This window comes from Ruditapes philippinarum, unplaced genomic scaffold (genome assembly GCF_026571515.1).
Source record: "Ruditapes philippinarum isolate M1 unplaced genomic scaffold, ASM2657151v2 ctg556_1_1_1_1, whole genome shotgun sequence".
NCBI classification, from domain to species: domain Eukaryota; kingdom Metazoa; phylum Mollusca; class Bivalvia; order Venerida; family Veneridae; genus Ruditapes; species Ruditapes philippinarum.
The window spans coordinates 63,179-207,357 of record NW_026853934.1 but is presented as its reverse complement, the minus strand read 5'-3'; the positions used below and the strand labels follow the sequence as shown (position 1 = coordinate 207,357).

General features: G+C 33.3%; 7 protein-coding genes across 11 annotated transcripts in view; 3 read left to right on the top strand and 4 right to left on the bottom strand.

Annotated features, from left to right (window-relative positions):
• The window catches only part of LOC132738444 (DNA polymerase nu-like), a 27,287-nt gene extending 2,869 nt beyond the window's left edge, over positions 1 to 24,418 (bottom strand). The window contains exons 1-15 of the mRNA XM_060725946.1: positions 23,580 to 24,418; positions 23,011 to 23,175; positions 21,082 to 21,209; positions 20,276 to 20,385; positions 14,227 to 14,339; positions 13,580 to 13,657; positions 12,888 to 13,022; positions 12,519 to 12,602; positions 10,322 to 10,477; positions 7,443 to 7,641; positions 5,850 to 5,930; positions 4,442 to 4,556; positions 2,839 to 2,921; positions 2,357 to 2,428; positions 2,012 to 2,071 (exon numbers count right to left, since the gene is read on the bottom strand). Coding sequence (XP_060581929.1) covers positions 2,012 to 2,071; positions 2,357 to 2,428; positions 2,839 to 2,921; positions 4,442 to 4,556; positions 5,850 to 5,930; positions 7,443 to 7,641; positions 10,322 to 10,477; positions 12,519 to 12,602; positions 12,888 to 13,022; positions 13,580 to 13,657; positions 14,227 to 14,339; positions 20,276 to 20,385; positions 21,082 to 21,122 — 1,327 coding nt within the window. The 5' untranslated portion in view covers positions 21,123 to 21,209; positions 23,011 to 23,175; positions 23,580 to 24,418. The remainder of the gene's footprint in view (positions 1 to 2,011; positions 2,072 to 2,356; positions 2,429 to 2,838; positions 2,922 to 4,441; positions 4,557 to 5,849; positions 5,931 to 7,442; positions 7,642 to 10,321; positions 10,478 to 12,518; positions 12,603 to 12,887; positions 13,023 to 13,579; positions 13,658 to 14,226; positions 14,340 to 20,275; positions 20,386 to 21,081; positions 21,210 to 23,010; positions 23,176 to 23,579) is intronic.
• Positions 24,419 to 30,391: 5,973 nt separating this feature from the next.
• On the bottom strand, positions 30,392 to 71,846 carry LOC132738443 (protein SFI1 homolog). Of its 2 annotated transcripts, none has more exons than XM_060725944.1 (30): positions 71,482 to 71,846; positions 68,073 to 68,306; positions 66,471 to 66,542; positions 65,961 to 66,071; positions 63,498 to 63,592; positions 61,051 to 61,168; positions 59,281 to 59,383; positions 57,973 to 58,129; positions 56,488 to 56,649; positions 55,998 to 56,068; positions 55,125 to 55,217; positions 54,360 to 54,457; positions 53,386 to 53,452; positions 51,118 to 51,248; positions 50,576 to 50,657; positions 50,102 to 50,194; positions 48,290 to 48,375; positions 47,944 to 48,019; positions 47,370 to 47,542; positions 46,173 to 46,275; positions 43,610 to 43,706; positions 43,054 to 43,214; positions 42,505 to 42,654; positions 41,635 to 41,811; positions 40,886 to 41,134; positions 40,410 to 40,507; positions 36,290 to 36,382; positions 34,331 to 35,101; positions 33,621 to 33,732; positions 30,392 to 32,951 (listed from the first exon to the last, which is right to left on the bottom strand). In XM_060725944.1, exons 1-30 carry the CDS (start codon positions 71,676 to 71,678, stop codon positions 32,844 to 32,846), a joined length of 4,338 nt encoding a protein of 1,445 aa, XP_060581927.1. In that variant the 5' UTR covers positions 71,679 to 71,846; the 3' UTR covers positions 30,392 to 32,843. The 2 variants fall into 2 exon arrangements, with proteins under 2 accessions (XP_060581927.1, XP_060581928.1); XM_060725945.1 differs by having other exon boundaries at positions 71,521 to 71,846.
• Positions 71,847 to 77,273: 5,427 nt separating this feature from the next.
• Positions 77,274 to 79,798, top strand: LOC132738438 (uncharacterized). Its single transcript, XM_060725935.1, has 2 exons — positions 77,274 to 77,367; positions 77,856 to 79,798. The coding sequence occupies exon 2, from the start codon at positions 77,870 to 77,872 to the stop codon at positions 78,803 to 78,805; it is 936 nt and encodes a 311-aa protein (XP_060581918.1). The 5' UTR covers positions 77,274 to 77,367; positions 77,856 to 77,869; the 3' UTR covers positions 78,806 to 79,798.
• A 2,380-nt stretch (positions 79,799 to 82,178) lies between these two features.
• Positions 82,179 to 95,622, bottom strand: LOC132738442 (mitotic checkpoint protein BUB3-like). Of its 4 annotated transcripts, none has more exons than XM_060725940.1 (7): positions 95,599 to 95,622; positions 90,506 to 90,731; positions 89,555 to 89,624; positions 88,641 to 88,792; positions 87,894 to 88,077; positions 87,046 to 87,265; positions 82,179 to 85,832 (listed from the first exon to the last, which is right to left on the bottom strand). In XM_060725940.1, coding segments are annotated over exons 1-7 (1,011 nt in total). In that variant the 5' UTR covers positions 95,601 to 95,622; the 3' UTR covers positions 82,179 to 85,675. The 4 variants fall into 4 exon arrangements, with proteins under 4 accessions (XP_060581923.1, XP_060581924.1, XP_060581926.1 ...); XM_060725941.1 differs by lacking the exon at positions 95,599 to 95,622 and adding an exon at positions 95,426 to 95,509; XM_060725943.1 differs by lacking the exon at positions 95,599 to 95,622 and adding an exon at positions 95,341 to 95,365.
• A 1,162-nt stretch (positions 95,623 to 96,784) lies between these two features.
• Positions 96,785 to 97,996, top strand: LOC132738439 (cholecystokinin receptor type A-like). The gene has a single exon (XM_060725936.1). It carries the CDS (start codon positions 96,785 to 96,787, stop codon positions 97,994 to 97,996), a length of 1,212 nt encoding a protein of 403 aa, XP_060581919.1.
• Positions 97,997 to 117,880: 19,884 nt separating this feature from the next.
• LOC132738437 (cholecystokinin receptor type A-like) lies at positions 117,881 to 119,448 on the top strand. The gene has a single exon (XM_060725934.1). It carries the CDS (start codon positions 118,014 to 118,016, stop codon positions 119,211 to 119,213), a length of 1,200 nt encoding a protein of 399 aa, XP_060581917.1. The 5' UTR covers positions 117,881 to 118,013; the 3' UTR covers positions 119,214 to 119,448.
• A 15,483-nt stretch (positions 119,449 to 134,931) lies between these two features.
• LOC132738435 (uncharacterized) lies at positions 134,932 to 138,890 on the bottom strand. Its single transcript, XM_060725933.1, has 3 exons — positions 138,101 to 138,890; positions 136,863 to 137,042; positions 134,932 to 135,493 (listed from the first exon to the last, which is right to left on the bottom strand). The coding sequence occupies exons 1-3, from the start codon at positions 138,375 to 138,377 to the stop codon at positions 135,099 to 135,101; spliced, it is 852 nt and encodes a 283-aa protein (XP_060581916.1). The 5' UTR covers positions 138,378 to 138,890; the 3' UTR covers positions 134,932 to 135,098.
• Positions 138,891 to 144,179: the final 5,289 nt, after the last annotated feature.

The window sequence follows — 144,179 nt, the reverse complement described above, 5'->3', positions numbered from 1 at the left end:
ACCGAAAAACAACATTTGAGCCGTGTCAAAACAAAACCAACATAGTGGGTTTGCGACCAGCATGGATCCAGACCAGCCTGCGCATCCGCGCAGTCTGATCAGGATCCATACTGTTCACTATCAGTTTTTAACCAGGTTTTCAACGAAATCCGGGTTGTTGTAATGTCGAAGTCGGCTGGCGGGCGGGAGGGTGTCAACGTTTGGTTTCCGCTGAAAAACTTGAGTTTGCTTTGGCCTATTGACACCAAACTTGGTGTATGGATAGCTTATATCAAGAGGCAGCTTGGGATTGCTACCCAGGTGTCTGTGATCAAGGTCAAGGTCACTGTTACTAAAAATAGAAATTCAGTTTCCGCTCAATAACTTGAGTTTGCTTTGACCTATTGACACCAAACTTGGTATATGGATAGCTTATATCAAGAGGCAGCTTGGGATTGCTACCCAGGTGTCTGTGATCAAGGTCAAGGTCACTGTTACTAAAAATAGAAATTCAGTTTCCGCTCAATAACTTGAGTTTGCTTTGGCCTATTGACACCAAACTTGGTGTATGGATAGCTTATATCAAGAGGCAGCTTGGGATTGCTACCCAGGTGTCTGTGATCAAGGTCAAGGTCACTGTTACTAAAAATAGAAATTCAGTTTCTGCTCAATAACTTGAGTTTGCTTTGGCCTATTGACACCAAACTTGGTGTATGGATAGCTTATATCAAGAGGCAGCTTGGGATTGCTATCCAGGTGTCTGTGATCAAGGTCAAGGTCACTGTTACTAAAAATAGAAATTCAGTTTCCGCTCAATAACTTGAGTTTGCTTTGGCCTATTGACACCAAACTTGGTGTATGGATAGCTTATATCAAGAGGCAGCTTGGGATTGCTACCCAGGTGTCTGTGATCAAGGTCAAGGTCACTGTTACTAAAAATAGAAATTCAGTTTTTGCTCTATAACTTGAGTTTGCTTTGGCCTATTGACACCTAACTTGGTGTATGGATAGCTTATATCAAGAGGCAGCTTGGGATTGCTACCCAGGTGTCTGTGATCAAGGTCAAGGTCACTGTTACTAAAAATAGAAATTCAGTTTCTGCTCAATAACTTGAGTTTGCTTTGGCCTATTGACACCAAACTTGGTGTATGGATAGCTTATATCAAGAGGCAGCTTGGGATTGCTATCCAGGTGTCTGTGATTAAGGTCAAGGTCACTGTTATTAAAAATAGAAATTAAGTTTCCGCTCAATAACTTGAGTTTGCTTTGGCCTTTTGACACCAAACTTGATGAATGGGTAGCTTATATCAAGAGGCAGCTTGGGATTGCTACCCAGGTGTCTGTGATCAAGGTTAATGTATTTAGTTTTCATGTTATAACTTGAGTTTGCTTTGACCTTTTGACAATAAACTTGCTGAGTGGCAGCTTTGGATTGCTACTTAGATATCTGGGAGCAAGTTCAAGGTCATTTGCTTACAATAGAATTTTCAGCTTCTACTCATTAACTTCAGTGTACTTTGACCTATTGATTGCTATCACATCAAAATTTGGTCGTTGAAAACCTGGTTTTCGTCGCATTGCGGCGCTTCTTGTTCTAATTGTAATAGAGTTGGTAAGCAAACAGCATGGATCCTGATCAGACTGCGCTGATGCGCAGACTGGTCTGGATCCATACTAGCTGCAAACGCACTATGTTGGTTTTGTCGTGACACGGCTCATTTAACCTTGACATTTTATCAACATAATATCTAATCATGTATTTTTTCAAATGGTTTCTTTCACGATGTTCTGTTAAAGTCACAGCCTTTGATACATGTGTAACATATAAACCAGGTTTGAATCCCATAAAAACATTAATTTTCCTTGTAAAATCACTTTAATGTGTCACTTAATTTAAAGGTAATGGTTTCAAAGGTCCTCTTTTACCATTATGGCTTGAAAGTTGATTATGTGATTATGACCTTGTCAAATTTGTTTTTGTCATAAAAGTTACAAAATATTTCTAAATTTCAACTATAGATATATTTTTTACCATATTTTTCACAAAACTCTACACAAGATTTTGTGAATTGATTCACGGCTGGAAACTTCACTGTAAAGAAAATAAATTTCTTAAATTCAAAAAGATCATCAGATTTGTAATACATGTAGAATAAAACAATGATATATTGTATGTAATGTAATATTACACTAAAATTTTCTTTGCAAAAACATTTCTTAAAGCTAGAATGGAAAATTTTACACACCATAATTTATTGTAGATAATCTTCAGAAATAAATATTTTAATTGAACTACAGACATAAAATAGGTAATCATCTGTACATAACCTATAAATTTCAATTTGATTGTCATAGCATATTTATTTGTAATACTTACATAGAAAACTTGCCATAATGGCTTTAGCTGTATCTGTTGTGCACTTCAAATAACTAGCTAATTTCTCTTTGCCTGAATAAAAGGAAGACATTTTTGAATAAATAATCATGAAATTTAACAAAATGCTTTATTCTTATTATAGAAATAGAACAATTTTAATACTTAGTTTAAACATCTAGTTTACTGGAGAATCATGGTCGTGACCACAGTAGGGTCTGAACCCACAATCTCTAGGTTTAGGTTGAGAGGCAAACACCCTAACCACTCAGGTCATCGCTCCCCTGATAATGTTTATACTTTGAAACAGAATGTCTATATTCTATATTGTTTTCATACATTTTTTGATGGGTATGAGGGGTAGAATGACTTATTTTACTTCATCTTCAGATTATACAGGTGCTCCTTCAAGAAATTTTTCAGGGTTTGTAAGGCCTATGAACTATTGGTATATTTTGCTAGCTAGATGGATTTAAAATAGTTACCTATACCATACATGACAGAGTACACAACTCGTTTTGTTTGCTCCCTGTCAGCCTCACTCACATCTTCCACACATTTACCCATCCTGTTTATATCATAAGAATAAATCAGAGGATTTTTTTAAATAGAAAACTTATCACCTCAATGATTTCAGTTTGAAATATTCCTTTAAATGTAAGAAATATAAACAAATCATCACACATCAAAAATATTTTATTGCTAGAATTACAAAATACAAATTTATATCTGTCATTTTTAGCTAATGACTTTACAAAATATATGGAGAGCTGTCCTACTCACAATGATGTCTGTGTATGCATCCAGATTTCTGATTAAAGTTTTTGTGCAGAACTTTTTTTGCTAAAGCATGTTTTATCTTAAGGTGTGTGACAAGGTTCATAAATATAAAAGCAGTATTTCCAGAATTATCACCCCTTTAACTTACATTTTTCCTTATTATTTCTGTAAGTTTTTATTTTTTTTAGGGGTTTAATTCAAAATAAAAGTTATCAACACCTACATCATATGCCATTAGATTTTTAAGTCTAGCTCCTATATTTCCAGAATTGTCTCCATTTGAAATTAATCTGAAAATTGTTATATTTTATTTAACTATGATCTTTGTTACTATAAATGATATCTTTAAACTTAGGATAATTGTTCATTGTTATAACTCACATCATGTATGACAAGTTTCATAACTCTAGCATCTTTATTTCAAGAGTTATTTCCTCTTATAATTTTACTTTAAAAGCTGTATACAACTTTTGCTCTTATCATTATGTTTCTGAAGGGATTGACTTCAGATTTTAAATAGTTGTCCTTTCCATTAGAGCAAAGAAATATCTGTTCAGCTTTAATTGACATACACATAGTTACATGCATATTATGTGGTGCAAAAATGTTGACCACTGATCAGCCAAGGAATTGAACAAATCAGGAACAGTATTGATAATAGGTACCGCATTGAATATATCAGTAACTTTATTAGTAAAAGTTACCATTGAGTAGCCAAGGCATTGTATATATCAGGAACATTATTTAAGTTAAAGTTACCATTGAGCAGCCAAGGCATTGTATATATCAGGAACATTATTTAAGTTAAAGTTACCATTGAGCAGCCAAGGCATTGTATATATCAGGAACATTATTTAAGTTAAAGTTACCATTGAGCAGCCAAGGAATTGTATATATCAGGAACATTATTTTAGTTAAAGTTACCATTGAGCAGCCAAGGCATTGTATATATCAGGAACATTATTTAAGTTAAAGTTACCATTGAACAACCAAGGCATTGTATTTATCAGGAACATTATTTAAGTAAAAGTTACCATTGAGTAGCCAAGGCATTGTATATATCAGGGACATTGTATTTAAGTAAAAGTTATCATTGAGCAGCTAAGGCATTGAATATATCAGGAACATTATTTAAGTAAAAGTTATCATTGAGCAGCTAAAGCTTTGTATATATCAGGAACATTATTTAAGAAAAAGTTATCATTGAGCAGCCAAGGCATTGAATATATCAGGAACATTATTTAAGTAAAAGTTACCATTGAGCAGCCAAGGCAGTAATATATCAGTAACATTATTAGTAAAAGTTACCATTGAGCAGCTAAGGCATTGAATATATCAGGAACAGTTTTATCACTGAAGATCTTCAGTAGGATTGGATCATTGGTAAGGTGGCCTAATATCCTCAACTCAATCTGCTGAAAGTCTGAGTAGAAGTAAAAAAGAATATGAGACCATCAACAAAAACAAAATTAGTTATAGTGCAAATATATATATGGATGTACAAAAAAGAATTCCAAATAATAAAGTATCTATTAAATTTATGTATTGTCCAGAACAGGGAAAGAGCAGTCTAGATCGAACTCGTTTGCCATAGGGAAAATATAAACAAACACATGTGTTGAATGAAAAAGGGCATTTATTGAAAATGCCATAACTGACATTAATTAAAACTATTACATATAAAACATGTTATAATAATTTTCCAAATGGTAAAACTGGGAGGTTACAAAACCGCCTGTTATCTATTATGAAAGTAAGTTAACCAGAGCTGGGTAACTGTTAAAAAGGTGGCGGACTTAGGGGAGGTGGAGGAATTTCGTTGAAAAAATTGGCGAGAACTTCTCCTTCACCATAAAATATTCGCTATGAAAGCTTACGAGCCCTGATTGGTTCGAAAGCATCACGTGATCTTAAGTCATGACCTCATTGGCTAAAAAGTTAATTTATGTAGAAAGCTAAAAACTGATGTTGACCGTAACAATTCAGTAATAGGGAAAATTTGTAATCAAGAGAAAAAGGGGGCCAATGACATAAATTATTTTATGTGTTCATAAAATCTTATATTTGTGGGTATTTGTAATGTTATCAGCCATATCTTTGCTACATACCACCTCAAATAAAGACAAAGTCATAACTTTATATAGATACATACATAGTTAACAAACGTATGGCAATTCTATGCTAGAACACAAGGGATGTTACAAAAATAATGCCACTTGCTGTTTTTATTAAAAGCAACCTAAGTTCTTATCATTTTAACTTGCTTTGTCCTTCCAATGTACTAGCCATCTGCCTGACAATACACCTTTTCCAGTGAATCAATCCACTTTTTAAAGAAAATTTTATACTTTGAAATAAGGACACTGACATTACATACTGATATTCACACTACTTACCTTATCCATAGGCCCTTATTTTATTGAATCTGAGACTCTTTTGCCAGTCATTTTGCATAGATAATTAAGATTACATTGTAAAACAATGTGCACATTGCAAAGGCGATTGAAATTGTGAGTGAAATATTTTCAAATGTTATGCTGCAGATGCTGCAGTAGGATAATTTGTGTTCATTGGCCATGATTTTCATAAAATAAAGCACAGATAACATAACTTTTCGAACATCTCTCATACATTAAAACACAGTTGAGAACTGAAAGTTTGTTAATCTCTCATTCAATAATTCTTATAATTTTTCCCCATCATATAGTATACTAACCTGCTGACAACAAAGACCAGTCTGGTCTGCTAATAAAGACATCACGTGCATTGAACTGTACCACATTGTCACCCTCAACAGCTACCAAAATGACAAAAATTAAAGTTACTCAAACATTTACATGAAACTGTTAATGTAAATAAAAATGTTTTTACGTCATCTTACATAATTATTAATGTAGTGTCACAGTTTGAGAAAAATGTGCAGCCTGACCAGGACTGGAACCCGGGACCCTTAGAATACCGTACCGCGGCTGTACCGACTAAGATGATCCGGCCGCTTACACATCTTCTCCCCTAAAATAGTGAACAGTTCTGTGCCATGACATACTCCCCTGCTATATTGAAATTCATCCTCAAATTTCACAGGGTTACAGAGCAATGTGAATTAAACTCTGAGCTTTATACAGTCACGGTCCCACGTTGGGTGTCAAATGTCACAGGGTGATAAAAAGGTGCAGCCTGACCTGGACAGCAACCCGGGACCCTCGGAATACCGTACCATGGCTCTACCGACTCAGAGCTATCCAGCCGCTTACACATCTTCTCCCCTAAAAAAGTGAACAGTTCTGTACCGTGACAGGTAGTAATCAAAATAAAAAAACTAAAAAAAACAAAAAACAATGAGACTCTAGCTCAAAAATTTGCAAGCACTTAGTAAAAGATGAGACGAAAATTTAATACATGTAGTTTGGAACGTGCAGTTTTACTTTCTTGCTAATTGGAGTAAAATGTTGCTTGAGCTTGGTGACTAATGCTTTTAGGTGTAACAGGTATTAAATTCCAGCAAAGGATGAAGTATTTTTTAATTATGTTAAATAAAGAATACTGTAAGAAATTACTACAGATGAATGTATTTGAACTCTCAGAATACTAAATATTAGGGGTGTAACAATACAGCAAAAACCGTATTGCAATATATTGCCATTTTGCTGAAGCGTATTGCAATATATTGCAATACGTATTGTCATGTAAAGATGGAGTAACATTTATATATTTTTATTATATGTATATATTTTTAGTAGAAACTTAATAAAAATGCAAGGAATAAATAGGAAGTAAAGTGTCACACAATTTGATAAACAAAACTAGTCGCGTGTGACCTTTCACATCTGGGCCGCTAATGTAAATTATGCGGCCGCTTATTGACTTTTAAGTGTATAGTTGTCGTATACTTTTATCTTACGTTGGCGCCAACAAATTCGCCAATTAAAGATTTTATGTGAAATTTGTACAAAATTAGAAGGTAATTAATTGAAAAATATGATTTTAATAAAATACCGGTTTTCCAAAAATCGTACCACGGTACGAAATTTGTTTTTTCATATTGCAATATATCGGTATACCGGTAAACTGTTACACCCTAAATACTAAATATGGCTGAAAATGATCAGTCTATAGCCCTGCTATTTTGTCAATCTCTAGTTTAACCAGATTATGCTCTGTTTGTCATAAGTATTTTGATACTGAAATTACTTAAAATAAACAATGGACATTTCATAAAGAAAAGTCATATAAGATTTATACATGTATGTCAAAAGTTGAAGGATATCCAATAAACATAACCTTCAGAAAAAATTTTATTTAGACACACCTGAATTTACCTTCCCTACAATAAAGTTAGTTTGATGGTCCTTGATAGTGACTGGAAGCTTGGGTATAGCCTGGATGTTAGGGTGGTGCGAGGACAGTCTCCCTGTGGCAGCTGATGTCTGGTCCCAGTGTGTTGTTAGATAACTGTCATTTACACAACTCAATATACCATCTATATAGGTGGACTTCAGTTTCTGAAGCTATAGCAGCAAACAAAAAATAAAATGGTCAAGAGGTTGATATGTGATTTTTGATAAGTTGTGATAAAGTTTGTTTGAATTTAGTGTTATACATATATTATGTTTGTCAAAACATTGAAAAAAAATGAGTCCTCTATCAAATTATGTACTTAATAAGCAATGAACAATTATAATATAAAATCAGTTTTTATTTGTTTGGGTCGTCAGACCAAACAAATAATGGTAGCGAAATTTCAGAGTCTAATGTTGTTAATTGCAAATGCCGAAAGTAGGTTACTTCCCTTTTGTATGTACACTAATGCCGAAAAATTCAGGGGAGATCACTGTGTAAAGATGGTCAAAGACAGGCGCATTAATTTTCAAGCAAAGTAATTCCCGAATGGTCGAAGATTTCTAATATTCTTTTATTGTATTTTCTGATCGAAAATAAGTAAATACCAAGCAAGCATACAGAAGTTTACGACAAACCTAACAACAAGTAGTTCTCAAAACAGCTTAAAACTAGTGATTTAAAAGAAAGAAATATTTTTATTTTGTTACAAGTATCCAACAAATTACAACGCATTCAAAGTTTAAAAATAGCGTTGGCTTATAGAATTGTCAATAAATGCACAATCACAAATTACGCGGATGAATATGATTTTATCAATGAAAATACTATTTTTAGCGATGTCGATTACCGAATACTACACAAACCGAGTAGTGAAATATATAGATTCTACATGTCGGACTGTTTGGGCGAGAAGATTTTCGCTAAAATATTTACTTCAATTTTAAACAACAGGTTTATCCTGAACAAAATAGCTCGAAATTAATAAGGATTACAAACCCGAAATGCAATGGAAGTTCTAAATTTAGAATGACCTGATGTTATTCAGACATTGTTTGTATACCTTCTTCGTGGTTCAGGGGTAACGCGCTCGCTTAGTGAGTGAGAGGTCTGGAGTTCAAATCCCAGTTGAGGAAACTTTTTTTTTTGTTAAATTCTTTTTTTAAGTGTCTTTGTTAAGGAAGTAGCCATGATATGCAAGGATAAAGTGTGGCTGTCGTATAAAAATGAACATAAATGATTTTTTGATGCAACTCTAGTTATGCAGAATTCCGTATGTATCAAACTCTGGTGCCTTGCAAAACGAATTATAATACATAAAAATAAACTTATACGGGAAATGCATACACATATACAGTACGATTTAGATTACAAAGATCAGAAAATACCATATAACTTGGAGCCCTTTGATTCTTTATAAATATACATGCTTTTAGTAAGCTCCAGGATTATTTACATCTGTGTTAAACAACAGTTAAAGTCGTTACAAGCCCTAATTTAGAATAATATGGTTTTCTTCAGGCCATTCACATATGAATTCACCATGGCTGAAGGGTTTTCGGGCTTGCTTAGGAAGCGAGAGGTCTGGAGTTCAAATCCCAGTAAAGATAACTCATTTTTTTCAAATTGTTTAAGTCAAATAAACATTGGATCAAATATCAGTGTTGCAATTAGTCTTATAGCCAATTTACTACTGTAACGTGCACGAGCTAGCTGTTATATATAATTTTTCTTATGGCTACTTTGCCAGTTGATTGGTTACAAATGATTATAAAATGATTTATTCAAACTTTGGAATCAAGTTTAATTAACTAATGTTATAACAGTAATGTGCTTGAAAGGTAATAAGTGGTCCTTGAACTTGATATAAAATTGGGGTGACACTTTTTAGGCTATTTAATATATATAGAAAAACCACTTGGATATCGAGTTTTCAATACTTTAGTAATAACAATTACACCTAACGCAATGTTGAATTGATGCAATTGAAATACTTCGTAAATAGCGCAAGAACCCAAGTAATTAAACAAAAATATTAATTAATTATTTCTGTGGTGTTGACACTTCGGCAGCTGGACAGAGACTGATCATCTGCAGCTTTGAGCTCTATTTATACCCAATAATGTAGTTATATTTAATGATCGTTTACTGAAGTTGAAGAAATCAAGCATCCAAGAGATATTAATAATGGGTCGAATATTTGTACGAATGGCATTGAGTTCGAATGATTTTAAGGACGAATTGTTCTGATATTTTAGAAATAATAAAAATATGCCCGTTATATCAAATTATTGCTACGAATAAGTTGTTAAATTTATTCATTTAGTTTTTATGTATTTTTTACTTATTTATCAAAGATTAAACAATACATTTAAACACAAGATTACATATTTGTTAACAATTTAACTTTTCGGCAATTAGGTATAAAACCACTAAATATCATTACAGAATCTAGGCAGAATAGAACAATCGTCACACTACAATTAAAACGCTGGAAAGCATTGGTGGCACTATACAAATAATCTCACAACCTGCACCTTTCTTACATTCTGAGACCCAAACAAATTCAGCGCCTTCTGTGCTTTGATTTTAGATTAGGTTCTGTAAATTTAAGTGCAACTGCAATTTGTCTTGTTTCACACATGCATGTCAAAAGTTGAAGGTTTTGTAGACTGAAAATTTTCCTTATGACCATACTGTAAAAAGTCCTTTCTGTCACTAAAAAGACGATCATCATGTAATGTGTCCAAATTGTACTGTGAAAAAATGACAATGATTTCAAAATTTATCCTGATTTAAGTCCTGGAAAGAGCATGTTAATAGTATGTAAATAGTATGTAAAAGTCTAACTTGTCTATATTCCAGTAATATCCCAGGTAATGGATGAAAGGGCAGTAACTGTGTTAGAACTGTCTCTGATGTAGATATCTCCCTGGTTACATTTGTTTTGGCAAGTTTTGTTTTTCCTGGTAAATAGGAATCTAGTTTTAACTCTTCAAATAGAACCTGAAAATTAATTTAAATTGATCAATGCAGTCAGTCTTAACTAATTAGCCTAAAAACAAGAGATAAATGAATAAAGACCCTCTGGAGTTTATAATGACAGCTTGTATGCTATTCACTGTCTTATCTTAATAATCACATAGTCAGCTAAAATTGAAATTGTTATCAATAAAATATCAATTTTCTTCTTGATAATTCATATAAAACTTCACACATCTTCACACAGTATTGTGGTTGCATTTTTTCAACCAAATTAACAAATAATTGCATGAGAGCCATTGATATTAGACCAAATAGTCCCATGCAACTTTTCATCAATTTTGAACAATATTTAAACCGCCAGCAATTTTCCCATATAAAGTTTGTTATCTGCTTATCATAACAACATTTCAGTATAATTTGCACTACAAACAATATTCAACACAATTTAAGTTAGCTGGGCTAAACCCTTAATACTACAGAAGTCACATAATTCATGAAACTGAAAAGTCTGTGTTTTTTAATACATGTATATCCTGTATTGGATTGGCCATAATGACCATATGCAAGTGAATTTCAGGCTTATTTTCATCAAAAACATATTCTTGGATACACAGGGACAACAATACGAAATATACTTATTAAGATATTTCAAACTTTATACATGTACCTTTAATAAATGTTTGATTACATTGTGCAATGCTCCTATGTGCAAGTGCCAATTGAACATGTTGACATAATTTATATGAATTTTCATATGATTACCCAGGTGTATTTGTGTTCAATATTGTTCACTGTGTATATCCAGTAACGCAGGAATGTGCAAATAACACAGGAACGGTGCAATATAGTGGCCAAAACGAGCACCGCTATAAGTAAATGGACCAATTTTTTTATTGTAAACCAAATTAGAAGAAATCAATTGCTGCATACAGTTGCTGAGACATTATACTTAAAACCTCATCAAAAATATTTCCATGAAAATGTTAATTTTTTAAGATCATTCGTGAAAATAATGATCTGACTAGTGTATTGATGGCGATTTTTTGTTTCATTGATATCTTTGAATACAATAACATACACATTAACTTTATGATTTTCTATATTCAGTGTACCTGAGACATTTTCCAATTTACTTGTGTCAGTGTCACTTAATTTAGCAGATAAAATGTAATTGAGACCATTTTTATGAGATAACACCAGAATTCTTGATAAAGCACTGAAGCAATGGCAGTAACGAGTATCTCATTAAAAGTAGTTAAATCTTATTTTACCAGCTTCTGTCTATTGTTTAACACAACACTTGTACTTTGACAAATGTCTAAGGTATACAGACTATGGAAAAATAATGTTTTAAATGTGTTAAATGAATATATTTATTTGACGAAACACGAAAGTCACCTTCAAAACTGTAATCAGTTTGTCTTTCTCACAAATGATCTAAAGAAGTAAACATATTCCTGAAAAATTTATTTATGCTGGTTAAAGTATAATGTCCTAGCAGCCGTATAATTGCTTATTCATTTCTTTAAATTTGATTTAGAATAAAATATTTTGGTTCGTTTACTTATAGTGTTATTCATTTTGGCAATAGCGTTGCACAGATTCGGCATTATTTTTACGTTATTTACACATTCTTGTGTTACTGGATATGTAATGAAGAATGCTGCAACATTTTTCAGCTGCCACACAGCATTTGACACCTGTTGTGGCAACATTTTAAAGGTCATATGGTAATTTCACAGGTGGGGGTGGGGAGGCTTAAAGTGCCCTTAGCTTAGTAAAGTATTTCAGGCACAAGTGAGTACCTCAGCAGAACTACTGACCTAGCTTCCCTAAGCAAGCTGGAAAACTCAACTTTCCTTAATTACACATGCAAGCTTAGTATAAATAATATGAAAATTCTTAAAAAGTCAAAATAAGTTTAAGTAGAATTCGGTAAATTTCAATATTAATGTGCAGCATTCAGGAAAAGGGTGTGTTTCAAATAATTCAATAGTTGGAGTTATCTTAGTTTTGTAGTTTTTTGATTTATTAACATGTTCATGTTTAAGAGAATATTTACCTGTCTAAGTTGATGATGACTGTTTAGCAAGAAAGCATGACCTGCAGCCTTGTGTGCTTTCTCTTCCAGACTTGTCAAATTTCTCTGTAAGTAAAACATTCACTTAAATTCAACAGTATTTAATTCACGCCAATAATTCTGTTACTTTTTATTATTTTATTGCACCCTTGCTCATGTTAAATCAAACAAAAATCAGTAAGTACTTGAGTAGAACAATTAACATTTGATTTACCTTTTTTTGTTTGGTTAACTGTCTGTCACATGGTCACTTAATTGCAGTTTTATTTGTGAAGAAAAGATTCTGGGTCCAATCATTAACCACTAAGCTTATAGAAATTATTTGATATACCAGATAAAAATAATACTAACTTTTAGCACTGATGAGAAATGAAGTAGAGTGTGTATACTGATAGACATTTCTCTTCTCTCCATACCAGCTAGTACATTTACAAGCTTTGTCTCTAGACATACAAACAGATTCCACATATCCTTACACTGTAACATCTACAGATAGAAATAAAGTTTTCATCACTAGCAGCAATAATAATAGGCCTATACTTCCTGTACAGACTATGATCAGTCTGTACATCTTTACAGTATTACCAAACTTCACACAGTTGATTAATTATAGCTTTATTATATTAAAATGGCCTAGATTAAAATTGCAGACTTCCCAACTCAAAGCAGTTGAGATCTGTCAGACAATGAAAGCAAGGAAAGGGTAAAACCTGCAACAAGAGAAACTCATTTTTAACATGATGTACATGATTAATTTGAATAATAATGGGGAATTTTTAGGTCTGACTAGAAAAGAGAAAACCCATTAGTTCCACCTGGCATGAACAAACTCCAGTAAAGTTAATACAAAGCTGGTCAGTATGAAACTCACATCATATTACAAGGCATGCAATGTAAAGGTGAACTGACTATAGTTTCATATCAATTGTTATTTATGAAGCTTTCATTGTAAAATAATTTCTTTCCTTTAAATGATACTTTCATTTGACAATATTATTTTAAACAAAAATAATGATGGTATCATAATTCTCAATCATGCAAACCTGGAACAGTTTTTTCATTCCTTCACTTAGCAAGATCATGTCAGCTTCCAGTGCATCTACACATGACTTATTTGGTGTCTGAAAATAAATTAATTCAGATTTACAAATTGTCAAACTATTAATATTTAGTGGAGTTTTTTAGCAGGATGTAACTTCATGTATGTGATGTAATTCCTATAATCTGTCTCGAACTGCAGATCTATACAAGTTAGTGGTACAATTATATATATCATAGCTGAAAATATTATCACTAAAGAATATAACATGGTTGTATGAAGCAACACTAGCATTGTGTTTGTAATATAGATCTTTAAACCTTACTCTGAAGACTTTGCACTGTATACGGTAGTAATAATTCATTTTTAAAATGCTTTGAATCTGGAATTATTATTGTGCAGGTCAAGATGTATTGATAATGCAGCCAACAGTACTGAGTCTCAGGTGGCACTGCAAGGCTCAGGAACCTTGCTGAGATGTAAGGTCGGATCATATAAACAATCATTACGTATAATTAATGGCAAAACATACTGAATGACGAAAACATAAGGAAAAGAGGCACATTCAAGTATGTTTGTCTATGCTCACAAGTTAATAATCACTTTTTCAAATGTAACATATGTTAATAACAAACAAATATATAAAGATACTTGTTGTGGTAATTGAAGACTGGATAGAAGATGTTCAAAGTCAGAGACAGGTTGATCTGGATCTAGCAGCCAAACTCCAATACCTACATCTAATACTGTCCAGGTCAGATCAACTATAATATAAATGTAAAATTTCGATATATCAACTTAATTAACTCTGAGATAATATGGTCAGATCAACTACAATATAAATGTAAAATTTTTATATATCAATTTGCTTAACTCTGAGATAATAATTAGTTTAATATGAACTAGAACTATCACTAAATGTGATTAATACCCCCGCAAGACTGCTTCAGAAATGAGGAAGTTACTATAAATGGGATACCTTGCAAAAGAATTGAAACAGAGTTATGGTTGTGGACGAATAAAGATAGTTGTGGTTCTTGTATGTTGCATTTCCTTTCAATGTGGTTGACCATTGATGAAATTTTATTGAATTACTTTGTAATAAGTCCAGAAAGAGTTATGCTTCTTGAGCACTGCACTTCCTCTAATTGCGCTTGACCATAGTATGAAGTTGCATTGAATTCTAAACATCAGCTTTTAAGTTATGCATCCGACAAGGAAAAGGAACAAAGGGCAATAACTCTACAAATACTGAAGATAGAGTTATGGTTATTATACACTGCACTTCCTCTCATTGCACTTGACCATTGTATGAAGTTGTATTGAATTCCATCTACTAGTTTTCAAGTTATGCACTGGACAAGGAAAATTAACAAAGGGCAATAACTCTGTAATTAGTCAAGATGGAAAAGTAACAAAGGTCAATAACTCTATAATAACTCTGGACAGAGTTATGGTTCTTGTGCACTGCAATTCCTCTTATTGTGTTTGACCATTGTATGAAGTTGTTTTGAATTCCAACCAGTACTTTTCAAGTGATGCTCCAGACAAGGAAAAGTATCAAAGGGCAATAACTCTGTAATTTGTCAAAATGGTGTTATGGTTCTTGTGTACTGCACTTCCTCTTATTGTGCTTTACCATTGTATGAAGTTGTATTGAATTCCAACCAGTAGTTTCAAGTAATGCTCCGGACAAGGAAAAGTAACAAAGGGCAATATCTCTGTAATAAGTCAAGATGGAGTTATGGTTCTTGTGCACTTCACTTTCTCTCAATGTGCTTGACCATTGCATGAAGTTATATTGAATGTCAACCATTAGTCTTCAAGTTATGTTTCGGACAAAAGAAAGCAATGGAAAAGTAACAAAGGGAATAACTCTGTAATTACTTTAGATAGAGTTATGGTTCTTGTGCACTGCACTTCCTCTTATTGTGCTTGACCATTGTATGAAGTTGTTTTGAATTCCAACTAGTAGTTTTCAAGTTATGCTCCAGACAAGGAAAAGTAACAAAGGGCAATAACTCTGTAATTAGTGAAGATGGACAAGGAAAATGCAACGAAATGCTGGACCGACAGACCAACCGACCGACCACCGAATGACTCCTATATACACCCCCCACCCCTCCCCCCAAAAAAACTTCGTTTCGGGGGTATAATTATAAAGCTTATAGAATATCCCGTACTGTGACAACTGTGAATTAAAAAAAAAAAAGACACACATTGACATATATCATTTTTAAATACAGATATGTTTGTAATCTTTATGTCGGTACTAAAAATCTCTGCAGATAAGAGAAAATTATGTTTATTTGAGAATTTAAAATATAAAACACCATACATGTATATCATCCTAGATCTCAGTCTTATTTTAGGAGTACATGTATCTAAATTCTGATTTGCTTCCCTTCAGTCTACAGCATTTTATTATAAATGTAATTCTAGGTTGAACAGAATATAAATGTATTAAAAAATAAGGTAATTGCATCTGGGATATCAACATTCATCTGTTCACAACAATCAATAACCAACTTTTATGAACATTCTTAGTTACAAAAGGGCATAACTCCTCCAGTGTTCCACTGGTTTAATGTTGATACCTTTCATTCTACTCTGAATAGGCAATTTTGACTAAAATCTATGTTAAAAAAGGCATTATAACTCAAAAAATATAGCTAATTGCAATAAAATGCCCCTGTATAACGAATGTACCTTGTGATAGTAGGCAAGTAATTTTAGTTTCATGTGTTTTGAAATCATTTTACTTAAAAGACAAGCAATTTTGACAAAGCAAAAAAAATACAAGTTGAAAAAGGGGTATAATTATAAAGCTTATAGAATATCCCGTACTGTGACAACTGTGAATTAAAAAAAAAAAAAGACACACATTGACATATATCATTTTTAAATACAGATATGATTTGTAATCTTTATGTCGGTACTAAAAATCTCTGCAGATAAGAGAAAATTATGTTTATTTGAGAATTTGAAATATAAAACACCATACATGTATATCATCCTAGATCTCAGTCTTAATTTTAGGAGTACATGTATCTAAATTCTGATTTGCTTCCCTTCAGTGAGTCTACAGCATTTTATTATAAATGTAATTCTAGGTTGAACAGAATATAAATGTATTAAAAAATAAGGTAATTGCATCTGGGATATCAACATTCATCTGTTCACAACAATCAATAACCAACTTTTATGAACATTCTTAGTTACAAAAGGGCATAACTCCTAAAGTGTTCCACTGGTTTAATGTTGATACCTTTCATTCTACTCTGAATAGGCAATTTTGACTAAAATCTATGTTAAACAAGAGGGCCATGATGGCCCTAGATTGCTCACCTGACTTATCAAACTCATCCAAACAATTACCTAGACAAGCATTCTGACCAAATCTCATGACAGGTGAGTCAAAAATGTGACCACTACAGTGTTAACAAGGATTATCCATATTTGAGCAGTGCGACCTAGTTTTTTACCCAGGTGACACATATTCAAACTTGACCTAGAAATCATCAAAACAAACTTTCAGACCAATTTCCAGGATACTTGGATCAAAACAGTAGATTTTTCTATTTTTAGCTCCGGTGACCTAGTTTCACATGTGATTTCAAACTCATCAAAGCAATTACCTAGACAAGCATCCTGACAAAGTTTGATGATAATTGAGTCGAAAATGTGACCACTAGAATGTAAACAAGGTTTTTCCATATTTGGGCGGTGTGACCTAGTTTTTCATCCAAGATGACCCATGTTCGATCTTGACTTAGAAATCATCAAAACAAACTTTCAGACCAATTAACAGAATATTTGGATCACAACAGTAGCCACTAGAGTGTTAACAAGATTTTTCTATTTTTAGCTCCTGTGACCTAGTTTTTCATCCGAGATGACCCATGTTCGATTTATTCCCAGCAATGACCTAGACAAGTTTCCTGACCAAGTTTGATGACAATTGAGTCAAAATTGTGACCAGTAGAGTGTTAACAAGGTTTTTCTATTTTTAGCTCCTGTGACCTAGTTTTTCATCTGAGATGACCCATGTTCGAACTCATCCGAGCTATCACCTAGACAAGCATCTTGATCAAGTTTGATGATGATTGATGCAAAAATATGACCGCTAGAGTGTTAACAAGGTTTTTCTATTTTTAGCTCCGGTGACCTACTTTTTCATGCGAGATGACCCATGTTCAAACTCAGCCTAGCTATCACCCAGACAAACATCCTGACCAAGTTTGATGATGATTGAGGCAAAATTGTGACCTCTAGAGTGTTAACATGGTTTTTCTATTCTAAGCTGTTGTGACCTAGTTTTTCATCCGAGATGACCCATGAGCTATGAACAAGATAAGCATCCTGACCAAGTTTGATGATGATTGATGCAAAAATGTGACCGCTAGAGTGTTAACAAGGTTTTTCTATTTTTAGCTCCGGTGACCTACTTTTTCATCTGAGATGACCCAAGTTCGAACTCATCTGAGGTATCACCTAGACAAGCATCTTGAACAAGTTTGATGATGATTGATGCAAAAATGTGACCGCTAGAGTGTTAACAAGGTTTTTCTATTTTTAGCTCCGGTGACCTTTTTTTTCATCCGAGATGACCCATGTTCGAACTCATCTGAGCTATCAACTAGATAAGCATCCTGACCAAGTTTGATGATGATTGATGCAAAAATGTGACCGCTAGAGTGTTAACAAGGTTTTTCTATTTTTAGCTCCGGTGACCTACTTTTTCATCCGAGATGACCCATGTTCAAACTCATCCGAGCTATCACCTAGACAAACATCCTGACCAAGTTTGATGATGATTGAGGCAAAAATGTGACCTCTAGAGTGTTAACAAGGTTTTTCTATTTTTAGCTGTTGTGACCTAGTTTCTCATCCGAGATGACCCATGTTCGAACTCATCCGAGCTATCACCTAGACAAGCATCTTGATCAAGTTTGATGATGATTGATGCAAAAATATGACCGCTAGAGTGTTAACAAGGTTTTTCTATTTTTAGCTCCGGTGACCTACTTTTTCATCCGAGATGACCCATGTTCAAACTCAGCCTAGCTATCACCCAGACAAACATCCTGACCAAGTTTGATGATGATTGAGGCAAAATTGTGACCTCTAGAGTGTTAACATGGTTTTTCTATTTTTAGCTGTTGTGACCTAGTTTTTCATCCGAGATGACCCATGAGCTATGAACTAGATAAGCATCCTGACCAAGTTTGATGATGATTGATGCAAAAATGTGACCGCTAGAGTGTTAACAAGGTTTTTCTATTTTTAGCTCCGGTGACCTACTTTTTCATCTGAGATGACCCATGTTCGAACTCATCTGAGGTATCACCTAGACAAGCATCTTGAACAAGTTTGATGATGATTGATGCAAAAATGTGACCGCTAGAGTGTTAACAAGGTTTTTCTATTTTTAGCTCCGGTGACCTTTTTTTTCATCCGAGATGACCCATGTTCAAACTCATCTGAGCTATCAACTAGATAAGCATCCTGACCAAGTTTGATGATGATTGATGCAAAAATGTGACCGCTAGAGTGTTAACAAGGTTTTTCTATTTTTAGCTCCGGTGACCTACTTTTTCATCCGAGATGACCCATGTTCAAACTCATCCGAGCTATCACCTAGACAAACATCCTGACCAAGTTTGATGATGATTGAGGCAAAAATGTGACCTCTAGAGTGTTAACAAGGTTTTTCTATTTTTAGCTGTTGTGACCTAGTTTCTCATCCGAGATGACCCATGTTCGAACTCATCCAAGCTATCAACTAGATAAGCATCCTGACCAAGTTTGATGATGATTGAGGCAAAAATGCGACCGCTAGAGTGTTAACAACTAAAGGTGAACGGACGACGGACGGACGACGGACAATCATCGATCCTAAAAGCTCACCCTGAGCATGGTCAGGTGAGCTTAAACGGCATTATAACTCAAAAAATATAGCTAATTGCAATAAAATGCCCCTGTATAACGAATGTACCTTGTGATAGTAGGTAAGTAATTTTAGTTTCATGTGTTTTGAAATCATTTTACTTAAAAGACAAGCAATTTTGACAAAGCAAAAAAAATACAAGTTGAAAAAGGGGCATAACTCTAAAAATAAAGATTTCAGAATAATGTCCCTTGACTTACAACTGCACCATGTCATGATAAGCAAGTCCTCAAAGTTTAATGTTGATATCTTTTAAAATATTTAAATAATGGAATGCATTCTAGATTTGATTATGATGATAACATTATGACAACAATGGAGTGACTAGAAATGTGGACATTGGATACAGATGCCCTCACATTTCACCATTTTGTAAATCTTCAGACAGACAGCTCCTGATAGCAGGATGAACGGACAAGGGCAAAGCTATATTTACAATAACCCCTATCCCTCCCTCCCAATTAGGGACGTAAAGAAACAACCTCTAAATATGAAAGAGCATTATAATAAGAAAGTTACACCTTATGCAATATAACTACTATTTCAACAACAGAAATTTAATATCGTATACAACATTCAAGTATCAGAAATGTATGTTGCCAAAAATACATTTAAATTCACTCCCATAATAATATTTCTAGGGGAAAAAAAATGACGAAAAATAAAAAGCACAAATATTACATGCACAATCCTTAGAAATATAAAATAACAGATATTCAAACAAATATTAGAGTACTAGATATAAATTACCTTTATCAGAATTGATATTGTATTTTTCAAACAATGCTAAATACACATCTTTAATCTGAAAGCCTATCTTTCTTATACTGTCACACCTCATTAATGTCAACCAGAATTCTCTGAAAATGTACAATTAATGCAACCGTGAATTTAAAAAAAATTTTTTTTAAAAAAATAGGTTGTATTAAAGACTTCTATAATTTTCAAACAAAATTGATATTAAAGTTTACTCAGGACTACAATGATTTAAATTCATTCATGGGAACATCAGTAATTTAAATTATACTCCAATTATACAATTGTTTTCATTTTTCACAATAGATGTAATTGTTTTGTAAGGAATAAAGTTAGTCACCATTGTACAGTACAGGTCATATTGCACAAGCACAGAATTATTTATACATAGAACAAAATACCTCTCCATGCATTTTACCAGTGGCTCCTGAAGAAACCATCCATGCCCTTGTACAACACTTTAGGCTTGAAGCATATCTTATACTTAATAGTGTAACAAATTAAGTAAATACTTAAACTTTTATTATTTCCAATTAAAAGTACAGTCTTGTATTTGTTTTAATTTAACACTTAAAGCCTGCTGGTGGCTATGGGATCTACCTTTGTGATCAGTGCCATCTGATTATAGTCTGCATTGTTCACTTTTCAGTCAGTACATATATATATTGAAACTTGAAAATTATGTAATGGTTTTGTCCAGATTTCAAGATAAACAAGTCTGTAAAAGATATTTTGTGTGGTAAGAGATATAAAGTAAACTCAATAGTAATTTCAGTATTAAATATGTTTGGAATACATACCTCAGTTTTTCTTTGTTTGATTGATTTGTCATGTTGAACATATAAACAAGATTTACTTGTGGGGATGTTACTCCTACAGCGATGCTTTCAACTTCTAGCTCATTCTTAACTTTACCTACACTTTTCTTCTACAGTGTGAAACAAAAATCTACTTTGAATGATAAAAATTACAGCATTCATCATCTTGTGTCTCTACTGGTAGTAAAACTAATTGCTTATTAAATCTCTGTGTGCTACTAATGTTTCTAAATGACATTTCTAGGGCCCATTATAAAATGAAAGCCCAATATGCCTCATAAATGAGTAAATTTTCTAATTCTGTAGAAAGGGCAAATTTAACACGAGTTTTGTAATTGTAAATTAATGGTTTTAGAGCATGTTAGAAGCTTATTACACTTATTACATAAAGAAATCATTTGTCCTAAAAGAAGAAAAATGTAAACAAAATAGTACTTTGACATCCATACAAAATACTAAATGACTTTTAATTGTACTAATTGCCAAACAAGAGGGCCATGATGGCCCTAAAGTCGCTCACCTGTATATAGGCCCCAGGAGAGGGGCCAGTTTAAACCCCAGGGCTTTTATTTGAACAAACTTGGTAGACACCCATGAGAAGATGTTTCATGCCAAACATCTAAGGTCTAGCTCTTTGAGTTCTTTAAAAGAAGATTTTTTTAAGTTTTTGCTATACACATATAAGGAAAATCAATGTCCCCTGGGACGGGCAAATTTTGACCCCAGGGCTTTTATTTGAACAAACTTTGTAGACATTCACTAGAAGATGCTTCGTGCTTAATATCTAAACTCTAACTATTTGAGTTTTTTCAAAGAAGATTTTGTAAGTTTTTGTCATACACATATAAGGAAAATGAATGACCCCCGGGGCGGGGCCAATTTTGACCCCAGGGCTTTTATTTGAACAAACTTGGTAGACACTCACTAGAAGATGTTTCATGCTAAGTATCTAAACTCTAGCTATTTGTTTTTTTTTTCAAAAAAGATCTTTTAAGTTTTTGTTATAAACATATAAGGAAAATGAATGACCCCCGGGGTGGGGCCAATTTTGACCCCAGGGCTCTTATTTGAACGAACTTGGTAGACATCCATTAGAACATGTTTCATGCTAAATATCTTAGCAATAGCTCTAGCTCTTTGCATTCTTTAAAAGAAAATTTTTAAAGTTTTTACTATATGCATATAGGGAAAATCAATGACACCCTGGGGTGGGGCTAATTTTGACCCCAGGGCTTTTATTTGAACAAATTTGGTAGACACTTACTAGAAGATGTTTCATGCCAAATATCTAAGCTCTAGCTCTTTGGGTTTTTTAGAAGAAGATATTTAAAGTTTTTTCTTTTGGTTGCCATGGCAACCAGAGTTCTGCATGGAATGGAATTCTTTGAACAAATTTGTTAAGGCTTCACACAAGGAACATGCCTGTGAAGTTTCATTATGATCTGCCTTATGGTTTCAGAGGAGATGTCGTTTTAAAAGTGTGAACGGACAACGTACGACGGACGACAGACGACGGACGAAGAGTGATCCTAATAGCTCACCCTGAGCATATGCTCAGGTGAGCTAAAAACATCAGAGACTAAAGATAATTCAGGTAATTGGTCAATGAGTAACTATATTGGAAACTGAAATGAGACACCAGAAATAAAAGCTTTTGAAAAATAAAAATAGAAGAATCCTGGGACATAATGGTCCTTTAAGAAAAATATTAGCTAAACTAAAGTTTGGGTTGTTGTTTTCGAGAGCTAAGCCAAGCAAAAAACTACTCTAAAAGTATCTATTCATTAATATCATAGATCCTGATCTTTTTGTTCATGGTACATACAATGTGTTTTACAATCATAAAATACTTTTTCCTTCATTTCACATTGCATAAATTTTGTTATATTAAAAGATTTATTATACAAGTACCTTATTGTCAACATTAAACAAATTGTCCCGAAATTGTGTAGCTCCATTAGTGTATACAAGGGAAAGTACCAGTTCCTCTGACTTGAGTATCTTGGAACATACAATGTCAACTTCATCATCCAACAATTTATCTATGCAAATAATACCCTCAGAAACACTGTTTTCCTAAAAAAAATAATGTAATAAGACATTAATCTTCACTATTTATATTCTTGTATAAAGTATATACATGCACTTCAGTCTTGTCCGACACTACGATATCATGCTTTAAATTTTTGAAAACTTTCTATTTCATACCTATTTTTTTTCCAGACAGACAGACATGAAATCATAATGATGCAGGACGAATGCCCGCAACATTTTTAGTATGGACAAACCTGACAATGCTTTTCCTCTTTCGGTATTTGTCAACAAATGTTCTGGCTAATTTAAAATTTGGAATTCATGCACATATGCATTGCTTTTTCTGTTCAGATATTTTGATTGAAAACTTACTCATAATTGCTGACCAATTTTCATTTTGTGAGCAAAATATGTCATTGGATCCATCAAAAAAAAGAATTTCTGACCTGATCCTTGCTAAACTTTGCCTTCTTCTTTGATTGCAATCCATGGCAGTCATCTTCAATAAAATGCTTACTACCTGCTTTGAGACATTTATAATAATATTTTTTTATGCAATGACATTTACGTACATCGTATCTTTAATTGCAATGATTTTCACATGCAAGTGTTGTAACATTTTTTCTTTTAATTTTTAATTCTGATTCTTTACTCTGAATACAAGATTGCTACTTGCAAGTCACAAAAACAATTGCAAAACAACAACACACTTAATGATCAAAGAACTGTATGGACTCAAAGAACTAAATTCTCAAAGATCTACTTGAATTCAAAGAACTAAATGGTCAACAAACTTTTTGAACTCAAAAAACTAAATGGTCAAAGAACTGTATGAACTCAAAGAATAAAATGGTCAAGGTATTTTATCAACTGAAAGAACTAAATAGTCAAAGAATTGCATGAACTCATAGAACTAGTTGTCAAAGACCTGTATGAACTTGAAGAAATAAATGGTCAAAGAACTTTTGGAACTCAAAGAAGTAAATAGTCAATGAACTGTATAAAATGAAAGACCTAATCATAAAGATCAAAGACCTGTATGATATCAAAGAATTAAACTGACAATGACCTGTATAAAGCCAAAAACTTCATGGTCAAAGTTCTGTATAAGCTCAAACAACTAAATGGTTATAGAACTGTTACATAATGAGCTCAAACAACTAAATGGTTAGAATAATGAACTCAAAAAAACAAAATAGTCAAAGAACTTTATAAACTAAATAGACCTCAAAGAACTGAATCGTCAAAAAAAACGTTTCAGACATAATAAACTTATGAATTTTGCTAAGAACACAAATCTAATGAGTTTATAAAACCTCATAAAATTAAAAACTAAATCAAGAGCAATTGATTGTTCTAAAACAACAGATAACTTAGAAAATTTATGAATGAGTCACATCCATGCTACCACACAAACCTATCAAGGTTTTATTTAAAGAAACATTGTCATTATCATAAAACAATTTTTGAATTCTAACTTTCTTCAAAACCCATGAAATGTTTAAAATATTTTTACTGTGTTATTCATAATCTTTTTGCTGGTAAAATGGGGGACCTTTGTGAAAATCAAAATATAAAAAACAAATAGTTTAAAATTTACATTTGAAAATAAAAATGCCCTTTTGATATAAAATTTTTAAATCATGATGAAATTAAGTATTTTATTCTAATTTTTTCTGAAATATGATTTAAAAAAGAAAATATTTCCCCTGATTGTTCTTTATTCACTTGACCCTCAGATCAAAAGTGTTTTTTATTGTTAAATGTTTAAATCTAACGTTCAAGTAAATTTACATAAAAATGTATTACAAAAAAGTTTTAAACTGTTTTTTTTTCTTAAAAATGTGTAATTAGGGGCAAATTTTTTTTCACGAAACACAATAAATACTCCGATTGGGTTTTTTTTTTTTTTAAATTTCCTGAAATGCCGTTTTTAAATTTAGTTTTTCAAAACCGTGATAATTAAAATAACTAGAATAGCTCCCCCTTTTGTCAAACTTTTTTATCTGCTTAACTTCTTTTTTTTTGATGTTCCAGAAATGGTCTTTATAAAGGTGTACTGTACGGCAGATTGGTTTTGGGTTTTTCTTTTCTAAAAATGGGCTTTCTTCGCTTCCCCCTTTTCCGAAAACCCCTTTTTATCTTTTTTGGGGGAAAAGAAAGTCAGTGTGGCCATTTCCCATCAAAATTTGGGCCCCTTATGAAGGTTTTTGGTGTACACAACGATTGAAAATTTTCTTGTGACATGAGTATTTCTCTTTTTTTTTAATGTTTTTTTCTTGAATTTTTTGCAGGTTTTTTGCTAGTTTTTAAAACCTCCAAAGAAGTTTTTTTTCTTTTCTGAACTCCGTTTTTTTCTTTAAATTTTTGTTTTTTCTATCCCGGTGGCTGAATCGTCAAAAAAAAATTGCAATATTAGAACAATGTAAAGTGATGTAATGACATAATAGTTCTGTTTCTCCCAAAATGTTTTTTCAGTATTTTCGGGGAAAAGGTTGGTCGTTTTTTTTTGCTCTTCCGTCAAGACATTTTCCTTTCGCCTTTAAAAAGGTATCGAAAGAGGTTGTTGTGTGTAACAAGGTGAAATTGTGAGGAATTTCATAATTTCTTGTCTCTACAGGGGGAGATGTGCTGTAAAAAGTTTAAAATTGCTATAAAATGGTTTTTTTAAAAGATGAAATTACTTACGATTTCCGAATCTGTTTCATTTTTTCACATTTCTGTCAGCTTTTGGGGGTATGGAAAGTTAAATTTTCAAAAAATAAAATTTGACCCTCTTGATTTTTGTTTGCTTCGGGAAATTGAAACCTTTTGGGGTTTTAAATCGGTTCCATTGTGTACCTGTTGGAAATTAATTTATCCCAAAACAAATTTTAAAAAAGAAAATTTTTTTGGTATTTTTCAAACCTTCCGAACATTTATTAAAACAATTTTTTGGAAAATAAATATTTTTTTTAAATTGACCTGTACCCATATATTAAGGACTTTTTTTTGGGGACTGTAATTTTCCCTCTTTGTATCTTTAATGTATTCAGCGAATTTTTTTCAAAACGTCCAGGGAAGTAATTGTCAGATTTTTGTTATTTTTCATCAAGGACCTTTTATCGTAATTTTTTGTGTTTGTAGGGGAAAAAATGCCCTTTTTGGGGAAGGGTCCATTCAAAAAAATAATAAAAGTGTGAAAAATCTTTTTTTCCTAACCCTTTTTAGTGTATGCAAATGAAGTAAACGTGTGATGCGTTTTATCCAATAAAATTAATAAAACAAAGCAACGCTCTGCCCCTACTGTGTTGGTATAGATGCTTCTCTGTTGATATTTAGACTGCATTGAATTAACCTTGAACTTGATCAGCAGTTACTAGTTATCAAATTAATCGTTACAATTACACAAAGTTTGTTTATTTCAAATGAAAAATACACAATAGAAAGCATCTACCCTTATGAGATTTTTAGTGTCAGGGACAATTTAGTGTCAGGGACAAGGAAAAGCAATGAAGGAGCTTAAAAATTCTGGAAAAATGTCAAACATGTGCATAATAGATCAAAACTGTTTTGTCAATAAATATCAAAAAGTCATTTTTTTATTTTATGTTTAGGATCTATTTAGATATTTGGAGTGTTATAATTATTAAACATTTATATAAATGTAATTGAAAAAAAAAATCCCAACTGCAAAAGAAACATATCATGAATTAAGTTTGACTGTTTCTTGCTTTGTTTTACAGTAAAGAGACCATTAAAGGACATTTTGTTTTTTTCCCTTGCTTTGGTGCTTAAAAAGTTGATTTGCCTTTTTTGGGAATTTAAAATTTTTGTTTTTATAAAAGTCCATTGAAAATTTAGATCACGGAAAATAAAGAATGATGTGTTTTTGGGGAACAGCAAAAAAGGTTTTTCTGTATAGATCATATGTATAAATCTCTTGCAAAAAATTTTTTCCCCTATCATTTTTTCCGTGGGCCCCTTTAAATTTCCGTTTTTTTATGAAAAATTTTTCATTTTCGCCCTATTTTTGGACAAGAAGATGACTAATTTCTAAAACAATGGCCCTTTTTTTTTGGTGCAAAAAGGGTATTTTTAAAGTCCCAAGTTGCAGGTGCTGAAAAAGAACGTTTTTCAGTACTGTACAAGTAGATATTTCTTGATTTCAAATAGCGTTTGTTATCATTTCATGTCATTAAGAATCAAACTCAGACAGTTTGAAAAATATCGATCTTTCTTTTTTCGTCTGGACTTACAAATGGCGTCAATACAAAAAGGGAGGTAATCTGAAACGATCAATACAGTACAGTACATTAGTTGCTCGAGTAATTCCTGAGAAAAAAAGATATTTGCATTTTCATATGTAAATATCCCAAGGCTTGCAACAATTGCAGGTTGCTCTTTTATATCATGATATTGTTTAAAATGACTGGTACACATGTAGATTTTTGTAAGCTTAAAACCGGCAAATTTAACAGCTGTTGTAAGCTTTTATATGTATGGGGTCCCGGTACAACCCGTTTTCGGCAACTTAACAAGATATCGGAGCGTAAACTACTATTTATGTTGAAGAAAGTAAATATTTGTCATGGATATCATAAAATCGTCTTCCCGCTGATTCATGATACAAATAATTTTTTTTGATTGATAATTAAATTTTTTTTGAGCCGGAAAAATTTGGAAAAATTATATAATCATGGGGCCAAAAAAATGATCTTTTTTTTGGGCGGCTTGATGTTAAAATTTTTGAAACAGCTGGTATGCACATTTTCCTGTTGCCTGGTGACATGCACGGGTTTTTCTGCTTTTCCGACGAAATTTGGAAAAAATTTAAGAAAAAAAAACGGTCCTGTTTTCAGTTTTGTATAAAATTAAAACCGGTGAAATTTCATTATTGTAAAAATAGGATTCCAAAAAATTGCACATATCATTTTTTTTGTTTTGTTTTCATTAAAGAAATTTCGGCAAAATGGACTTGACTCCCTTTTTAATCTCCCTTTCCCCCCAAAAACTGTTTTATTTGATGGGGCCGATTTTATAAAAGAAAAATATTTAATTCGTTTATATAATTTTTGTTCAAATTTGTTCCTTTAAAAAAACAATTTAATTATATTTTTTTTAGGTGATGTGCCGTAAATTTTTTAAGCCCAAAATTTTATTTGGGCGCTATAAAACCCTTTTTTCCTTCTAGTTTTTGAGGATGATGTTTTGAATAGTTATGCATGGTACTAAACGTTAAAGTTTTACATACAATTTTTTCCGTTTAGTGAAAATTAATTGGGGGGGGGGGGGCGCGAAAAGTCCTGGAATTATTTTTCAAATTTTTTTTGTTGATTTTTTTTATGGTTATTATAAAAAATAACTGTTTAAAAAAATATGTTATTTTTAAAAAAATGAATTTCACTGTTTTTTATTGAGTATAATCCCATTGGGGTGAAAACCCCATATGGATTGAAAAAGAGCCCGGTTAAAAAAATTTTAAATTTCCCCTGCTCCCCGATGGCGCTTTAATCTATGGGGAAAAAAGGTCTCCATAGTAAAAATTTTTAATTTTTTTAAACAAAATTTTTATAAAAATTTAAAATTTTTTTTTGAAAATGATGTGATTCTACCCCCCTGACTTTCTATATTTATCCTTTTATTTTTTTTTTATATCGAGTACTTTTTGCGTGTGGGTTTGTGTGCCCAAATATGCAATGCGTATTTAAAAAAAAGTCCTAAAACCGACTTTTTAAAACGAGATTTGATAAAAATTTTACCCCAAAAGATGCTTTAACATTAAACAACCATTTAAAACATTTTTTGAGTTGGTTCAATAAAGGAAAAGCCCGGTGAAATTTCCCTTGAGCTCCTATGTGCTGAAGAGTCCATAGGTGTGATATAAAAAAAATAAACATTATAAGGACCCCTCCCCTAAAAAAAATTTTTTTTTTTGTGTATCTTTGAAATAAAAAATAAAAATTTGATAGTCAATTTTCCCCCATCGGTTTTAAAAAACATCATCCAAAAAAAAAAAAAAACATTCTGTAAAAAATTATTGCTATTGTTTGGGAAATCAGTCTTTTTTTAAAGTAATATGGGAGAAGGGTTTTTGTCTTTTTCCCTAAAGGTTAAAAAAAGATTTGAGGAAGTTAAAAAAGTCCTGTCATTGTTTCATTAAGTATTTTTTAAATTATTAACCCCTTTTACAAAAGTATGTTTTATATCTGGGGATGAAATTTTTTTTGCCCTAGGTACGTTTTTTTGTAAAAAATTTTTGCAAAAACCCTTTTCAAAAAAAAACATTTTAAATTTTGGGGAAAAATATATGGACATGCTTTACAAAACGATTGCCCATTTATTTGTAGCTGTTTTAAATTTTTCCAAAAAAGATTTTTTACCAGTAAAATTGCCAGGTCAAAAATTTTTTATACTGGTTTTTTTGATTTTTTGCAAGGGTTTTGTATTTTAGTCAAGCTACGAAACTTTAATTGTTCCTTTGGATTGGCTATACATTTACTATATCATATGGAAGTGATCCGTAGTTTTGTATATGGATGGTTTCAAATATCACCTATAGATCTCTTTAGCACAAATGAAGCTCGACTTGAATTTTGACCAGCAATTCCTTTATTTTGAACTAAGTCAAGTAAAGTCAAATTTCCTTCATTAAACACACTTCATGTTAACATGAATAAATGTGGTTATTAATAAATACAATGTTAGTAGAGGCTCTTTAAACATATCTCAATAAATGTTTCAATAAGGGTTTGTTTGAATGTTAAGCATCGTTGGTGGTAAGATTTTGTGAAATCTGTATTTGGAGTCCCTTTTGCGACTTTTTTTCATACGCATAACATATTTTGGGCTCACCAAAACCCACGATGAAATGAATATATATCAATGAAGACTGTATAAAAAACTAACAAAAATGGATAAATATAGAGGAAAGCAAGGATGGTAGAATCACATTTCGGCTTTCTTTCAAAAAGGCTTTGTATAAATCTTAAAATAAGGCAGATGATAAAAGACTGCAACGGATACTTTATGGCAAGTTCGCATGCGTTTGACAGTTCTGGGTTACGGCTTAGCTAGTATGAAGTAGGCTGCCATGAAGTTAGCTGCCGATATCTAGACTGAAGCTGAATGGTGTGGCCCTGTAAAGTATGATAAAATTATTCATAAACCAACACAGGTGACAGCCTATTGTAATTTACCTGGTAACCTTATCTTTCACCTTTTATGTTTTCTTAGATAAATAATGTATGAAAACCAACATAAAAAACAACAACAGTACTCATATTTTAGACCTTTAATGTATTTTTTCATAACTAATGAAATAAATATGAAAATGGAAAAATATAATTTATAATGCAACAATATTATACAAGCATATGTACATACAACTTTTTTATTACAATATTAAACTAACAGTCACAGTTAACAGCTATCACAGTAACTAAAATATTTTCCTATACATGTTTTCATACATTTATTTACGTGCTGAAGAAAAAATAGCTTTGCACAATTGGTTAACACATAACCTGCTGAAATTTGTACAGTAGAAAAAATTTTGCCCTGCCTAGAATTTTGAATGTTCTGTTCAAATTAGAGATCTCAATTACTGTATAAAATACTATAACTGATCTACCAGCAAAATAGACCATGGTTGGTCATTGTGCTGTCTTATTTGGTTTTACGCTAATCACTGTTGATTACTGCAGTTTATGGTTTAACAAGCATGAATCATAGATACTAGTAACTGAATCAATATATATAAAGGCAAGTTCCCACATTACCGGTTCCCACCTTGTCAAGGTGATCTTACAATAAATTATTAAAAGTGAAGGAATGTGAATTTTAAAAGATAGCAGTTTCATATAACAAAAATTCATTTCACAACACATACTGGAAGCTGTTTAAAAGGTATTTATATATCTAAGAAACTAGCATAATATTTCTTTTTAAGGGGTGTTAATTAAAGTGACATACTGCTCATTTTTCATTGGCAAGTTGACCTGAATTTGCTATATACTTGTACTTCAAAAGACTGACTATCATAATGGCGATTGATCAACTGTTGATATTGGAAAATGTTTATGGTAATGTTTAAATCTGCCTAAAATATAAAAAGACTGCCCCACTCTTTTAATAAATTAAAAAATATACAGGAAAATTCTGATGGATTTTCACAGAAATTTTATTGAGCCAAATGAGTTATTTATTGTTCATGTGAAGTAAATTATAAAATTGAAAGGAATTATGACACAATATTCACTTATTTTGACTTTCACCTGTTCACTCACTACATTCACTCACTAAATACCATTGGATGCATAATGGCATGGTGACACTATTAAATACAAACAACACAAAAACACTTCATAACTAACTTTGAGAATTTTACTTTTTTAAATATCAAAACTTATGAAGTAATGATTGGAACATTGCATGTTCAAAATAAGTTGTTTTGTTTTGGAAAAATTTTTACAAATTCACGATTTATCTCTGTATTTGTCCATGGTATATAAATGTGTATCTACACTGACCTGACATGTGGTTACTGATCGACACAATATTACATGACAACTGCCCCAGCTACTGTCTAAAACCTTACATTGATAAGTTATCAACTGTTTCTGCAAAATCATAATTATTCATGGGTTACTTATTTTTGTGTTCTGGTTTTTTTTTGATAGGTCAATCAACAAATTTAAGATCCAACACTCGATTTTGTCTGCTGTAAGATTATTTTGCACTATACATGTATTATGTGCATTTTACATTTTTTTCAAAACACACAATCAACAAATTTAAAAACCAACATGAATGTCCTTTTTGACAAAACTCACAGAATTTCATGTCAAGTAACTGTTTTTTTTATACATATGCAGTTGACAGTTTTAATTATTACCTATTGCCTTCTATAAAATAACTGTATATTGATCTAAGTAATTATTCTTCTATTTTAACATCTCCCTTAATAAAATTTCATAGTGCTATACAGACACTGTTAACAAAAATAAAGAACTTATTAAACAGCAACAACCTAAAATTATTGCATGCTGAACTAATGGCAAGTTGTGTCAGAAAATAAAAATGTGTATGATAAAAGGTGATATTATAACATGTGACAACTGTGTACATCACAAATGTACCAACAAATTAACCTATACAAAATGTGTATTTCTATCAATTGAGTAGGTACAAAAATACACAAAAACAATCAAATATTAAAAGTTTCCTTCAACTGAATATATATGAAATTAACTTGGCCTATCTACACTAATATTGTATATGCAACATAAAATTTGTCATAGTAAATGCAGTAAACTAACAACTTCTTAAGAATAACCAATCTAACAATAATTTTTATCTCAAGACACGCTATTTTAAATAATTGTCATCAATGGATTATTGTCTTGTAGTGACAATGATTCTGCCATATGTCTTAATTTAAGTATATATACATGTAAACTCTAACTCTGTATTATTGGTGCATGTCTATAAACAGACGTATTGTCAGTATTTTGTCATATGCGTTCATGCATGCGTTGAAGTTAAAAATCTTTGACATCATTCAATGAAAAATGTAATGATTAATAAAATCTGCTCTGCTTCACACAAAATATTAGTTATTAAATTCACCAATGAAACTTAATGCGCCGTATAGGAAACTTTAAGTTTGTCGATTACGGAGTCCCATATTATATTGTTGCTGTTGTTTCTTTTTATATAACATCAGGCAGTTACGTTGTTAACTGAGATGTTAAAAGTTTCACACGTTCGACAAGTTTGGCACATATTGATTTCTCTTCCTCCACTGATTTCTTTAACACTTCAACATCAGCCGACAGCTACAATTACATAAAAATAAAACCAGAGTGAGACACTTGTACTATGATGTAATTACTTTAATGTCCGAATGTTTTTTTTAACAAAGCCAAAAACAAGATTATCAGTCACATCAAGGAATGTTCATAATGACATGGACTTACAATGAAGAAAAGTTAAAGTTATCTATTATAAGCTTCAGTAAGCTTGACTCGAATGCCCTGAAAACTAACCCAATAGTAGAAGTCCAAGAAAGAGAGTTATCATCATATTAAGTAACCAAGATCCTACACATTTAAAATATTTTCATCTTGTTTCTATGCAGATTTTAACACATATTTGGTCATATCTTGCTGGTCAGTACAACTAACAAGCTTCCCTGTATAACTAACCAGTAATTGTTTGAGATCAATTGTCAGAGAAACGTTTCGCCTTGCCTGAGGATTAAACCAGCAATCCCTGGGTTATAAATCCTATTCTCTTCCTACAGAGCTAAGAAGGCAAACCACATGAGCCAATAAAAAAGGTGCTTTGACAAATAAGTATGATATGATAACTGAAAGAAGGATGAAGGGAAAACTAAATGAGTTTGCATAAAAATAAATCTGATATATTAAGCTATCTTTCAAATAACACAGAAGAAATTAATTCAGTTACTACTAAAGTTTTCTCTTTGTTTCATATTGTTTTACCTCCTGAACTTCTTGCTTTGCACTGATGACATCATCATCTTCTGACTCCTGACCTTTGACCTCTATATCTTTCAGCCAATCACAAAGCTGCTTCAATTGTTTCTGCATTTTCCTAAAACAGTTTTTATGATCTTTATAATGCATATACACAATTTACAAAATATCTTACAAAAGATAGTATGGCTTTGAAAAAAGCCATAATGTTGAATTCCTATTGTACATCTTGCATGTGACAATCTAATGTTTAAGGCACATTATGCCTCAGAAATCCATTTTTCTTCTTAAAATTGTCAAACATGTCTTTGATAATGTTTTAATAATAGATTTAGAGCATGTTAGATGTTTAACAGCTGAGGAAAGTAGCGCTGAATGTGCAGTAATGTGTTGTAAAGGTACCAAAATGTGTAAACAAAGTAGTATTTTGACTTTGAGCAAAAGAAGCAAAGATGGTTCAATTATATGGCAAATGAGCATTTTTTTTGTAACTGTAACAAGGTACCAAAATTAAAAAAGTTTTTGAGAAATAAAAATGATAGAATTTCTGAGGCATAATGGGCCTTTAAGTATTGTTCCTTATCATCAAAATAACACCCTGTGATGACAGAGGTATGAATTTAGTTTGACAGACAGGTTAATGTACACACATGTGTCTTGTCAATCATGGCATCTCATTAGCATACAAAACAAAACATGTTCTCTGTTATTCTTACCTTAGCTTTTTCTTCTTTTGATCAAAGTTTTTAAGTCTATTTCTTATTGTGACAATTTCTTTCTGTATCGTTTGTGTGGAATGCGATTCAAATCCAAGGGAAGACAACTGATCTCTAGGAGTAACAGAACTTGTTGATCTTGGAGTTATCTGCTCTTTGAAGTCTGTAACTCTAAATGAACGAGTTTCTGACAACGGGTGATTATGGTCTGAATTTTGACATAACACTCGTGGAGTAGAAGCTATTGATGTGGTTTCACTTACAACTGCTGATCCTATACAAGTCTCACTCCTCGCGGTAAAGTTTGAATCCTTGTTTACAATATAAGTTTCTTTCTTATTCAAGAAATCTGCTGGAGTTAGAAGAGTAAGTTTTGGAATAGTTGGCACATTAACAGCAGATGTATGAGGTAAGAGTGAATCCTGTTTGGCACCATTAAACTTTTCAAATGTTCTTGAATCACCTTTAGATAAAATGTTTATCTTTACTACTTGTTCACCTTTTTCTAACTGTCTGTCAGAAGGAAATGGTTCATTAGAGACTGGTTCTCCAGTATTTTCATAAATCTGGAATGGTACTCTAGCACTATGTTGAGACACAGTCTGTTCACTTTTAGCAGAGCCAATCAAATGTGGAGTTAATGTTCTATCAGTATCAACATCTGATTGATTAGTTGTCAAGTTTGAAAGATTTAATCTTTCAATATGAGGTGTTTTCATGGCTACATTTGATTTCCATTGATCTTCTGTGACTTCATTTGATGGAGCATCACTGGAAAAATCAGGGCATATAATACCATATAATGCATACAAATTTCAAAATGTGATGCTGTAAATTTATGTATGATTTTTTTAAAATGTTTCTGCTTTAGCATAAAACCATAAGATATTTTTGTGAATTTTGTGAATTAATTTTGATTAACTAAATTAAATTGAGTTTATTGAAATTCAATAAAATGTTTTTACATTCATCACATTTTAAAGTTACATGGAATTTAAAGAAATAATACAGCAAATTTAATCAGAAAACAATGAAAATAAAACTTGCTTCTAGATTCTGCAGTAGTGTACTTTGAACATACAAAAAGTAAACAACTCTGTAAAAGTTACCCTACTGTACAGTAGAAATGCAGATCGGAATTTCAAAGAAAGAAATTTCCAAGTATATCTACTTTTTTTTTTAGAAAAATGCTACTATTAGATCTACCAAGTGTATTAAAGACATTAATACACGTCTTAGTTGTGCCAGAAGGTGATAATCGGCCCTGAAATGAATAAAACCCTCGGGCCATTATTCATTTTGCGGGCCGATTATCACCTTCCGGCCCTACTCTGCTGTGTATTAATCTCTTATAAATTACTAATTTTTCAGTATTTATAACTATATTTGTGCTACGTTACTAATGCAGTAAGGGCTATATTTGCATATTTTGACCTCTTTTTGGTAATTAACATGGGTTGCAAGTGCCATTCATAATGTGTAAATTTCTTCCTTTTGATTACTTCACAATATTATACTTTAGAATATGGTTTCAAAATTTTCATGAAAATAAGCATGAATCTGGAGGCTTGCTGCTTTACATATGATGATGACTTGCTTTTACATTAACTATATATTTACTATGCCTGATACAACATTCATAATGAAAAATCATTACTCGTGGGGCACTAATTTTCGTGGATTTTATAGATAAGTCAATTTAAGAAATTAAGTTCAAAAGAATTTTATTTGTTGGCTGTAAGATTATTTATGTTTTACATTATTTAGATTTCAATTTTTTTTAAAAAAAGGACAATCATAGAAAATCAAAAATCCACGAAAATGTCCTTTTTGACTAAACCACAGAATTTCGAGCCAACAGATTAAAGTGAATGCACAGTATACTTATTAAAACATTTTAAACAGTGTCCTCTGGTGCATAGAATATAGATATGTTGAGTAACTAGAAACTTCAAATACCTTTGTGTATCATGAACAAACAAACCAGCTCTTTTCAAGGATTCCATCAGGAAACTAGGCTGTCTTGGCTTAGCTCTAGCATGTGCTTGGCCCCTAAAATTTCATACATATCTTTTTCTATAACATAGATGCAATAGATTTAAAATCCATTTCACAACTTTGACAGCACATTTATATTCAAAATAGAAAACTTTAAAAACAAAAGCCCGGTTTGACCCGGGTGATGCTCCCCATATAGGTTTTGGACACAGGAAAGTAAACCTCTTGTAGTTTCAGAGTTATGTCCCTGGAAAAAGTTCAAAGTGCAATAATTCCAATATAAAGCAAGGCAGAGTTACTATTCTTTGCACTGCACTTCTAATCAATGTGATCTATCAACCTACAAAGTTTCTTGTTGATATCTTTTATGGTTTCTGAGTTATGTCCCGGACAACTTCAAAAAGTAAAAATAAACAAAGTACAATAATTCAAGAATTATGCAAGGAAGAGTTATGATTCTTGTGCACTGCACATCTACCCATTGAGATATATCTACCTACAAAGTTTCATGTTGATATCGTGTTGATATAGTTTTAGAGATATTTCCTGGACAAGATTTTTCTAAAAGGGGAGATAATTCAAAAATGAGGCTTAACAGAGTTATGGTTCTTTTGCACTGCACTTCTACTCAATGAGATCTATCTTCCTACAATGTTTCATCTTGATATCTCTTATAGTTTTAGAGTTATGTTTTGGACAAAGTTCAAAGTGTTAAAATTAACAAAGGGCAATAACTCCAAAATTAGGACAAAAAGAGTTATTGTTTTTATACACTGCATATCTACCCATTGAGATCTATTCACCTACAAAGTTTCATGTTGATATCTCTTATAGTTTTAGAGTTATGGCCCGGACAAGATTTTTCTATAAGGGGAGATAATTCAACAAGAGCTGTCACAGGAGACAGCCAAGCTCGACTAATACAATACTTGACGCAGTAAGGAGGACAAAACTATGAAAGAAAAACCAATTATGTATAATTATGTATTAAGTTATAGTAAAACAAGAACGTGTTTGTTAAACACAAATGCCCCGGCTCAGATTCTTGTCAGTAGCAATACTTCAAAAAATGTTTACCCATTCACTCAGTTATGGACAGAAAAATCGCCAAAAAATTGTAAACACAAGTTTTATAGCTTGACCAAGTCATGGCATTCTGTAATTGTGAAAAATATAAGTTGCCAAGTCATTGCTCTGACTTGTGAAGTTGAAAAATATTTAACTTCATGCAAGTTAGATTCCTACCAAATATGAAATACATCTGTCATTAAATAAAGGCTGTATGGGCAAAAGTGTAAAAATCTATTTTGAGCACTGGTGACCTTGACCAAACTGACCCTAACTCTATCCAAAAGAAGAATATCATGTAAGTTATCTTCCTACCAAATATGAAATACATCTGTCAATAAATAAAGGCTGTATGGGCAAAAGTGTAAAAATCTATTTTTAGCACTTGTGACCTTGACCCAACTGACCCCTTTCTCCATCCAAAGGAAGAATACCATGCAAGTTATCTTCCTACCAAATATGAAATACAACTGTCAATAAATAAAAGCTGTATGGGCAAAAGTGTAAAAATCTATTTTTTAGCACAAGTGACCTTGACCCACTGATCCCTACCCCAATCAAAAGGATGAATACCATGCAAGTTATCTTCCTACCAAATATAAAATAAATCAGTCACTTAATAAAGGCTGTATGAGCAAATGTGTAAAAATCTATTTTAGCACTGGTGACCTTGACCCAACTGACCACTATCTCCATCAAAGTTTATGTTTCTATCAATTATAAATAACATCTGTCTATAGAATAAGGTCAATACACCTGTAAAAATGTAAAAATCTATTTTTAACATTGGTGACCTTGACATTGGTAACATTGACCTTGACCCAAATGACCCCATACTACACCCAAAGAAGGAGGGTGTTTGTATTAAACTAAGACATCAACTAAAAAATAAAGGCTGTATGAGCAAAAAGGTTTATATTTATTTTTTTAAACCAGTGACCTTGACCTTGACCCTAGAGACCGCTTACTCCAAAAAAAATTTAAAGGACCATCAAAGGTATCCACCTACTAAATATGAAAGATATCATTAAAGAAATTAAGCAATTAGGAGAAATTTAGATAAAATCCAACTTGCCGAAATAGGTTAACCAGACAAGGCCCTATTTTCAAAGTGAAAAAAGGGAAATAACTGGGAAATATGGATGACACAGTTATATAACTTGGCAATATCATGTGCTTTGTATTGATAAGTAAGTGTGGAAATTATAAAGCCATTAGTATAGATAGAACTTAAGATATTTCCAACTTGCCATTTAAGGTTAACCACTATTCATTTTCTAAGTGCTGAAAAGGGCAATAACTTGGTAAATATGAAAGCCAGAGTTATGAAACTTGCCCAGATCATGTACTTTGTATTGATTAGTAAGTGTGTAAACTAAAAAGCCATTGGTACAGGTAGAACTTAAGAAAAATCCAACTTGCCGTTCTAGGTTAACCTCGTACGGACAGACGGACGGACGGACGGTTCAATTACTATATGCCCGGGGGCATAAAAATATCATTTGCTAGCATAAATTCCAAGATCAAGGGGAATAATTCTAGAAATAGTCATGCTAGAGTTATGAACCTTGTCACACAACATGTGTGTAATGATAAGAAATATATATTTGAAGTTTGAAGTAGATACCTTAAAAAGTAAAGAAGTTATAATATTTCTTAAAGAAAATCTTAAGTTCAAAGAAAGATAAATCTGTAAATATTGCTTCAAGAGTTACGAACATTGTCACATAAAATGTAATTGATGATAAGGAATAAGTATTTGAAGTTTGAGGTAGATACCTTTAAAACTAAAAAAGTTATAGTAAAAATAACATTTTTCTACTAAAACAATCTAAGTTTATGGGGAGATAATTCTTGCAATATTAGTGCTAGAGTTATGAACCTTGTCACATAAGATGGGGATGATGATAAGTTACATATAATTGAAGTATGAAGTTGTTCCCTTTAGAAATAAATAAGTAACATTAAAAAATAATATTTTTTAAGGAAAATTCTAAGTTTAAGGGGAGATAAATCTGAAAATATTGGTGCTAGAGTTATGAACCTTGTCACATGAGATGGGGGTGATGATAAGGTACATATATTTGAAGTATGAGGTTGATCCCTTAAGAAATAAAGAAGTAACAGTAAAAATTTGTATTTTTTGAGGAAAATTCTAAGTTCAAGGGGAGATTAATCTGAAAATATTTGTGCTAGAGTTATGAACCTTGTCACATAAGATGGGGATGATGATAAGGTACATATATTTGAAGTATGAGGTTGATCCCTTAAGAAATTAAGAAGTAACAGAAAAAAATAGTATTTTTTAAGGAAAATTCTAAGTTCAAGGGGAGATAAATCTGAAAATATTGGTGCTAAAGTTATGAACCTTGTCACATAAGATGTGGTTGATGATAAGGAACATATATTTCAAGTTTGAAGTTGATACTTTAAGAAATGACAAAGTTATAGTGAAAAATATTTTACTGCACCAAAACTTTAATCTGAAATCTGGACGCGGACGCCGGGGCGAGTAGGACAGCTCTCCATATACTTCGTATAGTCGAGCTAAAAACCGGGCAAAATAGAGTTATGGTTCTTTGACACTGCACTCCCCCTCAATGCCCTCTACCACTGTATGAAGTTTAAACAAATTATCTCCAAGGGTTTTCAAGTTATGCTCCGGACAAGACAACGGACGGACAGATGGACAGACGGACAAGGCGCCGACTATATGCTCCCCCGAAATTTTTCGGGGAGCATAAAAATATGCCACTAACAAACTTGTTTTAACATTCTGTAAGAGGACAATTGAAGTACATGACAAATTTCTATTTAATGAACATTTAACATAATTATATAAGCTTTAAGTAAACTTATAAAAAAAAACTCACCAGAAAATCTGGAAAGTTAGCTTTATGCAGACTACCAAGGTAATAATTCCCGATATATTCCTTATAGAATGTATAACTGTATGAAATATGCAAAAGTAGCTTTCAATACTCTTTACTAAAGTATAATTTAAACTACTTACCCTAACTGTGAACCTCCAGTACGATTAGCCTTTGACCTTCCTGGTGATACTGTTACAACAGGGGCAGGTAACTGTGATTCATGAGTTATTGCCCTCACCTGCAAATACAAGTATAACTTTCGTTTCAGTAACAACAGATTTTTTCACGTTATTAAGAAACCGGTAAAAAAATCATGTTTTGTCTACAGAAGTCAACTAATAAGAGTGATAAATAGCAAACAGAATTTAAATTCCTGTCTAACATTTGCATGCATAAATATAAAAAATTTCGGAAAAAATATTTAAATAAAAATAAATAAATAAGCAATAAATATATAGAAGAGGAAAAAATGTAATACCAGTTTTCTTTTATTTGTTTTAAGTTACATGCATATAATTTATTCAGAGGAGCCTGGTGCATGCAGATGAATGCTTAAAACTGTTGTTATTTTATCAAGGTCAATTAAAAAAGGAATTTTAATACAATGTATCAATACCATATGGGCATCAGATGCCTCTCTTGGAGTATTGAACAAGGATGCAGGAAATCTTGGTGTAGAATTCAATGAATGACCTCTATTCTCTTCCATCTTTGTAGAGTTATCAGCTTTTGAAGTGATCCTACCCTTACCATCTCTTAAATCGCCAATGGGTTTTTGACCTCCCCTGGTCTGACGTTTTTTACTTGCCCAGGATTTCCAGTGTAGACCACATCTCAGAACTAACTGGTATGTTTCATACACAGTCTGAAAAAAAAATCTAGATTGTATTTTGTTTATATTTTTATTGTTTTGTTTTTGGTTGGGTTTTATGTTGCACCAGTACAGTATATGTCATATGCCAATTTTCCAGCTTTACTGGCGGAGGAAGACCTCAGGTGTCCCTCTGTAAAATATCTTAAGGACACCTGTGTAGAACCACAGATGTTCAGTAAGCTTGCTAGATGTAGCTTTCTCACATGAAAGAATCCAAAGACACTTGCGGGGCTTGAACCTACAGCAATAAGAGGCAAGTGGTTTGAAATCAACGACCTTAACCACTCACCCGCAGATGCCCTGTCTTTTCTGTCAAATATAAATTATCATTTAACAGCAACTTGTATCTGTCTTTGGGCTAATTATCTACAAAATACAAAGTTCACAGGGGAAGGGGGAACTCAAAAGGACCTTGAGGCAACCTAAGATGCTAGAAACCTGGTCTATTAAATATGTCTATCTAATATATATATTTTTTATTGTGATTGAACCTTGGTCTGCTGCTGGACAGCCATTTGTTTTCTCATAGCTGACATATCGTCTGCAACACGAAGCCACTGGGTGATGCCATTTCTGATGAGGCGAGATCTCCTACGCTCCATGGCTGCCTGGATCCGGGACTGTTTATGTTTACATTCCTGTGTGTACACGTACCAGGCCATTAAAACCTGAAAAAATGTTGTTTTTTTTTTTTCAATCATGTTATTAATCATTTTCTGTAAAACAGTTTTGATAATAACAGTATACAATGAAGTATAAAGTAATCCCTTATTTACACTTTGTGCAATGATATTATCACATTTGACCAAACTACTACATGAAGTATGATAAATGGTATGGGATGTGTAGTACTTTGTGTACTTTCATTTCATGTATTTACTTTAAGGTTTCAGATTATCGTTGAATACATCGTTCAAAATGTGAAACAAACTTGAAGTATTGATAGGACATGTATATGCCACCAAACTCCACTCTTTGCCTCTCTAAAGGCAGACACAATGAAGGACGGACTTGGCATATCTATAAACCCCTATGTGGGGGCATTAAAAACATTCTTATGTTTAATGTTGGATCATGGCAGTAAGCCATTTTGAACTCACCGGAGCACAGTTTGTCTAACACATTGTTCCTGGGCAGGCTGTAAAGCAGTTTACCAGTATGAGTTACCTTCACTTTTGCAATGAACTGATAACTTCTATACATGTCAGAGCAAAGGTACAGTACAAATGACAGTAGAAAGAATTTCATGATCACTCACAAAGAAAGTGACCTGTAAAATCAGAAATTGAACCCAGGCTGCCCCATTCACAATCCAACACTCAACCTATTGAACTAACCGGACAGTTGATGCTAAACAATACCTTTTTATGTAGATTAAGACACCAATGCCAGAGGGCCAGACTGGACTTCTGTTTTTCTACCTGCACGGCAGCATATGCATGTTTCCAGGCAATAAAACTTCTTGCTGTCAGACGTAAGTTATGGAACCAGTCACTTTGTTTTCTCAACAGCTGTAATACAAAAGATACTGTTAACAAATATTACATTCCAATACCAATGGCTTGTATAGCCTTGGCAAATTTCAATATTTATCCTTTATGATATTGAAATAGAAAGTTCAAAGTAACAATAGCTATAATTTAACCTCAACAGTAAACATTTAGTAACAAAAATGCTCAATTTAAAATACTGCACAATGGGAGAATTATATTAAAAGAATATTCATAGAAAAGCTTTGGTCCTAAATTAACCCAGCTTAACTGTTTGGACACACAAATCAGGGTCTGATTAAAGTCAGGTCCATGCAAACCATGGCTATACCTTGAATGTCGAAATTTAGGACTCTTATTGGCACATTTTAAGCTTCAAGTTGACATAAAAATAAATATCATAATAATGAATATACTTACAGATTTTCTTATAGATTCTCTAGTGAACAGTTGCCAGGTTACCATAACCTTCTGTTTCACCTTAGCATTACGAAGGTCAACTGCCCTGGCATATTTTATTCTCATAGCAAGATGGTCCACATAATGAGTTCTCCATTTTGTAAAATAAATTTCGAAAACAACTGGATATAAAGAAAAGGTAAACCAAAACAAATTAAATTACAAAATCAAAACAAACGTATAATTGTTTCAACTACTGACCCATTCAACATTTGTGTATTTTAGTTAATACTGTTATAAACTTATATTGAATATATATTAGAATTGATAATTCATATCTGTTGGGGTCTTTAAAACCACTTTATAGTCATATTTAAAATTCAGACTTGTAGAAAAAAAATTCTGGAAAAAGGGTAATTCCTCGGAAGCATTAATCACAACACAAATACATGAAAATTGCAGACTCAGTTTGATTGAAGTCATTAATGATTTAGAAATACACATGTCATGACAAAATCAACCTATTATTTAACTTGGAGTGGCAAGCAATCAGTATCCAAAAATTCATATAACTTACATGTGTCTAAGTGTTGTCTTGCAGAATCCACCCACTGCCTTGTTTCTGACTTCTTGTAGGCATGAATGGCAGAGTATCTGTGCCATGCTGTGAATACCTACCAATTAGATATAATGAAATAATGAGTTTCTTCTCAGATAAAATACAAACATGATTCAGAAATCATGTGAATCACATATAGAGAAACTTGAAATAACTGGTTAGTTATTTAGAAAACCCAGATAGGAAGTATGGCCAAATATGTGTTAAAATTAGCGCAAAAACAGACTAACAAACAGAAACATATATAAACTAATATTGTGAATCATTTTCAAAGACTCATCAGTGGTTGGCTTGTTTATTTATTGATACAGCCACATCTAGTTTAGAATTTTAGCATTTAAAACTTGAAATTTTCATTTGAAACAAGAATATTCTAATACAAATGTTTCCCTAAGGCTGCTTTGACAAATCTTACAAGAGCTGTTACAGGACAAGGTGCAAGACTGTTCTCAGTCCTTGTTAGTAAAACAAGAGCTTAGACAATATAGAATTCAAAAATGGGTCAAAGACAGAAAAGGGCGGGTTGCATATGTATTACAAAAAATATCTGGGCGTGATGTTACTCTTAAAAATTTTTCTACCACTGTCTGACCATTTTGATGATGAAAGTTTACTTAGTTGTAAACCCGAAAAAAGAAATGAGCATCAACCTGAAATGGAACCCACAATATGGGACCCCAAAATTTCAATGCTGTGAACCACATATCAAGAGTCTGTGGTAAGTAGTTGCTGACAAAAACTGTTATGAAAATTTCCTACTATCTATTGATCATTAATTATGTCAAAATTAAACTAAGTCGGCAAACAGGAAGTGGATGAGCAACAGACCTAAAATCAAATCCCACTGTATGGGACCACGTGATAATGCTGTAAATCAAATATCAAAAGGCTGTGATAAGTAGTTGCCAAGAAAACTGTTACGAAAATTTCCTACCATTGACCATAAATGTAGAAAATTTAAACTAAGTCGGCAAACAGGAAGTGGATGAGCGACAGACCTGAAATCGAATCCCACATATGAGACCATGTGTTGATGCTGTATACAAAATATCAAAAGGCTGTGATAAGTAGTTGCTGAGAAAACTGTTACGGAAATTTCTTACTATTGACCATTAATGTTGAAAATTTAACTAAGTCGGCAAACAGGAAGTGGATGAGCGACAGACCTGAAATCGAATCCCACGGTATGGGACCATATGTTAATGCTGTATGCCAAATATCAAGAGGCTGTGATAAGTAGTTGCTGAGAAAACTGTTACGGAAATTTCCTACCATTGAGCATTAATGTAGAAAATTTAACTAAGTCGGCAAACAGGAAGTGGATGAGCAACAGACCTAAAATCGAATCCCACAGTATGGGACCATGTGTTGATGCTGTATACCAAATATCATAATGCTGTGATAAGTAGTTGCTGAGAAAACTGTTACGAAAATTTCCTACTATTGACCATTAATGCTGAAAATTTAACTAGGTCGGCAAACAGGAAGTAGATTAGCAACAGACCTGAAATCAAATCCCACAGTATGGGACCACGTGTTGATGTTGTATACCAAATATCAAAAGGCTGTGATAAGTAGTTGCTGAGAAAACTGTTACGAAAATTTCCTACTATTGACCATTAATGTTGAAAATTTAACTAGGTTGGCAAACAGGAAGTAGATGAGCGACAGACCTGAAATCGAATCCCACAGTATGGGACCATGTGTTGATGCTGTATACCAAATATCAAAAGGCTGTAATAAGTAGTTGCTGAGAAAACTGTACGAAAGTTTTTTCCCCGCCGCCCAACATTCACCATACTATAACCCAAGTTTGAACCAGTGCAACCCGGCCAAAAAGGGGCCATAATTCTGTAAAAATCCATGTTAGAGTTATGGGTAATGGACAGCGACCTCCTATTACGCTCACAAATAAGTGTGTAAAGTTTCAACCCATAACCTGTTAGAGATTTGGAAAGATCAATTTGCACACAAACACTTTACCTAAAGTATGATGCCCATGCCAAATTGAGTATAATAGCTCTCCATATTCTTCGAAGGTCAAGCTTAAAAACCTTTACAATGAGGAAAAGTTAGGGGTCCATACTCTCGGTGCCTCAAAGGGCGGATGAACCCTCATTAAGCATAGATTACATACATATGAGGAAAAGTAGCAAAATCTTTTTTAGTTTCAGTGACCTTGACCCTGTCAACATAAAGGTCCATTGTGTACCAACTCATCAAATATATAAGGTATCATTCAATGAATAGACATGTAATGAGAAAGGTTGAAAGGGAAGGAAGACCATAATAAAAGACAAAATGATCTAACAAACAAAAAAAAGAAAAGGGAGCATGAAAAAACTTTAAACCCTTTTTTAGATAATGTGTCAAAAAGGCCAAGAAAGGAAAAGGGACAAGGATTCTGTTTACACAACCAGTTAATCTACATATGACTTTCAAAGATATAAGTATACAAAAATAATGATAACTCCAGTTATAAATACAAAATGTAAGTAAACACTAAACATAAACTACAAACCTTGGCAAGTATTTTAAGGGTATAATGTCTTTCAGCAATAAACTCCGTATGCTTCTCAAGCTTCCGTTCACCTACATTATTCTTCCAGGTATGAAAAGCATCACTGTAAGGAGAACATTGCCAATAATAAAGTAAACAGAAGCAAACATTAAAATCAAATTTTGCATTTGAGACATTGTAGTTCAGACCGGAATATCCGTCCAGAGGGGACCCGTCCATGGGTAAAACTCACGGAAACGCCAGTCTGATATGCAAGAATATAGGATCGAAAGCACTGCTAAGGCAGAGAAATATACACTCTAATGAAGATTCATGTAAGTAATCAAAAATAATATTTCAATTAGGGAAAAGACTCATTCACGAAACTTCACCAGATAATATTTTATCTTAATTATCCTTATAATACTAAATAACCCCCAGGGTGGGAGCATTTTTGACCCTAGGTGCATCATTTATAAACCATTTCAGAGAGGTCTACTATGCCAAATATTATATAAAAGCTCTGAGCACTGTAGTATGATTAAATGTGCTTCTTTTACATCAATCTACATAGGGCATTTGACACCAAAGGCAGACCTATCTTTGAAGAAGACTACAAATTGATGCTACAGGCTAAATATCAAATTCTGGGCTTTTATAGTTAAGAAGTAAATAATTTCAAGGTAATTTTATAAGTTTGTGGAGGTTCACAAGACACTGCTATATGCCATTTATATAAGCTCTGGGTATTGTATTTTCACATAATAAGACTAAAACATATTTCCTATGTAAGTCTATATAAATCAAGTGAGCCCTGGGATGGGCTAATATTGACCCAAGGTGCATAATAAATAACTCTTTTATAGAGGTTTACATGGCAATGCTACATGTCAAATATCTAAGCAATGGTCATCGAAGTTTCACAAAATAAGACTTAAGTGCGTTTTTCTATATAAAGCTTATATAAATCAAGTGACCTTCGGCTAATTTGATCTGAGGAAGTCCAAACTCTGAACATCGTGTCATAATGGTTAACAATTCTGTGAAGTAGTTTCAATTTCCTGCCATTGGTTCAATTGTTACAGAGATGACATGGAAATGCTAGCAGATGGGCTGACTGTCAGGTGCATAACATCAATTCTTCAAGATAACATCACTTCTTCAAGATTTCATTTCATGTTAAAAATTCCATTGTTTGTTTAAAATAAAATCACTCACCTAAGAAAGGATAGACATTTTTTCCTGTACATGATTTCAACGCGGGCATTGATAGCTCGCTGTGTATCAACATAGTGTAACCACATGGCAATGACTTTGTGACTCAATCTTCTGTGATATTGGTTCCTCGCCCTCTCTGTTTTACGTTTCTTCTCTCTTTGCTGCCTTGTGTACTGTTAAAGAAGATTAAAGTACCGGTAGTTGCAATCTCATGTACTTCATCATTAAGGTACAAACAACTCTTTTGACAACATAAATAACCTAAGTAAACTCATTCACAACATATATATTTTTGTAAACTCTACTTGCCAATGATAGCACAGGTGTAAGCACTGGTGTTTTTCTTCTTTACCCTTTTGAGATTAAATCAGTAAAATTCCATGAAGGTTATTTTGTTAATTGATAAAATCTTAATTTAACTGTTATATTATGATCTTGTACGAAAGAAAATGATGAAATCTTGAAGGCATTTCTAACAACATAACAGCAGGATGCAAATGTCTCAAAATGACACCATTATATTTCCCAATAGAACAAAAGAACTTGTAGATGTAAGTCAAAGTGTAAGTGTTACCATAATCCATGCATGAATGCATCTTTTCATAATTCTTCTACAGTAATATCTGGATGCCTCCACATCCTGTCTTTGACTGAAAAAAGAATATACATGCACATGTTTATATTGGTCTTTTCTTTACAATTGTACTGCTTTGTTCTGTGGGCCTTTCCTAGACACACAATTTATTGAAGTCACTGACTTTAAATAATTTCCTTCTTAATGTTGTGTGTTTAAATCTAGTATAGGAGACATGTTAAGTCGAGTTAAGCTGCTTACGACAAAATTTTTATCAGACAACCATGCACATTTTTTACAAATTCTCCTTCTTTAAATACCAATTCTTGCTTTTTATTTTGTTTACCTCTTTTTGATAGTGTGAATATAATTTCTCCAAGATGCTAGGTAGTTCCTACAAAGAACCTCATTATAATGTTCTGTTGCAATTTCCTGAAATTAAAAAGAAAACATCCTAAAAATCTGAAAATTTTATAAAAGCATTGATTACCACCGTACGATGTAGTTTGAGTTTTATCATATTTTATTTCGCACATTTACAAGCATGTATCATTTTACATCACAATATATGAGCCGCGCCATGACAAAATCAACACAAGAGCCGGTTGAACCGGGTGTTGCTCCCAGAATAGGTTTTGGACACAGGAAGGTATACCTCTTGTAGCGTCAGAGTTATGTCACAGACAAAGTTCAAAGTGTAAAAACAACCCAAATGTTGTGCACGACACATTGTCTCAATATGGTGATCATTTCTGTGAAATAGATGTAAAATATGACTTCAAAAAGCAAAGCTATGGGCCGGATATGATTTTGCTGCAAGGTCATGCTGTGACCTTGACCTTCAAGGTAGCGACCCAAATGTTGCACGCGACACGTCAATTCAATATGGTGATCATTTCTGTGAAATAGTTTTAAAATCCGACATCAAAGTTATGGGCCGGACACAAATTCGGAACGTACGTACAGACGGACTGACGAACGGAAGGACTGATGGACAGACGGACAACCTGACAACTATATGCTCCAATGACCAATCACCATACCAAGTTTGAAGTTCCTAGGCCTAAGCGTTCTTTAGTTATTGATCGGAAACCATTTTTACCTACAAGGTCAATGTGACCTTGACCTTTGACCCCTTGACCCCAAAATCAATAGGTGTCATCTGCTGGTCATGACCAATCACCATACCAAGTTTGAAGTTCCTAGGCCTAAGCGTTCTTTAGTTATTGATCGAAACCGTTTTTACCTACAAGGTCAATGTGACCTTGACCTTTGACCCCTTGACCCTAAAATCAATAGGGGTCATCTGCTGGTCATGACCAATCACCATACCAAGTTTGAAGTTCCTAGGCCTAAGCGTTCTTTAGTTATTGATCGGAATCCGTTTTTACCTACAAGGTCAATGTGACCTTGACCTTTGACCCCAAAATCAATAGGGGTCATCTGCTGGTCATGACCAATCACCATACCAAGTTTGAAGTTCCTAGGCCTAAGCGTTCTTTAGTTATTGATCGGAAACCGAATTCGGGATGTACGTACGGACGGACTGACTGACAACCCGACGACTATAATATTTTTCAGGGAGCATAATAATGGGTTTGCGACCAGCAGGATTCCAGACCAGCCTGCGCATCCACGTAGTCTGATCAGGATCCATGCTGTTTGCTATCAGTTTCTCTACTTGTAATAGGGTTGGTAAGCGAACAGCATGGATCCTGATCAGACTGAATGTATGATATTCAAAATTAATGATTTGAGCCGTGTCATGACAAAACCAACATAATGGGTTTGCGACCAGCATGGATCCAGACCAGCCTGCGCATCCGCGCAGTCTGATCAGGATCCATGCTGTTCGCTATCAGTTTCTCTACTTGTAATAGGGTTGGTAAGCGAACAGCATGGATCCTGATCAGACTGCACGGCTGCGCAAGCTGGTCTGGATCCATGCTGGTCGTAAACACACTATGTTGGTTTTGTCGTGACGCGACTAACCCTCACAAAGAGATGTAGGCTATAAATCTTTTATGATAAGAGGTAATCCAGCCAGATTATAGCAGATTTAGAGGTACACATGCCCAGAATAATGCAAATAAGGGATATGTATAATTATTTCATCCATAACAGACAATCTAATACAAAAAATTTAAGAATATTTTACCATTTTCTCTGCTTCCTGTAAAACATTTGCAGTTTTCTGTTTCCAAGATTTGAAGAACCCTTTACTCAGCTTACTGTCATAGTGGAGAATTGCCTACAAGAAAAATAATAATTGCAATATTTACTTAAACATAATTTGACATATTAAGACAATGTTGTTTGCAACATAGGCCTTTTTCATACAATACTGAAAATTTAAACCCTACAACCATCTTTTGAGTATGTTTTTAAACTAAAAATCCTTAAAGTCTTCCTTACACATTCTGAATCAAAAGTCTTAAAGTATCTACTTCACTTAATAGAAATTTTACATTTATGCATTGTTTTAATCAAATGTGTGACTGATTGTTACTTTATCAAGAAATACTGATTCTACATTTTTTTCCTCATTATAAATAAATGTATTTCTGAAAAATAACTTTTTTAATTTTGTCATTAATCTATATTCATAAATAAGGCTTGTTACTGTACTTACCATTCTTTCATTCATTCTGTATTCTTTACTAAACTCAAACTGGTTAACCCACAGATAGTAAAACCTGGCAAGACCATTTTCTCTAAAATATACACAATTATTTAAAGAAGTTATCAAACACCGAGAAGGACCATGCACAAACTTTTCAATAAGTTATCGAAAACCAAGCAAGACTATTTTATCTTAAATATACATATTTTAATACTTCTATGATCTATTATTGACACTGGAACAAGTAATGATTATTTTATAATAAATTAATAACATAAAATATATAGATATCACCTAAAGATAAATGTAAATTTAGTCTTGAATTTTGACAAAAAATATTTACTGGTAAACTATAACTTATTTATTGCCAAAGTATTACTTTTTTACTGTCAAAGTATAACTTATGAAGATTATCTATGAAAAAATATCTAATTACAGGAAATCAATGTCTTACAGTCTATTATTAATAACAACTTGACAACAAAGTCTCATATACTAGAAATACTCCAAGTCATGTAGAAGCTCAGAGAAAGTTGTCAGTAAATTTTTACCTTCTGAATTCTACAGCTTTCTGTGAGTTCTCTCTCTTATTCTTCATCAGCTGAACAAATACTTTCAATCTAAACATGTACTTGGGCATCTCTTGCATGTAGAAATGGGCATCGGCCTTGTTATACTGGGCCTGTAAACATTACAATTCCAATTACATTCCAATATGATTACATAAATTAGACTTTTCTTGCTTTGAAGTTCAAACTGATCATAGCTGAATTCTGAAGTTTCCAGATCAAGATAAAGACATACATGTACTAGTAATTGTAAATGGTTGCTCTAAGCATACAGATTTCACCATCAGCTTTTCAAGTGTAAGCAACTAAGATACAAAAGGGTAACATAAAAACCATAATAAAAAATCTATTTTAAATATTTTTTGGAGAAAAAAATACAACAAAACCCACAGATGCCCCTGTAAAGGAAAAAGAAACATCTGTTTTGCAAACTAACATCTGAATTACTGAGCAGTTTATTATAATTGTGGTAGAAACTTGTACTAAAAAGATTAAAAAAAAAAATAAAATAAAGATCTCGAGCTAAGTTCATTATTACCAGACATAATGTGAATATATTTGAATTACATATAGTGTTTTTGTGCTATTTTACAGAATAAATATTAACAAGAGGGCATGATGGCCCTGAGTTCGCTCACCTGTATATAGGCCCCCCAACCCCACCCCCCCCCCAACGTTGCAGGGCCAATTTAACCCCAAGTGCTTTTATTTGCACAAACTTGGTAGACACCCATAAGAAGATGTTTCATGATAAACATCTAACCTCTAGCTCATTGGGCTTTTTTAAAAGAAGATTTTTTTAAAGTTTTTACTTATACACATATAGTTAAAAACAATGACACCCCTGGGGCCGGGCCAGTTTTGGCCCAGGGCTTTTATTTGAACAAACTTTGTAGACACTTACTAGAAGATGTTTCATGCTTAATATCTAAACTCTAGCTATTTGGGTTTTTTTCAAAGAAGATTTTAAGTTTTTGCTATACACATATAAAGAAAATCAATGACCCCCCGGGGCGGGGCCAATTTTGACCCAATGTCTTTTATTTGAACAAACTTTGTAGACACTCACTTAAAGATGTTTCATGCTTAATATCTTAACTCTAGCTATTTGGGTTTTTTTTTCAAAGAAAGATTTTTTAAGTTTTTGCTATATACACATATAAGGAAAATCAATGACCCCCGGGGCGGTGCCAATTTTTGACCCCAGGGCTTTTATTTTTGAACAAACTTGGTAGACACCTATTAGAACCATGTTTGATGCTAAATATCTTAGCCATAGCTCTTTGAGTTCTTTAAGAGAAGATTTTTTAAGTTTTTACTATATGCATATAGGGAAAATCAATAACCCCCCCGGGGGAGGCCAATTTTGACCCCAGGGCTTTTATTTAAACAAACTTGGTAGACACTTATTAGAACATGTTTCATGCTAAATATCTTAGCTCTAACTCTTTTGGTTCTTTAAAAGAAGATTTTTTAAGTTTTTTCTATATGCATATAGGGAAAATAAATAACCCCCCGGGCGGGGCCAATTTTGACCCCAGGGCTTTTATTTGAACAAACTTGGTAGACACTTATTAGAACATGTTTCATGCTAATATCTTAGCTCTAACTCTTTTGGTTCTTTAAAAAGAAGATTTTTTAAGTTTTTTACTATATGCATATAGGGAAATCAATGACCCCCCGGGGCGGGGCCAATTTTGACCCCAGGGCTTTTATTTGAACAAACTTGGTAGACACCCATTAGAACATGTTTCATGCTAAATATCTTAGCTCTAGCTCTTTGGGTTCTTTAAAAGAAGACTTTTTAAGTTTTTACTATAATGCATATAGGGAAAATCAATGACCCCCCGGGGCGGGGCCAATTTTGACCCCAGGGCTTTTATTTGAACAAACTTGGTAGACACTAACTAGAAGATGTTTCATGCCAAATATCTAAGCTCTAGCTCTCATGGTTTTTTTAAAAGAAGATATTTTAAGTTTTTTCTTTCTGTTGCCATGGCAACCAGAGTTCTGCATGGAATTAAATTCTTTGAACAATTTTTAAAGGTGACCACCAAAGGAACATTCCTGTGAAGTTTGGATGAAATTGGCTTAGTGGTTTATGAGGAGATGTCATTTAAAGTAAAAGTTTACGGACGGACGGACGACGGACTGACGACGGACGGACGCCGGACGAAAAGCGATCACAAAAGCTCACCCTGTCACTTTGTGACAGGTGAGCTAAAAATAATGGCAACAAGAACAACAAACCTGGCGGTGTTGCCTCCATTCTGTATACAACTGTAGTTGGTTGAAACACTTCCTTAATAATACTTTCCTTAAATAATGAAATAAATGACAATGATTCTGACATGATAAAAGATATCACATACTTTGAAGAATTAGAATTTTTTTAAAAAATCCCATCACTGCTATTCATTTACACAGGTTACCCTATGATAATAATTTTCTATGTTGCTATATCATCCACATACTCCTTTTGAAGCCTTCACCAGCATTTCCAGATTAAGGTACATTAAATTTTATGTACATTTAGTATTTCAGGATGTTCATTTATTTAATTATTAATATCAAATATGGTCATTTGTTGCAAAATATTCTATTACAAAGATTGTCTTAATCTCATACTACAGACAACACAGATATACTTGGACTACTTTAAGTTGTTAGTTTGATTGCTTGGAATTTAAGTCACACCAACACTATTGATATCATACAACAAGTTTCAAATTTTAATGGTGGAGGAAGACCTCAGGTGCCCTTCTTAGCATTATTTCAGGCTTGATCAGCACCTAAGAAGAACCACTTGACCTTCTATAAGCTAGATGACTAAGGATTTACAGTCAAAGACCTTGACCTCTTGGCCATGAAAGTCCCTAATTTCCTCTACAATTGTGCACATCATTTTCTTACATAGGGTACAACATGAAAAAAGTTTCACTTACTTCCTTTAAGGACAGAAACAACCATGTATGGTTTAGATAATCATAGCACAATCACAGTGGAACATATGACCTTGTAGCTAAAGATACCAGTACATGTGAACAAGTAGTAAATAAATTATACTAGATATTGAAATGTCTATGGTAGTTAATTTCACTCCATCCTGCATAATTGTTTTGATAGCTTCACTGAAACTTCAAACGTGATATGGGTACTTTCTATGTTAAATAATGTAGCAAGCCCCCTAGAAATACTATACAAGACAACTTTGACAGGTTTACCTGTAATGTTTCGAAGCCATGTGTGACTGAGTGACAATTCTCAATTCCTCCTTATTCTCACATCTTGACAGCCAAGTTAACCATCCCCATCTTGTTAACTACAAACATCTTAAACTTCAACATTACAGTATCACTTAAATTTGTACCAGAAAAAAGGTTATAACTGAGTTTAAAATCTCAGGATTAACGTATATTCTTCATATTCAAGTACAAGAGTTTGAGCTTAGAAAATTTCTTTGTAAACTTTGACCCTATGTAGTTTGATAAAAGATAATGTTGTGTTTAAATGCCATAATCTTAAACCACACACTAATATAAACCAATTAACAGTACTTCCTCAATAATAATAATCTATTATGTAAAGATTCAACCCTTGTAAACAGCAAGTACTGACCTAAAGCAACTGACAAAATATTTACAAATTTCTCTAATTTACCTTGTGTTAAAGGCACATTTTTTTATATTACAGATACTTTATGTGAATTTATTTTCACATCAATGCCATTCAAAAACTTCAATGTTTAAATTTTAATCCTTTTTGTTAAATAACCAAATGACATACAATATATTAGGCACGTCTTTTTCTGCTTACAAATCTATACACAATATACAGGACAACATCTTTTTTACTTCCTTCATTTTATATAGTTTTCTTCTATTCATAAATTCCCTTTGGAAAAGATTTTAACAATTCTATCATTGTTGGTAGTAGTCTCATTTGATGAAAAAATGTCAGTAATTTGTGAACAAGGTCAAGAAACCTACATGTTTATATCTCAACTGTGCAGCCATCTCATTCCACATCACCTTGAGATGTTTCTGTACAACACATAACCGAAATGATGAAAATCCCACACTCTGAAAAATTATAGAATGCTTCACATTTACATTTGTTTACATTGATAGAGAAATCTGAATAGACCTATGTGACATAATTTCAAATGTTGGGAGACATGTTGTTGTTTTTGTTTTTTTCAACTGTGGGATTATTTTAAAACATATTCATCATTAAATCTATTACCACTTTATAAAAATCAAAACAGATATTTACAGCGATTTCCTTTTGCCACATGAAATATTCATCATTCATGCAAAGTAAATTATAAAATTGAAAGGAATTAAAGAAAAATGTAAACTTATTTTGACTTTCACCTGTTCACTCACTTTATACCCTTGTATGAGCATGTCACTTTAATAGTTCTTCATACATTTTCATAGATTCTTCATAAAAATAAGTCATCTTTACAGGTTTTCATTGTGATGATACAATAACTTAAAGGCACATTATGCTTGACTTCAGAAATATACAAAAACTTCTTTAGAAATGGCTAACATGATTTTTTTTATAAATAATAGATTTTAAGCCTGTTAGAAGTTTATCACATGAAGAAATTAGCTCTAAATGTGAAATAATTTTATCATTAAAATAGCAAAATGTAAACAAAGTAGTATTCTTTGAATCCATGCAAAATACTAAATCACTGTACTATTTGCCAAAAAGCAATGTAAGAACAAGAAAGTTCAGGTAATTGAATAATGAGTAACTTTTTGAAATTATAAAAATACACCAAAAATAAAAGTTTTTGAGAAGTAAATCTTAAAGCATTTCTAGGGCATAATGGGCCTTTAAGTGATTACCAGAAGTTTTCTGTTGTAGTGATTCTCTGCCTCAGCAATCATTTCATATTTCTCTTTCTGCTGCTCAATATCTTAAAATCAATGTCAAGGTCACTTATCAAATTAAAGTGAAGGCTACATACAACACTAATGTCAAGGACACTTATCTAAGACACTTTAAATCTAAGTCAGGGACATACCATCTAACAGTCAAGGTAACTTACCACCAAAAAATCAAGGACATACTGGACACTTACCACCCAAAAGTCAAGGACACATACTAACCAAAAGTCAAAATTAAGTGAATGACCCATACAAAGCACTTACTAAACAAAATGTAATAATCAGCTTTGTTAAAAGATGTGACCTCAAAGTAATGTACTTACTTTCTGTTATGGCCAGTACAGAGGGCTTATAGATATTGTTAAATGACAGGGGATAAAATCCTATTAAAAGTCTTTTATATGTTGCTAGTTAGAACATACAGTAATACAAAATTTAGCAAGGATACAATGTTTCCAGTGTATCAAAGCTCTGCGCTTCTGGAACTTTTCTGCAAGGGAGATAATTCTGTCTTGTCTTTCATGAAGTCGCTCTCTGTACTGGAAAGCTCTATACCATATTCCAAACATACGTCTAACTAATATGTTGTGGTTAAGTCTTTCACAGTGATCTGAAATTAAATAAACAGAAATAGTTGGAACAGAACTAAAACATGTTTGTTAAAGTTTCGACTTATCTATTTGCTTGTCAAGAATTATGGTAACCAATAACAACAGATATATAAACAATATAATTACAGATTTTCCTATATAAAACCACTGCCCGTGTTAATTTAACAATGATCTTGACCCAACAAAGAGTCTACATTTAGCTAGTTCTTCAAATACTGGTCAGAATTTGAGCGAATTTAAGCAGTAATATACAAAATTTTGAGCCGCGTCATGACAAAACCAACATAGTGCGTTTGCGACCAGCATGGATCAAGACCAGCCTGCGCATCCGCGCAGTCTGATCAGGATCCATGCTGTTCGCTTACAAACCCAATAGCAAGTAGAGAAACTGATAGCAAACAGCATGGATCCTGATCAGACTGCGTGGATGCGCAGGCTGGTCTGGATCCATGCTGGTTGCAAGCCCATTATGTTGGTTTTGTCGTGACACGGCTCAAATGTCACTCTGTTGCTTAATTGATCTAACTGTAAAATGTTATGTCATAAATTCTTAGCAAATATGCCCTGTTGCGATCATTTTCATAAATATTCTCAGCTATTATTATTTATAAACTTTATATGATACGTATACTCAGTTCCTATGCTATCACTGGTTCTATGATATCATGGTATTTACATTTTCTGTGACTGCTAGTAAAAGCAACACACGATGATGCTAATATTTTTAAAACTGTCACACGCCAATAAATTTAATTTTGTGAATAATGAATGTATTCGTGGCAAGAAAACTATTTTATAAAATCTTCATATTTGGCTACTATTTCCCTTAATTGTTTTACACAGTCAATTAAAATATGTTATATAATCACATATACTGACATATCGTCTGTTCATTAAGTTTGAATTTTAAAGCAAGTTAACTGTTGAAAGTTTTCCACAACTTAACATGAAGATTTTGGCCAATCTATCCTTCCATACATGCAATTTGGGGAAAACCGTGATACCATGGTAACCTCCACTGAATTTACCCAAAATGGCAGACATTGGATTTAGTTTATAAAATGACATTTTAATTGATCTTTTGAAATAATCTTTTGACAGATGGTTTTGGAAAAAGTTCACATATTAAATAGAAGGAAAAGCTCATTCATGTATGATATTTATATTTGAATATTTTCTGATAAATGTAAAGTTCCATGATATCATACAACCCCAGGCTACTTAGCACTGTGGAAATTGTACCTCTATGTATTAAGGAACAGACTAAATTTGGGTATCTTACAAGTATTGTATTTTGTACTTTTTTGTCTGCTATAACTTACATTTTTCTTGCACCTTTTGTCTTCTCCTAGCCCAGTAAGATATCCAGGCACGTAGACATTTGTGTACTATGACAGTGTTATGGTGGCGTACAGCACGATATTGTTTCATCACCCCGGACTTCCTCTCTGACAACTTAGACTGCCATATTAACCAATACTGAAACAACAATTATTATACCTTCATCTCTAGCACTGTAGAATTTGTGTTATAAACTAATCTTTCTTAAATTCTTAAATATTGGATTTTTAATGCTATTTGTTAAAAGGACCATTAAGCCCCCCCCCCCCCCCCCCCCAAAAAAAAAGGTTTTCTTTTTTATTTCTTTTTATTTCTTAAAAAATTATTTTACTTTTATTTTTTGTATTTTGTTGACAAGCATATTACACAACCTGAATCCATTTAATCACATTTTGATACACAAATATAGAGGAAAAATCTTATTCATTTCTGAGGCTAAGCTTTACTGTGCCTTTAAATATTAGAGATTTAAATGTCAAAAATACTAAAATTAAGCAGTTATAAGTATAAAGAATGATCAGACTGAATGGAGGTACTGGTTTACTTGACTCTATACTGGTAAAACAGGCTTGCTGTTATTATGGCTAGCGTTCAAACTAGTAAGGAAGTATATTTTCATTGCTCTGTAAAAAGCAATATAATCAGATGACCAATTAAAATAATCTAAATAAAGAGGTGCATCAACACTTCACATGAACAAATAAAGAATAAATGAATTCCCAATATTCTTTCCTTTCCTTACCTTATATTCACAAATACTACAACTAACTATAGTAACGGATGATGACCAAAACCAAAAGGAAACTTTTTTCCAGGTTTTGGAACATCAAAGATACTTCATTACTTCAAACATCAGCAAACTCCTGGTTAAAACTCCAATATCTTCCCTATATTTTTTGTTGGTTTGGTTTAAACATATTTATTTGAGCTCGATCGCAAAACAAGTTCTTGCAACTTATATTTATCACTTTCGAGTCCACTTCCAGGAACCAACCAGTACTGGTGTTGTATGAAGAAACATGGTCATGACCCAATTCAGGCTTGAACCCATGATCTCTGGGTTGAGAGGCAGACAGTTTATCCACTAGGCCACTGATATTCTCTGTTCAGGAAGGCAAGTGATTTCAAATCACTACCACAGTCATCTTGCAAACAGAGACCCATGAAAAAGCATAAATCTAAATATAATAATTGCAGAAAAATTATATAATAATAATAATAATAATATTATAATAATAGTATAATAATAGTATAATGCCACAGTATTTTTTTACATTTTTTTATTTTACCTGTGCTTGAATCCTGTATGCCCAGAACTGTAAGGCTACACTCTCCATATGTTGTCTATGTAACACTACCTCATAACTACCATACCATTGCTGCCAACATTTCCTGTAACAATATGTTACATGCAATGTAATATATGTACCACCAAATTGTTACAAACCTTTACACACACTAGACAGTATTTTCCAAAGCATATTATAACAAAATGTTAAACTAGAAATGTGTCCATAGGACACGGGTGCCCCCACCGTGCCACTGTTCTGTCAATCTTTTTACTAAGTCAAGGGAAATTACTCTACAAATACTGGATAAATCCACAAGCAAAACCCCAGGTGCAAATCTAAAATATGCTGAGCAACCTGCCTATAAGGTTAAATGACTATGTCAAATCCTTTTTGAGAAACTTGCGACACAAGTTGAAAATTGCAAAAATTTTCTAAGTGAAGGGCAATAACTCTAAAAATACTAAATAAATCCAGACGAAAATACCTGGTGCACAACTGCACATGCTAATCAATATTCCTGTAAAATTACATGACTCTAGGTCAAATACTTTTTGAGTTACCTGCGACACATGTTGAAAATTGCAAAATTTTACTAAGTCATGGGCAATAACTCTGAAAATACTAAAAATATCCAGACGAAAATACCCAGGTGCACAACTACACATGCTGATCAACATTCCTGTAAAGTTTCATGACTCTAGGTCAAATACTTATTGTGTTACGTGCGACACAAGTTGAAAATTGCAAAATTTTACTAAGTCAAGGGCAATAACTCTGAAAATAATAAAAATTTCCAAACGAAAATACCCAGGTGCACAACTACACATGCTGATCAACATTCCTGTAAAGTTTAATGACTCTAGGTCAAATACTTTTTGAGTTACATGCGACACAAGTTGAAAATTGCAAAATTTTACTAAGTCAAGGGCAATAACTCTGAAAATACTTAAAATATCCAAACGAAAATACCCAGGTGCACAACTACACATGCTGATCAACATTCCTGTAAAGTTTCATGACTCTAGGTCAAATACTTTTTGAGTTACATGCGACACAAGTTGAAAATTGCAAAATTTAACTAAGTCAAGGGCAATAACTCTGAAAATACTAAAAATATCCAGACGAAAATACCCAGGTGCACAACTACACATGCTGATCAACATTCCTGTAAAGTTTCATGACTCTAGGTCAAATACTTTTTGAGTTACGTGCGACACAAAAGTGAACGGACGGACGGAAGGACGGACGGACAAGGGTAAATCTAAATTCCCGCCACTAACGTGGGGGCAAAAAAGTAACTTTTTTTCTTCTTAAATTGACAATTGCTTTTTAATGTTACAAGTGCTCTGAAATAATAAGAGTGTTTTCATGAGAGAATGACATTTGAAGAAAAAACATAGATCTTTCTGTAACATCTGCCCATTTTTATTATTATTTCTTACAGAAAAAAAATTAGTAAATGAGTTGAAAAATCATTATCCTCCTTGTTTTATTGAAAACTTATTTGACCTTTAACCCTAAAAATAGCTAGCAGGATTCATGACTTGTATTTGCCAGCAGATGTGTGAAGTTTCAACCTATTCCCTTCAGTAGTTTTGGAGATTTAGAGTATACACACAGTAACAATCTAGAGTTTACACAGTAAAAAAGAGTATACACTACTAGAGTTAACACAGTAAAAAAGAGTTTACACTACTAGAGTTAACACAGTAAAAAAGAGTTTACACTACACAGTAACAATCTAGAGTTAACACAGTAACAATCTACCTGAGTAAGTTATTGTTGTGGTAAGACATGGCTTGTTTATTCTTTGCATTCTTTTTGCGTCTGCTGTAAACATATAACCACCATCCCATTACGCATTTCCTTTTTAATTTTGTAGAAGCTGTAAAAATATTAAATGTTTTTTTTTTATAAAGAAAAGAACATTTTTTTATTCAAAAGATAAGTACATGTAAAGCAAAAAGGAATTTTGATTACTTTATTAATATTTTCGGTTTATTTAATTTTCATTTTGTAAAAGTTACTTAATAGGTCATGGACTAATACAAAATAAGAATCTTCAAGAAAACTGTAAAAAAAAAATATCTCTTAGAAAGGCTTATTTCTTCAGAAAGCAAGATAAGATGGGTTGGTAGCTGGAACAAAGTTAGCAAGAGGGCCATGATGGCCCTGAGGTCGCTCACCTGTATATAGGCCCCCGGAGCGGGGCCAGTTTAAACCCCAGAGCTTTTATTTGAGCAAACTTGGAAGACACCCATTAGAAGATGTTTCATGATGTTAAGTTTTTACTACACACATATAATGTAAAACAATGACCTCCGCCCCCAGCCCCCCTCCCCCTTTGGCAGGGCCAATTTAAACCCAAGGGCTTTTATTTGGAAAACTTGGTAGACACCAACAAAAAGGTGTTTCCTGCTTAAAATCTAACCTCTAGCTCATTGGGTTTTTTAAAAGAAGATTTTTTAAGTTTTTACTATACACATATAGTTAAAAACAATGACACCTCTGGGGCGGGGCCAGTTTTAACCCCAGGGCTTTTATTTAAACAAACTTTGTAGACACTTACTAGAAGATGTTTCATTCTTAATATCTGAACTCTAGCTATTTGGGTTTTATCAAAGAAGAGTTTTAAGTTTTTGCCATACACATATAAGGAAAATCTATGAACCCCGGGGCGGGGCCAATTTTGACCCCAGGGCTTTTATTTGAACAAACTTTGTAGACACCCATTAGAACATGTTTCATGCTAAATATCTTAGCTCTAGCTCTTTGGGTTCGTTAAAAGAAGATTTTTTAAGTTTTTACTATATGCATATATATCAATGACCCGCTGGGGCGGGGCCAATTTTGACCCCAGGGCTTTTATTTGAACAAACTTGGTAGACACTCACTAGAAGATGTTTCATGCTTAATATCTAAACTCTAGCTATTTGGGTTTGTTCAAAGAAGATTTTTTAAGTTTTTGCTATACACATATAAGGAAAATCAATGACCCCCGGAGCGGGGCCAATTTTGACCCCAGGGCTTTTATTTGAACAAACTTTGTAGACACCCATTAGAACATGTTTCATGCTAAATATCTTAGCTCTAGCTCTTTGGGTTCTTTAAAAGAAGATTTTTTAAGTTTTTACTATATGCATATAGGGAAAATCAATGACCCCCTGGGGCGGGGCCAATTTTGACCCCAGGGCTTTTATTTGAACAAACTTTGTAGACACTCACTAGAAGATGTTTCATACTTAATATCTAAACTCTAGCTATATGGGTTTTTTCAAAGAAGATTTTTAAGTTTTTGCCATACACATATAAGGAAAATCAATGACCCCCGGGGGGCGGGGGGCAATTTTGACCCCAGGGCTTTTATTTGAACAAACTTTGTAGACACCCATTAGAACATGTTTCATGCTAAATATCTTAGCTCTAGCTCTTTGGGTTCTTTAAAAGAAGATTTTTTAAGTTTTTACTATTGCATTTAGGGAAAATCAATGACCCCCTGGGGCAGGGCCAATTTTGACCCCAGGGCTTTTATTTGAACAAACTTGGTAGACACCCATTAGAAGATGTTTCATGCTAAATATCTTAGCTCTAACTCTATGGGTTCTTTAAAAGAAGTTTTTTTAAGTTTTTACTATATGCATATAGGGAAAATCAATGACCCCCTGGGGCGGGGCCAATTTTGACCCCAGGCCTTTAATTTGAACAAACTTGGTAGACACTCACTAGAAGATGTTTCATGCCAAATATCTAAGCTCTAGCTCTTTGGGTTTTTTAAAAGAAGATATTTGAAGTTTTTTCTTTTGGTTGCCATGGCAACCAGAGTTCTGCATGGAATTAAATTCTTTGAACAATTTTTAAAGGTGACCACCAAAGGAACATTCCTGTGAAGTTTGGATGAAATTGGCTTAGTGGTTTATGAGGAGATGTCATTTAAAGTAAAAGTTTACGGACGGACGGACGCCGGACGAAAAGCGATCACAAAAGCTCACCCTGTCACTTTGTGACAGGTGAGCTAAAAATTCTCATTTAAAAATCTGTCAAATAAGCCAGCACCTTATTGTTTTCTCATTATGGTAGATATAAAAATATTGACCAATGAAATAATTTGATACATAATTTATAACTGGTTAACAACTGGTATTTTTCTATGACTTCAATGAGATAACATAACAGTATATATATATTTGAAAATAAAAATATTCTTCTTGATTTACCATGTCTTTCAGCCAAAATAAGCTTTGCACTTTTTACTTTCTGTATTTCTACAAACTCTCTCCATGCACTAAATGTCCTCTGCCATAAAACATATCTGAAATAAATACATATATACATCAATGTAAAAACTTGATATGACATTTGTTTACATGTATATTCTCTAAGATAAAACATGACATCTGAACTATGATGAGTTAAATCATGACAACTTAAATCATTACAACTGGCTTATGATTAGAAAAAATATGCTAGTTAACCTATGAAGAGTTAAAGCATAACAAATGGCTTATGATGACAACTGGCTTATGATGAGATAAATCGTTACAACTGGCTTATGATTAGAAAAAATATGCTAGTTAACCTATGAAGAGTTAAAGCATAACAAATGGCTTATGATGACAACTGGCTTATGATGAGATAAATCATTACAACTGGCTTATGATTAGATAATTCATGACAGTTGGCTTAATTTGAGATGAATCATGACAGTTGGCTTAATTTGAGATGAATCATGACAGTTAGCTTATGATGAGATTAATCATGACAGTTGGCTTATGATGAGATAAATCATGACAACTGGCTCATGATGAGATAAATCATGACAACTGGCTTATGATGGTATAAATCATGAAAATCATGACAACTGGCTTATGATGAAATAAATAGCGACAACTGGCTTATGATGAGATAAATCATGACAACTGGCTTATGATGAAATAAATAGCGACAACTGGCTTATGATGAAATAAATCAGGACCACTGGCTTATGATGAGATAAATCATGACAACTGGCTTATGATGGAATAAATCATGACAACTGGCTTATGATGAGATAAATCATGACAACTGGCTATTGATGAGATAAATCATGACAACTGGCTTATGATGGAATAAATCATGAAAATCATGACAACTGGCTTATGATGAAATAAATAGCGACAACTGGCTTATGATGAGATAAATCATGACAACTGGCTTATGATGAGATCAATCATGACAGTTAGCTCATGATGAGATAAATCATGACAACTGGCTATTGATGAGATAAATCATGACAACTGGCTTATGATGAAATAAATAGCGACAACTGGCTTATGATGAGATAAATCATGACAACTGGCTTATGATGAGATAAATCATGACAACTGGCTTATGATGAAATAAATAGCGACAACTGGCTTATGATGAGATTAATCATGACAGTTAGCTCATGATGAGATAAATCATGACAACTAGCTTATGATGAGATAAATCATGACAACTGGCTTATGATGAGATAAATCATGACAACTGGCTTATGATGAGATAAATCATGACAACTGGCTTATGATGAGATAAATCATGACAACTGGCTTATGATGAGATAAATCAGGACAACTGGCTTATGATGAGATAAATCATGACAACTGGCTTATGATGAGATAAATCAGGACCACTGGCTTATGATGGAATAAATCAGGACAACTGGCTTATGATGAAATAAATAGTGACAACTTGCTATTGATAAGATATAATATGGCAATTTATAATAAACTATCACAACTGACCTATAATGAAATAAATAATCAAAGGGCTGCAGCTCTATGGTATTTTCTGATCTTTGCAATCTAAATCTGTATGTACTTTCCTGTATAAGTTTATTTTTATATACTATAATTCATCTTACACAGCGACAGCGTTTTGATTTTCTTCTATAACAGTTTGAGATTGATACATGTGGAATTTTGCATGAAAAAAAAATAGAATTGCCTCGACTAGGATTTGAACCATAGGCCTCTCACACCCTCAACGAGACCGCTTACCTCTGCACCACGGCGAAGTAATACATAAGTACCTTGAATAAAAACGAATACATTATGTAATTCTAAATTGAGATTTTCCATTTCGTGTTTGCAATCCTTATCAATTTCGAGGTATTTTGTTCAGGATAAAGCTGTTGTTTAACACTGATGAAAATAATTTAGCAAAAATCTTCTCGCCAAAACAGTCCGACATGTATATATTCCACTACTCGACAGTCAGATTTATTTGTGTACTACGCTCTGGAGTATTCGGTAATCGACATAGCTAAAAATAGCATTTTCATTGATTAAAATGATATTCATGATAATCCGAAGCTTTACGGAAATAGCCGAACATTTTTCATTGGGTAAAAAAGATATTCATCCGCAAAATTTGTGATTGTAACCTCATATTTCTATTGACTTATCTAAACTTTTAATGCACTGTAATTCGTTAAATGCCTACATTAAAAATTATTCTTTCTTTTAAATTGCTGGTTTTAAGCAGTTTTGAGTACGAACTACTTTGCGTTGTTAGGACTGTTAGGAAATTTTGTGTTAGACCGTGGATGTTAGCTATGTATTTACTGATCTTACGATCAGAAAATACAATAAAAACTAACCTTTGATAAGATAAATCATTAAAAAACAACTTTGATGAGATAAATCATGAGAACATACCTATGATGGCATTCAGCTCGAACAACAAGACGCCATTCCTTTCGTAACTCCCACCACATGCCGTGCCACACCCTGAATGTTACTCGGAGTAATCTACGTCTATAGTGCTCCCTGTGGTGAAATATTATGTAAATGGTAATAAAGATGTATCAATATTATGTACATTGTATTGTACTTCAAGGAGTAATTATTTTATGTTTGTTTCAATTTTTTTCCATTGTTTCCATAAAAGCAATAATTATTTTATGTTTACATACTGTGTATCAAAACACACATACTTTTCTTATAATATTTAAATGCTGATTCATTTTATATTCAGTGTATAACTTCTTGTAAACCAATAGTAAATTAGAGATATAAATTGTTTCTACAGACACAAACCAATGATATCTTTGAGTAGTTTTTTTGAAGTTATCTACTGAAGTCTTTCTATTAAGATCAAAAATATGATTTTATAACTACAGTATACAGTATGCAACAAAAAATTTAACAATCATTTCATTGCCTTACCTTGCCTGAAATGGTGTCACTCTACCAAAAACTTTCCTTTTCCAGATGAAAAGAAATTTTCTTGCAAGGTGTCTAAAAATGGAAATATATCATTCAAAATGAGTAAAATAGAAATATTACAAAACAATTATTTGATAATTCATAATTGATTCTTACCTGCCTTGTTTTTTGTCAATATATACAAAAGAAAATTGTATGATCTAACTGGTGTAATCATGTACAAATTGTATCTGTAAATGAGCCGCGTCACGACAAAACCAACATAATATAATGCGTTTGCGACCAGCATGGATCCAGACCAGCCTGGGCATCCGCACAGACTGATCAGGATCCATGCTGTTCGCTTATAAAGCCTATAACAAATAGAGAAAATGATAGTGAACAGTATGGATCCTGATCAAACTGCATGGATGCGCAGGCTGGTCTGGATCCATGCTGGTCGCAAATGCATAATTTACATTGGTTTTGTCGTAAAGCGGCTCAAATTATGATACTAAGAGGAAAGGAGAGGGGGGACGGGTGGGAGGGAGAGGTTTTTGAAAATGGCTTAATCAATCAAAATCACTAAACAAATAATTATGTAAGTTTAAATTGTTGAAAAATATATAAAAAATAACTATCTTATCCTTTTCTTCATTTGTTACCTTAGTCACAGTGGAGTGTGGAAAGAACAGCCACATTTGTAAATTGGCAACAGAAATAATCTCTGCTTGAAAAATATTTCTAGTGATCTCCTTAATTTTTAGCTTAACCTTGAAATAATATACACCTGAGAGTTGTTTATCATCTCTTTAACACCTATTTGTTGTTATGATGCAAAAAGATTTACCATTCAGGACTACGGCTTCCATGGTGAATTTCTACATATCAAAACTCTAAACCTGTGTTAAATAGCTGATAATCACCTGTCAGACCGATATTATTTCTTAAATAATTCAATTTCTAACAAAACTGTTGTCAACATTTTATCCCCTTTAGTCAAATATCTTGAACATGTACATTAATTTATTTAAAAGAACAATATAACATGCAAACCAGGTATGTTTTCCAATTAAAACCAGACATAGCTTATATAAAATACATGTACACTTAACAAATCTTATGAGCGTGCATGTATAAATATCATATAATATAATGTGAGTAAATATTGACACTATCATCATTCATGCTGGAATTTTCAATATATATAGTTGAGATACATGGTATGATATTCCATTTATTCAATTCTATAACACACACAAATCTAATCAACAGGCCAAATAAATGTGAAATTGCGTAAAGTATGTCGCAAAATTGTAACATCTGTGATCTCTATTCTAAATCAACATATGTCTTCCTTGACTTTAATATCAACATGGCAGTTTATCATTGTACATTTAATTTTGAGGTAGATTTCAGGTTAAGAAATTTTGCCTTGTTAGTGAGAGATGGTCTTTTGCACTCCATTGGGAAGTTCAGGAAGACACATGTCACTATCAATGTGCAAATTATTTTTGGGTTTCATGGATAATGCTTAGTTTTAGTACACTTTGACTCTTACAACACTGTTAATTTATACAAACTAATATATTATACAATGTTTATATGTACAAACTAAAATACCTTATTCTAATTTCCTTCATTCTGCCACCTCTGTTCCAAGTGTAACCTGGTCTGTAATGTTTGATGTCTATTTTAGTTTGACCTGTTGACCCTGATTTGACCTTGTTTCTTCTTCTCTGTCTAGCAGCTGAGGGTGGCACTGCATCTCGAGGTTCAGGTTGATTCTTTGATCTTGTTTCATTTTTAATCCTGCTAATATGCTGACTTTGAATAATCTTTGATTCCTTTTCTATCCTGTAATAAAAAGTAATTGTAAAATTCCCAGGTATCAAAAATGTAAAATATCTAATATAATCATATAACTGCATTTTGAAATCTGGAATCTTTTCTTTTTGGAGACTTGAGGGTAAAGGCTTTTTTGTGGAAATGATTTAAAAACAAGTTTCATGATTAAAACAGATCATCAAATACCCATTTGTGCATATAAGTTATTTCTATTGACCGTTTAAAGGGTCAGTCAAGACGGGGAATAGGTTCTCCCAGGTGTCTGTGATTATCACAAATCAAAAAGCTAACTACTGATGTGCAATTTGGTGTTCCTGAAAAATGAACTCCTTAAATTTGAAAAACAAAGTTTAAAATGGATTACTAATGCAAATATTGAATTATAAAAACACACATAATCAGTCATAGTTAATTTGTTTGTGTTTGAAATGTTCTATTTTTATGATCTTTAATATATTTATTTTTTCTAAATTGTTATAAAATTAAAACTGCCTTGAAATTTTTACTGATTAAATTAAAAGTGATGAGTTTGACCCATTTAAGTTTTAACTAATTGTTTTTTCCTACTGTCAAACTGTTATGCCTAAATTTTTTTCTTGCATATCAGACTGGTGTTTCCGCATACATGCCATAATTTCCAGAATGATTTCCAGGACACTTTAAAAAATGTTTCTTAAATAAAAATAGCAGGATGTAAACAATAAATATTATGATACAGTAAAACATGCACTATGCTTTATCACTGTGGAAGTGTAAGGTTTTCAGCATACCTGTTTTTATATGGTACCAATGAAGCATCTGACAAAAAAATGTTAAACAAAGGGCCATGATGGCCCTGAGTCGCTCACCAGAAACAACTGCTTTTCAGAGTTGGAAATTATCCATTGTCAATATTTTCTGATATTTAATTTGAGCATAGAATATGTTTAAACAATAATTTGAAGAAATGCCATGACCTGGGGCATTTAAGCTTTAGCTTAAACGGCGCCAATCAAATTAATATGAGCAAACTTGATAAAAGACTACCTAATAATGCTATAAAGTTTGGTGATCATCTATCAATTATTTCAGTAGGAAATATTCAAAGGTTTTTTATATTTTTGGCTTTAGTGGCACCTTAAAGGGGCCAATCAAATTAATATGAGCAAACTTTATGAAATCGTACCTAAGAGTGCTACAGATAAAGTTTGGTGATCATCCATCAATTAGTTCTGTAGAAATAGATGTTTAAAGGTATTTCTATTTTTAGCTTTATCACTATATATGAGTAAAGTTGATATCAGACTACCCAAGAATGCTACAGACAAAGTTAGGTGATCATCCATCAATTAGTTCTGTAGAAAAAGACATTTAAAGGTTTTTGTATTTTTAGCCCCAGAGACCCTTAAAAGGGGCCAATCAAATTAATATGAGCAAATTTGATACAAGACTACCCAAGAATGCTACAGACAAAGTTTGGTGATCATCCATCAATTAGTTCTCTAGATGGTATTTCTATTTTAGCTTTAGCCATTTTAAGGGGCCAATCAAATTAATATGAGCAAACTTAATAAAAGACTACCCAAGAATGCTACAGACAAACTTTGGTGATCATCCATCCATTAGTTCTGTAGAAGAAGATGTCTAAAGGTTTTTCTATTTTTAGCCCTAGAGACCCCTAAAAGGTGCCAATCAAATTAATATGAGGAAATTTGATAAAAGACAACCCAAGAATGCTACAGACAAAGTTTGGTGATCATCTATCAATTAGTTCTATAGATATATAGATGTTTAAAGGTATTTCTATTTTTAGCTTTAGCGTCCCCTTAAAGGGGCCAATCAAATTAATATGAGCAAACTTAATAAAAGACTACCCAAGAATGCTACAGACAAAGTTTGGTGATCATCCATCCATTAGTTCTGTAGAAGAAGATGTCTAAAGGTTTTTCTTTTTTTAGCCCTAGAGACCCCTAAAAGGGGCCAATCAAATTTATATGAGCAAATTTAATAAAAGACTACCCAAGAATGCTACAGACAAAGTTTGGTGATCATCCATCAATTAGTTCTCTAGATATAGATATTTTAAAGGTATTTCTATTTTTAGCTTTAGGGGCCGCTAAAAGGGGCCAATCAAATTAATATGAGCAAACTTGATAAAAGACTACCCAAGAATGCTACAGACAAAGTTTGGTGACCATCCATCCATTAGTTCTGTAGAAGAAGATGCCTAAAGGTGTTTCTATTTTTAGCCCTAGAGACCCCTAAAAGGGGCCAATCAAATTAATATGAGCAAATTTGATAAAAGACTACCCAAGAATGCTACAGACAAAGTTTGGTGATTATCCATCAATCAGTTAGGTAGTAGAAGATGTTTAAAGGTTTTTCTATTTTTAGCTCTGTTGACCCCTAAAAGGGGCCAATTGTAATGACATGAGCAAATTCAAGTGTGACTGTCACAAGGATGCTACAGACCAAATTTGAAGTAAATCTGCCTAGCGGTTTCAGAGAAGAAGATGATTGTTGACGCATGACGACGGACGCCGGAGTATCCCCCTTTGATACTAATAGCTTGGGCGCTAAAGGGCCAATCAATTAATCATGCAAACTTAAAAGACTCCAATGCTACAGACAAAGTTTAGGTGACCATTGCATCATTTTGAGAAGAAGAGCTAAAGGTGTTTCATTTTAGTAGAGACCCTAAAAAGGGAATTCAAATTTTAACTATTTGACAAATTATGATAAAACTCAAATGTAGGACAATTTGGAATTATCATAATATTAGATGTGAGAAATGTTTCAAATTTTCATTTTTAGAATCTTTGACCCTAAGGGCGCTATTTTCATGAGAATTCGTGTTTGGATGTAGTTTTCATAGGATTTCTACAGAAAATTGAAGGGGGATGTGCTAGTGGTTCAGTTAAAGAATAAAGAGGGGAATGCATATTTGGTGCTGGTCGCCGGAGTAATTTTGAATCCAAACCAGATACAAATCTCTGGTGAATCTATCTATACATTAAATTATAATGACATTAAGTTATTTTATGAAATGATAAACATGACATTAAACATGATGAAATATGCAGACTCATATCACACAAAATCCTATCAAAACTTAAAAATCTTATTGAATAACATCATTCAGTCGGACTAGTTGCCTCCCTTACAAATTATTTCAAAACATGTCTGATCTTGTATAAAGACTTGCATTTCTGTTAAGATTGCAGAGCCATCTCGAGTCACGTACGTAGAAGAATATGGATTGTGTTCCCCATCACTAAGACCTTCCTCTGCACGTGCTAGCAGTCTCATTTTTTCTGCCTTTATCTGCAGTTGGTTACCCAAATCTCGTAGAACCGCAAGTCGTGAATCTCCACCTTTTTGGTGTTTCAATTTGTCCGACATAACGAAAGGACAATAGCAAACTGTGGTTTTACATTCTCTAAAATTCCTACTTAAAATCACATATTTCGATTCCTACATGGTCTTATTAGTTCAAATGCACACAAAATATTATTCGATAAAAAATTTCATCTTTCAGCGCCATTTTGTAAACAAACTTAGGAGTATTAAAGGGACGCAATCCATTCTCCCCCGTACCGTTCCGCATACATTTCGGAACGGATATTTTGAAAATTGGATGTTTTAGGCCAAATATTTGAACATTTCAGACCATGCCACGGAAGCTTCGATACATTGTATGGGCCACTTCAGGCAATTTTTAAAACTATTATGCATATCTCTTTATATATTGAGATCACAAAAAAAAATATTTAGATCATATATAAGTAAGCATGGATAAAGAGATTGAGAGTGGAAAATTTCTATTTTTAAAAACACGGTCACTTGTGAAAAATTATTATTTAACTCTGGCGAATCGTTATCAATATGTGGCGGATTGTTATATGGCGAATCTTTATTGTGGCGAATCTTTACACTGGGACATAAGATAACTTTATCTTAAGTCCCAGCTTTACATTACCAGCAAGTTTAAAAAGTAAAGGGTTATAAGCAAAATCATACAAAGCATAAAACATGTATATATACATTCTCATTCATGTACATTCATTCATGTAAAAGATACAAAATGTTTATAAAAACAAGAGACTGCATACGATTATCGAATTAATGCAAATAAAAATAGGCACATGCCATTTGTCACGGTTCAGAACTGTTCACAATTTATAAAGCGGCCCCGAGGGTCGAGTCCCGGAATATTTCTCACGTGACATCTCCAGTGTGGATCGATTTATTTGTTACCTTAAGTGTTTATTTTGCTGTGCGCTATTTGTTAATGTTTGTCGCGGGAAAATTATACTTAATGTCCGCGCATGCGTCAATTGTCGTTTGTTTCCGTGGCGTCTCTTACCGTCTGCTATTAAAGAAATAATATATCACAGTTAAACAGTGATTTTCTTCAATTAAAATTAAAATGTGATGCAGTTACTTAAGATATTGTGCAAAGGGAAGCAAACAGAGACGTGGCTTCTGCAACAAAGTCACTATACAGACTCTTGTCGACGTTTAAGACTCAATAAAAGTTTAAAAAAAACAACAAAAAACAAAAAACCAATTTCCAATTTCAAATTTTATTGCCTGAAACATTATACAATGTTTATAGCATATAAACAACATAAACATATATACATGTTCAAAAAACAAAAAATACAATTACAAGCGACATTCGGAACACTCAAATTTTGCACCTGTCCAGGACTCGTACAAGTTTATTCTCAATACCATACAACACTGAAATACAAATAGAGGGAAGTCCATATTTTGTTTTAAAGACGGATTTTGATACAGAAAATGTGTTTTGGGTAAATATCACAATCTTTTGCAAATATCAACAAATACGCTACAATTTATCGCCAATTTTTTAAAAAAGTGTTCAATCTGCAGAAAAAAGCAAATACTTCTCTAACAGCTTCACAAAATCGTTATGTTTGGAAAAATCGATTAAGTTACTGCTCCGGAGCTATTTGTGTTTACTATTTTTTTTGGTCCATGGACCCGATTTTTATCAATTAATCACTTCGATTTACAGCTAAAATAAATTCGAAATCAAGAACTATTTCCGATTTCTATTATGTAAAGTCCCTTCGGTGATTCGCAGCATGTCATATTAATGAATGTGAACGGGAATAAATTAACCCTTTCACTGCCATAGGGACGGCTTATGCCGTCCCTGTTATTTTCGGCGTATTTGCCATATGGACGGCTTTTGCCGTTTCTATAATAATAATAATAATAATAATAATAATAATAATAATAATAATAATAAAAAATTAATGATAATAATGATAAAAATAATAATAAATATAAAGAAAATTATACCATCGACAATAATTATTATTATACTATTATACTAGCGTATTTGGAAACATATATAATTATTATAATACTAATAACAAATAATAATAATAATTATATTAATTAATAATATAGTATTTTTTTAGAAAAACCTCTGGCAATAAATTTATCGAACAAATTTAAGAGGGCTTTTTTACGACTTGTTATATCACAGTTTTTTTCATTTTGAAATTGTCTTCCGTAGTTTTTTCCGGTATATACATGTAGCTCCTTTCTTTTTTACGGCCCTGATTGCTCTTCTGACATTTTGTACTGTGAATATTTAAATCGACCCTTATTTCTCAAAATTTTTCTGTAAGAAGTTGATTCTATTTTGTTTGAAGGCAATCGGTTTCATGGTGGTTTTGAGTGGATTATACTGTGACATTTTAACAACAGAAACTTTCGCCTGCAGTTTGAACGTGAGGTGTTATGTTTATTAGAGGATTTTGAAGCAAGTCCGTGCAATAAATCAATTAACAATAGTTCTTTATATATCGCCAATGTCAAGTAGCTTTTATATCTTTGACTCGCACGAACATGATGTTAGTGAATTTCCTCATATCGGTCTAAAATTCAGTAAACAGTCTTCCATTATATTGATAAATAATGTTCTCACCATATAACGTGTATAACACACGAAAATTCCTGAATTTGGTCTGTTTGAAATTCATCCCAATTTGTTTTTTTTTATTCTAGTGTGTGTTCTACTTTCAGTATTTATCTGGGACTTGAAATCTTAAATCCCAGGTATTAAAAGAAACCATTTTTTTATTTGACATGAACAAAATGCATGTAATATTACTATATTAGTCGCTTTTGTTACTATTTGTATATTTGTAACAATTATAATAATGAATGAAAAAACAGACTTTGTTCATTTTGACTATTGTTCAGAATGTTCCAAAGAAAATACATTTAATATTCTAATCTCTAGCAAACCTACCAAAGTTCATGATGAACAATGTCTTATGTCCTACCATTTATCTATGATATACAATTCTGGTAAAATCCAAATTAACATCTGAACACTTTATAAGAATATCTTGATATCAGATGCCTACAGATGCCTACAGATGCCTACTTCATCGTCATTTGCTGCATTTCTTAATTGGACGCCATTTGATGCTTTGCATCAATGCTTTTCTTGTTATATCATGATATACCATTTGCCGCGAAACATGAAAACGACATTTTGAGAAGTAAAGTCCATGAAAGTTTTTTGTTTTGGCTTATTGAGGGATGTTGCACGTATTCATTATCCCTCATGTACAGACTCAATCAAACCGAGTCTGCAATTCTTATGTTATTTTGTTGTGATTAATGCTTCCGAGGGATCACTTTGTTTCCAGAATTTTATTTACATATGGATTTTTATATTTCTTACCATGATTAGTTGTTGACATTTGTAAAAAATGGCTAGGATTATAGATGATAAAGAAGATGTGCATGCTTTGATAAATTTTATCATCTTATATTACTGACTACAGTAGTGACACTGTTGCACTACTGTCATGTCACATTACATTTACAAGTCTGCCTTGTTTGTACTCAATGGAATTACTTTCCTTACCAGGTGGGCATCAGTGAAAGCATATTTAAAAAAAATGATATCTGGCCCCTTTCTCATGGACAGTGCATACGATAAGTATAATTATGCAAAAAAGATTTACAAAACATTCGGAATAATGTACAATAGTGCTTAATCTGAATAGAACATGACTTGTGCGTAGGAATGATTTGGTGAGTTATCTGTAATGAGCGCATTTTTTTTTGCGCGGAGCTTCTCAATTGCTGCATAGCAGCAACATTTGTACTTGTATGATGGAGAAATTATAAAATAAGTTGAAACATTAGCTCAGTTGAACTCGACGTACACATTTTTATTTTTTGAGGGCTTTTTCCGGTGAACGCTGTACAACCGGGAGTGTATAACCCCGAATAACCCTACCATGTATCCCACCATGTATCACATTCTTAACTGATTCAAAAATAATTGTTTTTCAGGACATATCTACTCAAACATAAATAATCAAATCAATATCTCATTATACAGAAAGGATAGATCTCATTATACAGAAAGGATAGATATATCTTATCTCAGTAGTTTATTTATGATATTAAGAGATAATGTTCTATATATAACATTATTTTTAAGGGAACCCGGATTTGAAAGGACATTGAAACGGAGTGCGTCCGTGTTTATTATCCTGGTTCAATGGCTTCCCGGCATTGACCTATAGCGTTCTTTTGTTATAACAAATTCGTACGCGAATGCATAGTGTATAAATGCGTAAATCGTAAAATAATGAATTATCTATGTCACAGTATAAAAAGAACTGTTTGCCATAACTTTCCCAGAGCCAGCCCGCATAGCTCAATCGGTTAGAGCGCGAGACTTGTAATCTCGAAATTGTGGGTTCGATTCCCGGGCTGGCCAACTAAAATTACTAAACAGTCTTTCGGATGAGACTTTAAGTATGTGCTTAAACACTTGGCACGCTAAAAAAACCAGGAGAAGCTTCTGGAATTGGGGCATCTTACTGTATCTGTAATTGCACTATCCTCCAAAATAAAATTACTAATACTCTTCTGGAGGACTCGCCCATATGAGCAACCGGTGGCGAGTATAAATAAACGCAAATACACAAAAACTTTCTCAGACACGGAATATGGCTTCCAGTTTATCTTTCGCTGTTATACCGAGTTTGTAGTAAGGGGAGAAAATGAGAAATGTGTCGAACAGTTTAATCGATAGAGCAGGGGTACGATATTCCGAGAGTCCCATGTTCAAATCCCAGTCTGACTGCACATTTTAAAATTTTACAATATGACACAGCCAGAAGTAAACAATGTGTACCTTCTTATTAATGTAATGATAAAATATTCTCTTGTGAGAAGCAATTCAAAAAAAGGACCCTTGCCATTAAAACAAATCAAATTAAAAGTACCGTCAATATATTACATTATATTATGTTGTTCCTATGTTCGTTTTCAAGAAACAGAACAATCACATTTATATATTATGTAAGTTTAAATGTTTTTTACTTTTCAGTTTTGCTTACAAATTTTTCATATCTATAAGCCAAGGCAGAATGGTACGCTGTCACATCAAAAATTACATAGTGACAGCCGAAATAGGTACAAGTATTAGGTATTGACTGTTTATTCAATGCAAAGCAAAAAATCAACTACATGTATACTGTGTTTAAACAGTCGCAATGGACGCGGTAACGATAATTGAGCCGCGTCACGACAAAACCAACGTAATGCGTTTGCGACCAGCATGGATCCAGACCAGCCTGCGCATCCGCGCAGTCTGATCAGAATCCATGCTGTTCGCTGTCAGTTTCTCTATTTGTAATAGAGTTGGTAAGCGAACAGCATGGATCCTGATCAGACTGCGCGGATGCGCAGGCTGGTCTGGATCCATGCTGGTCGCAAACCCACTATGTTGGTTTTGTCGTGACGCAGCTCAATTAAATTTTTATTGTTGTTTGTCAATCAAAGTAAGAAAAATAAACAATAACAACTAAGACCCCAATGATAGACATTCAAACCTTGAAAACACTTGATATCTAAGATTTCAGCCTTCTGATAGATGCTTATCTCTGTCCGGCCACTCTGTCCGGCCACTACTATTTTGTCAAAAGTTTAGACACTATACGGATACAGAGTTCACTATAAAAGAGATACAAATGTACGACTAAGAAACTTTGAGGAATCTTGCTTTGCTTCCGAGGTTGGTGTTCCAATATCACATTGTAACATCATAAATTTAATTGGAATTTTAATTAATAAATCATTCAAAAAGAAAAAAGACGATACATTGTAAAAAAGTTTTCAAGATATTATGTTATTATTATGTCACATTCAGTGACACTGTGCTAATTCTTTTGCATTGTCAGACTGAGCTGAATTGGTTATGTATTTCTAAAGATAGGCTTAAAATGGTGATTGACTAACAATTGATTTTGGAAAATGTTTAGTATAAAATATAAAATGTATAAAAGACTGCTCCACTGTTTTTATAAATTGAGCGATATTTATTGAAATTTCATTGGATCACGTGATTATTAATCGTTCACGAGAAGTAAGTTATTACAATGTACATTGAAATTTTTTTACCTGCTCTCACTAGGGATCGTTTTTGTCAGTCAGCTTTTAATCATGCGAACATTCATACATGAAGATGTAATTACTATAACAAAATGTCAACTTTATTTACAGGTTTGCAGTTCAACATGACACGATTTGCACCCCTCTTTATAGTAGCTGTACTTGTTGCGGTTAGCCATGGTTACCGCAACCAAGACGTCAATGAATTAAGTGTCGGACAAAATCCTGACCAATCGTTTCAAGGGTGCATGCTTCGTTGTATAGACAAAGACTTGTGCTGCTCTTGCAAGGCATCCTCAAAACTGTCAATGAATGCTGCGATGATCAACGACTTCATGAAGACATGCCCGAAAGCAGACGACTCTGACTGCACTGTACACTGGCTCACTTCATGGATGAACGTCGAACGGGGCGGGGCAAGTAACTGCACGGTGAAGGACATTGTAGAGAAACAGATTAATCAATGTACCTCTCGGTGCAAAGGGAGGCCTATCTCTAAACCGCTGAATCCTTATCACCCATTGGAATATCCGGGACAATTCTCTGATTTCTCAGAGCTTTTAGACTACAGCGAACCAGAGTTCACTGAGTTTTGCAGTGATATCCGCACTGAAGGTATTTTATGCACAGTTTGGAGTTCGAACAGCTTTACGGCCGGTAACACGAGATGTCGACAGGATACAGTATGCGATTATCATGGTAAGGCATATAAATGGTGCTACACAAACGAACAGGACCACTGGGACTATTGTTGCACGGGTACATGCGATTTCCATGGCTACAACTACATGTGGTGTAAATCAGGTTCGAAGTGGCAATATTGTGGTGATGCTGGATCTGTAGATACACAAGGTAGGAAGTGCGTGGAATCAGTTCCCTGTGGGGTGCACCAGGAGATCGGTAAAGCAAGTTATTTTTGGTGTTACGTAGATCACAACAAAAATTGGGGTAGATGTTGCGAGCCCTGGGACGCGTGTAACCCCAAATCGACGACAAGTGGCTGCTATACCGGATACAAGAAAAACACAGTGTGGCAGAAATGCAAGAACACCCCAGAATAAAGTGAATCGAGCACTTTTATCCTATTCCTTCAATGACAGATTTTTCTCAGTACGTCTATTTGGATTTAATATGTTGCAAAATAATGTATCAATTCAGTAATACTAGGGTAATTTACTTTGTGTCGCAATATTTCATTATTTTTGAACGTATACATATGTACCACCTACAATTTTGAAGAAAACGCGAAAATACGATGACGTCATAATAACAATTATGTTAGATAGTCGGACCATTTTTATGCGTTTTTTTTTTCAAAGCGTCATAATAGCAAACAGTACAAAAGTACATGTTATTTCAATTGGCTGCAAAATCGAAACCAAGTATTTGACATATCACCGAGGGATCATAGTATATAAGAAATGCGATAAAAACTATATCATTCGTCGCTGCTAAAACAACGTACATATTGGTTTAAAGGCACATTATGCCTCAGAAACGACTTTTTTCTTCTTTAGAAAGGGCAAATATGAGTTTTATAACGTTTAATAATGTTTTTTTTATAGAGAATATAGAGGTTTATCACATAAGGAAATTAGCACTTAATGTGAAATTATTTCTCCTAAACGTAGTAACATGTAAAAAAGTAATATTTTGACTTTCATACAGAATTTTAGACGACTTCTTTTGGAAACTAGATCAATACCAGGACGTATACATAATAAACATGTTTTAAGAAATAAAAAAAAAGCATTTCTTGGGCATAATGGACATTTGAGAACGCATTATCTTAAATTTATGGATATATGAAATCGAATAATTTCATTAAAGTTGATATTTGGTAATAGTAAATATTTGGTAATTGCCGTCTAGATAATGTTTTTGTAGATTGTTGGTCAATTGTTTATTCTTAACAATAAAGGAATATGAGGAATAAAGTTAACATGAAAGTATAAATGTATATATTTCGTGTGATGGCGCTGAGATTGATCATTATTGTATTTGAGCCGCGTCACGACAAAACCAACATAGTGCATTTGCGACCAGCATGGATCCAGACCAGCCTGCGCATCCGCGCAGTCTGATCAGAATCCATGCTGATCGCTATCAGTTTCTCTACTGTACTTGTAAAATGGTTGGTAAGTGAACAGCATGGATCCTGATCAGACTGCGCGGATGCGCAGGCTGGTCTGGATCCATGCTGGTCGCAAACCCATTATGTTGGTTTTGTCGAGACGCGACTCATTTGCTTTTTGTATCTTTTCCTTTCCTATCAAAGTTAATTAATATACCTGTCTAATTATAACATGACTTATATCTTTTCTGCAAACAAAAACACGAGTCCAGAAACACAAACAAAGGCAATGAATTTTATTCTTGTTGTTGTTATTTTCACTCTAATGAAAAATAAAAAAAAATGTTTCAACTCGTTTTGTTTGTTTGTTAATAATATTCAATCGTTTTCAAGTAAATTGTTGTTGTTGTTGAGATATTTATTTATATGTACATGTATATCATGGTGAAACAAGAAAAAGGCATCCAAACTTAAAATAAAATGAAAAACCAAAGTGAAGACAAAAAAAAGAAAGAATTAAATCAAAATTTATTTTCTGAAGATACATACATTGTATATAATATAGACCAAGATGATACTTTTGAATATCTTTTTACAATAAATCATGGTTTAATTAATTTTAAACCAAATATGAGGAGAACTGAAAATATGATTACCTCAGTAATACAATAATGGGGTTTCTAAAACAATACAATTTGTTTCTGAAACCACCCATCGTCATGATATATGTCCCGTGGTGTGGGTTATAGTATTTGGCTGTTTTTGGCAACCAATACTAATCATTTTACACTAATTGTGTGTGTGCATGTGTGTGCGAGCGCGTATGTGCCTCTGTGTTCGTAAATCTACATTTCAAAAAGCATTTTGATAAGAATTGACAAATATGATATAGAATATAGACAATTCTAATTACATGATATAAAAAGTAACGGAAAAGTAGAATGTTTAAATTAGAAATGATTTACAAAGGGCTTCGATTAAGTTTCGAAATTTGTAACTAAGACTACAAAATCTCTGATATTGGAAGTAACATTATATAGGTAGAGAAGAAAAAGCATTAAATTTTGGAAGACACAAGCCAAAATCAAGGAGTAAATGACTCCCAAACTTCCATTCACGGAAGCCTGATTAACAACGGTTATCTATTATTTTTTGATATTTTACTTTAAAATGTTGTTATATCGATTTAAAGTAATAAAAATGGTAAATTCGCAGTCTTTGCAGATATAAATCTCAGAAAAAAAATTATGCAAGATTTTAGATGGAAGAATACCATGCAAAGAGAAGATAATGGAAACCTTAAAGAATGTCCAAGACACCAAAAATAATAAATGTAGCAGATTTGATTTGGTAGTTACAAGTGCAAGCCGCCATCGAGCAGAATTCACCAATATTTAGAATTATACACACCTTGCTTTATACAGCCGTGGCCCATTTCATGAAGGAGCCGCGAATTGCCACATAGTGAAAAGATATGAGAAATTAAATAAAGTGCAATATTGAACATGGGATCTGAGGTTATGAAAATGCATGCGTGTCACATACAGCTGTCAGAAAACAACATTAAATTATGCAATATATCCCATGGGTAATAAAAAATATCATAGCACGTGTTAGTTCCGATCATTGTACCTTTCTTGAGATACCGTACTTGCGATAACAGGAAGATTTGTTTATTATATACGGTAAACGGCCACATTCGCCTAAGCAGCATTTGATAACACCGAGTGTATTGTTTTAACTTTGAACCCTCTGGTATTACCGGATTATCTAAATCCCCACCCTCTGACAGGTTCCGCAACATGCAATGCTGAGCGCTAAGGTTCGATTTTATCACCCATGAATCGAACATAGGAAAACATCTTTATAACGTTTACAGCATCTATATTGTCTATTGCACATTTGACTGAATGCAGTTGTTGTTGGTATACCTTTTAACAGTACCTGTAAAATAATCCCATAGCAACAAGAGAAACATTACAGGCATGCACGTCCTATAAAGGGCCACCTGTACATATATCATGACACAGTTTGCCGAGGACATCCTAGTCACTAGCCTGGAGACCAAGGCCATATTTACATGTCAAATGTTAAACGCTTCTTTACATATATATTGACCTTGGGAATGGTTTTGAAATAACATATAACTAATGGTCACCAACATGTCACGATGTGTAGAAAGCAACTTTCAGATTGCTACTGCTAAGGTCAAGGTCATAGAGTTTTAAACTGCTGAAAAGTTTGTTTAAATAACTTCTCATGATCAAAATTACAAGAGGATGTGAAAAACACAACAACCTGCTCGCTACCCCCAAGGTCAAGGTCACACTAAAAGGTCTAATATAAAAACTTCATAACAATTCCATTGCTGATAAGGTTTTAATAAAACTTGAATATGGGCGTTTTTGAATATTATCGGTAATCATGTTCTATGACAACTGACAGAAAATATGTATTTTAATATCATATATTTGTTTAAACAAACATATTATACAATTATTAAGTATATGAAAGCTCAAAAGAAGACAATGAAGTAAACAAGAGGGCCATGATGGCCCTGAGGTCGCTCACCTGTATATAGGCCCCCCCACCCCCGGGCCAATTTTTACCCAAGGGCTTTTATTTGTTTATTTGAACAGACTTGGTAGACACCCATAAGAAGATGTTTCATGTTAAACATCTAAGTTCTAGCTCATTGGCTTTTTTAAAAGAAGATTTTTAAAGTTTTTACTATACACATATAGTTAAAAACAATTACACCCCTGGAGCAGGGCCAGTTTTGACCCACGGGCATTTATTTTAACAAACTTTGTAGATATTTACTTAAAGATGTTTCATGCTTAATATCTAAACTCTAGCTATTTGGGTTTTTCCAAAGAAGATTTTTAACTTTTTGCTATACACATATAAGGAAAATCAATGACCCCCCCCGGGCAGGGCCAGTTTTGACCCCAGGGCTTTTATTTGAACATACTTGGTAGACACCCATTAGAACATGTTTCATGCTAAATATCTTAGCTCTAGCTCTTTGGGTTCTTTAAAAGAAGATTTTTTAAGTTTTTACTATATGCATATAGGGAAAATCTATGACCCCCTGGGGCGGGGTCAATTTTGACCCCAGGGCTTTTATTTGAACAAACTTGGTAGACATTCACTAGAAGATGTTTCATGCCAAATATCTAAGCTCTAGCTCTTATGGTTCTTTAAAAGAAGATTTTTTAAGTTTTTACTATATGCATATAGGGAAAATCAATGACCCCCGGGGCGGGGCCAATTTTGACCCCAGGGCTTTAATTTGAACAAACTTGGTAGACACTCATTAGAAGATGTTTCATGCTTAATATCTTAGCTCTAGCTCTTGGGGCTCTTTAAAAGAAGATTTTTTAAGTTTTTACTATATGCATATAGGGAAAATCAATGAACCCCCCTGGGGCGGGGCCAATTTTGACCCCAGGGCTTTTATTTGAACAAACTTGGTAGACACTTACTAGAAGATGTTTCATGCCAAATATCTAAGCTCTAGCTCTTATGGTTCTTTAAAAGAAGATTTTTTAAGTTTTTACTATATGCATATAGGGAAAATCAATGACCCCCAGGGGCAGGGCCAATTTTGACCCCAGGGCTTTTATTTGAACAAACTTGGTAGACACTCACTAGAAGATGTTTCATGCCCAATATCTTAGCTCTAGCTCTTTGGGTTCTTTAAAAGAAGATTTTTTAAGTTTTTACTATATGCATATAGGGAAAATCAATGCCCCCCTGGGGCGGGGCCAATTTTGACCCAAGGGCTTTTATTTGAACAAACTTGGTAGACACTCACTAGAAGATGTTTCATGCCAAATATCTTAGCTCTAGCTCTTATGGTTTTTTAAAAGAAGATATTTAAATTTTTTTCTTTTGGTTGCCATGGCAACCAGAGTTCTGCATGGAATTAAATTCTTTGAACAATTTTTAAAGGTGACCACCAAAGGAACATTCCTGTGAAGTTTGGATGAAATTGGCTCAGTGGTTTATGAGGAGATGTCATTTAAAGCAAAAGTTTACGGACGGACGGACGCCGGACGAAAAGCGATCACAAAAGCTCACCCTGTCACTTTGTGACAGGTGAGCTAAAAATAAAAACATTTCTTTAGTGTCTTTTTTTTCTGCATGTACATAATGAAAATCAAAGACCAACTGGGGTGGGCCAATTTTGAACCCAGGGCTATAATATGTGCAATCTTGGTATAGGTCCACTACACAATCATTCATGCAAACTATCTAACTTCCAGCCTTTGGCAATTTAGAGAAGATTTTCTAAGTTTTTACTATATACATATAAGGAAAACCAATGACTTTAGATAATATTATATACCAAATATCAAAGCTCTAAGCCTTGTACCTTCAGACAGGATTTTTAAAGTTTTTACTTTATATACATAATGAAAATTAATGAACCCTGGGGCAGGGCCATTTGACCCCTGGGATATAATTGGAATAATCTTGGAAGAGGTCCACCACACTATGTTTCATGCGAAATATCTAACCTCTAGCCATTGTCAATTCAGAGAAAAAGTTTTTTAAAGTTTTCACTATTATATGTACAAATAAGGAAAACCTAAGACTCCCCCCCCCCCCCACCCCTTGCGAGGGCCAATTTTCAATTTTGACACTAGAGGCAAAATTAGAACATCTTTGGTAGAGGACCTATAGATGATATTATATACAAATTATCAAAGCTCTAAGCCTTGTACCTTCAGACAAGAAGATTTTTAAGATTTTACTATATGTAAATAACGAAAATCAATGAACCTGGGGCCGGCAGGGCCAATTTTAACCTCAGGGCTATAATTTGAACAATCTTGGTAAAGGTGGTCCACTGCACAATGGTACATGCCAAATAGTGCTCAGGTGAGCTAAAAAGTAACAGTTCCAGAAGGACAATATTTTACAACAGCATTGTATTAGTAATTTAAATAAGTTCTGCAAGATTATTCAATATAACAAAAGTTTTTACACTGAATGGTGTGACACTTCTCCACATGTATGATGGAACTTGTACCCCCCCACCAATAAAAGTCTTGTCAAAATGAGCCATACATTTTGTTTTCCCCATTATGATAACATTACAATGTTCCTGCATAAAATTTTTTTCACAATGTTTTCTCCATAAAGATCACATTATAATGTTTCTCCCATGAAGATTATGTTAACTTTTCCCTAGGAAGATAATTTCACAATGTTTACTCCATAAAGATCATGTCACAATGCTTCAAAATTAAAATCATGTCATAATGTTCCTTCCAAATAGATCATGTTGAAATTTTTTTCTCCAAAAAAAATCATGTCTCCAATAAATTCACATCAAAATGTTTTCTCCAATAAAATCACGTCAAAATGTTTTTCGCCACTAAAGATCATGTCAAAATGTTTTTTCTCCAATAAAAATCAGGTCAAAATGTTTTCCTCCAATAAAAATCAGGTCAAAATGTTTTTCTCCAATAAACAGCATGTCAATATGTTTTTCTCCAATTAAAAAATCACATCAAAATGTTTTTCTCCCATAAGATCACGTCAAAATGTTTTACGCCACTAAAGATTGTGTCAAAATGTTTTTTCTCATATAAAAATCACATCAAAATGTTTTTTCTCCAATAAACATCACGTCAATATGTTTTTCTCCAATTAAGTCATGTAACAATAATTTTCTCCAATGAAGATCATGTTACATGTCAAAATGGTTTTTGTCCATAAATATCCTCTCACAATATGTTTTCTTATTAAGGACATGTCACAATGTTTCTTTCTCACACAGTGTGTTATTTTAAGATCATGTTACATGGGCAAATGTTTTTTCCTTGTACATAACACAATTTAGTTACTTTGGTTTTGTTTCTTGGTCACTAACATTTCTGATGTAGATATTGTCCTCTGGTATACTTTTCTGTTCATCATTTTCATACATGTATGAGGAGGCAATTGCCAGAACAGAACTGTCTGCGCTGAAGGACAGAGCAGCTATACTTGTAGGGTATCTGAAAATATTGAAAACAGTAAATGAGCCGTGCCATGACAAAACCAACATTGTGCATTTGCGACCAGCTCTGATCAGGATCCATGCTGCTCGCTCTACTTGTAATAGGGTTTGTAAGCGAACAGCATGGATCCTGATCAGACTGCGCGGATGCTGGTCGCAAACACACTATTTTGGTTTTGTCATGGCGCGGCTCAAATCAAGATGTTTATCTTAAACTAGGAATGAAATGAGACTTGTTACAATGAGATCAAAGCACTGTGAGGTTTAGGCAATTATATAAGTATAATTTATCAGTTTAAACATATTTATTAAGCTTGGATTTGGTGAAAGTGTAAAGCTTGTATGAATCCCCAAGAGTTTGCTTCCTAGAACTAACCAGTGCTGGTGTCATAACCTCCATAGTAGAGCATGAACCATATTATCCCTGGGCTGATAGGAAGACACCTTAGCCATTAGGCCACCAATCATTCTGATCTAAAAAGGATTGCACTTTGTCACTTTTAACTCACACTTAGGAACACTTCTGTATCTGTGCTATGGACCTGAATAGTTTAGTTTTCAATTTCAAATTTAAAAAATTTTCTGCCATATTGAGCTTACACTCTATCCCCTATCTAGTAAATTAATACTGGAATTATCACCTATTTTTAACTTAATATTCTGATTAACCAATTTAACACTACTATCATCTATTCTCAACCAAAAAAAATCCAAACCAATGTTTAATTGGCAAAGAATGAAAATCTCAATCGACTTAAAGTCTCATTACTACTTTTAAAATATACATTACGGTATGTAATGAACACATGATGTCAGCAGGACAGCGTGCTTGACACAAGTCAAGTCAAATTCTCAGAGCTTGACAGTATAATACAAGCCTGGATAATGTACCGTAATTCAAAACAGAAATCCATGTAAGAGTTATGGACCTTAAACAGTGACAGCCTTTTATGCTCTCAAATAAGTGTGTGAATATTCAACCCATACCCTTCAGTAGTTTTTGGATATACCAACTTGCGTACAAAAAACGCCTGGGTGAGTACAATAGCTCTCTCTATTCTTTGAAAAGTCGAGATAAAAAATTATATGTTTGCATGTTAAGTAAAACAACATTACAGTTTACATCCACAATCTCTTTCCTTCATCTTTACAGTTTGAAAATAATCATATGACTGTACACTAAAAAACTGTAAAAAAAAAGTGAAACCTACCTGTGAAACTGACAAAGTCTTTTTTTATTAAATCCATCCCAAATATTTACAAAACCATCAGATCCACCTGTAGCAAATGTGTTGTGCTGATTATGAAAGGCGATGGCATTTACAGGGTAGATCAATTCAACTCCATTCTCCTTCACACGATGACATTTAAATGCATATTTCTTCTTTTGTATTTCGGGACTTGGATCTAAATATTCCACTGCCACTCGACCTGTAAAGTTAATTTATTATATAACCTGTTAGAATAAAATGTAAACAAATGATCATGATAACAATAATTCTTGATAAACTTTTACTTTACAAATGCAAGAAATGTTTACTTTTAAAATCAGAACTGATCTTGTGTTCATCATTTACTGAAGAATATTTCAAAATATTCCTTCTTTTTTTCCCCAAAAAATTATTTTTTCTTTATTTGCTCATATGCGATTTTCGTCATCATCGTAGTCAGAGTAAGAAGTGTTGCTGAATAAAATATTACTATATTGCATATTGTACTATTTACATCGTACTTGACATTTACTTTTGTCAATATCTAAGAAGATAATTGTTCTACATTGGATTTTGATCAGATTACGGTTTAGTAGACAAGACAGAGAAAAAAGCATGCTCGACTAATTAAATCCTAGACGCAGTAAAGGAAGTCAAAACTATGAAACAATTAATTATGATACGAATAAATCTGATGATAAAGAACATATATGTATATTTGAAGTTGATATATTAAGAAATAAAGAATTTACAGTTAAAAAAATTTTAATGCAAGAAAATTGAAATTTTGAACGCAAACGCCGGGGACAGCTCCCCATATACTTTGTAGATTCAAGCTCAAATCAAACCTTCTATGGAACTGAGAACATATCCTTGTTTATTTGGGAAACATCGGATACAGCGAGTCTGATATTTCAGACTGGATTCTCTACGCTGCTGGACATATCCCATATTTCTCAGATCCCAAACGAGAACTCTTCTACCAGCAGTACCAACCACTAAACGATCACCACATACCGACATTGTGTAAACCTGTTACAATAAAATAATCCTTATACATTGAGTGGGGTGAAAATATTTTACTCTGAACTGGAAGAAAAATATGTATAAACATTTGTAATTAAGGTAACAACAATATATAAACTACTTACAAAAAAAACAACAAATAAAAAAACAATAACACATTTTCTTTTTGAAAAACATTTCCTTATGTATGGTTTAATATTAGAACGTTTAGTAGCAAACAATATTGATTTGCCTGTAGGTTAAACAGCTTACAATATTTGAATATTTCTTATACAGGCCATTTCAACTGAAAATTGTAATATATGGGTATAGTTCATCTTCAAAACAACTTGATGGAGAATTCATTAAACTCTTTTAAATGAAAACTGTGATTTTTTATATTATTTTATCACAAACTGATTCTTTTTGCAAATTCTGACATTTTCACAAATGTTTTTAATTAATTCCCTTAGAAATATTTAACAGTTAATCAAACTTTACCCCTCACACCCCGAAAATCTTAAGCCATAATGGGCTATAAAAAGCAACGAAAAGTTTTATGACCAAAATGAATAGTGACAGAAGTGAACCTTGTCTGGTTGTGTGAATGTACCAGCGCTGCATGGTGTTCTAGGATCCCACAGTTTGACAGACGAGTCCCAGCTGCCAGTTATGACAACATTCACATCAGGACAGTATTCCACACAACGAATTGGTGCATCATGAGTACCAACATTGGTGCCTGAAAACATTATATAGTCATATTTCATATAACATCTGTAACATGGTCTTTTAGTTTAATCTTATTTTACTGCTTAATACACATACTTTCAAAGATCGAAAATTCCACTCGTCCACTCGTATTTAAGGGAACTCGATGTCTGCTAAGCTCATAAAGTAGAATTGTTAAGTTTTTTTGCTGCAGATTTTTGAGTCTCAGTCCTAGAAATTGGGATGATTTTGGCAAATGTTGTACAACTATGTTTTAAATGGATTACAAAAATAAAAGTAATAATATTCATTTGGCTCAGTTGTTTAAATGATTTATGTTGAGAAGTTAGAATTAACTAGTAAAACAAAAAGATTGGTATTTATACAAAAACCAAGCGTATTAGTCAACTTCCCACCTATACAAAACTGACAGTTAATATGAAGCAAAATAACACCTATCTGTGCACAGTACACTGCACTTTTCTCAGTTCTGGACAGCATAATCAAAGCAAAGTAGAAAAGGGGACACAATTCTGCAGAAGTTCTTTGCAGACTTTCATACAGACTTTTGTAATTAGTATACAACGCCATGCACAGGCATAACTTACAACTGTTTATAATGTTGTTAACCTACATGTAAGTTGAAAGTTTAAGTTCATGTAAGTTTCACAAGCAAAAAGCATGCATAAGAATCAATTCCTTAAATCTTCGTTTCTATTGGTTTAATGATTTTAAACTATTACTGTACATAAAGGTATCTTTACTGAGTTTATTTGTATATATATGTATTTACCTGTATTTGTGTTAAAATCATAGACTTTCAGTGTATTATCTACACCTCCACTGTAGCAGTGAACAGCATCCTAAAATATACATGTTTTAATTTATTTCTAATCAAACTCATTTTGGATAAAACTATCTTAGAAAAGTTAGAATCATGACTGTTGACAAATGTTGATGGTTGGTGACTTAATAAAAGAAACTCAACTGAGGTCAAAAGCCTTTATTTTTCTTATTTCTTACATAGTTTGGCTAGGACACTTAAAACAGAAAGATAAGCAATGATAATTAAGAAATATGCTCAGAAATAATTTGAAAATCATATTTGTGTGATATTATCAGCCCCATTTGATTGAAAAATGTTGCAACGCTTTTCAATTTTTTGTCTGACATTTGTCACAAGTAAAATAAAGAAGTGAGCGAATGATCTGAAATTTTGCACAAAAATTATTGGTCTAGACATACATAAAATGGAACATTAATCTCGAAAAATAATTGCAAGTCCCCTCATGTCAAAAAACCTAAGTGGAGTGAGTCCCTTTAACCATAACTTTCATTTAAAACTATCACTTTCATTCAAAATTAACAAAAGTACAACCTCAAATTTGGCTCAATATCAGTTAATACTTCCAAAGGTTAAGGATGTCATCCTTCCATTAATCAATTTTATTCAGGACAGGTACTAACTAGTAAGAAACAATAACCTTCAGGACCTTTGTTACCTGTACCTTATAGGGGATTGGGGCCAGGGGGCTCAAATTGGGGGATTTGGGTTGTGTAAAGTATTACATATTCTACTTTTCGAAGTGCAAAGTTTCAATATGATATTGTTACGGGTCTTTTGGTCTAGAATGCAGGCAGGGATAATTTGGTTGGCTATGTTTGTTTGGGCACAATGATATCTGATGACCTAGTCCTAGACATAAATCCGTCCTCTACAGAGTTTTATACATATGGTACATACATGAAAACAGCAGTCTAGTACTGGTGCTGGATGGTTGTATTTCATTCGTAGATGATTTGCAATTACATCGTACAGACGGACCGATGTATCCCATGATGAAGTGAGCAGAAACTGACTAGAATTTGGACCAAATTTCACAGCGGTTATGCCATCTGTAGGTGGATTCTTTAATTGAAATTCACTTGGTGTTTCAGCCATTTCTCTATCCACTATAATACCTAATGTCCTGAAAAATAAAAAATATGTGCTATTTTGTACGCAGGATATAACAAGCATAGTTTTACTGTAAAATTATATAATAATGTTTCTAAAATAAGCCTGTCTAAAAAAAAATAAGCCACCATTTTCTTACCTCAAAGTAATCTTGATAAATAGTCAGTCTGATAATTCAACAGAATATCAGATACATCTTATGTAAACATCTAAAACCTCTAAATGCTGTCTAACAAATTTTCTCTCTAATCATACACATTGAATCGATAGCTATTTTAATCAGATTGACCTAAGAAGGGGGGGGGGGGCATACCCTTAGCAAGGTTAACCCTGGAAAATAGAATGACAACTTGTGCACTAATTGTTCTCAAATTACACAAGTAATACTCTTCCAGTGCTCCCAAGGATGGCCATAGTAAATAAATAAGTATACAAACTAAATAATAAGATAAGTTACGAGTATAATTAATACCCTTAGGGCTAAAAATCTGATAATAAGCCGCAAATCCTATTCTCCCAATTACGAGAGTATGTTACAGACTACCATATTTAAATACTTTCAAGGGATGTACATTTTTTTTTAAAACCTTGTATCTTTCTTTGATTTATATGCGTCTATGACACATGATTATTCACCGGCACTGTCAATGACAATCAAATTCTCAATTACAATGGGGACACTCAATCACATTGCTTAAAGGTTAACTGTTCGAGGTAACATATACTTAATATCACAATACATTAATTTTGTTATGATGTTAGTAGCTGAAAGTAAATGATAACTAGAACTCCGCGAGTCCGATGTGTCGCCTTGTGAACAATGTAGTTTAGGAGAAATGGCCAGGACAAAAATGAAATATGAAAAATAACAAAGGGCAATAACTAAAAAAATAATAAGTGCAGAGCAGCAGTTTCTGTGCACTGCACTTCTTATCAATAAGATCTATCATTCTATGATGTTTCAAGTCCATACCTTTCATACTTGAGGAGAAATGACCAGGACAAAAATAAAGTATGAAAATCAACAAAGGGCAATAACTCAAAAATAAGAAATGCAGAGTATCAGTTCTTATGCACTGCACTTTTTCTTAATGAGATCTATCATCCTATGAAGTTTCAAGTCCATAGCTTTTATACTTAAGGAGAAATGGCCCGGACAAAATTATAGTATGAAAATAAACAAAGGGCAATAACTCAAAAAATAAGAAATGCAGAGTACCTGTTCTTGAGCACTGCACTTCTTCTTATGAGACCTATCATCCTATGAAGTTTCAAGTCCATGACTTTTATACATAAGGAGAAATGGCCCGGACAAAAATAAAGTATGAAAATTAACAAAGGGCAATAACTCAAAAATTAGGAAGTGCAGAGTACCGGTTCTTGTGTACTGCACTTCTTCTTAATGAGATCTATCATCCTATGAAGTTTCAAGTCCATAGCTTTTTTAGTTGAAGAGAAATGGCCCGGACAAAATTACAGTATGAAAATTAACAAAGGGCAATAACTCAAAAAATAAGAACTGCAGAGTACCGGTCCTTGTGCACTGCACTTCGGGTTATTAATAGAAACATGCATACCAAGTTTGAAGTCAATCAGACTTTTAGTGACTGAGTTATGCTCCGGACAAGCTTTAGGGGACGCCGACAACGACACAGACGCCGCCGACAAAAGTAACCCCTATATGTCACCTTTTCAAGGCGACACAATAAACTAATTACAGTATAATTATCTGTACGAAATCTGCAGTGGTCATAGTATTATTTTTACAATAGCTTTAGCTCTTACATTTGGTTTGCTATTGCTGATCATGGTCATGCAACTACATAGTTAGGTTAAGAAGCAGATGCTTGTTTTGGTTGAGTCTATTATGTTTTGTTTAGGGGGTGAGTTGTCGTACACAAATTTACAATTTATATGCATTTATTTTTTTCCAATGATTGTTATTATCTTAAATGCTTCTGGGATTGTTGTTTTATCAATTTATTTGTAAATAAGATTGTTATATGTCTATTAACAGAATAATTTTAAAGAACACGAAATAAGTTCACACCTTTATGTGTATTGAAAACGTGATGGTTTAAGCCAATTAAAACACATCAATTTTTTTACGATCAGACAGAGAAAAAGTTTGCAAAGAGTAAATCGATAATCTTTATGTAGCAAACAAACTTTGAATTGCAAGTATTTTTTCATATATAAATCTTTTCGGCAGGATAAACTGTCAGAGGAGGGCCAGGCATTTTCGTATCGTAAAATGGCTGCCATTTACAGTATCAAGTGATTATACCATTGAAGCACCAAAACGACTTAGCGTGGGAATTATAAATATAGCTAACCTCGGCACGTCGCATGGATGGAAAATACCTTTTTCATATTTTATTGTAGTAAATATTTACAAACTGTGTCTTTCGGGGTTTCTTTTTTATCGTTATATAACCAATAATGATGTTAATATGAATAAATAATCATACCTCAAATCTGTGACTATGACTTACAATGAAATTCTACCTTAAGTGTATTAAAAAGGTTTTTAATTTCCTGTAAATTTATTCTGTGATTATGCTTCAAAGCAGTCAATTGACCGTGAATTTTCTTTTCATATTTTGATTTCCTTGAAATCATTTTTCTCATCTGAAGGCATGCAACTTTTATATGATGATACATTAATTACATTCCATGAAAATGTTTAAAGATATAAAATATCTCATGACATGTTTGTTCATTACACCTTTAATGCAGCAAACATAAAAAGTCTTCACAAAAAGTAGTATGCAATTCTGAATTGTACCTATATTACATATGAATGTATGTAATATTTTCCTTGTATAATGTATATATAGGCAAGGTAGCAGCTGTATGTCTAAATACCGAATATAAACTCATATTTTAAGCAAATATGAACGGATATGAATTTTTCTTCTTTTCTTTTTAACCTTTAATGAAAAGTAGTCCTATTGTTAATATTTAGGTCACAAATAAATTTGAAAAGGTTGTTTAACATAGAATGATGATAAGTTTATATTTGCTAAATTAATTGCAAGTTTAATTATTTAATGTGACTTTCTAAGCCTTATTATAAACATTGAATTCATGTTTAGTGAATATGAATGATATATTTGTGAATATGAACGACAATACCAAATATGAATATTAAATATATATAGAAATGTAGATGACAGTTGATATTTGCTAGTTACAATGAACTATGGATGGCAAATTACATTGACTATCAGAGATCGAAAATTCCACTCGTTCACTTGTAATTATGAGTAGAATTTAAGAGAATATGAAGCAGGATGAGTAGAAAAATGCACAAAGGATTTAGAAGCTACTCATCCTGCAGATGAGTGGCTCTGAAAATATTTTTCGATGCTAGACCAACTTGGATTGTATTTATATTGGCGAATATGAATATTATTTTGGCAGGTTTACGAATGAATACCATTTCATACACATAGAGTCACCGTACCAGTGCTCAACCAGTTTTTCACAAAATCACATAACAACTCTTTCAGAACAAAAAGTTTGCTGGGAAACTTATTTTTGTTACAAAGCTGGACCTTTCAAACTCACAATAAGCTAAAGCTTTTTAATAACACAGATTAGGATACTATTTACCACGGAGTTGTATATAGGGTATAAAACCACTATATTTTTCAGACAACCAAACCAGTGCTCGACCAGGTGGTTTTATCTCTATCAGAACTTTTATTTCTTATAAAGAGATATGACTTTTTATGTTCAACAATTCTATTTCAAATATATTTTGAATAATTCATGTTTTATTGTCTATAGATGAAAATATGATAGCAAATATGATACAAAGGAAAAGCTATACATTGACAAATAAAGTGTTTATAAGAGATTTGGAATTTACATATACTTGGGCGTTTGAGATTACTTATTCTCTTATTTTTTTTACTAAAATCACTCTGCAAACATAGTTAAGTGTGATAATTGGTGTAATATACAAATGGTCTACGCTTTTAGTGGTGTGTTCCCGATTTGTTTCCGCACAGCTGCCATATTTGTTTACATGTTCGTAGCCCCTGCCTTTTATGGAAAGCAGGGTTTTGATAATTTTTGAACACCTTTCCTATGGAAATCAATTGGAATCATAAAAGTAAAGGCAATTTAACAAATATTGTCCACATTTTCCCTATATTATCATTATTTCAGTGTTTTAGATAGTTTTTAATGCTACTTTTATTATAAAATTGTATTTTTGTACTGTTTAATATTGTCTGCAAAATGGTAAATCTTCTACCAAACTTGGAGTACTTGTACATGGTGTAGAGGTTACAGGTCAGGTACAAAGAGCAAGCACAAACTCCCAGGGTTTTTCCACTTTAATGAATAAATCATACACAAATAGAAGTATTGGTCGAGCACTGGGCTGGTCGAGCACAGGTACTGTGACTCTATTGCCACTATTGCATAGTTTCTCACAATTTGAATATTAAAAATCAATAATAAAATATGAAATGTCCGGTGGTACAACTTCGAAGACTTTGATCACAGTTATTTAAAATCTGTAATTCGCGGAAACATATTACAATTTGTGTGGAACGATTTTTCACATGTATGTAAAAAAAATTATATTTTCTTGCAATAAAATATACTTCTGTTTGCTTTAAATAGAATATCTCTTTAGTTTTAACATTTTTAATAAGTAATTTGACACAATCAAATTTACAAAAATTTTACCGGGCGCTCTTTGTGATGGGACGCTTGACTCGAAAAAAATATTCGGCCTCTAACCGATTCGGCCGTAATAATTACAAGAAACTTTATTTTAAGTCGGTTTACAAATTACAAGAAATATTAGCTAATAAGCTAATTTTCCGACAATAATAGAGACATAAAACATATTTACTAACATATAACTGAGATCTGAAAAGTAAATACATTTAAAACGATTTACAGTCAAATCGGCCCAAGTCAGATCGGCCCCAAGTTAAATCGGCGCCAGAATAGTCAAATCGGCCTCAAGTTAGATCGGCCTCAAGTTAGATCGGCCCCATTTTTTTAAATTTTCTTTATTCATTTTTCATTTTCTTGTCTTTTTTTTGGTGATTTTTTTACACTAAAATAAGAAAAAAAAAATACCCCTCCGCCATTTAAACTAGACTTTCTCATTTATGGACCAATATAATTCGTGATTATAAAATAATACTTTTCAGTTTTGTTGTCAATAAGAAAAAGACGTAAAAAAGTATTCTTAATAACACGTGTCATTAGAATGCTTAATGCTGGTATGTCGATGAATGAGGTTGGTAGGGTTGTTGGCAGATATAGCTAGCCGTTCCATTCGAAATCATAGGCAACATTTCCAAACATCAGGGCATACTGAAGATTTACCAGTAGTGGACGTCCATGCGTCACCATGCACGTACGTCTGGTTAAGACCGCTACATCATGAACATCGAGGCTGTTTTAAACATTTTATTTAGGTTTATTATTATTATTACCTGATACCTTATTTTATATATGCAAAAAAGTTTATTTTTTTTTGCTGTTTTCTGAAATTCTAAAAACGTTAACGTTCGCGAACTGTTGACTTGTCAATAGTTGTGACTGTTTCCCTTGCATGCTCAGACATGTACTAATGGAAAACCCTGCACATTGTTTTTAACCGCAAACGCATTTTCAAGAGTGATTCATATAAGGTTGTCCTTCTTTGGTAAAAAATATATCAAACAGAAAATCAAAGGAAATATAGTCATTTGGAACGCTGAGTTTTTACAATATGAGTCAGACATGTCGACAGATATTACTGTATATAAATATTTTGAACTGATATTAATAATATTTTAGATTGTAAATATCAATGACTAAAAGGAAGAAAAAGGTGTACCTTGAAAAAAGGGGAATATCTGTTTTATGTTATAGTTACATAATAGTTTGTTATATAAACATGGTTCCGTTACAATGTGTCACCTCTGTGCACAATGCCTAAAATATGCATTGGTTTCCTTAAAACCTTAAAAGGAATAAGATATATATGTGATACACGCACTAACATTATTTCTTGGTACATACATTGTATAGGAGAAACACATTATGATGACAGCGGTAAATATTTCTCAGAACGGAGAGGAACTTACCCGGCAACTTAAATCACATCTACTTCCGGTTACAGTGTTTATTTGTGTAGAAGCATGTGTTGGTTTCTTTGGAAACATTGCAATTTTGGTAGTTTATTCAAAACACTACAAGCAAGTGAATTTCAAGAATTTTGTATTGGCTCTGGCTTTTGTAGATCTTGTAAGCTGTTGCACAACGCTTCCCGGTGAAGTATTTTCTCATCAGAACTGGTATGACTACAAGTACACGTGGGTTTGTAAAGTGAAATCTTATTTCAACGCTTACACAGCCTTGGCGTCAGCGTCTATTTTACTCATTCTCGCGATTGACAGATACAGAAAAGTTTGTAATCCGTGTGCGTGGCAAATACCTTTTCAAGTGGCTTTCAAGCTTTGCGTGTGTTGCTTGGTGATATCTGCAATTGTATCTACTCCATTGCTTTTATTTTGGGGTACTCAGACGTATTTGTATGACATCAAAGGGGAAAACGTGACGGTATCAGTTTGCGAGAAATCGGAAGACTATGCGGAGACAATGTATCCACTTTTATTTATAACTGGGGCGTTTCTAGTGCCGATCAATATAATGATAGTGGTTATTATGACACTGAATTTTACGATAGCATGGCGATTATTTGGTGGAAGCATACGCACCGAAAAACATGCAGTTTCAGAGAAAAAAACTTCTAAAAGGACAATACAAATGCAAGAACTATCTACAGATATTTTAAGCACAGAATTCACCAACGACTTAAAAGGCGATCCTGAAAAATCGGCAACAATCTCTACCATCAAGACACCTTCAGAACAGAAAAATCGTAATTCACCCAGGAAAAGGAGAAGACGACGACCAGAGATTGGCGGATCGTCTAAGTTTCGACGGAAACATAAAACAATGATCATGTTAATTTTGACGTCAATATTTGCTGTCACGATGGCAACATACACTGTATTCATATGTTTTGTCGCAAAACCAAATGGCATTGTGAAAGAAATGTCCGATAGCACTAAGCCAGTTTTCTTCTTTTTCTGGCGATTATACTTCGTGAATTCCGTCGTTAATCCGATATTGTATGGATTCATGGATCCCGGTTTCCGTTCTGGGTTCATGTACTATATGCAAAGAGATGCAAAGAGGCAAGCCATCTGCCACAAGCTTGTCACAAAGCGATACACACTAAGCTTTATATAGAAATGGTGGAACATAACATTACAGAACTCTTTTTAATGTCATTATTTAGGTTACGGTGACATCGCTTTGTGTTGTAAAGTAGGGCAAATAAAAGTGTCTATGTCTTCGTTTTTTCACGGCGTCTCAACGCCGTGATATTGTGATGGGTAGTTTTCGGTAGCATGGGCAAAAGTCACGTGACCAAATGCCTTTCGATTTCTACAGCCGACATTTTATTGTTTTTACGTAATCATTCTACAGCCCATTTCCGTGAAAAGTTACATAGAAACAGTTTTTTTTTCAAAACCATATAAAATCTAAACAGTATTTTTATCAACACACGAAATATCAGCGTTTTATATTAACACATTTCCGGACATCCTTTCGACATGCTTGAGAAATTCGCCTTGAACGGATTATGTATGGTGGCTGATTAACGCCATCCAAATATTTTCGCGTCTTCGCCTCAAAATGCGAAAATGCGAAAACACGAAGGGACGACATAATTTGACTAATGTGTTCTCATGTCGGATCTATGTCTCTCTCGGAGTGAATCTTTTCACGTGTAAAATGTCTTTGAACATTACATTCCTAAGTTTCTATATTTGCAATTAAGAACTTAAATTGTCTTCTTTTTTAGCTCACCAGAGCCGAAGGCTCAGGGTGAGCTATTAGTATCAAAGGGGGATACTCCGGCGTCCGTCGTCATGCGTCAACAATCATCTTCTTCTCTGAAACTGCTGGGCAGATTTAACTAAAATTTGGTCTGTAGCATCCTTGTGATAGTCACACTTAAATTTGCTCATGTCATTTCAATTGGCCCCTTTTAGGAATCAGCAGAGCTAAAAATAGAAAAACCTTTAAACATCTTCTACTACAGAACTAATGGATGGATGATCACCAAACTTTGTCTGTAGCATCCTTAGGTAGTCTTTTATCAAGTTTGCTCATATTAATTTGATTGGCACTAGGGCTAAAAATAGAAAAACCTTTAGACATCTTCTTCTACAGAACCAATTGATGGATGATCACCAAACTTTGTCTGTAGCATTCTTGGGTAGTCTTTTATCAAGTTTGCTCATATTAATTTGATTGACCCCTTGTAGGGGCTGCTATAGCTAAAAATAGAAATACCTTTAAACGTCTTCTTCTACAGAACTAATTGATGGATGATCACCAAACTTTGTCTGTAGCATTCTTGGGTAGTCTTTAATCAAGTTTGCTCATATTAGTTTGATTGGTCCTGTTAAAGCTAAAGCTTAAATGCACTAGCATTTCTTTAAATTAAAGTTTAAAGATATTCTAAGCTCTAATTTTAATATAAAAAAATATTGACAATGGATACACAGTCTCCTTATAAATATAAATATGAAATATACGTGTTTTGACTTCACACAAAGTAGATATGTTATGTTTTAAACTCTTAACACTATTCGTGGTCACAGTATAAATATAATGATAGTGTCATTACAAAATTTTTTCTTTTTTTTTTATAGAAAAGACCATCTTTACATTGCCTGTAATAGCATATGCAGTTTCCTGTACATAGTATATTCATTCTTTTATCCAAATAAGACATTTTCAGCAAGAATTTCATAAATTTCATTGGCTTGGGTCATGACCTGTTTATGATGTGTAAATATATTTCAGCTCTGGAATTCGGACTACTGCATCATTGTAAGGTCAGTTGTAGGTCATTAACCAGGAAAAAAATAGGCCTAAAGAAACATAAAATTTGTTTCTCCTGTACTTTACTATCAAAGATGAGTTTATCTGCTCAATTCTCTTATTGAATTTTGTAAAAAATTGTAATTTTTTCATTTTTTGTTGTTGAATTAACAAGGGACAACGGGTTTAATTTCTGTTTCTGAATTGAATTTTGATATGAACTGGCTTACTTTTGATATATTTGATATCGCTTTACCTACTTTTTTTGTCTTTTATGTACAGACTTGAAATTTGGACTTTGGGTGTAATTTGTGTAATTTTTGATGTTGAATTCAATTTTGATTCCAGCTGACCTACTTTAGGTATTACTGACATCATTTGACCTACTGTCTTGTATTTTGACATTCAGATTTTAAATGTTGACCAGGTTTGTAAATTCTGATGCCGAAATGAATTTTGATATCAACTGACCTACTTTTGATATTTTTGATATAATTTGACTTTCATTCTTGTGTTCTTGACATACAGACTTGAAATTTGGACTAGGGGTGTAATTTCTGATGCTGAATTGAATCTTGATATTAACTGGCCTACTTTTCATATTTTTTACAATGTTTGACCTATTGTCTTTTTTTGAGGTACAGTTATGTTACCATACAGAATGTATAAAAAAATTGTCCCAAACTGTGAACTTCAAACAACTACACCTTACATGTTTTGCATGTGACATTTTGTGTTTTCATTCAAAAAAAGTTTTAAAAAAAATTGTCCAATCAAAATTAATCCTGCTCTAGTGGTCAGTTGTTCTGCATTTATTCTACATAGTCTCATAGGAACACACTTGCAACATACACATTTTAACAAATCCTTTCCAAAATATTAGGGCAAAATATTACAATTTTTATAGTGAATAATGAAATGATGGGTTAGTTGAGTCATCTAGGGCCATCTTAGTGGTCCTATTGTTTATTATGAAGAAAAAAAGCTAAAACAATCAGTGTTGTGAAAGTATATTACTAAAGGGGCAAGTTAAAGTTGATCGAGCTGAACTGCCGAAAGAGCTGGACTTGCCTTTCAGCAAGTTCTTTTGAAAAATAATTTCCAACACTGAAAAACAGTTGTTTCTGGTGAGCGACTCAGGGCCATCATGGCCCTCTTGTTTAATAATTTCATTTTTCTTGCGCAATTCTCTAAAATGAGACTTGGTTTTTCTATATGCGTTTCACAATAAACATTCACCATACCAGGTTGTAAAATAACTTAATTTGGTCCTTAAATCAGTTTTTACCACAACATCAAACTTCATTCAGAATTCATGTCACGTTATTGTGAGCAAAATTCTGAGTTTCCTTTAGATATGAACAAGAAAATGTTTATTATCCCCCGCCGAAAAGACGGATATAGAATTAGTCTCCATCCGTCCGTCTGTCCTTCCGTCCGTCACTCTACATTTTTGTCCGAAGCATATCTCAAAAAGTGTCAATTTGAAACTTCATAGGTGGAGGTATCAACTTGAAACTTCATTTGTGGATTAATCATATTTAGGAAAAGTGCAGTGCACAAGAATGATAACTCTACGCTGCATATTTTTTTATTGTTGCCCTTTGTTATTCTTCAAACTCAATTTTTGTCCACACCAAAAAGCCTTTGAGATATCAACATGAAACTTCATGTGGATAGATCTCACTCAGGAGGTGTGCAATGCAAGAGTGATAACTGTACCATTTCTAAATTTTGAGTTATTGCTCTTTGTTATTTTTCATACTTAATTTTTCACCTGAGTGGAGCATAAATTAACTAAAAAAACAAACTTTGAGATGTCAATGTAATCTTCATAGGTAGATAGATCTTTTTGAGGATGAATGTTTTGCGAAAGAATGATAACTCTAACCTTTATAATTTTTGAGTTATTGACATTTGTTATTTTCTTACTTTTTGTCCGGAGAATATCTAAAAAAGTGGTAGAGGTAACAACTTGAAACTTCATAGGTGGATAGCTCTTTTTGATGAGAAGTGCAGCACACTAGAATGATAACTAACCGTGCATTATTTTTCAGTTATTGCCCTTTGTTAGTTTTCATACTTAATTTTGTCCAGGGTATAACTACAAAAGCCTTTGAGATATCTACATGAACCTTCAAAGGTGGACAGATCTCACTCAGGAGATATGAAGTGCAAAAGAGTGATAACTCTACCCTTCATAATTTTTAGTTATTGCCCTTTGTTATTTTTCATACTAATTTTTTCACCTCAGTGGAGCATATCTCTGAAAAAGTCTTTGAAATGTCAACATGAAACTTCATAGGTGGATAGATCTTTTGAGGAGGAATGTTGTGCGCAAGAATAATAAACTCTATCCTTTATAATGTTTGAGTTATTGCCATTTGTTATTTTTCAAACTTTTTGTCCGGAGCTTATCTAAAAAAATGTTAGAGGTAACAACTTGAAACTTCATAGGTGGATAGATCTTATTGGGGAGCATTGCAGCACACTAGAATGATAACATACCGTGCATTGTTTTTTCAGTTATTGCACTTTGTTATTTTTCATACTTTATTTTTGTCCAGGGTATAACTACAAAAGCATTTGAGATTTCAACATGAAACTTCATAGGTGGATAGATCTTACTCAGGAGGTATGCAGTGCAGAAGAGTGATAACTCTACCCTTCATAATTTGAGTTATTGCCCTTTGTTATTTTCCATACTAAATTTTTCACCTGAGTGGAGCATATCTCTGAAAAAGTATTTGAAATGTCAACATGAAACTTTATAGGTGGATAGATCTTATTGGGGAGGAATGTTGTGCGCAAGAATAATACCCATTATATTTTGTTAGTTATTGCCATTTGTTATTTTTCATACTTTTTGTCCGGAGCTTATCTCAATTATTATTAATTGAGCCTTGATTTTAAACTAAATGTGTCTGTATTTCTTACCATCCTTTACTGGTTTTAGATTATCATTATTGTTTAATAGGTTAACTAAATTAATGTTGTTCATTATGTCTTAATTATATATATATGATTATGTTTTATCGGATTTATATAAAGCACTCTTGAACATTTATTATTGATGAAAAGAGTGCTATTGAAATGTGGTATATAATAATAATAATAATAATAATAATAATAATAATAATAATAATCATCATCATCTCAAAAAGGTGTTAGAGGTATCAACTTGAAACTTATTATGTGGATAGATCTCATTGAGGAGGAGTGCAGCACACAAGACATTTAACCTACCGTGCATTATTTTTCAGTTATTGCCCTTTGTTATTTTTCATACTTAATTTTGTCCAGAGCATAACTACAAAGGCCTTTGAGATATCAACATGAACATTCATAGGTGGATAAATCTCACTCGAGAGGTATGCAGTACACAAGAATGATAATTATTCTGCTCTACTACATATAAACATGGCTCTTGTAACAAGTTACATGATTATGATATTTTAAAACCTTCTGAACAAGTTAACATGTCAATTCAAAACAATGCTATTTGGAGATACCTTATCAATATATTTAACTGTTTTTTTTTGTTGTTGTTTTTTTTTGTGTGGGGTTTGGTGTTGTTTTTTTTTTGTTGTTTTTCGCCGTGACAATCATATTGCTGCATTTCCCAGCAATTTTCTACTTGTTTGAATGTTTCGCATGATAAGTTTTATGTTATACGCTATGAACATGGCTGGCATTAAATATATACACTCAGTGCTTTATCAAGATTTAAAGTCAAGTTATACCTCAGAATGGAAAATACATGTAAATAATGGTTTAAGAGCATTAGATGCTTATCACCTTAAGAAAATAGAGATGAATGCGAAATTGTTCGTCATAAAAATATCAAAATGTAAAACAAAGAAGTAATTAATTTGACTTTCATACAAAATAATAAATCATAATATCTATACTTATTGAAAGAAAGCAAAAAATCAAAAGATGAATCACGTCATTGGCCAATGAGAAGTTTTCAAAAAAAAAAAAAAACAAAAAAAAAAAAAACAAAAAACAAACACCCCCCCCAAAAAAAACAAAAACAAAAAACAAAAAACAAAAAAAAACAACGAAAAACAAAACCAATAACAGGACACACACCAAAAGCTGTTAAGAAATAAGATAAGATAAATTACAATAAATAAAATAAAAAACATTTCTAGGGGCAAAAATGGGCATTTAAGCAACATTTTTATATAAGACTAAGGTACCTTAAATAAAAAAGTTAGAATTAATTCAATATAATAGCTGTATAGGGTAGATTAGACAGGCGTTATATACATGTATAAATACCAATTTTCATTCAACTGAATTTACTTTGACGATCCTGATCTCTTTCTGACTTTCTACGGAATGATTCAAACAATTTATCAAAACCATTTTCTTTTATGACAAACAACTTTTCTTTTAATTATTCATATATTTATTTCATTACAAATAAACACGTATTCTTTGTATTTGTTAATATGTTTGAAAATGTTAATATTTTTTCTACCAAATCATGTTAGTGTCTATTATAATATGTAATTTGTTCAACATATAAAAATATTTTTTATGAATAAATATGTATACATATTTGTATTTGTACAGTTGTATATCATTATAATCATTATAGAATCTTCTAATTTGTTGATTTTCAGTACATCATCAAAAGTCAAAACAAAGCCAATTAAGTAAAGGTTGCCCTGTACGATGTATTCACATACTTTCTTTATGATAAAAAGTTCGAAAATGAAATCAGCAAAAGAAAGTCATGTGCTAAAGTCAAACTCGTTACAAATAATGAGTATGAATAACTTTAACAATGAAGCTGCAAAAATTGACAATGATGACAAAATCATTGCAAGTAAACAATGCATTACATAAGCATACATTTATGTAAAGAAATTCATAGTAAATACATATCAAACTGTGTTCATCATTAAACACTCGTCATAATGCAAATGATAAAATAAAAGCCACACATAAACGCCATATTCAATCTGTACCGAACTATAAATTCAGGTCAAACACGTGTATCGATGGAAGATAAATCATTCAGGTCAAACACGTGTATCGTTGGAAGATAAAATATTCAGGTCAAACACGTGTATCGATGGTAGCTGTATGAAAAAACTGCATGTAATATTAATAATCAGGTCATGTCCGTTACATGTTTCGCCCAAATGGTATATCATGATGTACATGTAACAAGAAGCATCAAATGGCGAACAAGCAAGAAGTGAAGCAAGTGACGATGAACGAGTAGACATCTGATGACCAGATTATTAATATTACATGCATTTTTTCATGTCAAATAAACAAAAAGGTTTCTATCAATACCCGGAACTTTAGATAAAGCAGTTATATTTCAAAAAATATATAAATACAGAATCCCTAAAGAAAGCCCAACACGGCAAAATTGAAAATGTTGCAGGCTCGGTTTGATTGAGCCTGTTCATGGACGGTACTGGAAAGTGCAAGTTACCGTCCACGCCCCCTAGCACCGGCTTAAGGAGAATTCAACATTTAAACATGAAATAGTAAAATTTTGAATTTAGAAACATCCGCAGATGTGTTCATACGGCGGTTATCATGGAACCTTCAATGTGACACTTCCGTGCCATTCCATGAAAAGCGGCGTATGGTCCCCAAGTAATAACAAGGGTGCCATAGTCACAAAATACGCCCGTTTACGAAAGCTTTAGATGGAGATAGGGGCATTATGGATAAGTGTTATCTAGGAAGCAAGTTTTTATTCTTGACACTGTGTTGTTAAATGAACCTTAAAACAAATCAGTAGGGAAGATATGCACAGGATGTGTGACCTTGACCTTGGTCGCAGGGACCTGAATTTTATGCACGGCACTCAGCCTCACAATGATGAACATTTGTGCCAAAATATATTGAAATCCCTCTATGCATGTAGAAGTTTTGCTCCAGACAAGCGTTTTTCTATGACCTCTAACTGTGACCTTCACCTTTGACCTAGAGACTTGGTTCATGTGCAGGGCACTACGTCTCATGGTGGTGAACAATTCTATAAAGTAACATTAAAATTCCTCCATGCATGTAGAAAATATGCTCCGGACAACATCTGGATATTTAATCATCTCCAGTGACCTTGACCTTGCAAATATTAACCTAAATTAAATGTGTCACACCTGTAGTCATGATAGTTACCATTTGTGCTACAATCCATCAATAAATGATGACTAAATGGTCCCTATACACATCTTAAAATTTTTATCTGAACTTTGACCTCTATGTGTAACCTTGACTTTGGTCGCAGGGATCTGAATTTTGCGTGCGACACTCAGCCTCACAATGGTGAACATTTGTGCCAAGTTATATTGAAATCCCCCTATGAATGTAGAAGTTTTGCTCCGGACAAGCGTTTTTCAATGAGCTCTAAGTGTGACCTTGACCTTTGACCTGGAGACCTGGATCATGCATGGAGCAATACATATCATGGTGGTGAACATTTCCATAAAGTATTATAAAAATTCTTCCATACATGAAGGAGATATGCTCCAGACAAAATCTGGATATTTCACCATCTTTAGTGACCTTGACCTTGCATATATTGACCTAAAGTACATGTGCCACAGCAGTAGTCGTGATAATGACCATTTGTGTTACAATCCCTCAATAAATGATGATTAAATCATCCCTATACACATATTCATATTTTTATCTAAACTTTGACCTCTATGTGTGACCTTGACCTTGGCTGCAGGGACCTGAATTTTGTGCGGGACACTCCACCTCACAATGGTGAACATTTGTGCCAAGTTATATTGAAATCCCTCTATGCATGTGGAAGTTTTGCTCCGGACAAGCGTTTTTCAATGAGCTCTAAGTGTGACCTTGACCTTTGACCTAGAGACCTAGTTCATGTGTATGACATGGCTTCTCATAATGGTGAACATTTCTATGAAATTTCATTAAAATCCCTCCATGCGTGTAGGAGATATGCTCCGGACAAAATCTGGATATTTCATCATCTTTAGTGACCTTGACCTTGTATATATTGACCTAAATTATATGTATCACAGCCATAGTCTTGATAATGACCATTTGTGTTACAATCCCTCAATAAATGATGACTAAATGGTCCATATACACATCTTCATATTTTTATCTGAACTTTGACCTCTATGTGTGACCTTGACCTTGGCCGCAAGGACCTGAATCTTGCGCGCGACACTCCGCATCACAATGGTGAACATTTGTGCCAAGTAATATTGAAATCCCTCTATACAAGTGGAAGTTTTGCTCCGGACAAGCATTTTTCAATGAGCTCTAAGTGTGACCTTGACCTTTGACCTAGAGACCTGGTTTATGTGCGCGACACTGCTCCTCATAGTGGTGAACATTTCTATGAAGTTTCATTAAAATCCCTCCATACATGTAGGAGATATGCTCCGGACAAAATTGGACGCCGCCCGCCCGCCCGCCAGGGGCGTTCCCATAATACGTCCCGTTTTTCAAACGGGCGTATAAAAAGCGTCCCAGATAAAAACGGAAAGTAGAACACAAACTGGAATGAAAAATTGGGATGAATTTCAAAAAGACCAATTTCAGGATGTTTTTGTTATAGGCGTTTGCTAAAATAATGGTACATAAATTCATATGGCATGTTGAAACATTATTTATCATCATCATCATCTCAAGTAATTGCATCACTCCGCAAGGAGTATACTCGCAATCGGATAAAAACTGTATATACATACGCAGTAGGCAGGACTGACTGTTTTCAAAAATAAAAATAAAAAGTTCCCCTATTTACAGTTTCTATTAAAAGAGTGAAAACAACTCCGTGCTTAGTATTTTATATGTTGGCTGGCCAGAGCATCCATGATTGGAAAGCATCCAGGCTGGTCTGGTCAACAACGTCTTGCGGCAGCTTGTTCCAAAGCACGATGGTTGCGGGAAAGAAACTATTTTGGAAGATGGAGGTGCGTGCTCTGATTTGGCTGAAGCGTTGGTTGTGCCCTCAGACAGTCGTAGCATTGATAAGTGGAGGATCTGGTATAAAATCCACAAGGTTGTGCATTATCTATAAAAACATAGTTGTTCTGGTGTTGTTGCGCCGGTGTTGAAGGGTGTCCCATTTGAGGTCGGTAAGCATGTCGGTGTCGCTGCTTGTTCGCGTGTAGTCTTGTTTCACGAATCTTGCAGCGCGACGTTGGACCATTTGAGACCCTCAGAGTGAGGGGACCATACAGATGAGGCGTATTCAACACTAGGTCTGATATATGTCTTGAATGCATTAGACTTGGCGCTTGGAGAGCTAGATCGTATGTTTCGCCTGATGAATGACATGGTGGAGTTAGCCTTTTTGGTGATGTTATCGATATGTTTTTTTCCAAAAGAGGTCTGAAGAGATGGTGACTCCAAAATATTTGGCATGATCTGCAGTATTGAGTTCTTTTCCGTGGATGCTATAGGTGTTGGTAATAGGTTTTCTTTTTGTGGAGATGTGAATGACTTCACATTTGTCGGGAAAAAAAGCCATCTGCCAAGCATCCTCCCAGGATTGGAGACTATCAAGGTCATGTTGAAGTTGGCGTGAGTCCTCAGGGCTACGGATGATTCTATACAGGAGGCAATCATCGGCGAAGAGTCGAGCCTGGATTGGACTTTAGATGGTAAATCATTGATGTAGGCCAAGAAAAGAAGAGGACCAAGGACGCTGCCCTGAGGGACACCAGAGGTGACAGGTGAGGTAGCCGAAAAGGAGCCCTCAAGGACAACCTGTTGTGTGCGCAACGACAGAAAGTCTTCAATCCAGGAGTGGGTTGTGCCTCTTATTCCATAACGGTCCAGTTTCTGAAGGAGACGTGAGTGTGGAACTTTATCAAATGCTTTTGAGAAGTCAAGCAGAACAGCGTCAAATTGATTGTTGTTATCTATTCCTTTGGCTAAGTCATTGATGTTCATTAGTAGTTGAGTGTCGCAGGAGCGTTTTTTTAGCTCGACTTTTTTTTTTGAAAAATAAAAGTAGAGGTATTGCTATAGTCGCGGCGGAGTTGCCGTTGCCGTTCCCGTCCGCATACTTGTACCTGGATCATAACTTTTTTATTTCTTGGTGTATTGTCTTCATACTTGGCCACAACAACCCTTGGGACAAGACCTTTCAGTAGACCACACTAACTTTGACCTTCATCCATAAATGACCTTGACCTTCAAGGTTAAAAGTCCAAATTTTGCTTGTTCATGCTGTTATTGGCTGTAACTTTGTTATTTTTGAATGGATTGTCTTCAAACTTGAACATGATAATCTTCAAGGATAACCCTTAAAAATAACCCGACAGACCTTGACCTTCACTCATAAATGACCTTGACTTTGAAGGTCAAATTATTGAAATTTTCATGTTTTTGCCTATTATTGGCTGTAACTTTGTTACTGTATGTGTAGCAATATTCGCGGGCTTCAAATTTTCGCGATCTTCGCGGTGACATTCGATCCGCGAATTCATGTTTAGCGCGAATATTTCTACACCAATAATTTTGTAATAGTCATATTTTCGCGCTCTTATAGAACAATGTATATCAGCGTATGATATGCTTTCACACGTTTTATTTAAATCTTTACTGAGTAATTGTGTTTTGTTTTCCATGTTATTCATCATTTAAAATCGTATATGTTTTTTGTTTTTTTGTTTTTTTTTCTTCAACTTGTTTGTTCAGAGAAAACAAAACATGATCTGATCAGATGTCAAGACGTTTATGACGCAAACTGTGAAAAATTATGCACGTTAACGAGCATCCATTTGTTTGCTATAATTTGTCCGCTAGACAATGTTCTTTTTCTGTACAATAGAGTATTGTTTGACACTTGGTATTGAAAATAACTGTGAACTCCCACGATGATTACAGTAATTTTTCTTTTTAACCTGAGTGATCTACGCGAATTTATGATTTTCGGCAGTCACCTCCGCGAATTCAAAATAGCGCGAATAATTGTATAGACCCTCAAAGTGGACCTTTCCGCGAAAAATTGCTTCCGCGAATTTAAATACACATACAGTATTTTTGAATGGATTGTCTTCAAACTTGAACATAATAATCTTCAAGGATAACCCTTAAAAAAAAACCCGACATACCTTGACCTTCACTCATAAATGACCTTGACTTTGAAGGTCAAATTATTGAAATTTTCATGTTTTTGGCTATTGTTGGCTGTAACTTTGTTATTTTTGAATGGATTGTCTTCAAACTTGAACATAATAATGTTCAAGGATAACCCTTAGAAATAACCCGACAGACCTTGACCTTCACAAATTAATGACCTTGACTTTGTTTTGGCTGTAACTGGCTGTTACTTTGCTATTATTGAAGGGATCAACTTCATATTATAACAGAACATACTTAAAGACAAGACCTTGTTGTTTATCGTGACTTCATCACGTGACTCCACCACGTGACTCCACCACGTGACTCCACCACCACGTGACTCCACCACCACGACTCCACCACGTGACTCCCCACGTGACTCCACCACGTGACTCCACCAAGTGACTCCACCACCACATGACTCCACCACCACGTGACTCCACCACGTGACCCCACCACGTGACTTCAACGTTGCACCACCACGTGACTCAACCACGTGACACCACCACGTGACTCCACCACGTGAAACCACCACGTAACACCGCCACGTGTCTTCCACTTGACACCACCACGTGACTTCACCACGTGACTCCACCATGTGACACCACCACGTGACTCCACCACGTGACACCACACGTGACTTCACCACGTGACTTCGAATTGCGTGTCTCTATATATATATAGTATATATATATATATATATATATATATATATATATATATATATATATATATATATATATATATTATATATATATAAATTAAGTAAATTTATATATATAAAATATATAGACAAAACTAATGTGACAAGACAGAATGATTAATTTTATAAAAAGGAAACGTTAATATTTTGTTCAAATATTTCTATGTTTGCTTTTAGAGAAAGTAAAAAGTCGAGCGTTGCCCCCGCCCGGCGGTGGCTCTTGTTCTGAACCCATGTTGGTAGTCAAAGAGGATGTTGTGCGAGTCAAGGTGAGACATGATGTTGCTGAAGATGATGTGTTCCAGTATGTTGCAGGAGACTGATGTTAGAGAGATGGGTCTGTAGTTGGATGGTGATGAGCGATTTCCCTTTTTGAGGACAGGTGAGACAAGGACGGTTTTCCAGTCAAGTGGTATCTGACCTTGATCCAGAGACAGTTGGAATAGCCTTGCTAGGCCTGGAGACAACTCTTCTGATGCAAGTTTGAGGAGTCTAGTGGGTATCTTGTTTGGGCCTGGAGCCTTGTGTGGCTTAAGATTCGGCAGAAGCTTCTGGACGCCCTTAATCGTGACATGTATAGGGTTTAGAGTTGGTAAGCAACTTGGAGGAAGAGTAGGGCGTTAAGCCATGTCCTCTTTGGTGAAGACAGAGGTGAACTGGCCGTTTAGAAGTTCAGCTTTCTGTTTACCATCGCTGTATGCCAACCCGTCCTTCTTGAGTGGAGACACACCAAAGTTGTCTTTCTTCTTGGATTTGATGTAGTTCTAGAAGACTTTTGGGTTTTGATGGTCATGCTGGAGCATGTCTGATATGTGGGCATCGTGGACAGATCTGCATAGGCGCTGGGCTTTCCTTTTAATATCATATCTTTATATTTTGACCAGTCAGATGTGGAGTTTTAGTTCTTGGCACGCCGGAACCACATTCGTTTCAGTCTTATCAATATATGGAAGATAATACCTGAATTTTAGACAGGTATAAGGAAATTCACTTACATCATGTTCATTCGTGTCAAAGATATTAAACCTACTTGACATTGGTGCTGAATAAAGAACTATTGTTAATTGAGTTATTGGGAGGTCCATCTACTATTTTGTTGAATTGCTTCAATATCCTCGTCTGACCCACCAGTGTGTTTACATTCTAATCAATAAACCCATAACACGTCATGTTAAAACTGCAGACGAAAGTTTATTTTGTTAAAATGTTACAATATTCGGCAAATCAACATTCCACTCAAACCCCCATAAAATCAATTGCCTTCAAACAAAATAGAATCAACCTCGTACAGCAAAAATTCGTGAAATCAGGGTCCATTTAAAAAATCACGGTATAAAATGTACAATCAGTGCCGTAAAATAGAAAAGAGCTATTAATTAACTGGAAAGAACCCACGGAAAAGACAATTTCAAAATGAAAATTCTTGTTAAAATGGCCTCCTTATTTTTTTCCGATAAATTTATAAAGAGTGCAATTTATTGTTTGCATTTCCTTTCCTGCAAAATTCACCAGTTCGTTATTTATTACCAAAGCGCGACACGAATGACCGTTTCGTTTAATTTCAAACTCGTTAAATGAAACAACTTCTATAAATAGATTTTCGGACTGTCATCTATTTATGGCACAACAATAAAATACATAGTTTACTACAAAATAATTAGTAATTTCCTGTAGAAGATATAAATTATCGAATTTAAGTTTATTTTTTGTTTTGACTTCTTTCTCATTCATTAATATGACATGCTGCGAATCACAGAAGGGGAAACAAACATATGGCTATGTAAAGGAATTCGTCCTCCCGAATTTAGTTTTAGCTGTAAATCGAAGGGATTAAATGATAAAAAGTAAACCTATGCCACCTGTTGGCAAACTGATAGGAAAGAATTAGCTCACCCGGAATGTTCAAGTTCTTGTCCGCATTCTCAAGATTGACTTACTAATGGGTTGTGTACTGTAAATATTTCTGAGTCGAAAGATGAATTAGATTCAGGGATAGTTGATATTTTCTTGCCAGAATTTTGTAAGCAATCTGTTTTAAATAGCAAGGATCTCCAATGTAAGCCATAGTTGTGATATTATTAGCATTCATATGAAAAGTTGCAGGATTTGTGCTTCACTGAAGCAGGTTTTAAGTGATGGCACTGTTAATAAAGGTTCATGTTTATGATCAGGTTAAAGCTTCTGGAAAATTTAATTTTGTATTATGTAAAATTCCGGTCAATTGATGTTGAGTTCACGAAACGGATGTTGGTTGGTTATTTCAATATGCAAGTTTGTGACTTGCTTAGATTTGGATTTCTGATTGAGTTAGAGTTGGAAAATAAATCAGTATTATTTTCTAAAGCTGTTAATTTTAAAAATCATACCTTGTGTTACCTTGTGATGTTTGGGAAACTTTATTAGTCCCCTAACGGGCTATCATTCCCCTTGAGTTCCGTTTTCAGTGTCGTCCGCTCCGGTATTGGTCTATCTAATATATATTGTCCATTTTAAATCTCTTCCATTGCCAGTGTTTATCTAATTTAGATTTGAACTCATTTACATTCTTTGATAAAACTATTTCACTGGGAAGTAGGTTCCATTCGTTTACGACTCTGTAAGTGAAGGAATTTTGTCTTATTGTCTTTAGTGGTCTTAACTTTTCTAATTTATAAATATGTCCTCGGATTTCATGATTTGTAACAGATAATTTGAATAACCTTTCATAGTCAAAATCGTCTATTTTGTGAATAAGTTTAAAAACTTGTATCATATCTCCACGTTGACGTCTGTATTCAAGAGTTGGTAAATTCAAAGCCCTTAATCTTTGTTCATATGTGAGTCCTCTTAGTTCAGGGATGATTCTTGTAGCTCTTCTTTGGGTATTTTCCACTAGTTGTTTATTTTTCTTTGTTACAGGGTAATAAATGATATTTCCATAATCAGTGATTGGTCTTATAAGACCTTTATACAATAACAAAAATTGCTTCTTATCCATGTGAACAAAATTTCTTTTCAGCAACCCGATATGTGCACCATGCTGGTACTAATACATTTCCAGAACACATGATTAAATATCTTGAAAAAGAAGCGTCTCATGGTGCAATTATTGGATCATTTTCGAGGATGGTATGGTAGTATCTCCGTTGAATACAGTTCCAAAGTCAAATTCTAATGAAAGGAGGGTAATTTTGGATTCAAGTTATCCATCCAAAAGATGAAACAGGGGTAAATGATTATGTGTCAAAAGATTGGCATCTTGGAGAAAAAGGTTGATCTTGTTTTTCCTAAGATTTTGTGTCTTTGATTAAGGCAAAAGGTCAGGGTTGTTTAATGTATAAGTTAGATTTAAGGAGATCTTATAGACAAATTAGTATTTGTCCCTCGGCATACAATTTAGTAAGTTTTTGCTTTTAAGAAACACATCTTTTTTATACTGTTCTAGCCATGCGACTTCAGTCATCAGCTCATACTTGTCAGAGAATGAGAAATGCCTTTGTGTTTATGATTTGAAAATGCGGTTTGACCTGTTTAAATTATTTGGATGATTTTGGCGGTGTTGAAAATCAATCATCTGCCAACTGTTACGAGAGTTACGAGCATTGTTTATCAGGAGTGGTATAGAGGAAGCTGTGGATAAAGCATGTCCCCCGTTCAAGTTGGATTTTTGTTAACCGAATACTGAACTGGTTACGTGAATGCTATGCTGATATTAGTAATCAAGTTTTCTTAATTGCTTTAGAAGTCAAAAAAGATTTATGTTGATGGAATGAATATTTGCCAATGTATATTGGAATTTCCTTGATAGATTACGGAGAATGGTCACAGATAGATAGTGTTTTTAGCTCAAATTCTTGTTTAACAGGTTGTGGGAGTATCTTTGGGAATAAGTGTTACTTGTTTAGAAATGTTGACAGTTTTGGTATCATTAAAGTTATGGGGGTCTGAATTACATGATAAAAAGGTTAATATTTTTGTGATAATTTGGCTGTTTGCATTATTTCATTGCATCAGTATATGATTTTCAGTTAAGAGTGTCACATCTCATTTGTGATAGAAACTGTATAGCTGATTGTCTAAGTAGATGGAATTTGGATAGATTGTATGTTTTTGAGTCTTTTAATCAGGTATCTCATATTCCTCAATTGACAGATGTTATTGTCACTGAGGATCATTTTAAGATGGTTCATAATTGGTAACTACTTATTTCAGATTTAGAGATTTTGCGGCAGGAACTTAGACATTCTATTTCATCAGCATTTGCCAAAGGAACTAATAAAAATCTGCAAATACAATGAGAAAGTTTCTTGATGTTTTGTATTTACTTTAGATTACGTTTTTTACCAGCATCCACTTCAACGTTACAGTTATATGCACAATGCCTCAGTAGGACATTCATATCAGCGGATAGCATCTGCAATTATATTTTGGGTGTTAAAACTTTACATTTGTTACTTGGTTATATTATTGATCATATAAATTCTTTTTTTGCTGAATTTATCTTTAAGGAATTAATCGTTTGCATCCTAGGTCTGTAAATCGTGCAGAACCCATCACTTCAGACATTTTACGCAACGTACATGCTTCTTTAGATTTTTCGGACCATGATAATATAGTTTACTGGTGTTTTTTATCATTTGCTTTCTTTATACTTTTTAGTGGCCAGAAAATCTAATTAAGTTACTACAAATTCATCAGATATTGTCAAAGGTAGATATTTAAGCACCACTTGTATCATATATATTTGGTAGTTACAGGATAGTACATTTTAAATGGTCGAAAACCATTCAATTTGGAGAAAGGGAGGTAATTAGTCCATTAATTAGATTGAAAGAATCAGAGTTATGTCCAGTGTATGCTTATGAATTAATGACAGCTCTAAAATTTCATAGACAGAATGATTTATTTTTCTCTTTTAAAGATGGGTCGTATATATCGTATTATCTGTTTCAAAAGAAATTACGTCATTGTATTGAAAATATTGGGTTGAATCCAGATTTATTTTCCACTCATTCATTTAGAAGGGGTTTTGCTACATTAGCTTTTCGTTCTAACATTTCTCCTGAAAGTATAAAATTAATTGGTGACTGGAAATCAGATGCCTTTCGTCATTATTTAGAATTAGGTTGGTCAGATAAAGTACATACTTTATCGAATATGTTTGAGACCACTATTTAATTCAGAAAATTTGATCACTGATATTAAAAATTACTTTTTTTTTTAAATCAATTAATGTACATCTCTTTCATTACAGATGTACGAGTTCACATTCTGAGTGATTCAATTGCCAAATATGTTAAAGGGACATTATTCACTACAGTTTTCCCGTTAAGAGGGTATACTTTGCAAATGATGATAGATCAAATACATACGGATCCTAGTCTTGCTAAAGCTCCGTATATGATTTTACACGTTGGAACCAGCAATATTAACTCGAGAGAAAAGTTTTCAGTTGATGATGTAGTTAGATTAACAAATGAATTACTTAATGTTATTTGGATTCACAACCCTTCTGCACATATCATAGTATCTAGTATTTTACATAGACCTGTTGATTTTGGTGTCACCAATGAAACGGTTAAATAGGTTAATGAAGATTACAACTAAAATGTAAGGAAAGAAATTGTCAGTGTATTAAATCGCATACACCGTTTCTCTTTAAGGGTCGTCCTAAACAGAATCTTTATGCTGTTAGGGATGGGGGACTTCATCTTAATTTTGCTGGAACAGATGTCCTCAAAAGTTTTTTCATGAACACTATATCACATATTGTTAAGGCCAAGTTTGCCATGTAAATTAGATATTGTCATTTTAAGAGGTCAACAGGCGGCGCATACATTATATTAGTTGTATATACTAGTAGTTAAATGTGTTTATATTTCAATTTATTATATTCATATTATTTGAATATTTATTATAAGTGTGGTCTGGCAAATGAATGTTGACATGCAGGCTATCTTAGTCACATGTTTTCAAAGGTTTTAAGGGGTAGTAGTTATGCTCTTGACTTTTGATCTCCTACGTGACATCTTGTCTTTATGTCAGTATGTTAACATTTATTAAAAAATTTTGTTGGTCACCTTGGCTTCAACTGTATGATCAATGTTCTAAACTTATGTTATGACATGTTATTTTTTATACATTTTAGGATTATTTATCAGACAGATATCTTGTAAGTTTATTTAGATTTTTTTTGTTATAATTGTGCTTTTTGAAACTTTTCTCATAATTTATAGTAACTGTGACAGTCAAATATCATTTTCTTATGTCGATGGGACATAATGTCACTTGAAATTTCTTTAGTGCTTGTGTTTGTGGAATGAAAAATTGCTTGTTTGTTTGCTTTGTTTTTTTAATTTTATTTGCTAGCTTTATATCAATTACCTTTTTCGCTGCTTTGTTTTGTTTTTGGCGGAATAGTTGTATTCACTTATGCTTTGCTCATTAATATGACTTACTTTCTATTGTATACTTTGTTTGCATTCTTAGTCATATTATTATTTCTGATTGTTGTATTTCTGACATGTCTGATTCCTCAGTAAAAGTGTTAATATTATTATGCTTCCTTGTTTATAGTCCTTTCTTTTCTTGACTTAAGTCTGGGTTTAACAGAATGGAATGACATAATTTATAGCATTTTCTTCATAGAAAATATTTTAATTACGGATTGGCGTAGGATTTCATATTTAATTAGTGTTGGTGACGCCATTTGTATTTACCTGGGTTAACTGTTTTAGTTCATTGAATTTTTGTATTCCTACGCCTTCTATAAATATTCAACATTGCGCGTAATCCTCACGGTTTTTGTTTGACACGTTTAGTTACCAGTCCTTTCTTTAGTTGTTCTTCAATTAAATTACACTCTTCCCCGACTGTGATTGATCAGAAAATATTAACTCGTATATCAACGGATTTATATTACAATATAAATCCGTGGTATATCATACGTTTTGTAATGATCTGGTAAAAAAGTCTTGTAATCTAGTCTAGGATAGCAGTTCAATTTTTTAAAAGTTCGTATCTAACAAAATAATTCTAAATAGGAAAATGTAAAATAAAATTTAAAAAAAAAAAAAAAAAAAAAAAAAAAAAAATATTCGCTACGCATATGGATTATGGATACCCAGACATGTACTAATGGAAAAACCCTGCACATTGTTTTTAACCGAAAACGCAATTTAGTGATTCATATAAGGTTGTTCTCCTTTGGTAAAAATATATCAAAATGAAAATCAAAGGAAATATAGTCATTTGAAATGATGAGTTTTACAATATGAGTCAGACAGGTCGACAGATGTTACTGTTTATAAATATTATGAACTGATATTAATAATATCTTTTAACTTGTAAACATCAATGACTAAAAGGAAGAAAATAGTGTCCCTTCAAAAGATAAGAATATCTGTTTAATGTTATAGTTACATGATGGTCATTTTGTCATATAAACATGATTTCGTTTCAATGTGTCATCTCTTAGCACAATGCCTAAAATCTGCATTGGTTTCCTTCAAACTTTAAAAGGAATAAGATATATAAGTGATACACGCACTAACATTATTACTTGGTACATACATTGTATAGGAGAAACACATTATGATGACAGCGGTAAATATTTCTCAGAACGGTGAGGAACTTACCCGGCAACTTAAATCACATTTGCTTCCGGTTACAGTGTTTATTTGTGTAGAAGCATGTGTTGGTTTCTTTGGAAACATTGCAATTTTGGTAGTTTATTCAAAACACTACAGGCAAGTGAATTTCAAAAACTTTGTATTAGCTCTGGCTTTTGTAGACCTTGTAAGCTGTTGCACAGCGCTTCCCGGTGAAGTATTTTCTCATCAGAACTGGTATGACTACAAATACACGTGGGTTTGTAAAGTGAAATCTTATTTCAACGCTTACACAGCCTTGGCGTCAGCGTCTATTTTACTCATTCTCGCGATTGACAGATACAGAAAAGTTTGTCATCCGTGTGCCTGGCAAATACCTTTTCATGTGGCTTTCAAGCTTTGCGTGTGTTGCTTGGTGATATCTGCAATTGTATCTACTCCATTGCTTTTATTTTGGGGTACTCAGACGTATTTGTATGACTTCAAAGGGGAAAACGTGACTGTATCAGTTTGCGAGAAATCGGGAGACTATGCGGAGACAATGTATCCACTTTTATTTATAACTGGGGCGTTTCTAGTGCCAATCAGTATAATGATAGTGGTTCTTATGACACTGAACTTTACGATAGCCTGTCGTTTATTTGGTGGAAGCATACGCACTGAAAAGCCAACAATTTCAGAGAAACAATCTTCTAAAAGGACAATACAAATGCAAGAACTATCTACAGACATTCTAAGCACAGATGAAGAATTCACCGACGACTTGAAAGGCGATCCTGAAAAATCTGCAAAAGTCTCTACCATCAAGACACCTTCAGAACAGAAAAATCGTAATTCACCCAGGAAAAGGAGAAGACGACGACCAGAAATTGGCGGATCGTCTAAGTTTCAACGGAAGCATAAAACAATGATCATGTTAATTCTGACGTCAATATTTGCTGTCACGATGGCAACATACATTATATTCATTAGTTTTGTGGCAAAACCAAACGGCATTCTGAAAGAAATGTCAGATAGCACTAAGCCAGTTTTCTTCTTTTTCTGGCGATTGTACTTCGTGAATTCCGTCGTTAATCCGATATTGTATGGATTCATGGATCCCGGTTTCCGGTCTGGGTTCAAGTACTATATGCAAAGAGGCAAGTCATCTGTCACAAGCTTATCACATAGCGATACACACTAAGCTTCATATGGAAATGGTGGAAAATAACATTACTAGCTTTACGGAATTCTTTATTATTTCGTTATTTAGGTAATGGTCATCGCTTTGTGTATACATGTAGGTGAAATAAAATTGTCTATATATTCGTTGATTGAATGTATCGCATGATTAGTTTTATACATGTAGGGGAAATAAAATTGTCTATATATTCGTTGATTGAATGTATCGCATGGTTAGTTTTATACATGTAGGGTAAATAAAAAAATGTCTTTATATTCGTTGATTGAATGAATCGCTATACATCATATACGTAACTAGTAAATGATATAAACATGACTGGTATTAAAGTTTTACACTCAGTGCTTTAGCAAGATTTAAAAAACAAGTTAAAAACAAGTTATGCCTCAGAAAGGAAGATATTTTTCAATCATTAGGAAGGCCAAAAATTCAATTTATAACATTTAAATACATGTCATGGTTTAAGAGCATATTAGATGCTTATCACCTGAAAAAAATAGAGATGTATGTGAAATTGTTCGTCATAAAATGCAAAATGTAGAACAAAGTAGTAATTTGACTTTTATACAAAATAATGAATCACAATATCTATACTAATTGATAGAAAGCGAAAAATCAAAAGAGGAATCACGTAATTGGCCAATGAGTAGATAAAAATAATTACCCCCCCCCCAATAAAAAAAACAAGCAACAAAAAACAAAAACAAACAAACAAAAAAAAACAAAAAAAAAACCCCAAAAAACAAACAACAACAGGACCCACACAAAAAAGCTGTTAAAAAAGATAAAATAAAAATATTTCTCGGGGCAAAAATGGACCTTTAAGCAACCTTTTTATATAAGACTAAGGTACCTTAAATAAAAAAACAGTTACAATTAATTCAATATACTAGTAATAGTTGTATAGGGTAGATAAGGCAGGCGTCATATACATGTCTAAATACATATTTTCATTCAATTGAGTTTACTTTGGCGATCTTGATCTCTTTCCGACATTCTACGGAATGATTCAAACAATGTATCAAAGCCATTTTGTTTTATGACAAACAACTTTTCTTTTTCTTATTCATATATTTATTTATTTTATTACAAATAAACACGATTTCTTTGTATTTGTTAATATATTTGAAATTGTTAATATGATTTCTATCAAATTAAGTCAGTTTCTATTTTAATATTAATTTGTTCAACATATAAAAAATATTTTTTATGAATAAATAGCATACATATTTGTATTTGTACAGTTGTATATCATTATTATCATTACAGAATCTTCTGATATGTTGATTTTACATACAACCTCAAAAGCCAAACAAAGTCAATTAAGTAAAGGTTGCGCTGTACATAAGATGTACTATGATGTATTCATTTATTTTTCTTTATCAAGCGATTGTATGATTTCGAAAATGAAATCAGCAAAAGATAGTCATGTGCTAAAGTCAAACTCATTACAAATAATGAGTATGAATTACTTTAACAATGAAGCTGCAAAAATTGACAATGATGACAAAATCATTGCAAGTAAACAATGCATTACATGAGCATACATTTATGTAAAGAAATTCATAGTTAATACATATCAAACTGTGTTCATCATTCAACACTCGTCATAATGCAATTGATGAAATAAAAGCCAGCTTAATTATATACATAAACGCCATATTCAATCTGTCCCGAACTAAAAATTCAGGTCAAACACGTGTACCGATTGAAGATAAAATATTCTTGTCAAACACGTGTATCGATAATGTTAGATCTGTGATCCATATATTGTTATATTCAAAGTTAACCAATAGGTACACTTTGTCCTGCAAATTGGTTAAACGCCGATAGTTTGTTTAAAGTACATTCGCACGACACATTAATGAGCTGCGGCGCGAGCTCCCATAGAGAGCAAAAAATCAAAAAATGAATCACGTAATTGGCCAATGTGTAGAAAAAAAAATATCTGCCAAATGTTTGCAGTTTGGATCGGAATATCCGTTAAAAAACTAAAACAAGACACACATGCACGTACGTACGCACACATTCTCTCTCACACACACATACACACACCCAGGCACGAACTCAATTACTGTTAAGAAATAAAAACATTTCTCGGGCAAAAAATCGGCCTTTTAGCAACCTTTTATCAATATACTATCATATAAGACCAAGTTATTTTTAATAAAATAATACACAAGGTTATAATCAATTTAATATAATAGATGATAGGGTGGAATATGCAGGCGTCATATACATGTATAAATACATATTTTCATTCAATTAAATTTACTTTGGCACCCTCATCTCTTTCCGACTATCTCCGCGAGGATTCAAGCAATGTATCAAAGTCATTTTGTTTTATGACAAAACATAACTTTTTCTTTATACTTATTCATTTATTTGCTTCATTAGAAATAAACGCGCTTTCTCTGTTTTTGTTAATATATTTGAAATTGTTAATATGTTTTCTATTAAATCAAGTTTGTTTCTGTTAATATATGTAATTTGTTCAACATTTGAAAATATTTTATGAATAAATGTGTATACATATTTGTATTTGTACAGTTGTATATCATTTTAATCATTAAAGAACCTTCTGATATGTTGTTTTCACATGCAACATAAACAGTCAAAACAAAGTCAATTAAGTAAAGGTTGTCCTGTACATAAGAGTGTGATGTATTCATTTATCTTTCTTTATCAAGCGATTGTATGATTAAAAGTTCGAAAATGAAATCAGCAAAAGATAGTTATGTGCTAAAGTTCCAACTTATTACAAATAAGGAGTATGAATTACTTAAACAACGAAGCCGCAAAAATTGACAATGATAACAAAATCATTGCAAGTAAACAATGCATTACATAAGCATACATTTATGTTAAGAAATTCTTAATAATTACATATCAAACTGTGTTCATCATTCAACACTCGTCATAATGCAAATGATGAAATAAAAGCCAGCTTAATTACACACATAAACGCCATATTCAATCTGTACCGAACTATAAATTCAGGTCAAACACGTGTATCGATGGAAGATAAAATATTCAGGTCAAACACGTGTATCTATGGATGATAAAATATTCAGGCCAAACACGTGTATCGATAATGTTAGATCAGTGATCCATATATTGTTATATTCAGAGTCAACCAATAGGTACACTTTGTCCTACAAATTGGTTAAACACCGATAGTTTGTTTATAGTACATTCGCACGAGACATTAATGAGATGTGGCGCGAGCTCCCAGTTGTCAAACACCAGAACTTCACCACCATGTATTATCATATTACAATGTCCGGGCTTCCTGCGAAGCATATTTAAAGAAAACTTTGTTTGTTTGCACTGCCCATGATCTGAAAAAGGATAAAATATCATGAATACACTTTAGTTTAAAAATGCCATCTGTAACTAATGCAACATGTGAATACAGCAAGACAAACGAATTCTGATCATGAAAGCAAGACAAACGAATTCTGATCATGAAAATAATAACTGTTGAAAAGAGAGGGTTGTTTAAATTGGTCAAATCAGACAGGAGAATCAGATGGAAACTTCATGCTCATTTTTTGGATTGTTAAATGTTTATTTTACCTTGGGCTATAAAAACGCAAAAAACACTGAACCATCGCGCATGCGTTAATTGTTGTTTATTTATTTATGCTGCGTTTGATCATTGTTTTTATTGTTTTTGTAATATATGGTGTCATAACATATGCTTGATAGCAAAATAACATCTTAAGACGATGTGTTTCTGTATAGTTTGTCGTTTGAAAGACAATTCGCAATTTCTGTACTCTTTTTTAAAATATATTTTTCTTCTGTTTGATCTTAACCTTTCAATTGTTTATACATTTATCTCGACATTAATATTCACTGTCTCGTTTCTTTTGACGGTACAGACGATTTCGAGATAACAAAAGTCTACTGTAAAATGGGAGTAACGTATTTTGTTCTTACTTTTACCAGCGATCGTAAAGCAAGCGGTATCTCCAGTTTTACAGATGGCCTCATTGATAAATTGCGGGAAACTGTCGTCTGATAGTTTTGTAGTTGTTGCACAAATCGAGCAAAGATGGAGGAACTTATGATCTGGATATAAAGAACCCTTATTTTGACAATATTCCTCTTGACTGTAAGAACCTAGAAAGAAAAATGACAATAGAGGATAAATTCCGAAAATAATGTTTTCATTTTGAAGTATTCAACAAAATAATATTCGAAAACTCCAGGGAATCCAACCATAGCTTGAATGTTCAATATAATTAACATTACATTTATTGCTTATAAGACCTCAGCTCTGCTTTGGCACGTTCATGCAATTATAGCATATGGTACAAGTGAACAGTAATTATAAATCTCATTGGTTATTATGTAATAAACTATGTTTACCATCAGCCTGTCTTTTCACTCGTCTGTTTCCAGCTGCCAGACCAAGCAAAGTTGCGGGATGCAATGTAGTGTTTGCATTTCGCCAAACAGTATCCAAATCCCTTTTCCCTATCAAGATTCCGTTGTTCAACGTGCTGATATTTGAACCCTTTAAATGAATTTTAAATGAAAGAAAAAATGCGTTAAGTTTATTTATATACAGATTTTTGATTTTATTATATCATTAACATATTATGAATGAATTTAATTTTTTGAAATTTTGACTAGATTACATTAATACTGGTGAAACGTATTATGTCTGAAGTTAGTCCTAAGTAGGGATGCCATTAGCACCTAGGACTGCGCTAATGAAAGTAGCCATAGGGAGGTTATCTCTGTGATTTAATTATTCCCTATTGCAAGTGACGTCATAACTCGTAAAGCGATGTATCATTTCCAGACTATGTCATCTCAGACTCATAGTACACTGGACATAGTTATTTTATTAAGGCCTCAAGTCTCTTTCAGATCTTCGTCCGGATCGAGCAGTTGTTGTTCTTTGCCATGTGCTACTGTAGCTCTTAGTTTAATTGATAACAGGTACCTTTCGGATGTTTAGCTCTATGTGCGTGCTCACTCTTAGGCAAACCGATATGAATGTGAACTAATATGATATGTATGATTGTTGTGTAGTGAACTTTGACTAGCTGCACTATTCTGTAATTGATGTAACTGATCTCGTAAATGTCTGTTCATTATTAATCGAAGTGATTGATATATCGCGAGAGCAGGCACTTGAAATATTTCCAACTGACTACTGTTACTTAGCACAATGGTAACAGACAGTGTATTTTTTGCAACTGATTCCAAACCTAATGCACTAAAGAGTACTTTTGTCGCTGATCTAAAAAAGACTCGACTTTGGTTAGTTTCTTGTTGGAATTTGCTGTTTTTGCTTATTTAATTTCGTAAATTATCATGATTTAAATAAGTTGATTATAAATTCTGCTCGTTTCGATGTGGTTAAATAATGTAGATGTTTACAAGAAATCTAATAGAACAATAAAAAATAAAAAATAAAAACTAGATATTGTTGTTAGTAGAAGGCATCTGTTCGTATGACACTAATATTTAGAATAGCATGATGTCAGTACAATTGCACTAAATCTGGTTCATTTTACCTCGTTAGTTATTTTCTGATGTAAATGATACATTTTTGTGCTCTCGGAAATATTAGTCAATCCTATTGCGACTAGACTCCAATGTTACGGAACAGACACCTCGCTTATTTGACTGACTTGTGTGTGCTATAGATAGTTATAGTGCGGTTTCAATACTCCAATCGAAAGTATGCTCATGTTAATGCTCTCAATTATTCATATCGTTAGTCGATATATGTTTAGATTCATAGACTGTCCTCAGTTGAATAGTGTCCTGATGGCTTCTCCTCTTAATATTATAACCTAGACACATAGCAGTAGAGAAATATATAGAAAAAAGCTTATGCATCTGCATTAGAGAAGTGACATAATAACAGATAAGACTGTTCACTATTACAGCCAGTCGCCAAGACGAGAGGCCAATCCGATCTATAACAGATAGTCTCTTACACATAAACAGTTGTGTTTAACTTTCACTAATGAACGTAAGATTTGAGACAATAATGTTCAGACCAATGTCGGACTTAGAAGAAACAGATTGAATATGCAATGGCCTTTGTTGCTACTCAAATAAAGCATAAAAGGAACATTTCGTTTTTTTTCTTGGAATCTCTAAGCGAATATATATTAGTGTTATTAAATTCTCATTTTGTTTATTGGTTTAATTTCATTTTAAATACATGTATTTCAAAGATTGAAGCTTAAGGCAATATATAATTAAATTCATTTTGCATGCTAATGAGAACAATTCCATAGGTGGAAACGGATAAATACTAAAATTATAACGAAACAGGACACCCATGTGATAAAGAAGGTGTAAAACTGCACACTCAATGATACAGACCGTAAAAACGTAGCACTTAATGCTACAGAAGATGAGACCATAACACTCAATGATACAAAAAAGTGAGAACATAAAACTAAACGATACAAAAGGTGAAAACAAAACACTCAATGATACAGAAAGTGAGAAAACGTAACACTAAACGATACAAAAGGTGAAAACATAACACTCAATGATACAGAAAGTGAGAACGTAACACTCAATGATACAGAAGGTGAGACCATAACAATCAATGATACAAAAGGTGAAAACATAATACTCAATGATACAGAAGGTGAGAACATAACACTCAATGATACGGAAAGTGAGAACATAATACTCAATTATACAGAAAGTGAGAACATAACACTCAATCATACATAAGGTGAAAAAAATAACACTCAATGATACAGAAGATAAGAACATAACACTCAATCATACCGAAGATAATAACATAATACTCAGTGATACAGAAGATGAGATTATAAAACTCAATGATACAGAAGATAAGAACATTACAATCAATCATGATTGAGGAGGGGAAAACAAAACATTCGATGATACAGAAGATGAAAACATAACACTCAATCATACAGAAGATGACACATAACACTCACTGATACAGAAGGGGAAAACAAAACACGCAATGATCCAGACAGTGAAAACATAACATGTTACCTGTAAAGGTTTAGTCAAGATAAGCATGTTTGGAAAATTTTCCAGAGCTTCTTCCTGTGTAACTGCCATGTAGTCTTTCACATAATTCCCACCTTTGTGCTGTAATAGAGCTCGCATGTGATCATCGGTAAGGTGAACCATTCTTGAAAATAAAAAAAGGATAAAGATTCTGAATTGAAAACGATTTAAGTTGTAGAGTATAAAGAGTCTTATGGTCCGGAAAGTTGTAACGGAAATTATAATCGTTAGTTAATTGTTTTGAAGGTTGAATATATGTAAAATTATTTCTTTTTATCTTGTATTCAAGTGATCACAATATTTAAGAAGAAATGAAAACTTTGCTAGCAGGAAAAGTATTGTTGTTTTGTTTCAAATATTGTCTCATTGTGAAGTAGATGAATTTCGGTTGTCTATTATCTCATTTTTGCAACAATAAAACTAACTTGTATACCATGGCCAGTATCAAGGTGAACGGTTTTAAACAAGAAATAGAAATCAGGCGGAATTATTTTTCGCACGAAGTCGTAGTCATATCTTTGCTGATTTGTTTTAAACAACACACGGAAAATGACGAAAAAACCCTGAGTTGAACGTATTATCTCAATAAGGGAGTGTTGTAACAATAAAATTAAACTGACTGACCTGGCTTTCGGTTGTGCCATGGCATCGCTACATATCATAATTGATGCATTTATCAGTGTTTGCATATTGACCGAACCAGGCATAACGATACCACTCCTCGGCTCCCTTGACCTTAAAACACTCCTTTTGTTCTGCCTTCCCTGTTGTACCTGTCCTATAAGAGACAGAAAGGTTAAAGTTTATCACTTCACTCCTGTTTATGACATAGATTTCAGTTTTTTATTGTTACGTTCCGATTTTTCCCCTTTATATCTTTAATAGAATGAGTATTATTCATAGATATTTTAGTACCACAGTGGAATAAAATTTACCACAGAACATATCAATATTTAGAGAAAATAAACCCTTCCTGATTAGAAAAATTGTCATTTTGATGAACTACTGGAAAATTCAAAATATTCACATGATTTTTATTACAAAAAGCTGCAATGACTGTTTTTGACGGCAACCTTAAAAGCCCATTATACCACCATGCAGAAATGCTTTTATTTTTAATTCTCAAAATCTTTTTAATTTTTGGGAACTTTATAGTATTCCAAACGTTACTCATTGGCCAATTGCGTGAACAATCTTTTTTCATGTTTTACTTTTTGGCAATAAGTATAGTTATAGTGAATTAGTATTCGAAATACTACTTTGCACATTTGCGTTGTTTTGCTACTTTGATGACAACTTATTTCACATTAAAGTTTTGTCACTATTTTCTTCACACATCAAGCATCTAACATGCTCAAAAACTATTTAAACATTATAAAATACAAGTTTGCCTTTTCTGAACAATTGAAAATTAATTTGTTTTTTTAGGCGTCATGTGCCTTAATAAAGCCTGAATATGCTATGATAGACGGTTAACACGAATTTGCCTTTGGGTAAGAATTACAAAGCAAATGTGGAAATGTGTTGTTTTAGATAATAAAAGTAAGTAATCATTATTTAATTTAATCAGCTGCACACAAAAACAAATGAAATGTATTGCTCCTAAAACGGAAGCCGGAAAATAAATATACATTGTATATTACATATATTGACCTGTAACATTACTTGGTTGTTTTTACCATTCTCTTCCATTCTTACTATTTTTCTTTCAATTAAAAATTACAAATCTTTTTAACATCAATGTAGTCTTATTGAAGTATTAAAATTGTGTTTTGCAAAATAAGCAGATAATGAAATGTTTCAACGTTTGTATTAAACAATTAGCTTGTATACTGATAAATTGTCTGTGAGATTATATCTTTTAATTGCATTTAAATTGTAAGGTATCTTGTCATATGAAGAGTAAACTGGAAAGTCGTATATTTTCCAATTTATAGATAATAAATATATTTATTACATCGACACAGCTTCGACACAGTCGTCAAGGCTATGGCTGCAATGTTCTTGTTTGACCAGCAACATTGTCCTTATAGTTTGTACATTTAACATACATGTACTTATTCATTGGACTTTATCAGCTTTGAATTTTATTCTAAAATTTTATTTTATTGGTTTCTTTCCAGGCATTGTTCTCGATTTATAATAGTCGTAGGAAACAAAAAGGTACAAATAACAATAGTACATATTTATATTAAGCCGAAAAAGTGATAAAAAATAAAATAAAATACAGCTGAAGAAAGTTAATGAAATATTATTAGAAATTACAAATATTGAACCAGATATCAGATATTCATTTAGCCCATACATTTTTGAGAAATGAGAACTGACCTATACATAAAAATGAATGGGAGATAAACGAAAATTTCATTAGCCATCACGAAACTTAGCCGCGTCTGTTACATAAAACAACTTAATTGGATCTTCAAGAAGAACACCTGTTCATCGATGTTTTGCTGCTGAAATATCTTTTAATATCATATGTAAGTCACAACTGTTTCTTTAAGATAGATATTTATTATTTAATTTTCGAAAGAAATGAAAAGTTAAAATTCACCTACCTGACGGAAAAGCACTGGATTGAAGCGTTTCAAATAACAAAAATATAATTGTTAGTATTAATACATGTCCACGTATAGAATAAATTATTCCTTTTAATTCCATGTTTTCTTTTATTACCAAGAACAAAAATATCGCTGCTTAAATGAATTGTACAAATTAAGTACTCGAATCATCTTTAACAGCAAAATTTCCTTGACCTTTTTGTTTGCCTCCAAAAGTGGAATAATGCAGTGACTTTAGGTAGGGGATGTCATGGAGTAAATCCGGGTCAAACCATTCCTTTCATAAAAGATAAATGCTATACAGGCGACCAGGCTATCAAAGGAATTTGGCCGGCGCTACTGATAAGCATTGCGGAAAGTTTAGTGGATTAATTCAGGTGGTGGTAATCAATTTGCGGTCAATTAAATCTTGTATATCATACCAGTTGTTATATAGTATTTACAGAGCCTGATAAATACAAATTTAAACTGTTGTGAACTGATTTATATATTTGATAACTGCCTCACTTATGGCCTGGTTTTATTTAATATTTACATTTCAATCATGGGGTTTGAGAGAGATGTTTTATACGAAATAAACTTACTTCTAATCTTAGGTTCATATTCGTGCTCTTTGATAACACTCAAATTGGAACACTTTACCGAACATTGTGTTTCCTTCCTATGGGCTCGAGCCTCAGATGAAGAACATTTAAACATGTTTTGCATCTGATGTCTATAATTATCCTGGAAAAGATATTGTTTGTTTCCCCCCCCCCCCACACACATACACAACGCCACTTACCCAAAAATATATTGGTATTACAATTGATTTTTTGTTGATGCATAGTAAACATGTAAAACAAATCTTTATAGTGGTCTCATATGTTTGATTGGATAGAAATATAGGATGTAAAAAGTATTAAACAGACTGATTGAATAAAACTTTGAGACTTTGGCTTAAATTTTGAAAGTTGCTTAATATGATGTAATGTGTTTTAGCATTATTTTTAAATCATTTTTTTAAATTCATGTATTAATAGATAATATATTTCAATAAAAACGTTAGATTATTTAACCGCCCGAAAAAAGAGGGGTTACAAAAATTGGAAAAAAAATTTTATTTAAAAAGGGGGAAAAATTTTTTTTTCAAATTTTTTTTTCATTTTTTTTCAAAATTCGGGGAAAACCAGACAAACTAGTTGGATATTTTCTAATTTTTAAAAATTTAATATGCATAAAAACAGGAGAAAAATCCCCAGTTCAGACAACTTCAAAACTTTTAATTTTTTTTTATACATTTATTTTTAAAAGGAAAAAAAAAATTTAAAAGCCCGTTAATTGGTTTTTCGTTCAATCCAAAAACTGAAAAAACCCAAATTAAAAGGAGGGAGAAACCAATTATGTGTAAGATAAAAAAATTTTAAAAGAAATTTGCTTTTTTTTTTTAAAATTTCCAAATAAAAAATATGTTATTAACAGTTGTCAACTAATCGATACTGTCTTTGGAAAGTTATTAAGCGAAACTTAGTGGTTGAATTTCCACAAAAAGCTATATAGACTGTCTTTACAAATGGTGCAATCGAGTACACTAACTTTTAAAACTTTTTAAAAAGATTGTTATGTGAAGTGCTCTATTATTTAAGACTTAAAACTTTTCATATGACATTAAGAGGACGTTTTTTTTCACACTTCTTTTAAATAGATATAAATAAGTGGGAAAACACAGACATTGATTTTAACATCGATGAAATGTGACATTTGAATTTAGTATCAAATCAATTGCACGGAAGTAACGAATTTGAAACTCAGTCGCCGGAAATAGAGTATCGCAGATGGCACACCAGAGCCTTGGAGGAGGACCTCGTGGCCCGAGAAACTGGATGTGTACACTTTGCAGAAAACATTTCAATGAACCAAAAATTCTCAACTGTTACCACATGTTTTGTCTGAATTGTCTGAAAGCTCACGTGCATGCATACTGTAGAAACGGACTGTTTCCTTGCCCAGTATGCAAAGTACTGATTCCACTTCCGGTTTGGGGAGGACTAGACGCGTTCGAAACCATTAATCCGAACCCTGTCAAGAGTTTATATTGAAGTGCTGACAGTTTGGATATATGAGTGGTGTTTTGTTTCATGAATATTTATCACATGGGGATATTACTGCATCGATTCTATCATTCATAGTATTGTGATAGTAGTACATTTTCAAAAATTTTAAACGTGCAAAATATCATCATAGACTGCGGACATCAACAATTCAGAATAATTATGCTGTTATAGAAAAGCTGTTCAACTAACAGTTGCATCAAATATTTATAATATTTATAATCTTGTTCTGTAAAATATGATATCAGATTAACTTTTAATGAATATTTAATTGAATGTCAAATATTTGTAAAATTGTTTACAATATTTCAAATAATATTTAAAAACGTTTATAGCTTTACTGCCTAGTTTAGTCCAGAAAACGGGATAAACTAGTCCTGATTTTTTTCCCCCTAAATGCTCCCACTCGGACTCCCAAACTGTAAAACTTATAACATTATTAAGAATTATATCAAGTACTAAAATCAATCTTTGGTGCGCTACATTATTTTGTTTTGATATTCTAACTATTTCTTAGAATAACAAAAACATTTTATCTTTAACAACTCTTAAGTTTTATTCGAGAATGTAAAATCTCGCTACTTTATCTGTAAAAGATACAGAACGACGGCAAAAGACTTTAAGGCAGAATAAAAATGTATTCCAACAGGTGTCATTTTACTGGTGTCATAACTGATAGTTATAACTGATGTCATATCTAGACATTTTATTTAAGCTGCACTAAATCCACGTGGAAAGTTACAGTTAAAAAGACACTTTATGAATAGCTCTGCTGGGTGTATAGTCGTATATACTATATAGCCCTGAGCCCGGTAAAGATCGAACACGTGCTTCCTGGGTTGAGAGACAGACACCTTAACCACTCGTCCTCCGCTCCTCTTGAAATATTTAAATGGATAAAGCTACAAGTCCTCCTCTCTTGTGTAATTTATTAAGAAAAAAAACCCATATAACATATGTACTTGTTTTGTTGCTATTCTTGCAGTAGAAGTTGTACAAATTAACGAAAAGAAGTAGATTTGTTCCCGTGCTTCTTCAATAGATTCAACAAACAAAGTTAAAACCAAATCAAACCATATCGGAGTCAATATTCTTTAAGAAATATTAATCGGGGGTCATAATTCAAAGGGGCCGCTTTACTTCGTTACCTAGCAAATTGCAATAATGCACTGCCATCTAAAATCTAGATACTTTAAGACCTCGTTGACGATTATAAAAGTCATTAAAAAATGAAATATATTGAAACAGAACATAAGAGTAAAAACAGTCGTTTTGTTCAGTAACTATTTTTTGCTTTCAAGACAATTTGATGTGCGGGACTAATATTATAATGACCGGAGAGTCAAAATTCTTTAAGAAATATAGATCGGGGTCATTATACTAAGGGAGTCACTTTTCTTCGTTACACCGGATACCTGACCTTAGCATATTGCTCGCATAAATCAAGATACTTAAAAATCGTATAATAAGAATAATAATAATAGTAGTAGTAGTAGTAGTAGTAGTAGTAGTAGTAGTAGTAGTAGTAGTAGAAGTAGTAGTAGTAGTAGTAGTAGTAGTAGTAGTAGCAGCAGCAGCAGCAGAATCAGTAGCAGTAGCAGCAGCAGCAGCAGAATCAGTAGTAGTAGCAGTAGCAGCATTAGCAGTAGCAGAAGCAGCAGCAGTAGCAGCAGCAGTAGCAGTAGCAGCAGTAGCATCAGCAGTAGCAGTAGCAGCAGTAGCAGAAGCAGCAGCAGCAGTAGCAGTAGTAGTAGCAGTAGCAGTAGCAGTAGCAGTAGCAGTAGTAGTAGTAGTAGTAGTAGCAGCAGCAGCAGCAGCAGTAGCAGTAGCAGAAATAGCAGCAGCAGTAGCAGCAGCAGTAGCAGTAGCAGTAGCAGCAGTAGTAGTAGTAGTAGTAGTAGTAGTAGTAGCAGCAGCAGCAGCAGCAGAATCAGTAGCAGTAGCAGTAGCAGCAGCAGGAGCAGCAGCAGCAGTAGTAGTAGCAGCAGCAGCAGCAGTAGTAGTAGTAGCAGCAATAGTAGTAGTAGTAGTAGTAGCAGTAGCAGCAGCAGCAGCATCAGTAGCAGTAGCAGCAGCAGCAGCAGTAGTAGCAGCAGTAGCAGCAGTAGTAGCAGTAGTAGCAGTAGCAGTAGCAGTAGCAGTAGCAGTAGCAGCAGCAGCAGCAGCAGCAGCAGCAGTAGTAGTGGTACTTGTAGAAGTAGTAGTAGTAGTAGTAGTACTAGTAGTAGTAGTAGTAGTAGTAGTACTGGTAGTAGTAGTAGCAGTAGCAGCAGTAGTAGTAGCAGCAGCAGTAGTAGTAGTAGTAGTAGTAGTAGTAGCAGTAGCAGCAGCAGCAGCAGCAGAATCAGTAGCAGTAGCAGCAGCAGCAGTAGTAGTAGTAGTAGTAATAATGATAATAATAATAATAATAATAATAATAATACTTTAAGAAGAAGAAGAAGAATAAAAATTAAATAATAATTTAATTAAAATAACAATAATAATAATAATAGTAGTACATGTACTAGTAGTGGTGGTAGTAATAATAATAATAAACGAACTAAACTATACTGAAATAGAACATTATAATGTAAATTCAGAAAAATATTGTTTCTTTATATTTAGATATGTATAGTTCAAAATAGATAACTTGTTTAATACAGATATACAAAGTAGTGGGCCTAATAAATATGGAAACCCATATACATGTATTATCTTATCCGTTTTCCAGGTTATACTCTTTTATTTTTTCCTTTTCAGAGCAAATAAACGTTATTTTTTATATATAGGGGAAGAAACTGTTGCACAATCTTATAACCAGCCAATAAATTTTATCTCCCTCTGTAGCAAACATCAAAATGGGTATATGATGTCGGTTATGAACCAGTTAAAACCAACATATCTATACCGGCGGACAAAAAAATCTAACGAATGCTCTTGCATTCTGTACCGAACGGTAAATCCATCTCAAGAATATAATTTTTTAAAGAAACAGCGATGGAGGACGTGGACAAACTGCATCGTTAATTTAACCGTCTCCAGGAAATATGTGTTAACTTAGTGTTCAAATGCATGAGTGTGTTCATTGAGTTTATTTATACTCGCCACCGATTGCTTATATTAGTCATTTTATATTTTGGAGGATAGTGCAAGATAGTGAAAGATGCCCCAATTACAGAAGCTCCCCATGGTTCTTTAACGTGTCTAGTGTTTAAGCACTCATACATGGGACCTCGATTTAAAGTCTCATCCGAAAGACTGATGAGTAATTTTAGTTGGCCAGCCATGGAATCGAACCCACAATGTCGAGATTACAAGTCTCGCACTCTAACCGATTGAGCTATGGACTGGCTTTACACAAATTCATGAATCCAAGGTCTGATGTTATAAAGAAATTATCAAAGCTCAAGCTCAGAATCTCAGATGTCAGGTATTTGAATGGTCAGAAACCGTCACACTGACAAATGAAAATCCATAGACATGAGAATGAGGCTAGAAAAAGTTTTATAACCTCGAGGCCAAGATTAAAATCATAGTATTTGTTGATATGTTACAGTAAGAAAGAGATAAACTGAATAATGTGAAGAAAAAAAGCTAGATGTGTTTCAAAAGCAAATAAAGAAACAGCCATCTTTTTCATCAGTTTAAATGTCATATGTCAATCAGTAAAGTGTCATTGTTCGTTCACTGAATGTGATTGGATAATCTTTGGTCGCATATCAAATATTTTTGTCAGTGCACTATCATCTATGTAATTGTTTCAAACAAATATAATGTCATTGGTCGTTCATCAAATGACGCTGTTTCCCATTTGAGCCGCGTCACGACAAAACCAACATAATGGGTTTGCGACCAGCATGGATCCAGACCAGCCTGCGCATCCGCGCAGTCTGATCAGGATCCATGCTGTTCGCTTACCAACTCTATTACAAGTAGAGAAACTGATAGCGAACAGCATGGATCCTGATCAGACTGCGCGGATGCGCAGGCTGGTCTGGATCCATGCTGGTCGCAAACCTATTATGATGGTTTTGTCGTGACGCGACCCATTTTTTCTGAGATGTCAGTCTCTTATTAGCTCCTCTTTGGAATTAATCTGATACAATTCACTTACAAACGATTTCAATGATTTAATAAAAGTACCAATAAGAAAAATGTCACAAGTAAAGTCAGTAACAACAGAGACTATCATCTACATATCTTATCGTTCAATCGTTAGGTCATTAAACAGCAGGCTGTAGAGGTTGAACCCTAATTCTAGTAATTTTATTCTTAAAAACCCGTTTTTTCTTACACGTCTTAACAAGATTTCCAAAGTCAAAAACAAAAAATAGTGCTAGGAAAACTACAAGTACTAGCACACCTATACCGCCGAGCACTTTAGCAATTGTCCGGTTATCCTTTGCACTTTTCAATGTTGAAATACCCTTGCTTGTCTTTTCTTTATTTACGGTATAAGGATTTAACAGAACTGCAGTGGTATTTGATGACTTGGAGCATATAATGTAAAAATTGTGTTGTTTGCAGTCTTTTTCTTGAAGAAAACTCGTCTCCTCATCGGTTACTGATAACGTCAAACAATTATCTCCCTGCCTAACTCTCCCGTCTGGAATTAGATCTGAAAAAGGTAATGTTTCAAACTGACAATTACGTGATGGAAGAATATTTTATAAGACCAAATCAAAATATGTAACTAACTTTAAGTTTTTTCAGGTTACACATTGGCTAGATAATGTCTGTTATGCCAAACTCCGACGCAGTGGTCTCCCTTAGCCCGGCTACACAGAGCGTTGCCAATCAAATCACTGCGAGTGGTTTGGTGATATGAAAGTATTAAAGGCTTTTGCTTCAGATCCCAATGATCGTGAGTTATAGCCATATCTTATTTTATCACATGATATCAGTGCTTGCAGCTTTCATAACAATTGACCTCCCACTTATGAGTTTGAGATATGTACTTGTGTCCGCTAATTACTATCAATTATCATAAACGGCGGATGTATTTCTTATTTGAGATAATTGAAAACAGAAATATTGACAAACAAGTACTTCTTCTTATCGACCTTTTTCTCAAATAAGTCTTACTATAATTACAATAACAGAAATGCAATTAATATAAATCTTTTTCATGCACTATCCATGCAGTATCTGCATCATTTAAAACACTGCTAAATAAAAATCTGCATCAGTATGGTGGCTGATTTGTGCCATTCGTGTTTCCGCCCCGCAACCCCGCCAGGCGAAAAGTCGAGAATTAACAAGTTACAACGGCGGGGTCGCGGGACGAATACACGCTCATTAGCAAGGGCGCGGGGCGAAGTTTAATAAATAAAACTTCGCCCCGCGGGGGCGCGGGACGAGAGTTAAAAAATAAAACGACAGGGCGCGGAGCGAAAACACGTTAATTAGCGTCTCCGCTAATTATCGTGGTTCCGCTAATTATCGTGGTTTCGCTGCGCGCCTTCACCATTTTAACTTGTTAATTTTCGACTTCTCGCTTGGCAGGGTCGCGGGACGAAAACACGCTAATTAAACTTCTCCCCGTGCCCGTACTAATTAGCATATTTTCGTCCCGCGCCCCCGCCGTTTTATTTCTTAAATCTCGTCCCGCGCCCCCGCGGGACATAGTTTTATTTATAAAACTTCGCCCCTCGCCCTCGCTAATTAGCGTTTCTTCGCTCCGTGCCCCGCCTCCGCCATTTTAACTTGCTAGAACTTTCTCGACTTTTCGCTTTGCGGGATCGCAGGACGAAAAAGCGCTCATTAGCGGGGGCGCGCGGCGAAGTTTTACTCATTAAACTTCGCCCCGCGCCCTCGCTAATTAGCGTGTTTTCGTCTCGCGACCCCGCCATTTTAACTTGTTAATTTTCGACTTTTCGCTTGGCGGGGTCGCGGGGCGAAAACAAGAAGGGCACAAATCAGCCACCATATATTAGAGTTGCAATTATTTAATAAATGTGAAAATGACACTTTGACCGAAATATTACCTTCCAATAAATATTGGCCAGCTTTTAATTTCAATATCTTGGCGAGCTTAATGTATTGTAGAGGATCGCTGAATTTGACAACTGTGCTATTCCATTTATATTTACAGGCCAAAGTCGCCATATGGCCGGATCTCCGCGTATAATCCACACAGAAGTTTTTTCCTTTCATATACGATTCATCTAAAAGCACACATAAAAATGAATGGTATATGTTTATATTTAATGAATTTCTTTACTGAAGAATCGGATTGCCATCGATACAAGCTCTCCCAAATTATATTTGGCATTTAAGCCATTTGGAAATTTTTGTTTCTACATAATTTCTAATTTTTGAAGGTATCATATATCATAAATATAATAATGGTCATTATACAGCGATATAATTTATTTACCCCCCATCCCCGCAAAAAATGAAAGGAATCTTTAAAGTGGACGATAACCAAATAATGTTAGACATCAAACAAAAAAATCTTTGTATCATAGTTTGGGGACCTTTCTGTTAAAAATGTGTCAGAGTTAAATCGTATACATAAACATGCACAGTGCGTTAACTGGAGTGCGGGTATTAGTTACCCATACTCTAAAGCATACCCATTGATTGGCTCATTTTGCTGGGGTTTACTTATTGTGACAGAAGAGAAAGGGAAAGCGACAGAAATATCATATTCAGATGCTGTTCATTGGTTATTTTTTCCCGGGGTATCATATTGTGACAACAGGGAACGTGTTTTTATGTTTGACTATGATACAAAAGAGAAAGAACATCAAAACACTCGGCAATCTGGTTATAATACTCGGGGGCTACGCCCCCCTCGTACAAATCAGATAGCCTCGTGTTTCGATGCTCTTTCTATTACTTGTCTTACTCTGGTAATTTAAGACATTTACTATCTGCTGATTCTAAATGATTGTGTTATGGGTTTGATGTTAGTGGTCAATGACGTATTAAGATAGTCTTACTGCAATGCTTTCCCGCCAAAAATTCTAACATCTGCATAATGCGTAACACTGGTGTTATATTTTCACAAATACACAGAACAATGCAAAAAAGTACAACTCTTCCGTCACATATTCCATTATCCCATTCCGGAAATGTGGAATCTTTTAACATAACTACATATATAGCAATATGTATCAAAACAAACATATTAATTTTTAATTCTATCAAATTGAGTTGGGATTTCCACTCATCTCTCACTGACAGATCATACTATACATCATTGTGGAAATAGGCGTACCTGCTCTTCTCTGGCACAAACATCTGGTGGTTGATTCATGTGTATGACATGATATCGGTCGATTAAAACTTCTGTTAGACATGATGTAGCACCGGCTTTCTTGCTCTATTTTATGCACCCAAACATCTGACAACGACAAGCACATTGCGTCAGTAAACTCTCTAGTTACTAAAAACGTACCAAGTTTTTCTGCTATGTTGGCACAGTAACCAAGCTGATTACAATGAGAGTTACACGCCGGAAATGACATCATACTTTCACTGACGTAATAATCCATATCGGGTACAGTCGAATGTGTCACCCAATAACCTAACCGAGTTGTACAATTTGAAAGGCCGGCTGAAACATATTAATATTGATATCACATCTGTCGATTGTAAAAGAGTTCTATCGCTATGCTTTCTTGCTTTGCATGAACATTGATCGACAAAAAATGACTTACCTTTGTCTATAGGACAAAGTCTAGCTGCTCATTTGTTTTTCTTTGGTATAATTATAGACCTTTTGACACTAGATTTTTGTTTGAAACTGCACACTTTATTCGAGGCCATTTCGACAAAAATTTGGACACTGGAGCAAAAACATTACTAGCAATATGGCTATGAATGCAACAATATTGTGTTATAAGTGGCACTCCATTGGCTATTAAATATATACATCATAATTATAACAGTATCCTGTTTCCTGTAATTAAGGATGTAACATACAGTTAAGTAACGCTTTATATATGTATATAATTGTTCTTCTAAAACAATTTCCAAACATCGAGGAATATATTAAATATGTACAGCAAATGTTTATATACATTATAATTTAACGTTAAAATTCATTTATTCATATAAAAAAACTGGATTAGGTTTTATCGAAAATAAATTTCTATTTACCTCCCTATACTTACATGAAATGTTAAATCCGGTGATATCTTTACAAATAGTGCTAATTTAAACTTACAATATTGATAAATCTTCATTAGAGCATCCGCTTTATGATATAAAACCATAAAAACATATTGCGTTACAGAATCTTTAAAATTAATGCGAAAATCTGGCATGATATGGCATACTGCGCTCCTCGTAGCCGGCAGTTAGCTCAAGATATTTCCATAGAAAATGAACTATGCATAAAAAATTATCATCAGCAATAACTTTTTTAAATATTTACTACTTTTTATACGACATGTCAAGAAAACAACAACATATCCTATGAATAATAATCACATTTAATAAGCCACGGTTTGCGTCAGTTATTTTTAAAACTGTATGTAATCTTTAATCTTGTAATTAATGGTGTTACACAGATAATTGTTTGAGACACACACACTATCATTGTTTCAGACACTCCCAACCATTGTTTCAGACACTCAATACCATTGTTTTAGACACACTATCATTGTTTCAGACACTCACTATCGTTGTATCAGACACTCACTTTATCGTTGTTTCAGACTCAAACTATTATTGTTACAGACACTCACAGTCATTATGTCAGACACTCACTATCGGTGTTTCAGACTCACACTCTCATTGATTCAGACACACACAGTATCATTGTTTCAGACACACACACTATCATTGTTTCAGACACCATCTATCATTGTTCAGACACACACACTATCATTGTTTAAGACACACACACACTATCATTGTTTTAGACACCATCTATCATTGTTTCAGACACACACAATTATTGTTTCAAACACACACCATCATTATATCAGACATTCACTGTAATTGTTTTAGATACTCACTATCGTTGTGTCAGACTCACACTATTTTTATTTCAGACTCCCGCCATCATTGTTTCAACCATCATTGTTTCAACCATTCACTATCATTGTCTCAGACACACCCTATCATTGTTTCAGACATACACTTTCTTGTTTCAGATACACACTAACATTGTTTCAGACTCAAACTATCATTGTTTCAGACACCCACTATCATTGTTTCAGACACTCACTATCATTGTTTCAGACACTCACTATCATTGTTTCAAACACCCACTATCATTGTTACAGACACCTACTTGTATTCAAACACTCATAATCAATGATTCGTGATCAGACACTCGCTATTCATAGAATTGTTTCAGACACACACCCTTATTGTGTCAGACATGCTTTCAAACGCAAATAACATTATTTGCAAAGAAAAAAGTATTTCCAATGCGTTTTCATTTTTCTGGTATCAGAGAATTACGTCAGAAAGGTATCTTATACCTTATAACATATAGATTGTTTATAGGTACAATTTAAAGATTTTGTTAAAATTGTATGCCTAAGTCTTTTCTTAAGAACAAATACAGAAACGTAATTTTGATAATAGTAATGTATATGTTCATAATTATGCTCTTTGTCCCAGCGACTTAATATTCGCGAATTTCGCGGCGAAAGTTTTTACCCGCGAAAAACGTAATCCTTATGAAAAACGCTAAATATTGTGTCCGTGAAAGTTGAGGAATAACATATCCTCGAGCGCATTTGAATGATTTTTCTTTAAAGAGTGATAAATCACTGTTCACTGAAATTTGAAGAAATATCACGAATATTCGACTTAGAACTTTTTTACTATGTAATACATGTAGTATAATTATTTGTGATTTTAAAACAAGATTATACATAAACAAATTTTCTAGTAAGCTCTAATTTTAAAATGTTTTTTTTTGGTTTTTAAGGAAGAAGAATAAAAAGCTAACCTTCCAGGTATTTATGTAGCGTTATTAAATATTATATAATGCTTAGTAAATATATATATCTTATCATATATGCCACATTGGTGAAGAAATTTAACCTGTAATATATAATGCTTAGTAAATATATATATTTTATCATATATGCCACATCGGTGATGAAATTTAACATATAATATATAATGCTTAGTGAATATATATCTTATCATACATGTCATATTGGTGAAGAAATTTAACCTACCGGCGGTAAATTCGACAAGAAGAAAATGTAAAATTATTTTTAACATCCTAGAGCACGAACATTCGTTCAGTTTGACCATATTCTGGTTCTTTGAGAACGTCAGTGATGTGAAATATTTGATTTTAAAATATCTAAAGCGGAAGTTTCACTGTCAATACGGAATTTCCTGTAATATACCTTATCGCGAACAATTACAGAAATGTCCAAACAAAGGATTAGGTACATATTAAAACGTGAATTGGGTCTGGACATTATCGGAACATACACACACGAATGGTAAAGTAAAAAAAAAACAACAACAAAAAACCAACACTACTGTTTCGTCTGGCTGATGATTTAAAGTGGATAGATATGAGACATTATCTTCACCAATTTCAGGTTGAGGAATGTCTGACTTTTTTTTTACTTAAAATCATGATAAAGGTGTGTGCAAATGTTGATTACAGTACTAATACAAATTCTATTAGACAAGCGTACAACTAAAAACCTTTATTGAACGAGACGCTATTTTATTGGTAATTTGGTGATATAATACGCTTTGTTAAAGGTTTGTAGTTATCTATCAAGCTATGTTTTCGATATTGTTTCATGCTATATAACACCGCAAAACGTCTGTACCGCAAAACGCACGTATGCACACATCGTCCACATTTTTCTGACGTACATTTTGCTGCAAAAAGGCGTGGTCCTGCCGCATAACGTGCATTAAAAAATCGTTAATTTTAACCAGCTATTATCAGGTGTTATTGTGTGTTAATTTTAGCTCACCTGAGTATGCGCCTGTCTGTCTGTCCGTCCAAATTTAGCTTGTTACCACTCTAGCATCCACATACCCTATGTCCAGAATTATCTGCCCTTGAATTACAATATCTGTTATATTTCAAATTGTTACCACTTCAACGCTTTCATTTCTTCTTCAATCTTCTTCAATTTTCAACAGAATATCTATGACCATAAAATCTCAACAAAGTTAGATTACAGGCTAAATCTAACCAACAAAAAACAAACAACAAAAAACGGACACTATTTCACCTTGTTAGTGCTTTCGCTTTTTTCTCAATTCTTATTTTTTTTTTTACAAAATATGTATAAACATAAGGTCTCGATCATTTAAGTTCATTTATGAGCTAAAACGACTGAATATGTCAAGAGTTATTTGCATTTGCATAATAAAAATAAAGACACATTTTAAAGTGAAATTATTTAATTGTGATAAAACTGCCATTTCTTTGTTATCAATGATCAGATGTCATTCATACATTTATGACAGGACGGGCATCTTGAATAGTTCAACTATAATATTGACCTTGTAATGACATTGACCTCAAGGCTACTATTGAATTTTGCTTAAATTACCATATCTTTGTCATTTACAGATATTTGGATATTGATGACCATTTCAGACGTAGAATTGAGTACTGATATCAGTTACCCAGATTCTGACCAAGTACATGAAATGTACTTGCTTTTTATTTGTGATATTCAATGCTATCTACCCTTGTCAAGTGGAGCCTTTAAAGGCAGGTGGGCGATATAAGGCCACCATGACCTTTTTGCTTTGTTCAATTATAGAATTACATGGTTCAATTATAAAATTACATTATGGCATTCAAACAAAACGCTTACATAACGATATTTTAAAATATGCTTTAGTTTTTATCGAACTTCTTTTTTTCCATCATTTCCTATGCGGAAGAATGTTTGTTATAGTATACTCTATTTCATATTATCTATTTAACGTATAGGCGAAATGTTTTGTTCTCCAGGCGATTAAATAATACGGTTTTAGTAAAGGGACGGACTTTCCGACTAACCTATAGATTAAATCATTTTTCAAAGTTATATTTTATGACAATTTCAAACTTGCATTTACTAGATTTGTAGTTCAAAATATTTGAGCCGCGTCAAGCAGAAATGCGCACTATCGTCATTTTTTTCCACATATTGATGATGTTCAAAAATTACAATCTCATCTTTGAGAAAATATATTAAAAGTTACAGGGTTAGTTACTGACCCGATACGGGGATACACGGTTCTGTAGGAAACCATAACGGGACTCAACCCACAGAACCGTATATTACGGCACTAACCCTTTAACGATTCTATCACGCCGAAAGCCTTCCTCATCGTTATTTATCATAACCAGGGAGACGATACCACGTGACAAAGAAATATCTTTAAAAAAGATAAATGGTGTTGATGGAAAAGATTTTCATGTATAAGAAAGAAAGAAATATAGAGCGGCAAAGTGGACGCAATTTAGTAATTATATTTTACTTGCTATATCTATTGCCAAAACCATCACTGCCTTCTTAGCATGACCTAAGAATTAACTTAAAAAATTTAAGACCGAGCATGTCGTTACAAAGACAATGGTCCAGCTAACATTTGTGCCAAGTTTGATTAGTATTGAAGCATTTTTTCATAGTTTCATAGTAGTTTGAACTTGTAACAGGAAGCTTTTTAATGAAAATGGCCATTTTTCACAATATGCTCATGAGGGAAAAGGTTAAGCGACCGAGTCATGGAAACCCCATAATTTCATTGAAAGTGACAGAACCAATAAAAGTAACGTTTATAATGAATATATTTTAATACAGAAAATATGAACGATATGCGACGCAAAGACACACTCTCGCCGCAAAACGTACTATAAAAAAGTACTATAATTATGCACTGCAAAACGTCCACATGTGTACTATATGCGACACAAAACGTCCACACGCGTACGTTTTGCGGTACGAACGTTTTGCGGTGTTACAATGCTATGCTTTAGGTATGCGGTGGGTTATATATAGATGATATTTTATCGATATTTGGTGATATATTATGCTATTTCACCTGGTATGTAGTGATATGTCAAACTCTGTTTTCAGAATGTGATGATATATCAATATATGTCATCGATGTGCGGTATATATGAGCATATTGTTCAATATTACTTTACATTCACGTTTTTGCGTAAAGTCACGTTGACGTTGGCGTCCTAACGGACGTGACGTCAAATACTTTGTACGTTTTTCTGATGAAGACAACAGTCGAAACTAGTAAAGATTAAAGAAATATGTGTTGTTTTGGTGTATTTTAACTCATTGGTGTGCGGTGAAATATCAAGCTATGTCATTGGTAAGTGGTGATAGATTTGGTGA

Excerpts from the sequence above, each read along its gene's own strand:
- LOC132738437 (XM_060725934.1), top strand. The coding sequence starts at position 118,014 with ATGATGACAGCGGTAAATATTTCTCAGAACGGTGAGGAACTTACCCGG.
- LOC132738439 (XM_060725936.1), top strand. The coding sequence starts at position 96,785 with ATGACAGCGGTAAATATTTCTCAGAACGGAGAGGAACTTACCCGGCAA.
- LOC132738442 (XM_060725940.1), bottom strand. Across the intron at positions 88,793-89,554 it reads TGATTTTAACACAAATACAG|GCACCAATGTTGGTACTCAT; the intron begins GTAAATACATAT and ends TAATGTTTTCAG. Across the intron at positions 88,078-88,640 it reads CATTCACACAACCAGACAAG|GTTTACACAATGTCGGTATG; the intron begins GTTCACTTCTGT and ends TTATTGTAACAG.
- LOC132738438 (XM_060725935.1), top strand. The coding sequence starts at position 77,870 with ATGACACGATTTGCACCCCTCTTTATAGTAGCTGTACTTGTTGCGGTT.
- LOC132738443 (XM_060725944.1), bottom strand. The coding sequence starts at position 71,678 with ATGTCGGACAAATTGAAACACCAAAAAGGTGGAGATTCACGACTTGCG. Across the intron at positions 61,169-63,497 it reads TATTTTGGCTGAAAGACATG|CTTCTACAAAATTAAAAAGG; the intron begins GTAAATCAAGAA and ends ATATTTTTACAG. Across the intron at positions 41,812-42,504 it reads GTCTTAATCTACATAAAAAG|GTTTTAATGGCCTGGTACGT; the intron begins GTATTGTTTAGC and ends ACATTTTTTCAG.
- LOC132738435 (XM_060725933.1), bottom strand. The coding sequence starts at position 138,377 with ATGGATTATTACGTCAGTGAAAGTATGATGTCATTTCCGGCGTGTAAC. Across the intron at positions 137,043-138,100 it reads TTTGTGCCAGAGAAGAGCAG|ATGAATCGTATATGAAAGGA; the intron begins GTACGCCTATTT and ends GTGTGCTTTTAG. Across the intron at positions 135,494-136,862 it reads TGGCCAATATTTATTGGAAG|ATCTAATTCCAGACGGGAGA; the intron begins GTAATATTTCGG and ends TACCTTTTTCAG.